General features: G+C 39.1%; 3 protein-coding genes across 5 annotated transcripts; all 3 read right to left on the minus strand.

The window, feature by feature from the left end:
- Positions 1-1,378: 1,378 nt before the first annotated feature.
- Positions 1,379-57,529, minus strand: STXBP3 (syntaxin binding protein 3). 2 transcript variants are annotated; one of them, XM_047726488.1, is made up of 19 exons: positions 57,375-57,529; positions 44,255-44,304; positions 43,571-43,652; positions 39,146-39,222; positions 36,096-36,174; positions 34,674-34,774; positions 28,015-28,169; positions 24,470-24,560; positions 21,716-21,840; positions 18,456-18,551; positions 18,263-18,320; positions 13,419-13,484; positions 12,584-12,664; positions 10,559-10,697; positions 10,162-10,268; positions 9,312-9,404; positions 7,553-7,638; positions 3,083-3,231; positions 1,379-2,298 (listed from the first exon to the last, which is right to left on the minus strand). In XM_047726488.1, exons 1-19 carry the CDS (start codon positions 57,421-57,423, stop codon positions 2,204-2,206), a joined length of 1,779 nt encoding a protein of 592 aa, XP_047582444.1. In that variant the 5' UTR covers positions 57,424-57,529; the 3' UTR covers positions 1,379-2,203. The 2 variants fall into 2 exon arrangements, with proteins under 2 accessions (XP_047582444.1, XP_047582443.1); XM_047726487.1 differs by lacking the exon at positions 57,375-57,529 and adding an exon at positions 56,663-56,759.
- Positions 57,530-62,991: 5,462 nt separating this feature from the next.
- Positions 62,992-90,246, minus strand: FNDC7 (fibronectin type III domain containing 7). Its single transcript, XM_047727380.1, has 12 exons — positions 90,184-90,246; positions 89,650-89,668; positions 83,510-83,764; positions 82,513-82,773; positions 79,813-80,070; positions 77,581-77,835; positions 75,142-75,399; positions 73,717-73,971; positions 72,304-72,558; positions 70,366-70,626; positions 67,055-67,084; positions 62,992-63,034 (listed from the first exon to the last, which is right to left on the minus strand). Exons 1-12 carry the CDS (start codon positions 90,244-90,246, stop codon positions 63,003-63,005), a joined length of 2,202 nt encoding a protein of 733 aa, XP_047583336.1. The 3' UTR covers positions 62,992-63,002.
- A 13,613-nt stretch (positions 90,247-103,859) lies between these two features.
- PRPF38B (pre-mRNA processing factor 38B) lies at positions 103,860-112,340 on the minus strand. Of its 2 annotated transcripts, XM_047726306.1 has the most exons (7): positions 112,059-112,190; positions 111,578-111,728; positions 109,177-109,245; positions 108,735-108,886; positions 108,595-108,655; positions 106,174-106,397; positions 103,860-105,901 (listed from the first exon to the last, which is right to left on the minus strand). In XM_047726306.1, exons 2-7 carry the CDS (start codon positions 111,626-111,628, stop codon positions 105,040-105,042), a joined length of 1,419 nt encoding a protein of 472 aa, XP_047582262.1. In that variant the 5' UTR covers positions 111,629-111,728; positions 112,059-112,190; the 3' UTR covers positions 103,860-105,039. The 2 variants fall into 2 exon arrangements, with proteins under 2 accessions (XP_047582262.1, XP_047582261.1); XM_047726305.1 differs by lacking the exon at positions 111,578-111,728 and having other exon boundaries at positions 112,059-112,340.
- Between the last annotated feature and the right edge of the window lie 31,839 nt (positions 112,341-144,179).

Genomic DNA, 144,179 nt, shown 5'->3' on the forward strand with positions numbered 1-144,179 from the left:
AGAAAAAGAAAGGTTTTCAAGGTCATAAAGATTTGTGTAAATAAAAAAACATTCTATATTCCTGAATTTTAAGTTTCAATATTATAGAGCTGTCAATTCTTCTTCTTTTTTTTTTTTAAGAGATTTTATTTATTTCAGAGAGAGTGAGTAAGAGCAGGGTGAGGGGCAGAGGGAGAAGCAGACTCCCCACTGAGCAAGGAGCCCAATGTGGGACTCAGTCCTAGGACGCTGGGATCATGACCTGAGCCAATAGCAGATGCTTCACCGACTGAACCACCCAGGCATCCTGAGCTGTCAATTCTTAAATTAACCTATAAATTTATTGCAAACCTAATGAAAATACTAAAATAACCTTTGGGATTAACAAAATGACACTACAGTTCATTTAGAAAAATGTACAAGCTAGAAAATCTCTGAAAAATAAGTGATTTAGGTGTGGGTGGAGTAGAGATTATATCTGTCACCCATTAAAATATACCATGAATTAGAAGTATTTGGCTGACTCAGTTGGTGAAGCATGCCACTCTTGATCTTGGGGTCATTAATTCTAGCCCCACGTGTGGCATGATGGCATGGAGCTTACTTAAAATTTTTTAAAAAGATTTTATTTACCTATCTGACAGAGAAAACAAGCAGGGGAAGTGGCATGCAGAGGGAGGGGGAGGAGTAGTCCCGCTGAGCTGAGGCTTAATCCCGGGACCCTGGGATCAAGACCTGGCCTGAAGGCAAATGATTTTATTTATATTTTGAGAGAGCAAGGGAGAGAAAGAGCATGAGCAGGGGGGAGAGGGAGAGGGAGAAGCAGACTCCCCACTGGGCAGGGAGCCTGATTTGGGACCAATCCCAGGACTCCAGGATCATGATCTGAGCCAAAGGCAGTCGCTTAACCAACTAGGACACCCAGGCGCCCCTGTAAATGTATTATGATTTTCTTAATGTTTTTTTTCTCTTACTTTTATTGTAAGAATACAATATATAATATATACAACACAAAATTTGTGCTAACCTACTTTGTTTTCAGTAAGGCTTCTCACCAACAGCAGGTTATTAGTAGTAAAGTTTTTGAGGGGTAAATAGTATTTCAACAGATTTTCAACTGCACGGTTGAGGTGTGGGGGCAGGGGTCAACATCCCCAAACTCGGCTTTAAAAAGTCAACTATATTAAATGCACAAATACTTTGACCGGCTATGCCATTGCTAGAAATTTATATTATAGAAGTATTTGTGAGTGTTTGCAAAGGTATGTATCCAAACAAGGCAGCATTATATGTAAGAGCAAAACTCTGAAGATGAGTAATATATAAAATTGTGAGGCTACTATGAGGCCAGGTAAAAGGAGAGATTTGAAATGAAGATGTTCCCTTTGCATAACACATGTGCAGAAATATCCTTTTATTATCCAACCTTACACAAATATTATATTGTTTTTATAAGAAGTCAATAGGTGCTATCTTGGTAGGAAGATTATGGTGCATTCTTTTCCTTTTTTGTAACTCTCTGATTTAGAACTTTTAAACTTCCCAACTTCCCCTTCCTCCCCTGCCCCCCAAAAGGTAACTTTCATAACTATACATTTATTTTCTCTTAGAATATTCATACTTATTTTTGGTTTTCTGCTTTAAACATACATGAGTTTGAAATTATATAAAACTGTGTTCTTTAGAAATATCTGGGAAGACAGTAAACACTGTGAAATTATTCTATTTCTATTAATGACAGAATTATTTTACACATAAAAGAAATTATCAACTTAAATTGAAAAAAAAAAACTGCACTTACAGAAAATCATTCTATGACACACATACTTACAGGTTTTTACTTTTACAGACTTTTCATTTAAAATCATTCTTTCCCAAAAAACTAAACTTGAGCATAAGACAGATAAGTATCTGGTAAGTAATTAGTATGTACATAGGTAGTTGTGAAGAATCACCCACAATTCTAATATATTCAGTTCCAAAGGTGAAAAATTTCCTTTGAGAAAGCATTTTAACATTTCCTCTCATCATCTACAAAGCAGTGACACTATTTAAATTATTAAAAATGGCAAATCCAATGATATGTAACCATAAAGTCCCTTAAGAAATATATTTGAAAAATCAGTATTCCGTAAAATATTTACATTGTTTAAATTACATGATAGCAAACTTGTCTTGATTTATTTTAGTTGAACCTATTAGTAAGAATCTCCCAAAAAAATCATTATTCATCCTTAATAAAGGAGACTTTATCCTTGGGTTTATTCAGCATCTTTATATCATCCAAAAGCTTTCTGGGTGTTAAAATATGTGTAGAACCTGGTAGGAGAAAAGATAAATTTTCAGAGGCCAGTAGTTAAGTAGATTCTCCTTGGTTAATTATATTGCCCCGTCTCTCAAATTTGTCAAGTGTCATAGCTTGGGACAATTTAACAAAATTTCTGTAAGACACAATCCTGAAATCTGCCTACACCACAATATCTCATTCCTTCCTCCATTGCACAGCACGCTCAGTAAACCACTTCTAGTACTTTGTCTACTTTGTGCGATGCATGGAAATGCTGACAATCAAAACTGGAGGTTTGGATCCCTGTGGCAGAACAGAAGAGTCACTGCTCAATCACAGGATCATAAAGCAGTGCTGCAGATTTAGACTCGGTGTACAAATGTTGCAATCTATAGACGAGAAGAGTTTCTACATCACTGGCTTTGACTGAAGTTCTTAAAACTAAACTCCACATAGGACTTGCCAATGTCAGGCCCACATCCACAAAAACATTCAAAGTATTTCTGTAGCAGAAATGTACTTATGTCTCAAAAGTTATTTAATAATAAGGGCAAGACTAGAACATAATATTTTAAAGGACATATCTAATAATATCTAAATAATACAACATTTTGAAGCCATTCCCTCAAAATCAGAATATTTAAAAATCAAATTATCAAAAAAGTAAACCACGAAAAACTCTAGTACATCAAATAAAACACACTACGATTAATAAGTTTTTTTGCATTCAACAATTTAGACCTACATGTAACTTACAACATAAAGTTCTCCATTTAGTTTGTTTAAAAAAACTGAAAAGAGGAAAAAATGTCTTACCAATAATAACTTCACAGGATTTATGTGCCTGAGAAACTTCATAAGCACAACGCATTTCAGAGTACGTAATTCCTCCAATTACAAAAATGATCAGCTTTGACCCATTTTTTCGGTCCTCTAAGTAATTAGTTCTGGGTTTCTGGCGAGCACTAAAAAATGAACACACACAAACATGTTAAAAACATTTCCAAAGCCATAGAGCTTGTAGAGTTTTTTTAAATTTATTTTTATTTTTTAAAAAGATTTTTATTTGACAGAGAGAGATCATAAGTAGGCAGAGAGGCAGGCAGAGAGAGAGGGGGAAGCAGGCTCCCCGCTGAGAGGAGAGCCCAATGTGGGGCTTGATCTCAGGACCCTGAGATCATGACCTGAGCGGAAGGCAGAGGCTTTAACCCACTGAGCCACCCAGGCACCCACTTGTAGAGTTTTTAAAAAGCCCAACTCAAGCAAACTCAAACTTGGCACCAATTACCCTGATTTTATGGAAATGAATTAACTATGGTATGACTGGAGAACCAAGACAGGTTAGGCAGGACAGCCCCACTTCAAGTTTAATTCTGACCTAATAGAGTTTGGACATATCACATATAACTTAGTTCAGTATTTTTACCCACAAAACAGAGCTGATACTCTATATACCTGAAATGTCTAGGACTTAACTTTTTTTTTTTTTTTTAAGATTTTATTTATTCATTTGACAGAGAGAGAGAGATCACAAGTAGGCAGAGAGGCAGGCAGAGAGAGAGGGAAGCAAGCTCCCTGCTGAGCAGAGAGCCCGATGCGAGTCCCGATCCCAGGACCCCAAGACCACGACCCGAGCTGAAGGCAGAAGCTCAACCCATTGAGCCACCCAGGTGCCCCTAGGACTTACCTTTAAAAAAAAAAGAAGATTTATTTTTTAGAGAGAGAGAGAGAGAAAAAGAGAGAACAAGTGTAGTGGGGGAGGAGCAGAGGGAGGAAGAGAAAGAAAACTCAAGCAGACTCCCCGCTGAACACCGAGCCCAACATGGGGCTTGATCCCAGGACTCTGAGACCATGAACTGAGCCTAAACCAAGAGTCAGATGCTTAACTGACTGAGCCATCCAGGTGCCCCAAAAGTCTGACTTTCTGAAGTCTTAAAAACCCTCCTGTTTCAGTGCTACTCCCATTTTTTTTTAACTTCCGAAAGTCATAGACTTCTCAAGTTCTCTTACTTCTTCATATGAAGTAAGAGTGTCAGTTCTGTTTTAGAGAGGTACAGGGAGGGAAGCACAGGTACAGATTTGGAGCCAATGTGGTATTGGGACACCTGATGCTGGAACTTAGTGAGGTAGGACGGTAGGAGGTACTGAAGACATGTCTGCACTCCTGTGTTCACTGCAGCATTATTCACAGTAGCCAAGACATGGACAACAATTAAATACCCATTGGTGGAGAGAGGAATCAAGAAAATGTAACGTACATATGGAATGGAATATTATTCAGCCTTTTTTTTTTTTAAGATTTTTTTTCTTTTTATTTATTTGACAGACAGAGATCACAAGTAGTAGGCAGAAAGGCAGGCAGAGAGAGAAGCAGGGGAAGCATGCTCCCTGCTGAGCAGAGAGCCCAACATGGGGCTCGATCCCAGCACCCTGGGATCATGACCTGAGCTGAAGGCAGAGGCTTTAACCCACTAAGCCACCCAGGCACCCCATATTATTCAGCCTTTAAAAAAAAAGAAGGAAAGGGGTGCCTAGGTGGCTCAATTAAGCGTCTGCTTTCGGCTCAGGTCATGATCTCTGGGTCCTGTAACTGAGCCCTGAGGTAGGCTTCCTGCTCAGTGGGGAATCTGCTTCTCCCTCTCCCTCTACACCTTCCCGAGCCTGTGCTCATGCTCGAATGCTCTCTCAAATAAATAAAATCTTAAAAAAAAAAAATTAAGAAAAGAAGGAAATTCTGCCAAATGCAACAACCTGGATGAACCTGAAGGACATTATGCTAAGTGAAATTATGTTGGACTCAGAAAGATAAACACTGCATGATCTTACTTCTATGTGAAATTTGAAACAGTCAAATTCACAAGGCAGAGAACAGAATGTTGGTTGCGAGGGACTGAGGGGGTGGGGATGAGGTAGTGTCGGCCAAAGGACGCAAAGTTTCACTTATGCATGATGAATAAATTTTGGAGATCTAATGTATTGCATGTTGACTTATAGTTAACAAAAATTATATTGTATGCTTGAAATCTGCTAAAAGGGTAGATCTTAAATTATTAAATTAAGGCTTCTCATCACACACACACACGTAAGAAAATAGTAAGTCTATGGAGGTGATGGATTATTAATTAGCTTGTGGTAGTCATTTTACAACATACATGTATTAAAACACCAAGTTGTAGATCTTAAACATATACTGTTATTAAGTCAATCACACCTCAATAAAGCTGTTAAAAAAAGACCTGGTTACAACTCTGATTCTGCTTCTTTCTAATTCAGTAAGACTTTTGGTAAGTTACTAAACCTCTCTCTAATATTCAAGGGTTGTTTTTAGGATTAAATGAAATAATGCAGAGGATACATGAACCATGGAATCTGGTACAAGGGAAGCACTCAATAAGTAAGAGCTAATATTTCTATCATTTCCTCCCCCAGATGCTCTACATTAGCATTGTCTAATACAGTAGCCACTAGCTACATGAGACTAAAGTTAAATTAATTAAAATTAAATGAAATTAAAAACACAGTCACACTAGCCACATATGAAGTGGTTGACAGCTCCATGTGGCTACTCATATGACATTTCCATTAATGCAAGAAAGTTCTACAGGGTAGCACTGCTTGAGATCACAGGAATCACTTTTTTTGTTCTCACACTCCACTGGTAAAAATTTTGAGCTTTTATGTGAAAAGTATTTCAAAATAAAAATTTATGTACTTCTATTAAAAATATATATTAGTTTATAAATTATGTATGTATACTGGTATATATTAATAAAATTTAATTTCTCCCCTTTTTAGGTAAAAATAAATATCCCCCCAAAATCATCTTGCTACCCATTTTGGAAACCATGTTCTAGAGGACCTCTAAGACCCTGAAATGTAGGATCCCATGGTAAACTTTAAATTATGCTCTTGTCTAGATAATTTCCATCTGCCATCTTAAGGAATGATGAGGGAGTAAACAACAGGAAGAAAGTAAAGAGAATCAGTAACTGGTGTTGAAAGATGAAACAGGAATAAGATAGACTCATGATTCCCATATAAAGCAACTCAAGGAGACATTAAAAGTGCAATTTTGGTTTAAAAACTATTTCAAGGGTATCTGGGTGGCTCAGTTGGTTGAGCATCCAAATTCTGATTTTGACTCAGGTCATGATCTCAGGATTGTGAGATCAAGCCCTGGGTCAGTTCTGTGCTCGGTGGGGAGTCTGCTTGAGATTCTTTCCCTCTGTCCCTACCCCAACTCTTGCACACACACACTCTCTTTCTCTAATATAAATAAATTTAAAAAAATTTTTTTTTCCAAAGAGAAAGAGTAAGAACAACAAAAAAAAGATAATACTGCTCAAAACAATTATGTGACTAACAATTTTTAAATTTCTGAATTAAATTTCTGAACAGCAATTTTAGGACAATGGGATTATATTTAATTAGTTTCATGTACATGTATAATATGTTGTGCCAGTGTTTTACATTTTGATAGATATAAAAATAACAATTAAAGCCCTAGATCCTGAAAATCTTACTCTAGAAAGCACACAGAAGTTTTGGTTAAGTAAGAGTGAACTTTTTATTTATTTTTAAATTTTTTTAAAATTTAAATTCAATTAATTAACATATATTCTTTGTTTCAGGGGTACAGGTCTGTGATTCATCAGTCTTATATAATACCCAGCGCTCATTACAATACATACCCTCCCCAATATCCATCCATCCAGTTACCCCATCCCTCCACCCCTCTAGCAATCCTTAGTTTGTTTCCTATGCTTAAGAGTCTCTTATGGTTTGTCTCCCTCTCTGATACCATCTTGTTTCTTTTTTTTTAAGAGTGAACTTCTTCTTAAAAGCACAGCTGAAAGTAAACAAATAAGAGAAATCTCCAAAGGCTAGCAATAAAGAGGAATCTAAAACTAGAGTGGTAAACTGAGTTGAGTCTTGGCCTGCCTTATGGAGTGTTAGTCTAATCTTAGCAAACAAGGGACTTGGGTGTTTACCTATTTAATGAACAAAAGAGACAAAGCCTTGGTATTGTGCAAAGTAGGGAGGGGCTGGGAGTTGACACTCCTGCATAAGGTAGGGCACTCATTTTTTTTTTTTTTAATGATAAAGTACATTTTTATACTGCTTACCTGGACTCATTTAAAATAGGCTACCGTTAAAGAAAAACTGCCTCTTTAGTGACTATGCTTCCAGGAAAGTTGCCAATGTAAGAGTTACTTTGGTACCATTTCAGTTGTTAGTCTGCAATATCATACTGAAAATTGCACTGGCTTTTATTGATAGGTTTACCTTACAGCTCCTGAGCCATTCCATACTGCTGGACACTGGGAACAATATGGCCATTCTTTTGAATCTAATCTATTATCAATGGCATCCTAGAGAAGAAAAGAATTAATACCATTTAAAAAATGTACATTCTAGGATTTTCAAAATTTGTATATTTTGAGTAAGACTCAAAACTTGTGTTTACAATTAAGGAACCTAAAGATACGTAAATATTTAATAAAATAAGGTTAGCCCTCTCTCGGAAACTTATTAAACTTTACTTGCTTCAAAAATTAATGCAATCCTTCACTTACTTATTGAACCAGTATTAAGTGAATATCTACATTTCTTCATTTGCAGGGTCTCCATACTGGTGTTAAGGATTGCAGAGACCTTATCAAAACCTTTATCTCTAGAGTGCTAGGGGTTTCTAAATACCATCCTAGTCCTGACATACCTCTTAGGCTACTGGAGAGTCCAGGCCTTGCCCTTCTTTGCAGTGGCTCTAAAATAGGCTGTGCATCCCTGACCTAGGTGTAATCAAAACAATCCAATGGGATGAGAGAGTTTTCCTTTCCATTTTAAAAAAATGTTCTGCTTTAGAGTTACATTTTATGATATACTTATATGTGTAAGACATGCTATATATAAAGATTATGCTTCACCAGTACAGTAATACATAGTTTGTAAATAATCACAGTACAAGCTCATGTTCACAATTTTTATGGTTAAGTCTGCAGGATTAAAAGTTTGGCGACCACTGCTTTATAGCACAGCAGTGTAAAAGGTATTATTAGTAAGTGGGCATAAGGAATGAGCACAAGGTACTCAGTAGTCCAGGAATATTTCATTAAAACTGTAAGAAGCAAAGAAATCAAGTTTCAGGAGAAATCTTGAAGGCTGAGAATGCCACTGGGCCAAAACCGGATTTTCTTTTTTTTAAATTAACATGCAAATCTTCGGTACAGGGTTCAGGAAGTCAATTCTTATTTCAAAAGTACTATCCAAGAAAGACTACTTAGCTACATCCTTGTTATGGGAAGAGAAAAAAATCTTATGTTGTAGAAAACAAAGCCTAGATTCTTTAAACTTTTCATCTATGATTAAGAATGTGTGGATGACATAAAATTAGCCAAGCAAAACAGGAAAATCAGTCCTAAATTACACACATTTAGTTCCCAGAGCAAAGTAGACAGGTTTAAGTCAAAGGAAAACTGGAATAAATGAAACTATTATTATAATTGAAGAACCAATGTCATAATTTTATTGCTCATAATACCATTTTTACTAATCATTTTCTAATTTCCCATAATTGAATATTTCTAAAAGCAAACAGTACTAAAGGCATAACCCATCTGTTGGATAGAATAGCAAACTACAGTTTACAATTTACAGTTTAATAACACACTTTTTCCAAGAATACTGGAGTCTAACACTTTCTAACCGTGGTCATATGCAAGTATTATTTTGTTGAACTTTTACTCAAATAAATTATTTACACTTCTGCTACATATAGTTATTTAAAACAGTTTTTTTTTTTCATAAGATAGTTATGTATGCTTACTTTTATTTATTTTGAGTCAGTCAGTGTGTAAGTTTATTTGAGATCTTCAAGGAAAGAATTTTCAAATTTCCTTTCCTCTCTTGACCCCAGACACAGCCTTCTTTTGTGAACCCTCCCAGTACTGCAGAAATTCCTGACCAACAGATATCTCAGAGTGATAAACATACAAAGAGTAAAGAATATCCACTTAGGGTATAAGTAAAATTTAATGAACTGTACCTCCAAAATATCTTTGATAAAAGGTGTCCATCGAGAGAGTTGAAAAGTTTCTTCTGTAGACCTATCCTTTCTTAATGGTTTGCTTTGTTGAGACTAATACAAATAGAGAAAAAAAATTAAAAACCTTTAATTTTATTTAGTAATATTCTCTCACTACATTTTCTTAAAAAAGTACTTAAAGTAAATACAAGTAAAAACTAAGAGTGGAGGGGCACTTGCATGGCTTAGTTAAGCGTCTACCTTTGGCTCAGATCATGATCTCAGGGTCCTGGGACTGAGCACCATGTTGGACTCCTTATGGAGTCCAGTGGGGAGTCTGCTTCTTCTTCTCCCTCCGCCCCCTGGCTCATGCTCTCTCTCTCTCACCCACTCTCTATTTCAAATAAATAAACAAAATCTTAAAAAGAAAAAAAACAACTAAGAGTGGAAATGCTTGCTCAAAAAATCTGAATAGATGGAATCACATAAATTCACCATATTTTGTGCTCTAAAGATAAAAATGTGTAACAGTATATATTTACTCAAAATATATTTACTCAAAAGTTCTATAAAACTTGATGGGAAAGAGAGATTCTAAACACAGTTCTTTCAAAATTTGCTATAAAGGGAATCATAGAAAAAAGCAAAAGAGCAAATTGTAACAGAAGACATAAGATATAAATTCACTAGAAAAATGTATTTTTCCAAATACTCATATATGGAAAAGAAAACAAAATTAAAAATTTTTTACTTACCGAATCTATAGAGTGAAATTAAGAAGACTAGTGGATTCCCATATATGAAAACATTTTTAATGCAACCAACCACATATGTACCGATATGAATATATACTGAATGTGAGATTTCTTACTGGGGGGACAATGGGAACACCAAGGTAACTCCAGTTACGGATCATGTCGCTCTCATTTTCTATTTTTACATTCTGGATCAACCTGTCCAAATTTTCTTCCGTGGTTCCTTAGATAAAAATACGAGTGTACAGTCACATAACTGCTACCACAATCATGTTTAGGTTTCAGGTGGTACCCATGAATATAAAGCTTATTAAAGAAAAAGCAAACATTTAATTATATACCCTTTGGTCTTCTCCCAATTTCCTATTTTTCCTTGTATTTATCTTACCCAATGTCAGCTACTACCTTTGAATTTTCTAAGACTCTCTTTTATGATGATTAGTAAATTACTTATTATAAAGGGATTTTAGAGCTGAGTATTTTAGTATATTGATGAAATAAAGTCTCTATTACCATTAATACTGAAGATGTAAAGTAGAATCGCTCTTATTTTATCATAATTATCATGACTTTTGTTGAGTAGAACTGGAAGAAGTACTCGCATAGAATCTTTCACCTTCTGTCCTTCTGCATCAGTTCCAAGTGCCAGGTCCTTAATGACAATTAAATATAGTCAGTGGCCTATAATCCAAATTCACTTTTCAGTTAAAAATATCTTAAATCCAGGGGGTCCTGGCTCAGTCAGTCAGTGCAGCACGCTCTCTTGATCTCAGGGTTCTAAGTTCAAGCCCCACATTGGGTGTAGAGATTACTTAAAAATAAAATCTTTAAAAAGATATCTTAAATCTTGCCACATCTTAAAGTAACACTGATGATACTTCCAATGTAGGCATCACTGGTAAACTACAAATTGTACAAAATATAAAAAGTAAAAAAATAATTCAGAGAGAAAATCATTAATCTAAACCTATGCTAATATGGTAGCCCTGAGCTACATATGGTTAATGAGCACTTGAAACGTGGCTAGCCTGAATTAAGATGTGCTTATAAGTGAAAACGCCAAGTTTCTTAAAGACCTGATGTGTAAAAAAGGGATGTAAATTATTTCGCTAATAATTTTTATATTGATTACATGTTGAAATAAGATTTCAAAAGCACTAGGTTAAGTCAAATAGATTATTAAAATTAACTACCTTTGTTTCCTTTTACCTTTTCATGTGACTATAATTGACCCTTGAATAGCAAAGATTTGAAGTGTGTGGATCCATTTATACATGGGTTTTTTCAACAAATAAAGCATAGCACTTTAAATGTATTTTTTCTTCCTTATGATTTTTAAAGAAACATTTCATTTTCTCTAGCTTACATTACTAAAAGAATATAGTATATAATACATATAACATATAAAATATTTGTGAATCAACTGCTTATCAGGAGGGCTTCTGGTCAACAGAAGATTATTAGTGTGGGGGGAGTCAAGGTTTGGGGGGACAAAAGTTATACATGGATATTTTACTGTGGGGGGTCAGTACCCCTGATCTTCGTTCAAGAGTCAGCTATACTACAATATTTAAAAATACATATGGCTTGGGGTGCCTACGTGGCTCAGTTGGTTAAGCTTCAGACTCTTGATTTAGGCTCAGGTCATAGTCTCAGGGTCATGGGATTGAGCCCCTGTAGCTTAAGATTCTCTCTCCCTCCCCCTCTGCCCTTCCCCTGCTCATGCTCTCTCTGTCTCAAAATAAATAAATAAATAAATAAATAAAATTACATAGGGCTTGCATTCTAGTTCTCTTAGCACTGGTCTAAACATTTTTGACATTATGGGGGGGGGGTCTCTAAAACAAGTTAAATGCGCCAATGCAGTACACTGCAAGGTGCTGCATTAAATGTTGCCCCTACTCAGAAAGGCCTGACAATTAGAGGTATTCTGAAATAATGTTCCAAACCCTAAAATTATCACATTTAACCAGAAATGCACAATCACAGATTAGGAGGGACTACTTACTGTGATACTTATAGCTACCTGAAAATGTTGGTAGGGAGTGATGTATTTCTTTTTATTTAATTTTTGTTTGTTTTTAAAGATTTTATTTATTTATTTGACAGAGAGAGAGGAGGCAAGAGAGTACCAGCAGGGGGAATAGCAGAGGGAAAGAGAAAAGCAGGTTCACCGCTGAGCAGGAAGCTGCACGTGAGACTTGATCCCATGACCCTAGGAACCTGACCCGAGTCGAAGACAGATGCTTAACCGACTGAGCCACCCAAGCACCCCTTTATTTTTATTTCTTAAGTAGGCTCCATGCTCAGTGTGGAGCCCTACATGGGGCTTGAACTCAACCCTGTAGAGATCAAGACCTGACTAAGATCAGGAGTCAGATGCTTAACTGACTGAGCCACTCAAGTGCTCTGGAAATTATGTATTTAAATACTGCCTAATTGATCCCTCTTCTAAGAGAGATTCTGCAATTCAGTACACCTTACAAAGTTCAATCCGGAAGTTTATGATGACATAGGTATTTCTTACTCTGTACGTACCTGTTCACTTTTGCAGAGCTTTTCTATATTAGGTTTGAATTTATTCATGCAATCTTCTGCTAAGTTAAGATGGACAACTTGCTGAAAAAAACAAAAGAATTCAATTACTTAAGTACTTTAATTTCTTTTTGTGCAAGTGATATTAAACTTTTGAGATAGGCCTGAAATAAATTATGGGCTGAGGCAAAAAGGAGGTACCATGTAAAACAAGTAAAATAGCCCAAGAAAGAAGAAAAAGTGAGAATTAATATGGTCCACAGGGGCTAATCAACAGAGAAGCAAAAATATGAATATGTGTTTAAGAGTGTTGAAAATGAAGGAAAAATGAGGGGGAAAAAAAGCTAGGTCTTGAAAGCCCAGCAGAAAAATGTTTTTGAAATTATATTGTTGGTCCTTGATTAGGGTGCTGTATGATAAAAAATGACTTATAATGACTCACAGGAAAGACTGATACAGCAAAAAGAATAGTTTACCTGCCAACATGGCTTAACTGCTCTTAACTACTAATACATAACTCTGAAAGAACCAAGTAGAACAACAACTGCTGGTTAATATAATGTTGCATTTTCTTAAGTTGATAAATATAAAATTCTCTGTCTGGCTATTGAAGACAAAGACACAAAAATCTGAAGCTGGATTTGGATGAATATAGATTACATACAAAGAACACTACTGAGAAGCTTAAATATTTGGAATATTTCTCAGACCTAGAGTAAAATTTTAGAGTATAACTAACACCAAGTATTCCATGACACCCACTACTAAACCTGACTATAGAAGTGGACAGACTAATAAACTAAAAATGGTAAAGTATCTCATACACAATATTGCTTACCTTAGTAATCTGTTTACGGAAATGGGGCATCTTTTTCATCAGTTGGGTAAGAGCACTAAGCGATGTCTAGAAAAAAAAGTCAAACATTTTTAAAGCAAACTTATAATTCAGGGATTCTATAACAATTTTTATAGTTTATTTTTTTCTTCTTTTTTTTTATTATTTCTTTTCAGCGTAACAGTATTCATTGTTTTTTGCACCACACCCAGTGCTCCATGCAATACATGCCCTCCCTAATACCCACCACCTGGTTCCCCCAACCTCCCACCCCCCAACCCTTTAAAACCCTCATGTTTCTTATTTTTTTTTTTTTTAAGATTTAATTAATTTATTTATCTTAGAGAGAGAATGCAAGTGCATGCCCGGAGAGGAAGGGCAGAGGGAGAGGGAGGGTCTTAAGTAGATTCCATGATGAGTGTGGAGTCCAAAGTGGAGCTCAATCTCATGAGCCTGAGATCTCGACCTGAGCTGAAACAAAGAATCACACACTTAACTGACTGTGTCACCCAGGTACCCCTCCATATAACAATTTTTAAATCTTGCAGTTATATTGCTAATTTTCTAAATATTTGGCAAGTTAAAAAAAACACATTCAAGAGACTTTCAGTTTCAGTCACAAAAAAGTAGCTGATATCAAAATTATTCTCTCCCCATAAATAAAAATAGAATTGGACAAAATAAGACAACAACTCTCAGGCAATGGATAAGAAAAAGAGCTCACGGGGCGCCTGGGTGGCTCAGTGGGTTAAAGCCTCTGCCTTTAGCTCAGGTCATGATCCCAGGCTCCTGGGATCGAGCCCCGCATCGGGCTCTCTGCTCAGCGGGGAGGCTGCTTCCTCATCTCTCTCTGCCTGCCTCTCTGCCTACTTGTGATCTCTGTCAAATAAATAAATAAAATCTTAAAAAAAAAAAAAAAGAAAAAGAGCTCACAGTTAAGATACTTAAGCAAAAGAAAGCCCAGGTGATCCTAGCACTCATCCTGGCTTTTCCCTGGGACACATTCCAAAAGTGGTAAAAGGATGTTGAGATCAAGTAAAAAGCACTAGTCTCTCTAGACAGAGGAAAAAGAGATAAGAGTTTGGGGCTGGTGAGGTAGGGTCTGGGAGGCATGGTGCTAGAGGGAAAGAGTCAGTCACAACATAACTCGAAGATGTAACTCAAAGAGGCATTGCCTTTGGAGCCCTAGCCAAATGCTAAGCTGTGTGTGTAAAAGGCAAAACTCTTAAAGGCCTAGCACAGAACTGCCCGGAAGCTAAATGCTAGACAGAGATTTCAGAAGGGTCTTAATGCCAAGAAAATACTGGTATTCTCTGATTCAAAGAAGAGTGCCAAGTGAACATCCCAGATGTTCAATACTAGGACTGTCTTTGAACTAAGTACAAAAGGAAATACACTCACCATAACAGCACCTGGCATGATGTCTCAACAGAATTAAGGTTATTTATGAGCAAATTAAATGCCTGCCAGAACAGAAATCAATAGTCTTTGCAGAGAGAACATCATCTAGCGTCTCTGCAAGATGTTAGACATCTGTGATATCTAACATATGCTAAAATATTACTGATCATGTAAGACAGAAAAAAGTGAGGGGCACCTAGGTGGCTCAGTCATTAAGCATCTGCCTTCAGCTCAGGTCATGATCCCAGGGTCCTGGGATCAAGCCCTGCATCGCATCGGGCTCCTTGCTCAGCGGGAAGCCTGATTCTCCCTCTTCCACTCCCCCTACTTGTATTCCCTCCCTCACTGTGTCTCTCTCAAACAAATTTTTGTGTCAAACAAATAAATAAAATCTTTAAAAAAAAAGTGATCAATACCAAAGTGATAAAATAGTCAATAAACGCAGACCCAAGACAAGATATGGTATACATACACAACAGAATATTATTTGGACATAAACAAAACCATCTTGCCATTTGAAACAACATGGATGGAGCTGGAGTGTATTATGCTAGTGAGATAAGTCAGTCAGAAAAAGACAAATACCATATGATTTAATTCACATGGAATCTAAGAAATAAAACAGATGAACAAAGAATAAAAGAGATGAACCAAAAAGCAGACTCTTAACTAGAGAGAATACACAGATGGTTACCATGGGAAGGTAGGTAGGGGGATGGGTAAAATAGGTAAGAGAGATTAAGAGTGTACTTATCATGATGAACACTGAGTAATGTATGGAATTACTGAATCATTATACTGTATACGTGAAACATAACACTGTATGTCAACTATACTGGAGTTAAAAAAAAAGAGGTTGACCCAAGACCATCCATATAATGGGAGTTAACAGAAAAGATATTCAAAAATAACATATTTATGTTAAAGAAAACATGAAAAGATGGACTAAACAGATGAAAAGATACAGTATTTCAACAGAAAACTAGATTTTAAAAATGCAATGAATGTCTTAGAACTAAATGCAATATTTGAAATTAAAAATACAGTGACTCTTCTACATTGCCAGTGGGACTGTAAAATGGCATAGCCACAACAGTATGGAATTTTCTTATAAAGTTAACCATACATTTACTATATGACCCAGCAATCCCACTTTTTTTCCCCAAAGATTTTATCTATTTATTTGAGCAAGAGAGAGAGCATAAGCAAAGGGAAGAGGTAGAGAGAGAAGCAGGCTCCTTGCCAAGCAGGGAGCCCAATGTAAGGCTCGATCCCAGGGTCCCATGATTATGACCTGAGCTGAAAGCAGACGCTTAATGGACTGAGCCACCGAAGTGCCCCTCAGCAATCCCACTCTTAATTATTTGCCCAAGTGAATGAAAACATCTGTTTACACAAAACCTGAATGTTTTATTGTGGATTTATTCATAATTGCCAACAACCTGAAAAAAAAAAAAAGTTCAGCAACTGAGCCATCCAGGCGCCCCCAAAAATAGCATCTTAAGTTTATAAACACATGTTGAGTAAAATATATAACAACATTAGCACAAAAGAGGAAGGGGTAAATGCAGCTAAACTGTTACAAGGTTCTTAAATTATTCAGGAGATGCAAAAGTATACTTTAAGGTAGACTACAATAATGATACATTTTGAGGCGCTTGGGTGGCTCAGTTGGTTGAACGTCTGACCCTCGATTTTGGCTCAGCTCATGATCTCAAGGTCATGAGATCAAGCCCCAAGTTGGGCTCCTTGAGCTCAGCACAGAGTCTGCTTGAGGTTCTCTCGTCCTCTCCTTCTGCCCCTCTCCTGCTTGCACAGGCCTCTAAACAAATAAAAATAAACAAATAAAATCTTAAAAAAGGAAAAAAAAGGAATGTTACAGAGAAATAGTTCTCATAAACCTGGAATCAAATATCCTAAGCAAAATATTAGCAAACATATGAAGAGACAAAGGAAAAGGATAATGCATCAAGACCAGTGCAACTTATTCCAGGAATGAATGATTGGTTTATCACATTTACAGAAAAAAGGAGAAAAAAAATAATTACAACAGATGCATTCGATGAAATCCAACACCGATTCTAATTAGAAAAACCTCAACAGGGGCGCCTGGGTGGCTCAGTGGGTTAAGCTGCTGCCTTCGGCTCAGGTCATGATCTCAGGGTCCTGGGATTGTGTCCCGCATCCGGCTCTCTGCTCAGCAGGGACCCTGGTTCCCTCTCTCTCTGCCTGCCTCTCTGTCTACTTGTGATCTCTCTCTGTCAAATAAATAAATAAAATCTTTAAAAAAAAAAAAAGAAAAAGAAAAAAGAAAACCACAACAACAACCTGTTTTGCCAATTAAGAACAGAAGGGATAAACCTGATAAAGGATTTATCAAGGGGTGCCTGGGTGGCTCAGTCAATTGAATGCCCAACTCTTGATTTTGGCTTGTATCATGATCTCAGGGTGGTGTGATGGAGCCCCATACTGGTCTCCACTCTGAGTGTGGAGCCTACTTGGGATTCTCTCTCTCCCTTGCCCTCTGCCTGCCCCACCCAACTGTGTTCTCTCTCTTAAAAAAAAGAAAAAAGAAAAAAGAAAAAAAAGGATGTATCTAAAATAACCTAAAACTAACACAACACTCAATGGTAAAATATCAAACATGTTTCTTCTAAGGCTGGGAATAAGACAAAGATATCCTCTATAATTAGACAAGGATATCCTCTATAATCAATTCTATTGTACATTACAGAGCTAGGAGATATTAACCACTAAGTAAACTGTTTTAAAATGTATAAAGATTGGAAAGGATCAGGCTAAATATTTTTATTCATAGATGATATTATTGCATAATCTTTTGGAATGATGGAAATGTTCTCTATCTTGATTAAGGTGGTGGTTCCAAATATATATATATATATATATATATATATATATATATATATATATGTAAAAAGTTACTTAGTATACACTTAAGATTTATGCACTCAGGTAAATTACACCTCAAAATTTAAAAATCTAACAAAAATGCACTGATGAAATTGGCTAAATGGCTTTTTAAAAATAAACTCGGGGCGCCTGAGTGGCTCAGTGGGTTAAAGGCTCTGCTTTCGGCTCAGGTCATGATCCTGAGGTCCTGGGATCGAGTCCCACATTGGGCTCTCTGCTCAGTGGGTGGTCTGCTTCCTCCTCTCTCTGCCTGCTGCTCTGCCTACTTGTGATCTCCGTCTGTCAAATAAATAAAATCTTTAAAATAAAATAAAATAAAATAAAAATAAACTCAATGAAGCAAGACAGACAAAATGTTGCTTGAGACTAGATAATGGGTACATGGGAGTTTGCTTTCTCTACTTTTGTTTATACTAGAAATTTCCCAAAATGGAAAATTAAAAAGATAAAATAAAAATTTTAAACACATTTTAAAATTTACCATCATTATTTTGAATGTTAAATAAAAGTCTTACCTTTCCTTCTGTTGCTTTTTTTGTTGATGAAATTTCCTTCATTAGTTTGGGAATTTCCCTGTCAAATTTGAGAAAATTCTTTAGATTTCTAAGGTGTTACTCTTTATAGAAATATTCTAAGATTATAAAATACACTTTCATGAACTTAGTGCCTAAAAAATATGGAATAAAAAATTAAAATGGGTTCACATACTCTAACACAACTGCAATATGCCGATGTCGAATTCTGACCCAGAGGTCATCATCTTCTTCAAGGATTGCCTCCTTTTCTTTCCCATCTGTTTTGTATCTACAAGTAGACAGAAATATAAATCTTTTGGATTATCCCCCACCAAAAGTGGAAGAAACATTTTTACAAACAAGAATTTTAAGACAGAGCTCAAGAAATTGAACAATAGACACATTCAATCCAGTATTTTAGGATGACAGTGAATACCTACTCAAAATTAAGGCATATTGCTTGCTAACCTTACATTAGAAATCAAAGTGTTATGTCTACCAAGACATTTTTGCTTTCAAATGTTAGGGTCTAGCTCAGCAAAATGTTGTTTTATGGAACAAAAATCCAACATTCTACAATCAACTCTAGGAACAAGACTAAATTTGTATTAACATCTTCTAATTGCTTAAAATACTATTTCAATGTGTTCATAACCATCAGTGCAACTATCAAACACCCATTAAGAAAAGAACAGAGATGTCACCTCCAAATGTAGCCTCTTAAATACTGAAGGTATTGCAAAGTTAACATTTTCATAAACATGTATCCAAGTAATTAAATTCATAAACATGTATCATCTGTTTCTTTATTCTTCCCTAATCCTATAACCACACATCCTTTGAAGAATGGGAAAGGAAATGAGAGAAAACTAATGTAGTGATAAAAAATTGTGATTGCTTTAATGAGTACTACTGAAGTAAGCAATTCAAGGGGTTCATGAAACTACTCAAAATGGGCTTCCTGCCTCCCCATATGTAATTTCTCTCTTCCCTTTTTATGCAGATAGCCTCCTTTCATCTGTAGAGCTAGGGAGATTCAATCACCCTTGGAACTGTCAATCTCCTGAGCCAAGATTAGAAAGGACAGTTTTAAACTTTCCCAGCTCTAGATTAGATTAGCTCTAAATGTAGATTTCTACTGTATGAATATAATCACTTCTGTAACTCCCCAAATTACAGGCCCCACCTATAAAACCATTTACATATGCAGTCTTAAGTGCAGAAACCCAAAGGTACAATGATTGTGCTTAAAAAGAACAAACTAAGGACAGAAGCAGCCCATTTGCCATTTAAAATGCCACTCTGTACTTAGATAACATCTTTAACCTTTGATCTATAAACGAAGATTAGGGCAGCAAGCCTAACAATACTTAAAAAAGACAACCCCATTTTAAGACTACATTTAAAGAGATCATCAAGATAAAAAATGGAATATGGATACTTAGAATTTCCTGCATTGTATTGTTTCCATTAACAACTTTAATAGAGCACAAACCATAGGGAGTTCAATCTTCCATCTTATCTCTGGATTTCTCTGATTCATAATAGGGATTATTGCTGGTTTTTATTTTTGTTTTTTTAAAGTCTTTCCCTTAAGCAGGCTCCACACCTAGTGTGGACAAAATATTTATCTCTCTCGGCTGTGCCTGGGTGGCTTAGTCATTAAAGTAAAGTATCTGCCTTCAGCTCAGGTCATGATCCCAGGGCCCAGCATCAAGCCCCGCATCAGGCTCCTTGCTTAGCGGGAAGCCTGCTTCTCCCTCTCCCACTCCCCTGCTTGTGTTCCCCGTCTCACTGTGTCTCTCTCTCTGTCAAATAAATAAATACAGGGGCGCCTGGGTGGCTCAGTGGGTTAAAGCCTCTGCCTTGGGCTCAGGTCATGATCCCAGGGTCCTGGGATCGAGCCCCGCATCAGGCTCTCTGCTCAGCAGGGAGCCTGCTTCCTCCTCTCTCTCTGCCTGCTTCTCTGCCTACTTGTGATCTCTGTCTGTCAAATAAATAAATAAAATCTTAAAAAAAAAAAAATATATATATATATATATATATATATATATTTATCTCTCAGGGCACCTGGATGGCTCAGTCCATTAAAATGTCCAAAATTCTTGATTTTGGTTCAGGTCAGATCAAGTCCCATGTTGGGGGCTGTGCTGGGTATGGAAGCTGTTTAAGAGTCTCTCCCTCTTTTTGCCCCTCCCTCCCTAAAATAAGTAATTAAATAAAATATTAATCTCCCTTTAAGCCACTCATTGCAATGGCTCTGTGCTGGGCATGGAGTCTACTTAAAAAGAAAAAAAAAAAAAATTATTTCCCTAGGTTTGCTGGCAAGGAAAGCAAGGTTTAATTATTTTAAGAGTAAGGGAGAAACTTATTAAGTGTCCATCAGTTTAATTTTTTTTTTCCTTTTCTAGTTCAATACTTTTCTAAATCTCTTGAGCAATGCAGGTCTAGAAACCTAAAGGACAAGAGAGGTAAACAGTATCTCTTCTGAAAATTCTGAATAAACTGCTTGAAACTATTTTTGTATTAGAAAAATTGTAATACTGATTTCTCCATGTCACTAGTCATTAATATAAATTACAGAGAAAAATTCAGAAGCCAGGATTTGACCAGAATGCAAATAAACATACAATAGAAAATACATAAATACAATACATACAGTAGAAAAAAGATTTTTTTAATTAAAATTACTAAGTTAATTTGAACATAAAATTTCAGAAAACTAAGTTTCCTTTTTACCACTCTGCTTAAACAGTAAATCGTAGATGAAAAATGCCAATTTGGACTTAGAGATTACGATATCAACCTGTAAATATAAACATACATGTACACCTGTATACGCTCATAATGATTCACAATAATACAGTAAAATGGTTCCCTGATAGAAAAGCTATATCACTTTTCATTTAGCTATTTGGCATTATTTTTAAAGTAAATATGCTTATACCAGAGTTAACAGGTACCAAATTAGTAACATTATGCTTATTCTCAATAGTAAACCTATTCAGTTTTCTAGTCTTCTAATCTTCTTAAATACATTATAGTGACAAGACATACACACAGATACTTTTTTGTGTGCGATCTGGAATAATTATGGCCTAAAAAGTTTGAATATGGTTTCCACTTCAATAAATATATAGTAGTTGGCCTGGTATTTACTCTTAACATAAGCAAAAAGTCCAAATTCTACTTGTTTAAATGTAGCTTTGTTATACACATAGTTAAGGAAGCAACTACACCAAAAAAGCTTCAAAGCAGTCAAATTACCCATTAACTTATAAGGTCCAGATATTTTTAATATGTTCTGATTACAGGGTAAGAGAATGATAAAGTTTCTGAATATCAAAGTTACAGGGGCTTTAGATTTCTGGTGCCTACACGAATCATTAAATGCTCAAATCCTATATATCCTGTTTGTATATGCCCTTTATATGCCCTTCAAGTTATACTTGCTTGTATGTATCATTCTCAATTGGCAGTAGATCATATGCCATTGCCTGAAAGGTCAGTTCATGCAGGACAGTGGACACAGGATCAAAGCCACGATCAATTATTATGAGCTGGGAATGAGTTTTACCCTGGAATAACAAGATAAAATTATCTTCAGAAACTTCAATTTCTTTATGTGAACACCTTGTTAATATCTCAGAAAACAAAAGCAGACTTTTCCTAAGTTCTGTCTCATTCTTAAGAATATGAAGTTCTATTAAAATAGAAAAATCGGGAGTGGCACAGTAAGGGAAAAAAAACAAGACTACAAAAACAAAAGCTTTCATAATTAGATTAAGGGGCTATATACAATAAAACAATATTGTGAAAATTCATTTTAAAAAAAGTAACATTTGCCCTGCACTAAAATTCATTTTCTTAGGAATTCAGCTCCATAAACACTAAAACCGATAGAAATTATGAACAGTTGTTACTACTAAGACTCTAAGCACATGTGCTAAGCAAAAAATAAGTAATTAAATTCTCATAGCAACCCTGTGAGGCAGGTATTATCTGCATTTGATGAGGGTATTAAGCTTAAAATTCAGTAACTTGCCCAAATCACACAGCTAGTAAGTGGCAGAATGGAGATTCCAATCCAGGTCAGTTTCACTCCATGCCTGTGCTCTTAACTATTATGCTATTTAAAAAGACTATACTGATGCCAACTAAGATGGCAAATCAAAATGAAAGTCTTATTATTAATTTACAAACATCACTAATCATTAAATAGTGAATAATAGTTCTGGGAAAGGTATTGTTAATATCAGTATCTTTGATACTTCATTTCAGAAAGTAATAAATTCTTTGGGTTATTATTTAAAGCAGTAAGAAGTAACTACAACTCCATGCATGTGATAAATCACTAAGTTCTGCTCCTGAGACTACTACTACACTATAGGTTAACTTGAATTTAATTAAAATCTTAGAAGAAAAAAAATAAATAACTACAACTCATTAGACAAACATTTCCTATTTATTTACATATATGAGACACAGGTAAATTACATGAAATAGACCTTTAAAAACTGTTTAATTAACTGTTTACTCATTTAAACCTTGAGCCAGTATGGTACAGTGGTTAAAAGCACATACTCTGGAATCACACAGATCCAAGTAGGAGTCCAGTCTTGACCATTATCTTGCTGTAAGACTTTGGACAAACTGTTTAACCTGTTAGTATCTCAGTATTCTCATTTGTAAAACAAAATAAAACCAGAACCTCTGCTGTGTAAGATTATTGTAAGATTTAATGTAATAACGCCATAATATATTTAGTAACTAGCACTTAGTAAGCCTTCAATATATCTAAGTTATAAGTCCTCAAAAACACAAACAGGAAAAAGATAGTGCAATATAAGTGTTATATCAAGGCTTGGGGTTATGACAATATGTGGAAGGAAGTATCATTTGACCTGAGGAGCATTCAGGAAATGCTTCTGAAAGGAGGTGACACTTCATCACATCTTTAAGTGAAGGAAAAGTATCAAGTGTTTGAAGGAAAAATAGAAAGGACAATTTTTTTGTGTGTGTGCATTTTGTCTTTTTTTTTTCCATTGAAATTATGAAGGACAAAAGGATATTTACTAACATACTGATCATATATCTCTTCCCTCATTCAACATACATTTACCGACTATTACTATGCTATACACCGAGCCACTGTCTTAACTACAATCAGAATGGCTTTCACCAGACCTCTAGTAACTTTTAAAGTTCTAAACTAACATTACATCTAAGCTTATACCCTCTCATTCCAGTGCAGTTGTCTGTGAATTTCCCTTTTTCATTATGCCTCTGCCAAAGAATTTGGTTATCTAAGCAATAACATCCCTCTTCTATAATATTGTACTTACGCTTTAAGCTAAAGAGCCTATTCCTCTGGGGTACATTCCAAGATTCCAGTTAGAAAAAGTTTAAGCCCCTGCCTACATTCCCATTACATGCTACGTATTATTCTTTTCATTCTACTTATTAAATAACACTGTATCAGTGGTTCCCTTGCCCATCTCCTCTTAGTTCTAACTTAGCAACAATTTCTTCCATTCATTTCATATGGGTCCCTAGCCCCCTAGCCCCATCTCCTTCTGTCTCCTCAGACTCTTCATTCTCTAACCCAAGCCTAAATGCAGTATTCTCCAAATCCCAATCTTAGTCTCTGATTATATTATCTTCATAAGATAACAACTGCTGCCATTTATTAAATTCCTATATGTGCCAGACACATTACTTCACCTAATCTTCACACCAACCAAGCAAGCTATACATTTATTTCATCCATTTTATAGATGAAAATACAACTGAAAGTAGATAATTTGTGCAGTCAGACCTAGTAATAACTGTGTTTATTGTTTACTCAGTAGTAAGCATCATTATGAGAACTTTAACAGTAATAACTCATTTAACCCTCTCTCTACTTTAAAAAAGGTATTCTTATTATCCCCATTTTACAGATAAAAAAACTTAGGAAATTACATAAGAAGTTACATAATTTAACCAAAGTGACATATCTATGAATTAAATGGCAAAGCCAGGATTTGGACAAAGTGCTTACTTCAAAACCCGTATCTTCCCCACAAAACCACACTATTAAGCTTTCAGCTATCATCTACGTTAATGATTCCCAAATCAGTACTGGAAAATGAACACTAGTTTTTTTTGTTTATGAAGAAATAAGACAGATTTTGTGCATAATCACTATTGCCTTTTATACCCTACCTTTATTAGGCTCTTTTCATCAATCTTGTAGTAGTTTTCAAGTTTTTTTTCAACAAGCTGGGCAAGCTTACTGGCGTTATCTAGAGGTTTACTGAAAGTGGAAAAAATGTTCAAACAATTATCTTTCTTTCAAAATGTTATAATATCATAAAGCTGAATTCTAAAATTAAACCACACAATTTATTAATTTAAAAGAGTTTATAAACAGAGAAGTTCAGATAATAATATATCAAATATAATGTTATACCAATTTGTCTGGATTTTACAAATGTAGACCTTATCATATGTACTTAAGATTTTCTTAATGTAAAAAAAATAATATAAATAAAATTGTAGTTCCCTTTATTTCCTTCCCAATTCCTAGGCTTCTCCTCTACCTCTATCCAACCCCCAATGGCAACCACTATCATGAATTTGGTGTGTATTCTTCCTGTCAATGCTGTTATATATATTTACTATTTTATAAATGTTTAATAGTATATGTTCTATATATGTTTGAGAGCTATCTACATTGACATATATATATCAGATTAATTCATTTTATACCATCATATAATTATACTGGATTTCATGCATTCATTCCCTTAAAGATAGACATTAAAAAAAAAAAAGATTTTATTTATTTGACAGAGATCACAAGTAGGCAGAGAAGCAGGCAGAGAGAGGGAGAGGGGGAAGCAGCTCCCTGCTAAGCAGAGAGCCTGATGCGGGGCTCGATCCCAGGACCCTGGGATCTTGACCTGAGCCGAAGGCAGAGGCTTAACCCACTGAGCCACCCAGGTGCCTCTAAAGATAGACATTTAAGTCATTCTCAATTTCATACTATTTCAAACAACACTGAAACAATTATCTTTGTAAGTAAATCTCCACGTACGTTTCTCTACATCTAAAAGTATAACTGCTGAGTCATAAAGTATATATTTTTTACATTTTTAGATAGTAGCATATTACTCCCCAAATTAGTTGACCTATTATCCTTCCTCCTAGCAGTGAGATTTCCCAATGTGTTCTCTAACATCTAATCAGATTTCAAATATAATCTTTTGCATAAAATTTTTATATCCCTCTCTACTAAAATGATAAAATCATAGTCTAAATTACATCTTCATGACCAGTTACATTTGTGTTGCTTTTGAGTCTACAAGAAAAATGCTGGAAAAGTCTCCTCAACTAGCACACCAACCTCAAAAACGGAAGGTCTCATTGTGAGGGATTCAAAGAGTTAAAAGACTCTTTAGGTTTACTACCTTAAAAATAAATAAAGCAGCAACTACATATAATAATTTATTACACATTTTGCTTTAAAATGTTTTCAGGGGGAAGTAATTTTTTGTTTGAATTACACTTTAACAATCCATAAGATATAACTGGATTATTCTTTAACTATTGCAGTAATTCAAGACAGGTCCATTGGTGAGCTTTTAAATTATTAATTGGTTATATTTACTCATCCTGAACAGAGCTAACACCAAGAGCAGAAACTTAACAGCAACTGAACTCTAGCTGAAGATAAACCACTTAGCTCTATTCCCGGAGTTCAGAATGTAATTAGTATATCACCTATAAGATAAAGAATGTTTTCGGGGCGCCTGGGTGGCTCAGTGGGTTAAGCCTCTGCCTTCGGCTCAGGTCATGGTCTCAGGGTCCTGAGACTCTTGGGCTCTCTGCTCATCGGGGAGCCTGCTTCCCCGCCCCTCTCTCTGCCTGCCTCTCTGCCTACCTGTGATTTCTCTCTCTGTGTCAAAAAAATAAAATTAAATTAAAAAAAAAAAAAGAAAAAGAATGTTTTCAATATCTGAATGTATGTATGAGTAGAGCTTATTAGGTAGCATCTGAATTAAGGAGATTTGTTATATTTTTCTAAGTAATTAACAGATTTTTTTAAGAGTAATGTAACTTAAAGTATCACATGAAATTGAAATTGAACAGTTCAGCCAACTAACCTGACCAATGTCAATGTTTAAATTAAAGAAACTTCTAAAAGAGAAACGAGTGACAATGCTTATTAGTTGTATCATTGTATATTTACTACTATCATTTTATTGGTGCCATTCACTATTCTGAATGCTTTACAGAGTTCATAGATAAGGAAGCTGAGCGCAAAAGGGCTACACAGCTAGCAATTAGCAGAGATTAAAATCCAAGCTGGTTACATACAAAACAGATGACTCTCAGAACATAATGTTGAACGAAGAGGCCAGAAACAAAAAAATATCATATGATTCCATTTTCACCAAGTTCGACATCATGCAAACCTAAAATATGTTAGAAGTCAGGATAACAGTGACCTTTGGGGAGGAGGAAGGGGGTGGTCATCAAGGGGGATCATGAGTAGAACCTCTGAGATGCCATGTATGTTCTATTTCTTGACCTTGGTGGAGTTAGTGGGATATATTCACTTTGGAATGATTTATCAAGTCATACATATATAATTTATGCAATTTACACTAAATTTTATTTTTAAAAAACAAATAAATAAAGGTACATAGTATTAAAATCAAACTTCATCTCTTAAAAAAAAAACAGTAATCTATTTAAAATGGCCACTGGAATTAGATACTATAAATACTTTGAGGGACACTTGGATGATTCAGTTGGTTTGGTGTGTCTGCCTTCAGCTTGGTCATGATCCCAGGGTCCTGGGATGAAGTCCCACATTCAGGCTCCTTGCTCAGGGGGGAGCTTGCTTCTCCCTCTGCCTGCCACTCCCCCTGGTTGTGCTCTCCCTCTCCCTCTCTGACAAATAAATACATACATACTTCAACACTAAAACCACTATTCAGATAATATGGCCATTCAAATTCAGTGAAAATTTAATAGAACATTAATTTTAAGACTGTATTCTCTGCATGGCAATAGAGACATTTCCTCTAACCATTCCTTAAACTCATGAAAAAGTATTTGCAAATCATATCAAAATAATCTTTAAAAAGATTTTATTTATTTATTTGACAGAAAGAGAAATCACAAGTATGCAGAGAGGCAGGCAGAGAAAGAGGGGGAAGCAGTCTCCCTGCTGAGCAGAGAGCCCAGTGCAGGGCTTGATCCCAGGACACTGAGATCATGACCTGAGCCAAAGGCAGAGGCTTAATCCACTGAGCCACCCAGGTGTTCCCATACCAAATTTAAGCACTGAAATTTAGTAACAGAGGCTATAAGTTGCTCTGAAATTTCAATCTTAAACTTTATTTTTAAAAATTTTTAAAAAGATTTTCTTTCTTTATTTGAAAGAGCGAGCGAGCACAGGTAGGCAGATCAGGAGATAGAGGGAGAGGAGAAGCAGGCTTCCCACTGAGCAGAGAGCCCCATGTGGGGCTCGATCCTAGGACCTGGAGATCATGACCTGAGCCAAAGGCAGATGCTTAACCAACTGAGCCACCCAGGCACCCCTCAACCTTAAACTTTAAATCTTCTATATATACAGCATAATTTTCCATGGACAATAAACTGCAAACCAATAAACATAAGCACAGAGACATTACCTACCTCTACACTGGAGACCAAGTAGAAAGCATAACATATACAGACACTATTGAGTGTCTTACCTTTTATATCTTACTCCAGGATTTTCATCCAGGGTAGCACACACTGTAACTATCTGCTCAGCCATTGCTTCCATAATGGCATCTTTTCCATTTGCATTACTAGGGTCTGGACTGTAACAGTAATAGAATGCATCTGGTACATCAAGAGTATAAACCTAAGTTAGGCCGAGAAAAAAAAAAAGGTCGAACTGTTGTTAATTTGGTGATGTAATGAAAAAAAAAATCAATCAAGAAAAATGCAGCTATTATTTGGACATCAAAAGAAATAACTTGCACTAACCACGCTGTTTCCTGAGATCACTGTGTCTTTACCTTAAACAACTCTCATTTTCTCTCTGTCCTCTTGATTTCATCCTTATTTCTTTTCTCACTCTCTCATTTTCTCCTTAGTCTACCTCTCTCCTTCAGTTCTTGTTTCATATATAGATTGTACTGTTTGTTTTTTCACTACCTGTGCAACAGATGAAGGAATCTGAGGTAGTCAAACTAAAATAAAAATCTAATACCTGGCACAAATACAACAAAGACAAAACTGGTCTATATATTTGACATACATTAAAAATCTTAATCTAGGGGCACCTGGATGGCTCAGTGGGTTAAGGCCTCTGCCTTCCGCTTGGGTCATGATCCCAGGGTCCTGGGATCGAGCCCCGCATCGGGCTCTCTGCTTGGCGGGGAGCCTGCTTCCTCCTCTCTCTCTCTGCCTGCCTCTCTGCCTATTTGTAATCTCTGCCTGTCAAATAAATAAATAAATAAAATCTTTAAAAAAAAAAAAAATCTTAATCTATTAGAGAATAACCTAGAACCTTCCCATAATTGAGATGTTTCTTCAATTCTTTAGCTTATACTCTTCATGCCTTTAAAATAGAAACATATTTTCCAAAAACACAGTATTGTGCCAGACATAGTAATTGGTCTAATCACAGATACAATGAAACCTCAAAGACACAGTCATTCAACTAACAAAAGCATTTACTTATGTATAAAGAACTGGATTAGAGATTTAGTATTATCGTGTTATTTGAAGAGTACAAAAGAAGAAGTTCTCTAATTGGGGTTGGGAGTTTTCTATTAAACTTATTTTTATTTTTCTTTTTAAACAAAATATATTAGCATATTTTATAGCAATTCCTCTTAGCCTAGGATAACATATTGAGTGTAAAAATAGGTATGTAATAAATATTATAGGTTAACTACTGAATTATGAATAACCCTCCTTGTGAAAGTTTCTTTTCACTGTACATTCATTTCTCTGAACATAACACATAACCAACAGCAACAGGCTGAACGTAGACTGAGATTTAGCCATAGCTAATCCACTTCTGTCTGTGTTGCTCAAAGTCTTGACTGTTGTATTAACCTCCAAAAAGCACTTCTTAGAGTACACTATCACACAATGGGAGATAATATCTGTTCAAAAATACTTACTGCCCTGGGAAGACATGAACAGACATTTCTGCAAAGAAGACATCTAATGGCCAACAGACACATGAAAAAGTGCTCAACATCACTTGGCATCAGAGAAATACAAATCAAAACCACAATGATATACCACCTCACACCTGTCAGAATGGCTAAAATTAACAAGTCAGGAAACAACAGATGTTGGGGAGGATATGGAGAAAGGGGAACCCTCCTACACTGTTCGTGGGAATGCAAGATGGTGCAGCCATTCTGGACAACTTAAAAAGTTGAAAATAGAGCTATTTATGCCCCAGCAATTGCACTACTGGGTATTTACCACAAAGACACAAATGTAGTGATCCGAAGGGGCATGTGCAACCCAGTGTTTACAGCAGCAATGTCCACAATAGCCGAATTATGGAAAGAGCCCAGATGTCCATAGACAGATGAATGGATAAAGAAGACATCGTATGCGGAGAAAGGGGAACCCTCCTACACTGTTGGTGGGAATGCAAGCTGGTGCAACCACTCTGGAAAACAGCATGGAGGTTCCTCAAAATGTTGAAAATAGAACTACCCTATGACCCAGCAATTGCACTGCTGGGTATTTACCCTAAAGATACAAACGTAGTGATCCGAAGGGGCACGTACACCCGAATGTTTATAGCAGCAATGTCTACAATAGCCAAACTATGGAAAGAACCTAGATGTCCATCAACAGATGAATGGATAAAGAAGATGTGGTATATATACACAATGGAATACTATGCAGCCATCAAAAGAAATGAAATCTTGCCATTTGTGACGACGTGGATGGAACTAGAGGGTATCATGCTTAGCGAAATAAGTCAATCGGAGAAAGACAACTATCATATGATCTCCCTGATATGAGGGAGAAGAGATGCAACATGGGGGATTAAGGGGGTAGGAGAAGAGTAAATGAAACAAGATGGGATTGGGAGGGAGACAAACCATAAGTGACTCTTAATCTCACAAAACAAACTGAGGGTTGATGGGGGGAGGGGGGTTTGGAGAGGTGGGTGGGGTTATGGACATTGGGGAGGGTATGTGCTATGGTGAGTGCTGTGAAGTGTGTAAACCTGGCGATTCACAGACCTGTACCCCTGGGGATAAAAATATATTATATGTTTATTAAAAAAAAAAAGACATCGTATATAGATACAGTGGAATATTATGCAGCCATCAAAAATGAAACCTTGCCATTTGCAATGATGTGGGTGGAACTAGAGGGGAATTAAACTAAGTGAAATAAGTCAGTCAGAGAAAGATAATTATATATGATCCCCCTGATATGTGGATTTTGAGAAACGAGGCAGAGGATCATAGGGGAAGAGAGTAAAAAGTGAAACAAGATGAAACCAGAGAGGGAGACAAACTGTAAGAGGCTCTTTTTAAAAAAAAAAAAAAATTTAAATTTTTTATTAACATATATGTATTATTAGCCCCAGGGGTATAGGTCTGGGAATCGCCAGGTTTACACACTGCACAGCACTCGCCACAGCACACACCTTCCCCAGTGTCCATAAGCCAACCACCCTCTCCCCAATCCCCTCTCCCCAACAACCCAGACTCTCAATCTCTGGAAACAAACTGTGTGTAGAGTGGAGGGCGGTAGGGGGGTGGGGTGGCTGGATGATGGACACTGGGGAGGGTATGTGCTATGGTGAGCACTGTGAATTGTGTAAGACTGATGAATGACAGACCTGTGCCCCCAAAACAAATAATACATTATATAGTAATTAAAAAAAAACTCTTACTGGCCTGGGGTACCTGGGTAGCTCAATCAATTAAGAGTTCGACTTGATTTGGCTCAGGTCATGATCTCAGGGTTGTGAGATCAAGCCCTGGGTTGGGCTCTGCACTGGGTGTAGAGCCTCCTTCAGATTCTCTCCCTCTCCCACCCCAACACCCCTGCTCTCTATCTATCTCTCTTAACAAACAAAAAATACTGCCCTTTCCTAAAGGGCCTCTCACTCACTGAAGTCAGCCTTGGCTATGGTCATTGTAATATGAATAGAAGTGACATGTGCTACTCTCCCTCAAAAGCTTTAAAAGTCATTCTGCAGGGGCGCCTGGGTGGCTCAGTGGGTTAAAGCCTCTGCCTTCGGCTCAGGTCATGGTCCCAGTGTCCTGGGATCGAGCCCCACATCGGGCTCTCTGCTCAGCAGGGAACCTGCCTCCTCCTCTCTCTCTGCCTGCCTCTCTGCCTACTTGTGATCTCTATCTGTCAAATAAATAAATAAAATCTTTAAAAAAAAAAAAAGTCATTCTGAATACATGGGTGAGGGAAGCCACTGTGTGACTCCATCATTTCTCTTTTCCCTCTGCCACGTCCCAGACAAGTGCTGTTCCTTCAGCCTCAATGGTGGAATGAAGATATACAGAGCAAAGCCCCAGGCAAACCACAATGGACAATAACATGAATGAGAAATAAACTTGATTGTTGTTAATATACTGAGATTTAAGGAGCTGTTACCACAGTTTAAATTAATCTAAGCTACCTAATATTCCAATGAACCCAAGAGAAATTTGGAGTTGGTTTTCATTCTACCCTCACATTTTTTCCATTTTCTTCCTCTTCTCCACTTTCCATCACCACCATTACATGTTCCTTTACACTATTATCAAATACTTTCTTCAACCTTATGACCCATAATCAGCTCCTTAAATAAAGACTCTCTCCATCTCTATCTATTTTTCTTGCTAATCTATAATGGCTTAGCTCTATTTCTACGTAGACACCATCTAGTACCCTCTATACTAACTACACCAGACTCTTTGTACTCCCTAAGGTCCACTGTAATCAAACTCCCCTATATTATTGAATGCTTTCCATCTAATTGCTTTAATGTGTATGTGATAGCACTAATTATCTTAAACCCTCTGAGAGGGAAAGAGAGAGGTTTCTTTAATCTCTAACTCAAATTCAAGAGTGAATCAACCTCCTTCCTCTCCATGCAACCTCTAAATGTGCTTAATGTCCAGCTTTTCTTTGGAGCACTAGTGTATGTGATTTTGACAATCTCTCCCCAGTGATTTCCTGACTTGTACTTTTCCTTAAAGACATTAGGACCAGTTCCATGGTCTTCTGTATCAGTGCATTTTCCACCACTATTCTCGGTGGGACCTGGAGCCTCCTACAACACAGTCCCAACCTACCTATAACGATAGACTTATCTATCGTATCTTCACTCCTTATAATCTGTACTTCTGCTGTTTTCCCTGCACTTTTCTGCTTCTATAACTTTGCATTCAGGCTATTTTCACTTTCCTCTTCTTTCCTCCTTCATTACTACCTTATGAAATTCTATTCATTCATTAAATATTTTCTCATTCTCCTAGTATGAATTAATCTCTCTTCTCTTGTGGTAGACTGTGAGCTGCCTCCCCCAAAACCACTCTTCCCTTCATTTTCAGTAACCATACCAATTCTTTGGAGGAAGCACCTACATATGCCTACATAAAAGACTACATTTATACACTTAAGTATACCCACATGACTAAATTTTAGTCAACAAGACATAAATGAAATCTATATATTTCCTTCTTTCTCTCTTTCACCTTGCTTCCTCAAATAAAGATGAAATGATTCTACAGTTACCTTGGATCATGAGGGTCATGCCTAGAGTAGGCCCCTGACAATTCTGTAGAGCCAGCATACCAGCCATACATAACCCATTTCCTGACTTCTTTTACATTAGGAAAAAATAAATTTCTATCTTGTTTAAGCTACTGAAAATAAATTTTTCTATTATATGCAGTTAAACCTGATCTTAATTGATATCATTTTGAAGATGTATAAATTCTTTGGATTTCTTTTATAGCACTCGGGTGCATGTAGGACATATACCATGCCCAGTAGAGCAAACCACTTGGCAACTAGCAGATGATGTCCACTGCACATGATCTTGATAAATGTTCATATATGCCTACACTCATAGCTCAAACCACTGAGTTGTATTTCATTTATATCTTCACTCATAAATGAACAAGAGTTCAAAATATTTTCACTATAATTTCTCCATAGCAGTTAAATTTACTCAGTAAACCCTCTGAAGATATTTATCAAGGAAATAAAGGCAAAACTTGATAAGGGGAAAAAAAGCAGACAGGACCTTAAATAATTACAACATTTTGCAAAGACCAGTAAGAAAATTCTGAGATTTCTCTATATAGACAAAGACAATTTATTTCCATCAACAATCAAATTGGTCAGAAAGCTACACAAATCTCTCCTTCAAATACAGCAACTGCAGAATTTTAATGAATTCTGAGACTAAAACTGTATTTACCATCTGTACAGCAGATGCTCTGGATATGCTTGTAATATTTCTCATATTACCATTTATATCCCACACCCTACATTAACCTTACATATCACATTCAAAGGAACAGGTCTAAGGTAACCTTTGGAAACAGTCTAATGTTAAACAGGTATCTTAAAATTTTATGATTTGGATTTTAATTTTTCTTTGCCCAAAACAGCAACAGCTTAAAGGAAAAAACCCTTTTCTAGGACCTTCCTGTCTCTTAATATATTGACCTTATAGTTCCAAACAACAGAGAGCTATTACAATTCTATGAAATGCTAGAATCCAAATACAGAGAACAGAGCACAACAGAGCTGAGCAATGTACTAGCTGTTTGATTTGGGGCAAGTTACTTAACTTTTTTGATTTCCCCATCTTTAAAATGAAGATAGGATTACTATCTATTCATAGAACTATTATGAGAATTTACATGAATATATTTATGGAAAACATTTAGGAAAGAGTCTGGCACATGGAGAATATGATATAGGTATTTCCTATCACCATTATTATTAATTGAAGGCTTATAACTATTCCAAAGTCAAAATGAACTTTAAAAATTAAAATTTAAAAAAATTAAAAATTTCATAAATTAAGATAATCTCTATAATGCTATAGAAAATATTTACTGAAGAACATTTGTTTTAATATCACAGTCACAGAAGCTAAAATGATTTCGAGTCATCTAACATAGACCTCTCAAAATCTTTTGATTTCATAATCTAACAGTGCCGTAAAACTTGACATACACAGCACTTAGCAACAGTCTTGAAATTTAAGCTCCACTTTCATGTTCTCTTCCAATTTATGCTCATCTCCTTTCCCCTATCATGAGAAATGATTATTTGTGGATTGTTCAAAATCACCAAATACATATAATAAAGTCTATTATGAACTAAAATTAAAAATAAAAAGAGAAAGTACCTGAGACTCAAGTGGAATGAAGGAAATATTTATTTCTTTACATCTTCTTATTGACTTGGAACAAGAAGCTTTAATTTTGTTAAAGAGACTATCAGGGCAAACTGAGAGAGAGAAAAAAAAAATCAAAACATGTAACTCCATCTAAATTTTTACTCTTTTGAATAAATCATTTCAACATCCAAGAATATTTATTTTTTACATATAAATTAGTGACTTTTACAAAGTAATTTACTATGAGGATGAGATAATATGTAAATATTCTTCTTCCCTTTACAGAGCAGATATTCTAGCCAAGAGGGCAGTAATAGAAATTCCATTTTCTCCATTCATAGGCACCATAAGCTAAGATTATTTCCTTAAACTGCTGTTTACACAGTAAACTAAAATTATCAGGACAGAAAATCAGGTCCAAACCCACGACTTAATAAACTTTTACAGGACTTTCAGAACTTCTTAGGAATTTATACTACTTTTCTAAATCTGCCACTAAGTGCAACCATACCACACAAATTGTTAGTTTTTTTCCTTGTATGTATTACAAGAACTTCTCTAATGTCAGGAAATCCTGAGACTAATAAATTCTGGACCTTAGAGTCTATTCCTCCCAGACCCACCTTTAATCTAGGTTGGAACATAACCACTGGGTTCTAGAGTCTTTCAACATTATATTCTTTAGCCTTAAGTTTCCTTAAGTTAAGAGGCTTCACATTCATTAAATTTTATCAATTCCATAAACACGAATTTCTGTATAATAAAATTATTTAAAAGATAAATAGGATGGCATGATACTTTTAAAATGAAAACTACTACAGGCATAAAATAAATAATTACTTACAGGAAAAACAATATACTATTTAAAATGATGAATCTCTAATAGCACAGACCAAGGCTGCACTTAGATGAATGGCACTTTCATTTTGCAGTTTTATTATGTAAGGTATAACATAAAGCAGAATTATATGTGTTTCTAGACTTCTCTGTGATTCTTTAATTTAGCTGCTTTCTATTTGAACATATGGCATAGTAAGAGAAATGTGACAGATTCTCTCCATTAATATTTGCCAAACAGATGGCAATTTCCTCAGTATTCTCCCAAAGGGTCTTATTTTTGATTATATAATCAAATACCCAATTAAAACTTTAATTAAAAAAATTTTATCCTATCATCAGCATAAAATTTGGGGTATGGCCTTCACCACCAACCCCCTACCACTGTATACCAGCAAAACATGGCTAATTCAGAATTTAATTTTCTATCACCTTAAATGAATTAGAATATGATCTTATATCTTTAGATTCTTTCTAACCTAATTAGAATAAGCCAATAAATAGAAAATCATAGTATTATAATAGTATTATAAGAAATAACTAATAATTGATAGATTTTAAACAATGAAATAATACTTATACAAAGCTACTTACAGTCAGTGAAGTATATATATGCTGCTTTGTATTTGTTCTCAGATTTACTTGCAAAATCACGTAAAAAACAGTCTACAGACTTAAAAAAGGTTAGATGTTAATATACATATAATCAAATACTAAATTAAATATGCTAGGTGTTTGAAATAACCAAGATTCTTTTTTATAATAAAACAAAATCTTAACTTTCCAAAAGTTTACTTTATAAACTGATTTTTTTTAAATGCTATTTTGTCTAGCCAGTAATAGTGAAAAACCTAAGTAGTAAGGTAATATGTTATGAACAGAGTACTGTTTCGGCAATGAGAAGATCCAGGAACAAATCAGTGAAAGGGAAGCTAAACCCACACATAAGATTAGAAGGTAACAAATCAAGGAGTTGAGAAGCCAATGAACATAGAAAGGTTATCTACCAAGATAATGAAGTCACTGGCTATGACTGAAGTGGAGCTGAAGAGAGTTAACAGTGAGCTAGGAGTAAAATTGTCAAGGGATAATGAAAGACCCAGAGGTTGGGAAATGATTGCAAGGAGAAGGAATGGCAGGTAATACAATCTGGTAGTTCTTACATGCCTCAGTGCTGATAATTTTACTTATTTATTTAATTTTTTTTAGTGTTGGTAGTTTTAAAGATACAATGGTTTGGCAGCAAAAATGAAGAATTTAGAATTTAATGCTCTCTCCTCCATCTGTTCCGTTACCTCCTTCTGGAAGTCCTAGAACTATTTCTGTTAGATCTCATGGCTCTATCCAGCAAGTCTCTTATCTTTCCCCCATAATTTCCATGACTTTTTTTTTTCTGCTGAGATGTTCCATTTTTTTTTTTTTAAAGATTTTATTTATTTATTTGACAGAGAGAAATCACAAGTAGGCAGAGAGGCAGGCAGAGAGAGAGGAGGAAGCAGGCTTCCCGCTGAGCAGAAAGCCCGATGTGGGGCTCGAACCCAGGACCTGGGATCATGACCTGAGCCGAAGGCAGCGGCTTAACCCACTGAGCCACCCAGGCGCCCCGAGATGTTCCATTTTGATCTTCTAGGCTACTAATTCAAATTTCAATGATAATTATTCTTTTCTGCAATTAACTAACTGAGAAATCACATTTTTGAACTTCAGGAAGTTTTTGTTTTTGTTTTTGTTTTTTAATTTTATTTATTTATTTTTAAAGATTTTATTTATTTATTTGACAGAGAGAGATCACAAGCAGGCAGAGAGGCAGGCAGAGAGAGAGGAGGAAGCAGGCTCCCTGCTGAGCAGAGAGCCTGATGCGGGGCTCAATCCCAGGACCCTGAGATCATGAACTGAACCGAAGGCAGCAGCTTAACCCACTGAGCCACCCAGGCGCCCCGAACTTCAGGAAGTTTTTTATATGCTATACTAAACTCTCCTTATGCGTATTATTTTTCTGTTCAGGTCATCATTCTTCTCTCCAAGCAGCTATATTTTGTAAGGTGTGTATTCTCTTCATTCTTACTGAACTTCTCTCTGACAGCTTGACCCACTTAGATGTGTCAGTGCTTTCCTTTGTCAGTTCACTGGAGGCTTAGTTTGATTGTTGGAGAATTCTAAATAAAGGCAGTTCCACAAAAGGAGGAAGGCAAAAAGATTTCCCCTCTTGAGGGCTATAGGTATATAAGCAAACAAACCACCAGGGCTTCTCTTTTTCACCAACCAACCTTTCCCCTGGGGTCCAGAAAATCTCTTAAGAGCCAAACTCTTCTGAAATCTGTTATTTTATGACCCCTGGTTGGGAATACTCTGATGCTGGTCTCCAGGGGCTCACCTAGCCACTGAGGAAGGAAGTCTCTCACTAGGTTTCTCCACTAGTGCCCAATGAGCCTAAGCTCTCACTGGTACCCACATGGCTATAGGACACAGTAACTGACTAAACACTGAAACAGAAACTGGAGTTGGTTATAGTAGAAAAAAGAGCCACATTCAGGTATCATTTTCTCTGAGTCCTCTGCTCCTTTACTAAATACACAATTTTATATCCCCTTTCTGTCACTTAACAATAAAAATGAACAATTACCTAAAGCACTAAAATTTCCTAGAAATCTCATTTCCAATGGCCACATAGTCTTCCATACAATTATCTGTTAATGCTAAGAATTAGCGTTAGGATATAAAATGTCACTAAAACCTACTAGCAGCCAGGGGCACCTGGGTGGCTCAGTCAGTTAAGCATAACTCTTGGTTTTGGCTCAGGTTGTGATCTCAGGGTCCTAAAGTCAAGCCTCACATCAGGTTCCCTGTTCAGTGCAAAATCTGCTTGAGTTTCTCTCTCCCTCTCCCTCTGCCCCTCCTTCTCACTCTCTCTCTCTCTAAAATAAATACATGAATCTTTAAAAAAAGAAAAAACACCAGTAACCAATATGCAGAGACTAAACAGTGAATATCTGGTTTTCCTTCCTGCTGTCTAACAGAATCAGAAGAAATGAAACTGGAATTGCTAATGTAACATTCTGAGTTGGAATAACCCAAAGGACGTACTGGAAAATTCATTCTCAGATGTTGCAGAGAAAAAGGAATCTGGTATTTACTTAGATCTAAAAGTTTGGCTTTAGGTATGAGCTCAATCACTGATCATAAACTGAGATATTCCTTTGACATAAAAAATTTATTTACATACACGATTATATGCATATATACATGTGTGCATATGTATAAATAAATGTATGCCATAGAGAAATCACTAAGATAAAGGAGTAATCCAAGATTATTTCTTTTATGTACATTTCTGTCATCCCAAAAAATATGACTGCACAGGAACATCGCTGAGTAACAAATTACTCAAAGAAACTCTACTGTTTTATACAATTAAATTCTGCTTTCATATATGGGGGGAGGAGAGAGAATTCTTTCACTTATATATATATTCTCATTGAGAAGAGTGCAAATGAAACAATTTTCTAACATAGAAAAACTTTTCCTAAGCAAACTAGTTTATGGCACTATTTTTCTAATAAAGAATGTTTCATTTGAATTTTCTATGAGAAAATGAGGTCAATGGTAAATGATGAACATAACTTTTAAAGATTCAAAATACTCACCTTTGATGTCGGAGAGATAAAATAAAGAGCTTTCATTTGTCTGACAGGTTCTCGATTCTTATAAATATTCTCCACAACTAATAAAAAAAAGCAATTTTATAAAACCAAACACTGGAAACAATTTTAAAATAAGCTTTACTTCTTATTTATAATAGGGAAACACATTTACATATACTGGGTTTAACATTTTCTTTGGCTCCATCTAAAAATAAAAAAATCCCTAAAATGTAGGGATGCCCGAGTGACTCTCAGTCAGTTAGGCGTCCAACTTTTGATTTTGGCTCAGGTCATGATCTCAGGGTCTGGGGATTGAGCCCCACATAAGGCTCCATGCTCAGCACAGAGTCTACTTGTCCCTCTCCCTTCCGCTCTGCCACTTGTACCCTCTCTCTCTCTAAAATAAAAAAAGAAATAAAATCTTAAAAAAAAGTACCAAGGGGCGCCTGGGTGGCTCAGTGGGTTAAGCCGCTGCCTTCGGCTCAGGTCATGATCTCAGGGTCCTGGGATCGAGTCCCGCATCAGGCTCTCTGCTCAGCAGGGAGCCTGCTTCCCTCCCTCTCTCTCTCTCTCTGCCTGCCTCTCTATCTACTTGTGATCTCTCTGTCAAATAAATAAATAAATAAATCTTAAAAAAAAAAAAAAAAAAAGTACCAAAATGTACCTTCCCTAAAACGAAACTCTGGTCTAAGTGCTCATCATGAGAAAAAAAAGATAAAGCAGCTATTTCATAGTTGGGTCTACCAGCATAAGCAAGCAACATGCCATGAAGCAAGCAAGAAAAATACAGGAAAAATTAAAATACGTATTCCTTTTAAAAAATATTTTACTATAATAGCAATAGAATACCAGATATTAGGTTAAGCACTTAACATGAATTATCTGTTAAACCTTATAGTAAGTTTTATATAACAAACCTATAAGTTAAGTATTTTACAAATGAGGAAACTGAGGCTTGAAGTTGTTAAATAACTTGTCGAAGTTACACAGCTAGAAAGTAGAACAGGTAAGATTCCAACCCAGATCAGTTTGACTCCAGAATCCAAGTTTTAACTACTAATATTCTTCAAATAAACTCCTAATTAACTTATTCTTTTAAAACTATGCAATACTGATAAAGTATTTTTAATAATGAAATATCAAAATTTACTCAATTATAGTTTTATTATTGAAATTAAGAGGTTCATAAAATTAACTTATGTGAAACGAAGAAAATTTAGAACTAGTACACTCAAAATTGTCAAATTAACTGTTAAAGCTATATTAAAAAAAAAAAACCAAAAAACTGAAGTATCATTCCACAAATCAAGAAAACCATCTTTTAAGACTAAAGCTGTCAAGAGTCCCGGAAAGAATTAAAAAGATTAAACTTGGGGCACCTGGGTGGCTAAGTCAGTTGAGCATCCAACTCTTGATTTTGCCTTAGGTCATGATCTCAGGGTTATGGGATCAAGCCCTGTGTGGGGCTCCATGCTCAGTGGGGGGTATGCTTGAGACTCTCTCTCCCTCTGCCACCTCCAACTTGTATGCAAGCACACTCTCTCTAAATAAAATAAATAAATAAATAGGTACGCCTGGGTGGCTTAGTCTGTTAAATGTCTGCCTTTGGCTCAGATCATGATCCCAGGGTTTTGGGATGGAGTCCCGCAATAGGTTCCCTGCTCAGCGGGAAGTCTGCTTCTCCCTCTGCCTGCTGCTCACCCTGCTTGTGCTCTCTCTCTGACAAATAAAGAAAGAAAGGAAAGAAGAAGGAAAGAAAGATAGATAGATTATTCTGACAGGGAGATTACTCTGATAAGGAGGCTACTGTTGGGACTTCTCTGATAAATTTGGTGATTCATCTTTTTCCTCCCTACATTTATACTAGTTAAGTATAGGTTTATCATAGCTTCTATTAGGATGTCAAATAAGGTTTCCAAGGGTATATTTAGTTTTATCTCCAATCCCAACAATTGTAATTTCAACTTTAAAAGATTAAGGTTAGTTGGGCACCTGGGTAGCTCAGTGGGTTAAGCCTCTGCCTTTGGCTCAGGCCAGGGTCCTGGGATCAAGCCCCGAATCGGGCTCTCTGCTCAGCAGGGAGCCTGCTTCCCCCTCTCCCTCTGCCTGCCTCTCTACTTGTGATCGGTCTCTCTGTTAAATAAATAAATTAAAAATCTCAAAAAGAAAAAAAAAAGATTAAGGTTGGGGTACCTGGGTGGCACAGTCAGTTAAGCAACCAACTCTTGGTTTCAGCTTAGGTAGTGAACTTGGGGTCGTGAGATCAGGCCCTGAAACTGGTTTCACATTGAGTCTGCTTCAGATTCTCCCTCTCTTTCCCTCTGTCCCTTCTGCTTGTGCTCTTTCTCTCTCTCAAATAAATAAATTTTAAAAGAAAAAAAGAGATCAAGGTTAAATCTTATAAGCTTTTTATCGCTTAACCCTCAAAATGAAGTGTCTTACAGTCATCTTATGCTACATATATTATGTTTGGTGAGTAATGTACATGTTAAAATGTGAAAATACTATGATATGATTTAGAAAAGACTTTGAAAATACTCTTAAATATCTGGTTATTAATAGCACAAAGTGCTACTTCTTTAATTCCTGGAAAATGGATATCTATTAAGAGATTTTTTAAAAAGATTTTTATAATTATTCCTATAACAGTGACAAAGGAACAATCTAACTCCCAGTCTATTTTTTAAAAGGATTCTACTTAGCTTTACTCTTCATTGACGTAGCATCCTACATTCATTTTTTCTCATCAATTTTTAAAACTTCTAAGACACTACTGAATATTTTAACGAAACGACCTGAATGATGACAGAAAGTATGATCACTGAAACTGCAATGCCAAGTCTAATTGAGGGAATCTCAATTTGAGAGCCCATGTGGGACTCAAAAGGACTGTGCAAGTTTAAGTTGGTAGATATTATGATGATTAAACCAGAGCAAACCGAGATGACAACAGAGTTAGGAAGCAATGTGCTCCATGATAAACAGTCCTTATGAAATGCTTCTCAAAAAAAAAAAAAAAAAGCTTTCAGTGGTCAAATTATTAGAAAACTGAGTACTACACCTAAACCCAGGGGAATCCACATACCTGATAGCATATAAAAAAACCCTCTGGAAAGTCCCAAACTTACTTGGCAACAGAATCTTTTCCTTGAAGAGTATCTATGAACACTGAACATACAGAAAGAACAATGGTCTAGAAAAATTCAATAAAACCTTACAGTGCAAAATTGTTCTGTAGCTTCACAGCTTTTATTCACATTAACAAATGCTTCTCACTCTAGTTGCAAATCAGAATGACCTCTGGAAACTTAAAAAACTTCATGGCTTAATCAATATTACATTTGTCCAACAGTAGAAAAATCAAGGCTTTAATCTTCTAATTTCTAGTTGAGAGCTTTTTCCACTGAGAAGACCATAAATACCATAAAGACAAACAAATATATATTACAAATTATTTATTACAAATATATAATCAATAATAAAATATTATATGTTAAAGATCTGACATATAAATATCAAAATAAACATTATAAAAACTTTCAGATAATCCTCCTGTTGTACACAATGCTCAGGTTTTCTTGAAAATACTGGTGTAGGGGCATGTGGGTGGCTCAGTGGGTTAAGCCTCAGCCTTCAGCTCAGGTCATGATCTCAGGGTCCTGGGATCCAGCCCCGTATCGGGCTCTCTGCTCAGTGGGGAGCCTACTTCCCCTCTCTCTCTGCCTGTCTCTCTGCCTACCTGTGATCTCTCTCTGTCAAATAAATAAATAAAATTTAAAAAAAAGAAAAAAAAAAGAAAGAAAATACTGGTATACATTTGAACCTCACAAGTAGCAGTGACAGAGGGTACACATTCTACATTAAATTCCAAAATATAAAATAATTATATTTGACTTTTTAAAAATTTTATTTATTTGAGAGTGAGAGCTAGAGAGAGCGAGCATATACAGAGGGGAGAGGGAGAAGCAGACTTCCAGCTGGGCAGGGAACCCGACACAGGGCTCGATCCCAGAACCCTGGGATCATGACCTGAGCTAAAGGCAAATTACTTAATGAACTGAGCCACCCAGGCATCCCTATATTAAACTTTGAGCCTCAGTTTCCTCATTACCAGTGAGGGTATTTCAAATCTCTTTAAAGGGTTGTCATGGATCATACAAAACCATTATCAAATATATAAGAGTTAAAAATTTCAGTAACAAACAAACTTTAAGGCAACTGACTTAGTTTTGGTCAGGGGCACTGAATTATAATCTCAGCTGAAGAAAACTTCCAAGGGTTATTCTGAAGATCCACAGAGAAAAGAATGTCCAGTGAATAAAACATAACCCCCTCAGAAACACAATGACTAAATAAAATTTATTAATACTTCAAACTTCCCCAATCACAATAAAAAAAGTTTTGATGATGAGTATTGATAACACTTACCAGTTATACCCTCTGCTAGAAGATCTGTCATTTTGCAACATGATGCCAAAAGCTTAGTGGTAAAGTCATCTAAAAGCATGATCTTAAAATGAATATAAATTTAAAAAGTATAAGGACTTGATTGCCAAGAATTCACAAAACACAGAATACATTAAACCCACTCAAATATAGACCTTATATTACATAAAATGAAAATATTAGGACAGCAGGCAAAATTATCTCAACTCACCTTTTAACTTGTATGACCTGGAGATTTATTTTCTCAATATACATACATATAATATCATAATAAGTAAGCAAATAGAAACATTTCCATTTTGAAAAAGAGAACTTTATTTATTTTTGATAACTTGTTCATTTTAAATTTATCTTGTGTTTAACATCAAATTTTCTTAAAATTATAAAATTCCACTTCTGGAATAATAAATGTTCCAGGTGCTATTCTAATCATTTTACATGGATTAGTTCATTAGTCTTTACAACCACACCATGAGGTAATACTATCCCTATTTTATAAACATGGAACAGAGAGATCAAGTAATTTATCCAAGAAGTCACAGCTATCAAGTGGTGAAGCTGGGATCTGAACGCAATCAGTACAGTTCCAGACTACACCGTTACAGAAGTATAATAAGGACAGTATATTGATGTCCTCAATTAAAGGGCAAAATATGCAAATTTTACCTTCCATTCGCCTTCTTTCTTGCAGTCATCAAACACTGTTGCTTTTATCTCTGCCAAAAAAAAAAAATTTATGAATCTTAATCAACAGCTAGAAAAATAATAGAGTAACTACTCAAAAACAACTATATCAAAATCATTGGGAAAGTATCCAATTGAAAATCTGTTAACCTACATAAAAAGTATAGATACCTGTTAAATTCTAAGTAAAAATCCAGTTATTATTAATACCTAGCATTTATAAATTTATTTTTAGAGAGACAGCACGCATTCATACCCAACTGGGGGAGGGGCAGAGGAAAAGAGAACCTCAAGCAGACTCCCTCCTCACTCCCCCATGCCTGAGTGGGGGAACCCAACTGGGGACTCCATCCCATGACATTCAGATCAGACCTGAGCCAAAATAAAGATTGGGACACTCAACTGACGGAGCCACCCCGGTACCCCCTACTTATATTTAAATTGTAATATGTTTTTAAACTTTTGAGAATAAAAGTATTATGAAAGGGAGTCTGGGTCGCTTAGTTGGTTAAGTGACTGCCTTCAGCTCAAGTCACAATCCTTGAGTCCCAGGACTGAGTCCCACATTGGGCTCCCTGCTCAGCAGGGAGTCTGCTTCTCCCCCTGACCTCCCTCCTCTCACTCTCTCTCTCAAATAAATAAATAAAATCTTAAAAGAATAGTATTATGAAAGGTTAATATACTTAAGAATATATTTCAGTATGTAAATATATCTCGAAAATATTTCTGAAACTATTAACTGATTTGCCTTCTCCTATTCTACTTAAATCCCAAGTAAATAAGATGAAAACAAAACTCATAGGAAAATCCCATTGCTAAATTATATCTGACAATTGAAACTAGTTACTTTTCTTCCTGGTTTACTGCATTACAATTTTCAACAATTTATATTATAGCACTAGATACAAATATTCAGTCTTCATTTATAATCAATAAATATTTACAGGTTCCTTTCAATGAGATTCAAAATCTAAATATATTTTTTAAATTAGTTCACTGATTTATAAAAATTTTTTTTCTTATATATTAAATAATACATAGGCAATTCATACAAATATCTATTGTTCACTGCATAATAAGCAATTCCCCACATTTAATATTTTGTTAATTTTCAATTTTTTAAAAAAATATTTTATTTATTTATTTGAGAGACAGTGAATGAGAGATAGCATGAGAGGGGAGGTCAGAGGGAGAAACTTGTGGAGTTGAGAGCTCAATGCCGGACTCAATCCTGGGACTCCGGGATCATGACCTTAGCCAAAGGCAGTTCCTTAACCAACTGAGTCACCTAGGTGCCCAATTTTCAATTCTGAAAATAATAAGTGGTATGTAATAAATAAAATAGAATTAAAATATAAATTATAGTAACTTCTAATTTCACTAATTCCTGGTATGAGATGTTTATATAATTCATTTGAACTTTTCTAATTTCTATTTAAGTTAATGCTTGTAGAAATATACCATCAATTTTTGGCATCACATTAAAAAATGAAATATTCAAGCAGGGTGTATTTAATAAGGATTTACTAATGCTCATCATAAGAAGTGTGATCTGGAAGGTTTTACTGTAATTGGGAAGGCTTGAAAGTGTTAAGAAATACTAGTTAAGGTGCTTAGATATGTTTGCTAGGAAGATTATAATAATAAGTGAGAATAATGGCAAAAGCCTAGAATGTTGAATGCTAGTTTAAGCCTAAAGCACTGATTTCCTCTACTCTATAGGTAGAGATGAGGATCTTCTCAGGCAGAGTTCAGACACTAAAATATTATGCTACTTCCCTTTCTAAGCTTGCTTTTTTTCTATATACCTTAAGTTGAAAATCAAAGAAACAAATGCTCATGGAATTTATGATGGAGCAGACTGAAGAGTTCCCTTGGAAGAACTCATCTCATTATAATCTTTAGAACCTTAGAAACTACACTGTTTCTATACTGCAACTAGTTACATATCACTATTGAGCACTTAAAATTTGGCTAGCCCCTGAACTGGGATGTCCTGGAAGTATAAAACACACAACAGATTTCAAAGACGTAGTACAAAAAAAGAAATGGGGGGCGCCTGGGTGGCTCGGTGGGTTGGGCCTCTGCCTTCAGCTCAGGTCATGGTCTCATGGTCTCAGGGTCCTGGGATCGAGCCCCGAGTCGGGCTCTCTGCTCGGTGGGGAGCCTGCTTCTCCTTCTCTCTCTGCCTGCCTCTCTGCCTGCTTGTGATCTCTGTCAAATAAATAAATAAAAATTAAAAAAAAAAAAAAAGAAATGGAAAATATCATTAATTTTTAAATTTTTACATGTTTAAATAACATTTTAGAAATTTATTATTAAAATACTCTATCAATTTCTCTACTTTTCTTTAATGTGGCTATTAGAAAACTTTAAATTATTTACGTGGCTTGCATTCTATTTCTACTGGATAGTGTTGCCTTGGAATCCAAAGATACCTAGATAGTGTCAGCATCTTAAAAATAAACAATAAAGAAATAAGTAGCTTTGTGGACTAGAAATTAGGGGCATCCATGAAAAGTGATAGGATCACAGGTAAGGTATGTTTGGAAGGACATCAAAGGAAATCATATCAACTAACATTTACAGAACTAAGAAGGTATTTCCTCCAAATACTAATGAAAATTATATGACCTTACATATGTTTCTCTAGCACCCCAAATATGGATATATTGCAAAGATTCAATTCCTTCAGTCGGCTTGCTCTACTCTCTTCCTCAGAAACCTTATTAATTCTTAAAAGTTTCATCTATCACACCCACCCTTCACTTTTTTCCCAATATTATTGAGATGTAACTGACATAAAACACAACTTTAAGATACACAATGTGTTGACTTGATACACATATACTGTAATATAATTACAACTATAATGTTACTTAACATCTCCAACACCTCACATAATTACCATCCTTTTAGTTATTTTGGGAGGTGAGAACATTTAAGATCTATCTACCTTAGCAACTTTCAAGTATATAGTACAGTGTTGTTCTCTATAATCATACTATGTGCATTACATCCCCAGAACTTACTCATCTTCTCACTGTAAGTTTGTACTCTTTGACCAAGTTCTCCCCATATCCCGTAACCCCAGCAGTCCTTCTATTTTCTACAAATCTTATATCTTACCCTTCATATATCTTATCCTTCAATTATGCAATATAGGTTTAAGCTCCTATATGCCTCAAACTGAAATTATAGTTCCCTAAAAACTTCTCTATTGCTAAGACTTCTCCATTTCTAAGAGGTTTCATTGGCATTTTCTTAGTCAGTCTTTGGATATTTCCTCCGTTCCCCCATACCCAATAAAAAGGCAGTGTTGATTGTTTTTTCTGGCGACTGCCACTATCCCAACATTGCCTTGATTCTCATCATCTCTCACTGAACTACTGCAATAGTCTCCTACTTGGATTTCCTGCTTTCTACCTCCAACCCCTTTGCCAGTTCAATCCATTTTTTCCACACTGCTGTCAGTTATCTTCTTGAAGCACAATTTTCTGTTTACATCAAAGCCCCCCTCGAAATTTTCTCAAGCGTTCACTCCTGCCTACAGAATAAAATTTAGATTTTACTATTCAACATCCTCTAGCAAGTGGCCTCTGACTACTCTCTAAGTTGATTTTCCACCAGTCCAAATGCTACCCAAGTAACGACTTATCAATGCCAACCACCCTGCTTTGCTCATTCTTTCTCCTAAACGTAAAAGGAGATATATTTAAATATAATACCAAAGAGGAAATTAAAACTTTGAAGGGAAAAATGAGACTAGAGCTAATTTAGTGTGCATCAGCAATGTGGAAGGTATATTGTACAGCTAGCTTAAATCACAGAGAAACTATTAATAAACCTGGTGACAACACAAAAGAAACTGGTTTGTCCGGAAAATAGGAAATCATCTATGAATAACAGTTTTTAAGGAAACCAAAAAGCCTAGCAATGTGTAATTCATAAAGGAAGTAAGAGGGGAAAAATACCAGTACTAAAGACAATCTCAACAGGAACCTGGAAAAGGCACCCTTCCCTCTTTATCTGTTCTTATCTAAATCCAGATCTCAAATTCAGCTCCTTTTTCTGTGATTTATACCTATATATCTCCACCTGCTCACTAGATACCGCAACTTTTCACTTAACACTGTGTTCTGAACCTAAACTGCTTTTTCCCTCCAAAACTGTTCCTTCTCTTTCCCTTTACCAATAAACAGCATCATCTGCGGCCTAGTCTCCCAGACCTGAATCCTAGTCTAAGATGACTCTCCCCCAGCTTAAATCCTATTTATTCTATCTCCAGAATCTCTCTCATACTCTCCACCTGTTTTCTATCTCCTTTGCCACATTTGGCCTTCTTTCTTGGACCAACACTGTAACAGTGCCAGTCTCTTTGCCTCCCACTCCAATTTATCATCCTGTTCTAACATCTATGAGGGTTTTTCTCTAATAATCAGATTATTACAAAAATGGAATCAACATATATCCATTACTCTGTCACTTGCTTGTTTTCATTAAATATATGTTATAGATACCCTTTATACAGAATATAAACACACAGATACAAATACTTCTTTTTGATAGCTACATTACATTCCTTACTACAGGCACACCATAATTTATTCAACTATTCTCCTATATGACAGGTAGTCATCCTGTTTCATTTTTGCCACTATAATGTTGCAATGAAGATCTTTATACATATATCTTTTTTTTCTTAAGACTTTATTTATTTGAGGGCATCTCAGTTGATTAAGCATCTGCCTTTAGCTCAGGTCATGATTTTAGGGTTCTGGAACTGACTCCCACGTTGGGCTCCCTGCTTGGCAGGGAGTCTGCTTCTCCCTCTATCCCTACCCCTGCTGTGTACTCCTTCTCTCTCTTCTCTCATGCTCTCTCTCAAATAAATAAAATCTTAAAAAAAAAAAAAAAAGACTTTATTTAAGTGTGAGAGAGTGAGAGAAGGCAGAGAGAGTACATGTACTAGAGGGGGGAGGGGCACAGGGACAAGGACATTCCCCAGTGAGCAGAGAGTCCATCTCAGGGATCCATCCCACAACTCTGAGATTATGACCCGAGCCAAAGTCAGATGCTTAACCAAATGAACCACCCAGGTACCCCTATACATATATCTTTATTTACCATTATTTTTATTTCTGAAGGTGAGGCTCTGTAAGAGACTGTTGGCATCAAAAGATATGTGTCTCTTATTTTACTGTATGTTGCCAAATGCTTTCTTAAAAGTTTTTAACCATTCACATTCCCACCAGCAAGCTTCCCAATTACAGCATGATTATCAGTCTGATGGGTCAAAGAAAGAAACTGGTTTTGATTTGCATTTCCACTAAAAACAATCAATTCAATGTCCCAAACTTCAAATCACCTGTCTACATCCTTTATTGCTCTATTGAGTCATTATCTTCTCCTTATCAATTTGCAGATACTCTATATATTAACCCTTTCTTCCTACGCATGGTATTTTCTTCTAATCTGTAGTTTAGCTGGTGTCTTCTACGGTATAGGGATTTACAATTTTTACTTAAGTTTTTTTTTTTAATGGGATGTGGGTTACCAGATAGCTTTTTTTTTTAAAGATTTTATTTATTATTTGACAGAGATCACAAGCAGGCAGAGAGGCAGGCAGAGAGAAAGGAGGAAGCAGTCTCAGTGCTGAGCAGAGAGCCAGCCCATCCAGGTGCCCCAATAGATTTTTTATTTTATTTTTTTTTAAAGATTTATTTATTTATTTATTTGTCAGAGAGAGAGAGAGAGAGAGAGAGAGCGAGCGAGCGAGCACAGGCAGACAGAATGGCAGGCAGAGGGAGAAGCAGGCTCCCTGCTGAGTAAGGAGCCCGATGTGGGACTCAATCCCAGGACGCTGGGATCATGACCTGAGCCGAAAGCAGCTGCTTAACCAACTGAGCCACCCAGGCGTCCTAGATTTTTTTTTTTTAAATCTAACTCATGATAGCCTATATTTTCTCCACATTTTGCTGTTTTACATTTTATACTTTAGATCTTTAATACATATGGAATTCATTTTAACTTGCTAACATTGGACTAAAATCATGCCTAAGTAAATAAACAAGGAGCAAAGAATCATGGTAAGCAGATGTCAGAGCAAAATGCCTTAAGACACAAATGATTTGTAAAATGTCATTAAATAATGAAAACCTAATATTAAATATTTATGACCTAAACAAAACAACATAAAAGAAAACTATGGGATAAAAGAAAACTATGAGGAATCCAAATGGACAGGATGGCTGGGTGGCTCAGTTAGTTAAATGTCTGTCTGCCGGGGCGCCTGGGTGGCTCAGTGGGTTAGGCCTCTGCCTTCTGCTCAGGTTGTGGTCTCGGGGTCCTGGGATCGAGCCCCGCGTCGGGCTCTCTGCTCGGCGGGGAGCCTGCTTCCCCCCCATCTCTGCCTGCCTCTTCTCTGCCTACTTGTGATTTCTCTCTCTGTCAAATAAATAAATAAAATCTTTAAGAAAAAAAAAAAAAGTCTGTCTGCCTTTGGCTCAGGTCATGATCCTGGGTCCAGGATAGAGTCCACATGGGGCTCCCTGCTCTGTGGGAAGCCTGCTTCTCCCCCTACCTATTGCTCCCCCTGCTTGTGTGCACATACGCTCTCTCTCTCTGACAAATAAATAAATAAATCTTTTTTTTTTTTTTTTTTGTGGACAGAGAGTGAGACACAGCAAGAGAGGGAACACAAGCAGTGGGAGTGGGAGAGGGAGAAGCAGGCTTCCCACCAGGCAGGGAGCCCAATGCGGAGCTCGATCCCAGATCATGACCTGAGCCAAAGGCATATGCTTAATGACTGAGCCACCCAGGCACCCCAAAAAAATAAATCTTAAAAACAAACCAAAAAAAAGGAATGCAAACGGAAACAAAGAAAATATAACAAAGTGAAGATCTAAAAAACGAAATCATAAAGAATTTAAGCTGAAAAATCTTAAAGAACATGTAGTCCAAACTCCTCATTCTTTAAGCTCTGAAAGTTAAATATAATCTGGAATGAAAATCAAGTTTCCCAACTCTTAGTCCAATGAGAAGAAATAATAAACCAGTCTTTTATAAGTAATGCATAATGACAGTGTGTTTGAAAAATCAAAAAGAGGGGCGCCTGGGTGGCTCAGTGGGTTAAAGCCTCTGCCTTCAGCCCAGGTCATGATCCCGGAGTCCTGGGATCGAGCCCCACATCGGGCTCTCTGCTCAGCGGGTAGCCTGCTTCCCTCTCCCTCTCTGCCTGCCTCTCTGCCTACTTGTGATCTCTGTCTGTCAAATAAATAAATAAAAAATCTTAAAAAAAAAAATTAAAAAAAAAAAAAGAAATGTACATTCTCAAAAAACTTTTATACATGTTACTAATTCCCAATTAGGATTCCAACAGATTCTGCTGAACTGTGGCCCAAGTTATTTAGTGAATAGGTAAGAATCTTTTTTTTTTTAAAGTAGGCTCCAGGCCCAGTATGGAGCCAAACAGAGGGCTTAAACTCAAGTCCCTCAGATGAAGACCTGAGTGAGCTGAGTTCAAGAGTCAGATGCTTAACTGACTGAGCCACCTGGGCATCTCAGGTAAGAATCTTTATAAAGGTAAATCCAGGAGCCCGGGGCAGGAACAAATGCAATACTCATTATTAGTCAGTTGAATGCACAGACTAAACCGCACATGGGAAAAACCAATTAGGGCTTAAGGCACACTGTTTAAAAATTGTATGAAAGTAGAATATATGAAAACTGAGGACTACTTTAAGACCAACTAAACGTATACAAAGGCAACTATTAAAGCACTAATATTTCCAGGCAGGGACTTAGTAAATTCTGTATTTCTGTAAAGAAAATACTTAACAATGTAAGGTCTGGAGGGTTTCTCTCTTAAACATAAAGGTGTGAAGATAAAAAGCTACTGTTACAAAATTATTTAATGGTAATACAAGTCAGAATAGTAAAGTAGTTATTCTGGAGAAGAGGGTAGGATTTGGACTGGGAAGAGTTATGGGGTACTTGGAAGCATTTTGTATCTTGATCTGGGTGGCAGTTACATGGATAAAAATCCATTCAGCTGTCAATTTAGCATTAGCACACTTAACTAAATGCTTAATGAAATCTTAGTTATTTCCCTTCAAAACAGAAACAAGAAAACTTCCTTTCAGCATTGTTCCAACAGAATCTCAAAAATGCTAGACACTGATTTTTTTTTAGCTAATGACTGATATCTGAAAGAGGAAAAAAAACCTTCCTTTTTAATGATTCCTCACTGCCTAATGTCTAAACGATTTAGCTCCAACCTACCTTTTGGTCTTCATCACCCTATTACTTGCAATAAATACTCCATATTCAAAAGAAATCGTTGCCTCTCGCATAAAAACTGTACTTTTCGTATTGGGCCCTGGCTCAGATTTCCCTCTGTCTGGCAAAATCCTACCACATTTCAATTGCCCTTCCTCTCTGGAGTCCTCCTTGATCCACTTCCAGAAGGGCAATGATTCCTTTTTTTTTTGTTCTTTCATGAAACATTTTGCATTGCTAATACAGCACATGCTACTTGTGTGTCATCAACCTCCCATTGAACTGTGAATTCCAGGAAGCCAAGATATATATGCACTTAAGATAGTGTGCAGCATACTCAATTAATACTGATTTTAAAAAATACATGACTGTGCAAATATCCGAAAATTAAAATAAAATTTTGCTCGACGAGATAAAGTTAAAATGACCAGAATGAAAAAATATATAAAACAAAAATAATTGATTAAAGCAAAAATATATTTTATATGTGATTATATTTGAATGGAAAATTTGTAGAAGAATTTGTAAGAAACCTAAGAGTGGTTGTATCTGGAGAGGGAGGCTGGGACAATCTTCTGCTACCAAAATTGTTTTGCCACATCAAGGTATTTAGACACTTAAAAATGTTAATAGCAAAGATTATGAAAGAGCATGGAAAATGCCATGTTGATGTTAGGTACTTAAAAAAATGAATCACACCTGGTGATTCACAGACCTGTACCCCTGGGGCTAATAATACATTATATGTTAATTAAAAAATTAGAAATTAAAAAAAATGAGTCACATTTTTTAATATAAGGACTAAAAAAAGGAAAATGTGAAAAAGGGGAAAAGCTTATGATTAAACATATAAAAGACTGCCTTAAACACATTCTGATTACTTTTATCTGTAATTTTTCTAGAGCAACTTTCTCTTAACATTTCCTATAAAACATGTGCTAAGAATCACAGACATCAGACTACTACTTACAGACAAGAAAAAAAAGACTGCGATGAGGAAAAAAAAAGCCACAGGTGACTTGAGCTTGCTTTGTTTTGTTGCTTTATTTTTTAAATTGATTCATCAAATTTTTATTTAAAACCTTTCATCAGTGATTTTTTTTTTTTTTTTTTTTTTGCTAGTGCTTTCCTATAGCAAAAAGTGGCAATTGAGCAATACCAACCACTAGAAACTTACGCTGATTTTAGGTATGGAAATTAGTTTTGCAAATAACTATAGCCTTTGCACTCAAAATAGTAAAGCTTTTTTTAAAAAAGTGTTTTTAGGGGGCACCTGGGTGGCTCAGTGGATTAAGCCTCTGCCTTCAGCTCAGGTCATTATCTCAGGGTCCTAGGATCGAGCCCTGAATCAAGTGCTGCATCTGCAGAGAGCCCGATTCCCCTTCTCTCTCTCTGCCTACTTGTGATCTCTCTCTCGTGTCAAATAAATAAATAAAATCTTAAAAAAAAAGAAAAAGAATTCCATCAGAAAGGATGAATACCCAACTTTTGTAGCAACATGGATGGGACTGGAAGAGATGATGCTGAGTGAAATAAGTCAAGCAGAGAGAGTCAATTATCATATGGTTTCACTTATTTGTGGAGCATAACAAATAGCATGGAGGACAAGGGGAGATGGAGAGGAGAAGGGAGTTGAGGGAAATTGGAAGGGGAGGTGAACCATGAGAGACTATGGACTCTGAAAAACAATCTGAGGGTTTTGAAGGGGTGGGGGGTGGGAGGTTGGGGGAACCAGGTGGTGGGTATTGGAGAGGGCACAGATTGCATGGAGCACTGGGTGTGGTGCAAAAACAATGAATACTGTTATGCTGAAAATAAATTAAAAAAAAACAAAAAAAAATAAAATAAAAAGCTTATCAAGACACATTAGGCAGTAGTGAAAAGTGCCATTTGAGAAGGATACTTCAAATGCTACAGAAATGTAAGAGGCTGGGTTAAGAAGCCACTATGGAGATAGCAGCCCCATTTGAGCCAAGATTTAAAGGCTAGCTAAAATTTGGACGGGTGAAGAACAGGCATAAGGGAAGCATTCTGAACAGAAATTGGCATAAAGATGGAGAAGATTTCAAGAAGACTCAACAGTATAGACTAGTTGAACATCAAGATCATACAAAGAAAAGGTAGAAAATAAGGTAGGTTAAGGTCAGGTTATAAGTCTTCAAAAGCAGACTAAGTATTTGAAATCATTTCTAGACAACTGGAGGGGCTCTCTCCGCAGGTCTTCAAACAGGAGATCAGCATGATCACAGCACTGCACTGTAACAAGAAAATTATTCTGGCAGCTATTGGCCAGTTAGGCTACGAGCAAGGGCTTGGAGGGTTAGTAAGGAGGCGGAGGCTATAGCAATAAACTGGGCATGAGATAAGGCTCTGAACTAAGGCTTAAATTGAACACTACAGAAATTCACAGACACATGACATGTTAACTCTGCAGCCAGAAGGATCTGGGTGTGAATACTAAGTCATATTTAATAGCTCTATCAGGTATCTAAAAAAGAGCTTTATTGAGATATAATTTGCGTACCATACAATTCACCCAAGGTGTACAATTAAACAGCTTTCAGTATATTCAGAGTTGGGCATCCACCACCATAATCAATTTTATAACCTTTTCATTACTCCAAAAGGAAACCCTCCCCTTAGCCATTATCCCTGAATCACACCATCTTCTCCTCCCCCCAGATGTACACAACTGCTAATCTACTTTCTGTCTCCAATTTTGGACATTTAATGTAAACAGAGTCATACAACATGTGGTTATTTGTGAATGGCTTCTTTCATCTGGCACAACTTTTTCAAGATTCATCAATACTGTAGCATCTATCAGTAGTTCATTACTTTTTATTAATAGTTCGTTGTAGGGACATACCGCTTATTATTTATCTATTCATCAATCCATAGGTATTTGGGTTGATTATTTTGGTTATTATGAATAATACCGCTATGATAATATGATACAGCTATGATAATATTTTAGTATCTATGAAATAAAGATATGTATGTATTTTAACATCTATGAAATAAAGATAATCATTCTTACCAAATTTTAATAGATGTAAAAAATAATGCCTGGTACAGAATAAATCTTCAAGAAATATTAGTTTCCTTCTCCCTACATTTTGGGTAATTTGAAGGTTATTTAGCTTTCTACCATGACGCAACTAGCAAATCTAGCTAGATCAATCTAGCAAAACCAAAAGAGTAGGATTCTCCTACCTCTTAGGAGGAGATTCCTTCATCATTTCTTACAGACTCTATTCTCTTTTGCTAACAGAACTCAGAGTCCCTCTTCGGTCTCTGTCTTTCTACTTTACTCTCTATATGTTGAATGAATGTCATCTTGTTTTTTAGTTATGTTTCTATTTACACAAAGATTCAAATAATTGTTTTTTAACCCTGACATTTCTTTCCTTCCTTTCAGTCTCCCATCTTATCTTGCACTCCATCTTACATCCTGGTGCAACCTCAAGTTAACAGAACTAGACGGAAATTTTGTTATCTCTAAACTCTACCTCTTGCCCAGTTTCCACACTATCAAAACGGATGTTACTGTCATTAACTGTTTTTTCTTATAAATGCTGATGTTAAAGATCATATATAGCTTGGCAATTATTTTTACAATGCAATTCACTACCACTTTCATGTATATGCACTTACATACCACTGTGATTGAAAAATAGTACCAAATCTTAAGTCACCCATGCAAATCTTAAAAAACAGAATGCCAACCTTATAATTATCAAATTTTAAAAAACATGTTATCATAACTTAGTTTCCCCCTTCTATTTATAGAGTGATTTTAAGTATCTAGTATGTTCAGCAATATGCCAGTTACTGATTTGGAGTTTTAATTTTATACAAGGAACTCTGTAACTCCCAGAATTTTGTTAAGTCATTTCTATCCTTTGCTTAACAAACCAGAGTCAGAAATACTAATTAGATGTTACTCCTTTTCCACTACTAGGCCATAATTAATTTGAACTCACAAGCCAAACAATGATGGTTCTTCCTGTTTTCTGGTTTTATTCCTTCTCTAACCTGTCAGACCTAGCTTTGGAGTGATTTTTATGAAATCGTAGATGATAAGGCAGAAGAGCAGAACATCAGTACCTAACAAGCAGTAGTACAGTCGGAACAGCAGGGAGTGGCCCAGAGAGTGTAGAGAGAGAAGGTGCAGCTTTTGCTCCGACATTTAATCATTCAAATTGTTCCTTCTCCAGAACTCTTTAGAAAGTGGGCTCCTCTAGGAATACGGAAGAAGGGTCTATTTACAGAAAGGTTTCGTTTTTCTTTTAGAGGACCGAAAAGTGTAGTTCTAAAACCCTGCTTGGTACTAAAACGAAGATGCCGAATAAGCAGTCTTCGGAAACAAGTGTGGGGAGAAGGGGAGGGGCGGGTTACAGAAACACAGTGCAGATTGTCCCGGGTGGAGAAACATCACCGACTGGTGGGGCTCCGGGGGTAGCAGAGGAGCGCTGGGAGCCCCGCCGAGGATAGGCACAAGGGCCGCGCGAGAAAAAGCCAGGCTGGGGGCCGCTCACCTAGGGCAAGGCTTCGGGGCCAAAGCGAGGCCGAGGCGAGGCGGTGCCCCATGAGAGGGAGAAGGCCACTCGCTCCCGCACCCCGCCCATTCTGGTGCTGGCAAGAAATAGGGGTAGGAAGGAAAGCAGGAAAAAGTCCTAGCAGGGACGCTGGTCCCAAAGCAACAAGTGCCCGCGGCGGCTCCCTAAGAGACAGACTGCTGGTCCGGGGCAGGAAAGCAAGGCCCAGTGTGGCGGCCTCCTGGCCTTCCCACGCTCAGCCCCTGCCCCACCGCACTCACTCTGCCACACGACGCTCTTCAGCCCCCGTTCCGTCACCGACGGCGCCATCTTCCAAACACTGTAGAAGAGCGGCGGCCGCCTCCCGCTCGCAACCTACTTTACCAGGGCGAAAGCAGCTCTGTGGCCCTGCCCCCACTGACTGGCCGCGCCCTCCGGTGATGGCACGCGCGACTGCAAGGGGATTCCCTCCCACTCCTGGACCGAGGCTGCGCAGTGAGGGTGGACTCGGCTGGGGCAGTCGTGCGCCCCCTAACGGGAGGCTCCATTAGCAGAAATTCATCGACCTTTGAGGTCAAAAAGCAAAATTGTTCCTGTGAGTTGAGAGATAAGGCGATGTAAGAAATTCCGAATTCACGCATACAGTAGTTGAAGAAGTACTTCCCTCTCTTTGCAAAAGAAGTCTCCACTTCGCGAAGCAATTCATAATACACTTTACTCAATAGACAGCTCAACTACCGAAGAGAAAATTTATCCCTTACTTATTTTATTCATTTTTCAAGGACGTAATAATTGTGTAGAACTCTGAGGTCCCCTCCAGTGTGTCCCTAACTATGCAAGACTTCCAGGGCACTCAAATAAATGAAAAACCCACTTCCGAAGAATTTTAAATCTCCTTTGAGACCTCCATTATTGGCATGTTGAAGGTAGTCAAAGGTTGATTGAAAAAATGAATGTCTTGGGATGCTGGGTGGCTCAGTGGATTAAGCCTCTGCCTTAGGCTCAGGTCATGATCTTAGGGTTCTGGGATAGAGTCCTGCTGCCCCTGCTTTTGCGCGTGGGTGTGTGCTCTCTCGACAGTTACGAAATTTCTCTTAAAGAAATTTTTGGGGGCGCCTGGGTGGCTCAGTGGGTTAAGCCGCTGCCTTCGGCTGGGGTCATGATCTCAGGGTCCTGGGATCGAGTCCCGCATCGGGCTCTCTGCTCGGCGGGAAGCCTGCTTCCCTCTCTCTCTTTCTCTCTCTCTGCCTTCCTCTCCGTCTACTTGTGATCTCTCTCTGTCAAATAAATAAATAAAATCTTTAAAAAAAAAAAAAGAAATTTTTGGCAGAGAGCTATTTCCTGAGAGGGTGCTTTGGAGGTGAAATCAAAGTAATCAATCACAAAATAAGTCAGTTTAGTTGCTGAGAGCCCCATCTGTGACATAACAATCATATACATTGTCAGGAAGTAGACTTTCCTGCAGATTTGCAAAGAACCAATAGTCTTAATAGGAAAGTGGAAATGGTTAGTTACTATACTCGTAATAATAATGGCTAATATTTACTGAGTGCTATTATATGCAAGGGATCATGGTAAGTGGATTATCTCACTGATCCTCAAAGCAACCCTTAAAGACAAGGAAACATACTCTGCTTGTGGTAGAGTGGGGACTAGGATAAGGCATAAGTTACACAGAAAGCAGTAGAGTAGTCTATGGGATAATTTGCAATATATGCTCTGTAGGAGAGAAAAGGAGAAGGAAGAATAAAAGCAGCCATAAAATGGGTTCAAGCACACCCTGTGGTGTTAATGGTTTTTCCATTCATGGCTTATATGGGAATGGAAGCTGGAACCCTGGCCTCTTTTAAACCTACTTTAAATGGACTCAGTTGCTCAGGATCTTAAACAAATGAACACATCATTTCCCTCTCCCTTTTCAATTGAAAATCAGATTCTGCTGAGTATAGGAGGTGGAGCCTCAAGCCAAAAGAGAAAGACATGACAGTGCAGACTCACCCTTTTGAAATGGAGCTTCTTGCCCTAGAGAGTCAAACCAAAACAGAGAAGTGAGGGGGGTGAAGTGTCTCCAGGTGCCAGGGAATGACACAGAAAGGCCCTCTGGGGTTGGAAGTTTGACTTGGATCACATGGGATACAGCTGTAGCTCATGCCCCTGAAGGCTACATTCCAAGGTGGCAGAGTGTTACAGTGGAACAAATGTGTGCCTTAGCCTAAAATCCTGGCTCTGCCTCTTAGTAGCAGTGTGACTTCAAACACCTCAGTTTCATTGCATTTATGTGTTACAAATATGATAAAACCTCACACAGCCCAACGAGATGAAAGCACTTATTGGCATTTTACAGATGTGAAAACTGAGATTCAGAAGTTAAATAAATCATGTAAGCCCTCAGAATGGCTCCAAGATGATTGCCTTTTCTGTTGTACTGTATTGTATAACCTCCCTCGTTCCCCCAATTTTATATAAGCTCCCTGAGCTATCTGTCTTTCCTAGTTTGTTTGCCTAGGCAAATTGAACAAGGAATTTGAGTCTCCTGAACATGACAAGGCAGAATGCAGGGTAAAATCCAACAACACTGGTCAGAGGTGAAATATCTGTGTATGATGTTTTGAAAGAATTTGAAAGAAGAAAAATAATCAAAATAACAAGGGCTGAACATAAAAGCTCTTGAGTTAGGGCAACTCACTAACTCACCATCTTATTTCCAGGTCTTCTTCCTTAATAACTGGTCACTTAATCATGATAATCCAGAGAAATAGTCTCCAAAAAATATCATGGATTAGTAGGTCTCATCAATGCTACATATTTATGTGGCCCCGTGATAATTTGTGTTTCAACTGGTTAGCTGTGTAAACATGAGTGAGTTACTTGACATTTCTGAGTCTTATATCCCTTGTCTGTATAAAAGACTAATGTTATCTAGCTCATAAGGTTGTTCTGAGAATGAACTGAGTATGTGGAAAGCACCTAGAAGCACATGGTATGTGCTACACCCATGTTTTGGTTTTATATAAGTTCACCCAATGTGGACTATCTTGTCTTCTATAGAATTCTGACCAAAACAGCCCAGCCTCAGATGCCTCAGTAAAGTAGATGGCCATTTCCTTTTCTGTGTCCTGGTATTCATAAGATTTAGGTGTACTGGTCCCAGATCCCTAATGTCCTAGAACCAGGGATTCTTACCTTCATTTGGCCTTAGCCCTTGGCTCTGCGGCCATTCCAGTCAGCCAAGGACACAGCTCTATATGGAGAGAACACCCTGCTGGCAAGTGGGCTCAGCACACAGTCTCACATGGGCCTTCCACCATAGCCCAGAACACTGCCCCAGTTCATGGTTGCCCTCACACAGCATGGACCCACTCTGAAACCCACAGACACCTCCAGATCGTCTCACCAATCGTTCCTCACATGCCAACCCCCTCTGCCTTCTGTTAAACAAGGAGGCTATTAAACTGAGGTGGTACTAATGCCTTAGCAGCCTGTGTAAGCAAACCAAACCTAAGCCTATACATGTCTCCAGGTTAAGAAATCAAAATCTGGGACACCTGAGTGGCTCAGTCGGTTAAGCGTCTGCTCTCCGCTCAGGTCATGAGGATCCTGGGATCAAGCCCCGTGTTGGGCTCCCTGCACAACAGGGAGAATCTCCCTCCTTGTGTTTTTTCCTCTCTCCCTCCTTGTGTTTGCCTATGTGCTCTCTTTCTATCAAATAAATATATAAAATCTCAAGAAAAAAAGAAATCAGGGGTGCCTGGGTGGTTCAGTTGGTTGGGCATCTGCCTTCAGCTCGGATCATGATCTCGGGGTCCTGGAATCAAGCCCCACATCAGGCTCTCTGCTCAGTGGGGTGCCTGTTTCCCCTCCCTCCCTCTGCCTCTCTGCCTACTTCTGATCTCTCTCTTTCGAATAAATAAATAAAATCTTTATGGGGCGCCTGGGTGGCTCAGTGGGTTAAGCCGCTGCCTTCGGCTCAGGTCATGATCTCGGAGTCCTGGGATCGAGCCCCGCATCGGGCTCTCTGCTCTCTCGGGGAGCCTGCTTCCTCCTTTCTCTCTGCCTGCCTCTCTGCCTGCTTGTGATCTCTCTGTCAAATTAAAAATAAATAAATAAATAAATAAATAAATAAAATCTTTAAAAAAAGACATCAAAATCTAAAGACAATCAATCAAACAGCCAATTAGGCTTTCCCAAATATGGAAACCACTTAAGCTATAGCCAATCAAATAATATTCTTGCTTTGCTTTTATCTCTTCTCTATGAAAGTCTTTCCTTGAGATTCCGTCAGTGGAGTGCTCCTAACCACTTCTGGTTTGGTGCTACTAAATTAGAATCGGGTTTGGCTCAAACTCTTAAAATGTTTAATATGCCTCAGTTTATCTTTTAACACTTCTTAGCCTCCTATCACTGAATTTTGGGAAGAGCTCACCAAGGCAAACCTTCTAAGTTTCTCAAACCTGGCTATATGTCACTTGGTGAGTTTGTTAAAACTATAGATTCCCAAGCCTGGTCCCAGATGTACTGAATTAGAATCTCCAGAGGTGATGTCTGGAAATCCTTACTAAGCAATGAGTTCTCCAAGTGACGTACATGCACCTAGTCCATCTACTGTCCATATACTCGTGTTTAAGAACAAAAGTGCATTAAACTCAGTCCTCCTCTGTGGTACTCTCTGATGCAACAAACTCCGCTTTTCCTACTCACACTGTTTTTTTTTTTTAAGATTTTATTTATTGGATGGAGAGAGTGTATGCACACAAGCAGGGAGAGCAGCAGAGGGAGAGGGAGAAGCAGGCTTCCCGCTGAGCAGGGAGCCCAATGTGGGGCTCAATCCCAGGACCCTGGGATCATGACCTGAGCTAAAGGTAGATGCTTCACTGGCTGAACCACCCAGGTGCCCCTACTCATACTATTTTTTAATAAACCCTCAAAGGACACACATTTTTCTAGGTACGATAGGTTTATATATCATTGTCTTTCCTCTCCAAAGATGAAAATAGTGCAGTGTGAGTGGGGGATGTGACCAACAAGATTGATGGTCCTCCCCACAAAACGTGTGTGCATGTCAGTCTGCAACTGAGGAAGGCTTTGCCTTGACTGTCCCTCCATCGAAGTCTTTGTTCAGTCACAACCTTGCCTACAATCCTTCCAGCAACAGGCCAGCTGCTCTGCCTGTGCAGATGCTCACGCAGAGGTAACATCACAGGATGCTCTGGGATGGCCAACACTACAAGCAGCTTGGGTTCTTCCTAACTTGAGATGAGGGTGTTTGTTACTACAGGCTGCCCTGGAAGATGCAGCTCTCCAACCTATGGCAAGGTCCTGCTGGAGGTCTGTCTTGAGATGAGCAGTGTCTCTGCATGGTGGATTTCAAGCTCTCAGGGAGTGAACATTTGCAGCCCTTGAATTGCAAGAGTGCTGCGTGGCAAGCGCTGGTGTCCATGAAATAGCTACAAAGTGGATATGTTGAAGTCTGTGTAGTGTTTGGCTACAAAATCTCAGAGGCCGTTTCTGTGAAGCAGACCTTTTATGTTTCCAGAACTTTCCCAGTGTGTGAACTCACTGTGGCAGTCTTTCAGAGCACTTTCTGGATTTTTTTCTCTACTGAGTCCTCCTCACAGCAGATCTTGAACTCCTGTGCAGGTGACGACTCACCTGACTTTGCTTGCCTTCAGGTGGTGGAGTCAGAGTTGTCCTTCTAGAGGCCGAGAGAGCTTATCCTACCCTAGAAGCATTTTCATATTCTAGCAGAGCTTTTCCACCTCTATCACACTAACAAGGGAGTCAACCCTGCAAAAAATATGGCAAGAATTTTTTTCAAACAAAGCCAAAGAAAACTTTGCCTTCAACTCATACTATTTCAATTTAAGTTACTCACTAGGTTAAGCCTCTGTTTTTATCCATGGCTCACTGTATCATTCTGCATTTCTTTTCCCTCTGTAAATCACTGAAAGGGCAAGGAAGGGAAGAAGCCACAGATACATTAAATACACAGACATTTTCTTAAACTAAAAAGCTCCCAAATGTCTCTGGGAGTTAGCTTAGTGTTTTGATTTGAATTGCTATTTTTGTAGCACTTTGTGGCAAGAAAACAGGAAATTAAGACAATCTGAACTGTTCAAATGGCTAGAAGAAACTGAGAAGTAGGTTCCGACTCACGAGGTTGCTTTGGGAAATGACCCCACCCACAAACTCTCAGAGCTCAGACTGGCCACTCAGGACAAAGAACTTTCTTCTCTACCACAGGCCAAGTTGCTATGTTCTCAGACTCCCATGTTTTACTGAACCAGGGGGCTGTGTCAGGACAACATAATAAACCCATTTAACTGCTGAGGGAGTTTTGGGCAGGAAAATTCCCCTGAAAGTACAGGTGAGGCTGGATGTTGAGGACAAAGAATGTCTCTATGGAGTGATGTCAGGCTACCTCCTGTTAGAGCACCCTTGCCTCAGATAGATGGTTTTCCCCTTCTCTTCCAACCTGAGTCAAATTTCCAGCATCATAGTAGCATCTTTGATTTAGGGCTATGGTTCTCAAACTTTAACGTGCCTCAGCATCACTCAGAGGGCTTGTTAAAACAAAGGTTGCTGAGCCCTAGGCCTGGAATTTCTGACTCACCACTCATCAGGTCTATGGTGGAGCCCTACAAACTGCATTTCTAAGAGGTTCCCAGATGTCGTTTATGCTGTTGGCCCTGGGACCAGGTTTTGAGAACCACCGAGTTAGGGTATTATGAGGACTGAAGTTACAATGCAAGTATCTTAGTTAGAAGTAGCAAACTATGGGGGTGCCTGGGTGGCTCAGTGGGTTAAAGCCTCTGCCTCCAGCTCAGGTCATGATTCCAGAGTCCTGGGATCAAGCCCCGCATCAGGCTCTCTGCTCGGCAGGGAGCCTGCTTCTCCTCTCTCTCTGCCTGCCTCTCTGCCTACTTGTGATCATTCTCTCTGTCAAATAAATAAATAAAATCTCTAAAAAAAAAAAAGAGGTAGCAAACTAAAAGGTTAATAACTGGCACATAGTAGAGCATGAGATGAGCTTAAATGGATCCACATTAATAATAATTACTACTTATTAAGTGCTTTCTATGGGCCTGTCATTGTGCCCCACAGTTTACCTCTCATTTAATCCTCATAACATTTGATGAGTTGATTATTCCAATTTTCAGGAAACCTAGGCTGAGGGAGGGTTGAAGCACCTTGTGTAAGCATAAGTGATAGCAGAGAGATTTGAACCCAGATCTCTCTTAATCCATTCATGCTGTTGAAAAGCTTTAGGATAGTCCAGGAGCCAAGGAAGATCAAAAGTCTTAGATCAGGGGTGCCTGGGTGGCTCAGTCATTAAGCATCTGCCTTCAGCTCAGGTCATGATCCCAGGGTCCTGGGATCGAGCCCCACATGGGGATCCCTGCGCAGTGGAGAGTTTGCTTCTCCCTCTGCCTCTCCCCCTGCTTGTGTTCCCTCTATGGCTCTCTCTCTCTCTGTCAAATAAATAAATAAAATCTTTCAAAAAAAAAAAAAAAAAGTCTTAGACCAGTGAGATTCCCAAGACTTTCCTTGCTGTGTCTGGGGGCCCCATGTCACCCAGAGACCTAATTGGATCAATCCCATGTATATGGAGGAGAAATGCTAAAGCTGGAGACAACAGTTTTGAATTCTTCCCTAGATATAATGAATTCCATATGATGTGGAAACTCTCAAATGATCTGGCTTACTCTTATTTCTGAGAGTCTTGCAGGATGTACTTAAAGAGAGGGTCAACCTTGATAAAGAATGGAGAAGTGAGGGTTAGGGGCAGCCCAGAGGGACAGAGGAAGGGAAGAGTAGTGACCTAGAGTGGTACTGTTCAAACCTCAAAGTATCAATATCACTGGGAACCTGAAAGAAATACAGAGACCCAGACCCTATCCCACCTCTACAGGTGCATCTACATTTTAAAAAGTAATCTTTACACCCAGCATGGGGCTCAAACTTAGGACCCCAAGATTGAGAGTCACATGCTCTAACAACTGAGCCAGCCAGGCACCCCTCTACATTCCTTATTAGCTCTGCAGGAGATTCTAATATACATCAAAGTTTGAGAATTAATACCTAAGCAGTGTTTCTAAGATTTGAAAACGCATATGAATCACCCAAGGATTTAATAAATCAGAGTGGGGCCTAGGATTGTTCATTTATAAAACATTCCTTCAGAAGATTTTTTTAAAAAAAACTAATCTCTACACCCAAAGTGGGGCTTGAACTCACAACCCCTGAGGTCAAGATTCACATGCTATACTGACTGAGACAGCCAGATGCTCCCTGAGACTATACATTTTGAGCAAGCTTCCTGGTGATGCTGATGACTAGCAAAGTCTATGAGTGATGGTTTTCAAGCATTTTTTTTTAAAGACTTTCAACTCTGTCTTTAACAAAATCTTAGGGATGGCCTCCATAACACACCACTTGCCTCCTGCCAGGGACCCCCAAATCACTTCTCTTACCCCTCTGGGGCTCAGGGGAAACCTGGTTGAATACTGTTCTAATACTGGACATAGTTTCAAAAAATGCAGACCCCAGGCCTGTGTACATTTTTCACTAAAGACCAGGGCTGGCGGTCATGAGTCCTCTGGGAGTTTTTTAAAGTAATGTTTTATAATTTAGAAGTTTCCTTAGTTTGTTTTTAATCAGCTAGGCTGGCTTCCCAATAGTTGCTGGAAACAAAAACTTTTTAAAAATGAGGCTTCTGCTTATTTCAGACCTGTGGTGGACAAGAAATGGAAAGCATGTGTCCTGCTGTCCTCTGAGAAGCAACGGATCAGGAGAGGAAACAGAACAGGCAGTGGAAAGAAACTCCACACCCAGTTCCTGCCAGTGGAAGGAAATGTTGGATGGGGAGCTGGTCCAAACTGGGAGGCTCTTCTGGGGAGTTTGCTGATAGGAAGACTTCATTTCCACTCCTACCCTCTGAGGTCAGCTATGTCTGACTGGGCAAGTGGCTGTGTGTGTGTCTACCCCGTCTGTAGTTTGGGGTTGATAGTATTTCCTGGGGGTTTCCCCAAAGCCCTGAACCAAGCAGGTGCCTAGAAGGCATGGCAACGATTCCTTGTGAAGCCACCCGTGCTACTCACTGGGTCAGCACTCACAGCTCTGTGGTCATCCCTGCAGCCTTTCCAAGAGTAGCCTCCATGTGCAGCTAGTAGTCTCCTAGCCAAGATCAGTCCTGAGCACAGCCAAGGAGGTGGTGAGGGTTATCCTTTGTCCAACTTCCCTTTAGCACCCCATGTTTCCTCCACTGGGCATATCCACCCTTGCAAACTGGAAGCAGATGTATTGGCCTTTTCTGGGCTGTTAGCAGATTCCCTCTAACACCTGGCTGCTACAGGCATGGTCAGACATGCAGTGTTGATGTCACTGGCATCACCTGGACCTTATTAAAGTACAAAGTCTCAGATCCTCCCACACACACCAAATCAGAACCTGGTTTTAACAAGGCCCCAGGGGATTTGTATGCAACATAAAGTTTGAGAAGGTCTGCTTGAAAGCTGTAGTTCTTGGGCTTGGCTCTGCTTTAGAATCACCTAAGGAGCTTTGAAAAATACCAATGCCCAGACTTATCCCAGACCAATTAAATCAGCTTTTGTGGGGATAAAGCCCAGGCATCAGTTACTTTTAAGTTCTCGAGGTGACTCACTGTCCAGCAGGGCTGGGAACCAGTCTCAGAAGTGAAGGATGAAGCTGCTACCTCTACTGAACCCTATTTCCATTTTCCTGTGGGACCCTAGGAGGATGAAAAGATTTCCGAATGCAAAGGAATTTGTCTCAACTGGTGGAATCTGAGGGGAGGCATTCTAACAAGGCAGAAAATGTTGTGGGAGGGGAAGCCAAGAACCTCTCACATCACAGAAAGAGTCAGCTTTGATCCCTACTTCATTATGACACCCAAAAGAGCAACAAAAAAAATTTTGTTTTATCCATGAGAAAAATGACTTACCCATTCCAAGCGTACTTCCGGAGCAGGTTACTGTAATGAATAACAACAAAAGCATTTAAAATATATTAACTGATATATTCAAGATAGTGAAGACATTAAAAAAAAAAAAGATAGTGAAGATATAACTTAGAGAATAATGGGCTAGGGGCACCTGGGTGGCTCAGTGGGTTAAAGCCTCTGCCTTCGGCTCAGGTCATGATCTCAGGGTCTTGGGATCGGGCCCCACATCCGGCTCTCTGCTCAGCAGGGAGCCCGTTTCCCCCTCTCTTTCTGCCTGCCTCTCTGCCTACTTGTGATCTCTGTCAAATAAATAAATAAAATTTAAAAAAAAAAAAAAAAAGAAAGAATAATGGGCTAGTCAACCAAAGAATGAATAAGAACAGGCTTGAGTGATAAGAGGAGATAGCTACTAGCAGTAGGACCCTGGGCAAGTCACTTCACTTTTCTGTGTTTTAGTTTATCTGTAAAGTGGTAAGAATTAGAACGCCAACCTCATAAAGTTGTTACAGGGACCAATTGAGTTAGTATATGCAAAGCCCTTAGGATAGTGCTGGGCACATACGCTCAATAAATATTAGTCATTAGTATCATTTACAGTATTGTCCTAATTATCAAAGGAAGGCACTGATCAATATCACTGATATTGAAAAAAAGAAACCCAAAAAACAAAACCAAAAAGTTTCCCTCAGACTCCTGGTTTTTACCACAGAGATGGAGCAAAAGTGGATTCCCTAACTGGAGTCTAGACGCCCAATCCTTACTAAAGTAGAGTGACTGCAGCCTTGAGCTGGCATCCCACCAGAGGGTATCAGAGCTCTAGCCAACAAGGACTTCTGGTGGCTAACATACTGGCTGTAGGATCATAGGCAAACACAGAAACTCACTAACTCAGTAATTTTTAAAATTTAAAATATATTGGGTGATAGTTATGTGCTACGTGTCGAGAGTCCAGAGATGACCATTTGTTAGGGAATATAACACATTTTCAACTCACAGTCATATGGTGTGGTAAAGATTCGGGTGATATAGGGGTCATAAAAGAGGGAGCAAGAAAACTAAATCAGCCTCTAGAAATTGGAGAAGACTTCACAGTGGCTGGTGGAGTTCCCTTGGTGGAGGTGAAATTCCAGAAGAGAAGAGTATTGTATCAGCTCAGAAGCATGATTATGGCATGGAGTAAGTGTGTGGTGAGGGCAGGTGTGTGTGAATGATCATGACCTGAGCCAAAGGCAGACGCTTAACCAGCTGAGCAACCCAGGCACTCCTATTTTTAATTTTTTAATGTAGCTCCTAGAGAATTTAAATCTTTTCATATATGGCTTGCATTAAATACTATTGCACAATGCAGGTGTAGGAAGACCAACTACGGACAAACTAGGAAGAGCCTTGAAAGTCATGCTCAAAGTACTGACTTTTATCTTATTGGGCAATGGAACACTTTGAGGACTTTGAAGCATTAAAGAAACACAGTTGGATCAGTATCCTGGAATGACAACTCTGGTAATTGTACAGAGGCTGGCATCAGCTCAGGAAAACAAGACTGGTGCAGTATTGTAGGGGAAAAGTGGTGAGGGCCTATCATACAGCAGTAGGTGTAAGAGAGAGAAGAGAAGTTGGATTTAAAAACCATCATGACGGGTGCCTGAGTGGCTCAGTGAGTCTAGTGTCTGACTTTGGCTCAGGTCATGACCTTGGGGTCCCGGGATTGAGCCCCGCATCAGGCTCCCTGCCCAGCAGGGAGTCTACTTCTCCCTCTGCCCCTCTCCCTGCACGTGTGCTCTCTCTCTCTCAAATAAATTTTAAAAATCATTAAAAAAAAAAAAAACCATCATGAGGGGTACCTGGCTGGCTTAGTTGGAAGAGTGTGCAACCTCTGAGTTTGGGGTTGTGAGTTCAAACCCCATTTTGGTACAGAGATTACTTGAAAAGTTAAAAACAACAACAACAAACCAAACCATCATGAATGAGCAGTCCAGGACTTGGAAACCATTGAGATAGGGAGGGAGGGAAAAGGAAGCTGACTCCCAGGTTTTCAACTCTCATACCTGAAACAAGGATGCCTGGAGGAAGATTAGAAATTGCAGGAGAAGATCAGGAGTTCCCTTTGGCCCTGAGGAGTTGAAATGCCTGGGGCACCTCCAGGTAGAGGTATATGAATATGAATTTTAGGGTTAGAAGAAGAGAAGGGTTATAGGTAGAGATGTGGGAGTCTGGAAGCTCTGCTTTTTTCACTTATAAATCGAAGATAATAAAATCTGTTGAACCTAACTCAGAGTTGTTTTGAGCATTCAATGAGATACTGAATGTGAAAACACTTGATAAACTGTAAAACGTGATGCAGATATGATGAAGCACTGTTACTGAGCGGGATGTCTCTTTTTCCCTGAAGAGCTGATCCTCACCCCAAGAACCTATTCCTGTGCCTTCCTATAGGGCAGTACTCTGGGCCAGCTTGTCCTGTGGACAAGATAATGAAAAAACAAGGAATCAGAGCATGACAGACAAGGGCAGCAAGAACACCAATGAGAGGAACTGGCCTGTTTCGGTCCAGGGGCCATTTGAGTCTTCTTGTTACCTATACCTAACTGGGAATTCTAGATTCTGGTAAAGGTTTCTGAGGGTATTTATTCCTCATCCTGTGATCACCTATAAAATTCTAGGGTCTTATCTCTCTTTTCTTTAAAAAATTTCTTTAGAAATATGTGAAAAATATATGACTATGCCCATGGCAAAGTAGCAGAAGGTGCTGGAATACAGGGCAAGAGAATTGCTAGTGTTTCTCTGCTAGGTCTGGTGAGATGGAGCTGCTGACAGTCTTGTTTTGTGATCACAGACTGCCTGCCCACTTGTATTTCCAAACCTAGCTTATGATTTATAAATTTATTTTCTTCCTGATCCTTCAACCTCTCCTCAGTCATAAGTCTGATCTTGTGCAAAGGTTCAAGTCTCTTAATTTCCAACATTTCAAGGTGTCTTCCATTATCTCTCAGACTATGTTAAAACTCTATTCCCAAGTCTCAAAGCAGAAGAGCATTTAAAATCTGCTTTACTATTTAAACAGCAAGCATTTGGTCCTTTTTCTGAAAAAGAAAGGCACAGCGAAGAGAGGAGTGTCTCCAAATCATATGATAAGAAAGCATCACAATTCCAAAGAAGCTTGAGGTCTCCGTAGCCAGAATCCACCCACAGGAAGTAAACATTTCACACCTTTTTGACCTTCCTACGTAGCAAATAAGTGGGATTGCTCTGAGTCTTAATTCACAGATTGAGTTCAGCGTTACTTTTAAACAAAGGGTTGTAACTTGCTCTACCTGAATATATTTTTTTGGGGCAGAAAGTAAGCTTCAGTCCTGTCTCAGCAATTGGGGAGACCATCACAGTATATACATCCCCACAGGGTATCTTGGTGACATCACAAAAACTGAGGCCAGCGCTTGGGGCGCATGTGAAAATGCCTTTGGAACCATAGAGGTCAGTGCTGTAATTGGCAGAGCCCCTGGGGGCTTGCCAGTGGATCCGAATGCCATTCGGGCCCAGCCTGTATAATTTCACTCCCAAAGGGCAGCAGGCACCTGAAGGATAAAAACAAACAGACACAAATTACTCCACCATCAGATAAACGTGGCCCTTATTACTCTGGGGAAACAATGTAAGTAACCTAAATAATACATGATTAGAGCATTCTTTGAAGGGGTACTCAGGTTCTTTCCATGATTGGAAATCCATGTGTAACTGGTGACATGGGCCATGAATTTTTAATAGGGAACAATGGTGAGTCCAAACTCCCCACTGGGCAGATACATATTGTATCTCAAACTGTGTGAGTCAAATGTACAGGATCTTTGTCAAGAGCTTTCATAATGCCCTGGTTCTATATGATTTTAATGGGATTGAATTTAAGTTAACTGCATTCGGCTTTAATTGAAAAGACCTGTTTTGCTGGCTGAGCAGCACGACGCCTGGGGCCCGGTCACTTACACAGCAGTGACCAAGCTTTGCCCGTCCACACTGCATCCGGGCTAGTTTACAAGGTCCTTCTTTTTTTCTTTTCTAAATGCCTTGAGCAGGCCACACATTCTGTGTCAGGCAGGGTTACTCAGTAACTAAGATAAAAATGTTGTATAATGATTAAAAAATTCAGTTACAGATAATCAGGTTTGTTGGATTTAGTCTTTCTTTTAAAAAAAAAAAAAAAAAAAGAAGTTTTTTACACGTGAATGTAAGCAGTGGGCCATATTCCCAGAACTGGATATCAGGGTTAGAATTTAGGCAGCAAAATCTAATGGACAATAATGGATCCCAAGAAAGTATGAAACAGTTTACAGGTATATAGTATGTTATAAATGCTTCCACATTATAGTTATTTCTGTTTCCCTTACCGCTGAGGAAACAGAATCTGGGAAGATAAGGCAACACGGCTTATAAGAAGCCGTGTCTTTAGGCTCCTGGTTGAATCTTACCACTGTCCTTGGGGTGGCAAATTTGTATTTCAGCTCTCCCATCCCATACCCTGGGGGCAGATACAACTGACTGATCACTGCACTTCTTCTCACTAAAAAGGTATTTTCAGGAGTTTTGTTTCCTTTCCTTTCCTTTTTCGTTTCCTTTCCTCTTTTCTTTTCTTTTCTTTTTCCTTTCCTTCCCCTTCCTTCCATTTCCTTCCCTTTCCCTCTCCCTCTCCCTCACCTTTCCCAAAACAGGGCTCCAAGCAGCCACTTCAGTGGACTAGAATCATACAAGAGAATTTTATTTGCCAACCCTGTACCAATTCTACCTTCCCCTGCTATTCCCTAATGATTTGGTCTTTGAAGACCAGAGAACAAGATCCAAAACTGTCAGTAGACAGTGTTCTTTCAGCCTGTTGAAATAAGAAACGAGAGAGAGGGTTGGCATGGTTTAGAAGAGAGAGTTAATAGCATAATATAATGGGAAGAAAGAATTCAAGCCAGAGTGTGTGTCCTCGATGCTTTCTGAAAACTCTGCCAGACTGAGTTACTCTGTGCTGTCTGTCCTCCCTTCGGGAAAAGGATACCTGCACCGTGTTACCAAGGGCATCAATTCACCAGCCACCAACAGGAGCCTCTGAAGCACTGAGGCTCTAAGTCAAGAGGAAAACTGTAAACATTTTAGAAAGTAATCTGAACTGATAATGCTAGCTAGATGGAGGGGCAGCATCTTTTTAGATGAGAAGGAGGGGTGTGTGCCTAGATTCACAATCACCACAGAGCTGGAGTTTAGAAGTCACTCACTGGAGGAATAACTTTGGTAGGTGCAGCCCGCCGTCAGCCCCGTGGCACTAACCGCTTGTAATGCCACCGTGTAATTGACGCCACAGGAGATGCATCCCAGGAGGCACTGGGTTTGATGGGTGAGACACTTCGACTGTCCAGTGTGTGACTCTAGGACTGTCACATAGGTTTGGGCCCCCGTCCCAATAGTCCAGCTCACGTTGATGACTGACTGTGTGACCTGAGTTACTGTCAGACCAGCTGGACAGCACGGCACTTAGGTGGGGAAAAAGAGAAAGAATTGTGTATTTATTGTGGAAAATGACCAAGAATGGTATTTTGTCTGTATTTCATTCAATATCCTAAATTTCTCAAAACCTTCCATTGTTAATCAAAATCTCCTTTTGTTAAGCAAAATCTCATTTCTCTGATATGTTATTTAACATCAAGTGTACATAGGGGGTGCTTTCCTCAAGAACATGGAGCACTAACTAGCTGTAGGTAACATGAGCTCCAATTTTTTCCAGAACAAGGAAGAAATCCTTTGTTGTTGCACAACCTTAGCAATGTCAGTTGCAAATTTCAAAGCAATGGCTTCATTCATCTCTTCTCTCAATATAACATTTCATAGCCTCTACAATTAAATGCATTTTGCCTTTTTTTATGCATTTCATAGTGCGTAATTGATATAAAAACTTGTAATATTTTTAGCCACCGAAGAAGAGCACAGTGAATTCTCAATTCTTAGGGGCCCATGATTCAGGATCTAAGATATCTAGAATCTTCCTGAATATTGGACATCATCTCTGTTCTGCTGCTTTTTACATTTCAACTTTTACAGTCTAGAGTGCTATCCATTGTAAATGAGAGAAAATAATGTCCAAAGGCTTTAAGTAATTTGCTGAATTTGCCTCACACCCCGCACTATGAAGCATTCTCTTATCAAGTCCTGACTATGTATCAGGCCCCGTGCTAAGTGCTCGCAGCATTAACACTCACACCCCGCTGCCCCTCCAAAGGAATTCAAGATCCCCCTCTTACCAATTAGAAAACTGAAACTCAGAAAAGTATTATATACAGGAAAACTTGAAGGGGCTGAGCCAAAGAAATAAAAAATAAACCAGCTCATTTGGCCACTTGCTAGTTGTTTTGGGAGATGATGTCACCGAGGAATAGAAATTCAAATCCATGTTTTGCAAACCCTGTCTATTCCTCCTTGGATGTTAGCGTGGGACTATATTAGAGTCTTCCAATGCTATTTTTACAGAAACAGCATTCCAGGATTGCAAGGTTTATTTTCTAAGACTTGGGCTGGTTATGAGTTTAATGTGTTTCTATCACATGTGGGGTAGATCAGATGAGAATGTTCACAACTCAGTACCATATCTAAGGATCACACCAAAGTCAGCGTTCAGGCTGGTGATTGCTGCCTACCTGTTTCAAGGGGCACACTGTAGCTGGGCAGGCTCCGCCCAGCCTGGGTTTCGGCCACCGCAGTGATGGAGAACACCGAGCCACAGGGCAAGCCCGCCATGGTGCAGGACTGTCCCGTGCTGCTGCACCAGAACAACCCCGTCTCCCCCTGGGCGGTCACTGTGTACGTGGCATCGTTGTTAGTGGATCGCCAGTGCACGTTAATTGTGGAGAATGCATCCTTTGAAACATTTTTTATCTCAGGACTGCAAGGAGCTAAGAGAGTTTAGATTATTCACTGAAACAGTGTGAGTCAAAAATAGCAGGTGTGCCATTTGGTCTAAAACTGATCTTTCCCCCAAGTGAGATCATCAGTACTTTCAACCAGACCAAGCACGTAGGCCAGATTCATAGAGGCTTTGTAGGGAAGCATAGTCTTAGGTTCCTATAGTGTTGGGTTCACAGGAAAATATTTCTTAAAAATATTTTCTTTATTTATTTTTGAGAGAGAGAGCGTGTGCGAGCACACGAGTTGGGGGGCAGGGCAGAGGAAAAAGCAGGGAGCCCAGTGGACTTGGTCCTGGTCCCAGGAACCTAGGATGATAACCTAAGTGGAAGATACATGTTTAACCGACTGAGCCACCCAGGTTCCCAAGAGGCATTTTGAACTCTGTAAGCAAAAACTATTAAGACAAACATTTGGGGTCTTGGGGGCACCTAGGTGGCTCAGTCAGTTAAGCATCCAGCTCTTTTTTTTTAAAGTATTTATTTATTTATTTATTTATTTATTTATTTATTTATTTATTTATTTGAGAGAGAGCACAAGCGGGGTGGGGGGCAAAGGATAAAGGTAGAGGGAGAGGGAGAAGCAGACCCCCAGACGAGTAGGGTTCCTGATCCCAGGACCCTGAGATCACAACCTGAGCTGAAGGCAGATCCTTAACTTACTGAGCCACCCAGGTGCCCGGCATCCAACTCTTGATTTCGGCTCAGGTCATGATCTCAGGGTTCTGAGATTCAGCCCCACCTCAAGCTCCGAGCTAGGTGCGGAGCCTATTTAAGACTCTCTCTCCCTTTCCTTCTGCTCCTCCTCACTGCAACTCTCTCTCTCTCTCTCAAAAGAGAGAGATAGAGAAAGAAAGACAAATATTTGTGGGCTTAACCTTCATGGTGTGAATACAAGCAAGCCCCCCAAAGGTCAGAGGAACCGAATGGCTGAAGTTATCACTGGGGAAACCTTTCACTCTTCCCACGACCTCCTTTTTTGTGTTCTTTTTCTTCCCACTTCCACTGTTCTACCTTCTCTTCAGCCTCTCTGTAGTCAGACAGAGCCTCTACTGGTCCCCACAGAGTTGTTTTATGGTTCTTACTGAATGCCCATCCCAAGGGGCATAGCTGGGGTGAACTGTTCCAAGGTCAGTGAAGGAAGTCATAGCTGCACCATACCTGTGGTTATAAATCGGGAAGTACAGGACATATTGCTGCCCCGGGCTTCACTGAAGGAGTACACTGTGATGTTGTACTTGGTGTCACACTCTAGAGCTGAGAGGGTGCAAGCAGGAGCAGTGTCATTGCACTCAACCACAGTGAACCCGTCTACAGCCTTGGTTTCGTAAAGTTCAGCACCGCGGACAGGAGACCAGACGATCTCTACTCTGTCACTGGACACCAACACAGGGTTGATGTCAGTAGGACAACAGGGAGCTGAAAGTAGGAGCAGAGAGAGAATGGAGGTCAGTAAAGGAGCAATGATGTCAAAGGGACCGGACCTCCCTGTGCCCAGAGGCTTTGCCGTCGCTCTCCTAAACTGCTGCAAGAATCTCCATGGGACGCCTGGGGGCTCAGTCAGTGACACTTCTGACTTTTGATTTCAGCTCAGGTCATGGCCGAGCCGGCGCTAGTGTCCTGGCTGCGTGTGGAGCCTGCTTAAGATTCTATCTCTCCCTCTCCCTCCTCTGTCCCTCCCCTCCCTGTCTCCAAAAAAAAAAAAAAAAAAAAGAGGGAGAGAGAGAGAATCTCTTACAGGTCTGTCCAGCTCTGATCTTGGCTAACACCCACTATAGAGAGGATAATTCCCCTATGCATGTGATGTCCAAGGTCATTGCAAGCTGCATCCAGTCCACATGAACTATGTCTCCCCATCACCTGCCACACCAGTCTTCTCCCTTTTCTTTCTTTTTTTTAAAATGATTTTATTTGATTTTTTTGTCTCCTCTGTCATACAATCCAAACTAATCTCCATTTATAGATTATAATTGAAATTAAAGACCTTAAAATTTTAAAAAAATGTTTTATTTATTTAAGAGAGAGAGAGAGACAGCATGAGCAGGGAGGAGAGTAGAGGGAGAGGGAGAAGCAGATTCTCCGCTGAGTGGGGAGTGAGATGTTAGACTCAATCCTAGGACCCTGGGATCATGACCTGAGCCACCCAGGCGCGCTCACACCAGTTTTCTCAATTCCCCACCCCACATATGCTCTCATTTCCCTATGCCTCAAAGACTGCTAACCCTATACTGGAATGCTCTTTCCCTCTTCTGCATGAAAAAAATCACAGCTAGTCTAAAGACTGATCCTATCAGTCTTCTGACACTAACCAGATGAAGCTGAGGGCTGAAGGAGGGGGGAGCACCATTGTATTAGCAGATCTTAAAAGAGACCCTAAATTATGTCATGGACGAATTCTGACAGATGTCTAATTTAGCTTGGACTCTCTCCGGGATGACCTTGCCACACCTACATTCCATCCACCCTTCAATATCCAGGTTAAGCTCACTCCTTCTGGAAGACCCTCCTATGCTCTAGGGACTTGATTGGTAGCCCTTTACTACTCCATATTCCAAAAGTACCAATTATTTGATTCCTTCATCTTGGTAAAATTTATTGTAATCCTGCTAATAGTGTTATTTACATAATTATATTATAGTGTTCTTTTTTTTTAAAGATTTTTTTTTTATTTATTTGACAGACAGATCATGAGTAGGCAGAGAGGCAGGCAGAGAGAGAGAGGAGGAGGAGGCAGGCTCCCTGCTGAGCAGAGAGCTCGATGCGGGACTCGATCCCAGGACCCTGAGATCATGACCTAAGCTGAAGGCAGAGGCTTTAACCACTGAGCCACCCAGGCGCCCCTATTATAGTGTTCTTATTTGTCAGCATGGTTAATTGATTTCAAGTCACTCACTCCATTCATTCTTCAAAAATCAATTTAGGCTAATCACACTATGATAAGCATTAAGGATCAAGAGGTAAATAAAGGAAGAAGATCCAAGCCTAGTAGAGGAGAATAACAGTAATAAGGATGCTAATAAAAATATTTCGCATTGTGCTTCAGCATATACAAAGACCTTTTCATATTCATGCTCTCACTGTGTGTCCCATTTTGCAGTGGAGGATACTAAGAAGCTAACAAGGTATATGTCATTATCTTCATTTTGCAAGTGAGTTAGTGGTCAAGTTAGACCTTAAACATAGGAGCCATGCTGCAGAGCCTTCCACACCATGCCTTTGCAATTCCGTCTCTGGTTTTGGGTCTTGGGGAAAGAATGAACTCCTGAGATGGGAGGACTGCCTCTCCTTCAGCACCCTGCACAGGGTGCTGAACACTGAGTAGATCTTGGTGGAGGTTTTAATTTTTCAAAGCAATTGGGAATGACTATTTTCTTTGCTCTCTTTTCACTTCTAAGTCTTTCATTCTAGTCAAGCTTGAGTCCAGGAAGCCAAAATTTCCTGATCTGGAAAGAATGTGAAAGAAGAGATTCTCTTTCTATTCTTGGCCCTCGAATGACTCCCAGGTGGTCTATGTAGGTCAATTAGTGCAAAAGGTGCTCTATGCAGCTGCTGACTTTAGTGACCTCAGCACTCCCTTTACAAGCATCAAGGGCAACTTACCTGTGGTGTAATTGAACACGTTGCCCAGAGGACTCTGCCCTGCCTTGTTATAGGCAAAAACACTGATAAAGTAAGTGAAGCCACATTCAGATAAGAAATTGCACTGGGTGAGGGAGGTGTTGCAGTGAACTTCCAAGCCATCATCGCTCTTCACAAAGACCACGTAGTAATCGCCCAGATCTACATTGGACCAAGCCACAGACAGGTGGCCTGGAGGATCTTCTCGGATGGTCACTCTTCCGGGGGCACAAGCAACTAGGAAATGGTACATAATGAACAGCTATGAGAGTCCTGCAGGAGATTTTCTTTGCATCTTTGCAACTGTCTGGAATACAAGGAATAAATCAAATAGCATGAGCACAGCAACGAGACGTTCTCACGTGTTATAAAACTTATCTCACACAGTACATGCTAGACCATGTCAGAAGCAGACACGGATCCCCTTGGTTAATACTTTCCCTGTTGGCGTGTGAAGGCAATGCCAGGATCAGCATAGTGTGAAGGAAGGAATTCAAATGAAGCTTATTCTTTCGAGTTCTATCCTTTTAAAATCTTGGCCATCTCTAGTGGCAATCTTCCTAAAATATACTTCACAATTCGGGAACCCAAGAAACACATAGCACTTTCTAAATATAGTTCTATTGATCAGTGTGGGCCATTCCCACGATCCTGACTGACTGTTTTGTACCCAAGGCGCGGTGGTGTCTCCCCACCATCAATGTGCAGGATTCCTTCCACGGTGCTTTACCCCAGCCTTGCATTAGAATTAACTTAGGAGATTTACAAACTAGTCATACCCAGACTCCATTCCCAGCAGCTCCAATTTCACTGGTCTTGGGTGGATTTTTTTTTTAAAACTCCCCAGATTCTCTTAATGTGCATCCAAGATTGGGAAACACTACATGGTTCTTTGCCTCATGAAATGACTGACTTGATCTGCTGTGCTTTTGAAAGTGTATTCTTAGGGGTGCCTGGGATGGCTCAGTTGTTAAGTTGTTAAGCCAGTTGTCTTCCCAGGGTCCTGGAATCGAGCCCCGCATCAGGGTCTCTGCTCAGCGGGAAGCCTGCTTCTTTCTCTAGCACTCCCCCCTGCTCGTGTTCTCTCTCTCTTGCTGTGTCTCTCTCTGTCAAATAAATAAAAACCTTTAAAAAATAAAAAAAAGCATATTCTTATCGCTTCCTTCACGCTCAGCTCTCCTGACCTCATAACCATTTCTAATGTGCCGTCCAGAGTAAATTAGAGCTGTCAAAAGAAAAGTCAAGTCACCAGGTATGCTACCCGCGACTATAATTTAACAGAACCCTAAGAAACTGGATCTGAGGACTTGGCTGTACTTTTTCCCTGCGAAATTCATTGCATCAGCTTGGGGATGGCTCTTTTCCTCTCTGTTCAGAAGCCTTTTACACTCAGAGTGATACAGCTCTGACTGTTGGGTAAAGTGAACATTACTGTGATTATCTACATTTTCTTTGGCTTAGAGGACTAACATCCCATAATCCTGGGCTTGAATCCTAGCTCTAGCACTTATTACTGGTATGCCTTTGGAAAAATTACTTCATTTTTCAGACCTAAAATTGTTCTGCCTGAAAAAGGAGCTAATAGAGCCCACCTCATTGAGATGTCATGAAAATTAAATAATATAATTTATTGGTAGTACCTGGTACATAGTAGGTCTTCACTAAATGCTAGTTCCCAACACCAAAACATACAGATGTTTCTAAATTGAGGAGTAAACCTCCACATAGGTAAATCTTTATTCTCTGGTAAGATGAAAATGGGAAACACATACTAAGAATTATAGACCACCCATCTTTATCTTAAAAAAATAGCCCCCCCGCAAAATAGGTCTCACAAGGTCTAGGTCTGTGAAGCATAGGGTCAGGAAGAGGTTGTTATCCGTACCACACAGAGCTATGGATCACTCCAACTGGATCTTAGAATTTGTACAACGTTACGAAGGATAAAGGAAATTAATTAGTGATAGACTAGAATAGGAGCCAGGACTTCTACCAATTTTCAAAGAAGTGCTGTTTCCAGTGCCTGCTATCTGGTGTCCCTATCACATTATTAAAACTCATTAGAATGTCCAATTCAATGCTTTCATTTAGACCAGGCTTTCATGTTCACTGCTTCCAGAGTGTTCTGGAACATCATCAGGTGATTCTTTGTTTCCCTTCTGGCAGTGACCCTGGGTTGCCAGCCCCACAGTGATCTCACTGTTGTTTACGTACCAGTTTTTAGGGCCTCCGCAGAAGTTGATTTGCTAGAACCAGCATCATTACTCGCTAAGACTGAAATGAGGTACTCAGTGCCACACTGGAGTGAGGAGATAGTACAGGCACTGAGACTTGTATGACAGCTCAGTTCCGAAGAGTCACTCAAAGCCATCACGGTGTAGTTGAAAGCTCCTTCCGTCGGGGCCCATGAAACAGAGGCTCTCAGAGCCCCACTGTCAAAAGAGACTTGAATGTTGTCAGGAGCCCGAGGACCTAGATTTTTGAGAAACAATTACGATTGTGCAGTAGCCTCAAGAACCCAAATAAGATTTGGCCTAACAGCATTGCAGAGCTCGGAGGATGAGGCACCATGACAGTAGGAGAATTGCTAATGTTTAGAGCATGACATTGGGATTTAGGGTAACACATCTGCATTGACTGTGCAAACTCATGACTAGCTATGTGACCTTAGCCATGGTATTTAGTCTGTTAGTTAATTTTTTTATCATCTGTAAAATGGATCTAATAAGATCAGACCCTAGCACAAATAGGTGGTAAAGAAGCATATTTTGAATGAATGAATCAGTGAATGCACGGCACAACAAGTGACTGGATAATTAAATGAAATTATAAATGTGAAGGCCAAAAGGGCCATGTAGGCATATTATTTTTTTTTAAAGATTTTTTTTACTTTTTTTGACAGACAGAGATCACAAGTAGGCAGAGTGGCAGACAGAGAGAGAGGAGGAAGCAGGCTCTCCGCCGAGCAGAGAGCCCGATATGGGGCTTGATCCCAGGACCCTGGGACCATGACCTGAGCCGAAGGCAGAGGCTTCAACCCACTGAGCCACCCAGGCGCCCCTAGGCATATTATTATTAAGTGGTAGGTCAAATATTCTATTATTGGTTGATGTGGGTGAATGGATTGGGCTTCAACAACCTCCCTTCTTTACTTGTCATTATTTATTTATTTTTTAAAGATTTATTTATTTCTTCCAGAGAGAGAGAGAAAGAGCACAAGTGCAGGGAGGGGCAAAGGGAGATCCCCACTGAGAATGGAGCCTGATGCCAAGTTCCATCCCATGACCCTGAGATCACGACCTGAGCAGAAATCAAGAGTCGGCCGGTTAATTGATTATAGATTAGTCTCTACACCCAACTTGTGGTTTGAATTTATAATCTCAAGATCAAGAGTCATATGCTCTACCGACTGAGCCAACCCCTCCCTTCTTTACTTTTGACACCTGCTAAGACTTTTTCTGTAAGAGCTTTTAGATTATAACTGTTTCTAGAAGACAAGACTTTCGTTCCATTCTAAATCAAAGGGAAGGAAGGAACGTATCAAGTGTGATGGTCACACATTAAGGCAGTCATTTTAATGTCTCCAAAAACACTTCCCTCTACATTCTCAGAAATATGCCTTCTCTTTTTTCAGGGTTAGCCTCTTGAAAAAACTTGAGGAGTATTGTCTTTGGCTGGGAGGAGAGAAATTGGTCTCAGTGTCCAGAATCTGTGCTATAATGAGGGCCACCTGGCAGGCATCAGAGACCTCCTTGCATAGCATATGCAGCACCTTCTGGACCCAGGGAAGGCCCCGTTTGAGGAAACAGACTCAACTCTTGCTCTGCAAGGCAGGCACCTGCCATGTTCTGCCTATAGGCCATCTTCACAGGACCCTTGCCCTGTTTCATAGTCAGGTTAGCTGAAGTCACAGATCTGCTCTGGGATAATTCTGGGCCTGGACATAGTAAGGGTTGCCTACAGTGCTTTAAAACAACCAGCCCTTCCCTTATGGGGCATGAGAGAGCCAGGAAAAATGAGTAGAGTACTGGGGAGCTTTCAGGGGCTGACTTGAGTCCCCTCAAAACTCATATGTTGAAGTCCTAACCCCTAGGGCCTCCAACTGTCATCGTATTTGAAAACAGGGTCATAGTAGATGCAATCAGTTAAGATGAGGTCAGGAGGGTGGGCCCCGTCCAATATAAGTGGTGTTCTTATAAAGACGGTTACTTTCGTGCTCATATCAGCAGCACACATACCAGAACGGGCATGTTGTGGATTAGCACGATCCCTGCACAAGGATGACACACGAAATCATGAAGGGCTTCCTAAAAAAATAAAATAATAAAAAGAGGACATCTGGGCACAGGCGTACACTTCCAGGGAGACTGCCATTGACTGTGAAGGGTGAGGTTTTGGAGAATATATCTGAAACTCTGATTCCCAGCACAGCATTAAGTACTGTAACAACAGGAACTTTGTTTAGTTTGCTGCTGGGTCTCTAGAACAATGCCCTCTCAAAGTTACAACACACTCACTAAGTGTGTACTGAATAAATGAATTCCTGTTTGTCCCAATTCTTTTTGTGTATGCGGTTGGTCTGAACCTAGAAAGGGTATGGGAGACTGGTAAACCTATTGACAGGTCATCTCTTGCTGTGGGAGACCGACTGTGCACGCTTGAAAGTAAGCTAGCTCTCAGGGAGGGAGAAGCCACACTGTGTATTCTGAGCGGCATGTCTTCATACACGCAGTCAGCATTTAAACTACCAGGGAGGAACAGTCAAGGCACTATAAATAAACTCATAATAAACTTAAATATCCGCTGCCAGCTGCTCTGAACTTATCATTTAACACCACTCCTGATGGCTACAATGCAGAGCCCCTCTCATTCACCGAAAGGGGGATTGCTGGGGGCTGAGCTGGAAGTCCTTACTTGTTCTCTGATTGCAGGTGGAGTCATCTCCAGGGGTGCCATTGGCATTCCATGCATAGGCCTTTATGGTGTAGAGAGTCCCAGCTTCTAAACTGGTGAATGTCAAGGATGTGTTTGTGGTATTCTCTTTCCATATTCTCCCCAAACCATTCGCTCGCATAATGGACACAGAGAATGCAATTGCCATATATACAGCTTCCCACTGCACAAGGATGGAGTCTGGACTTGGAGAGCTTACTTCTAGAATGGGTGCAGCCAGCACTACAAAGACAAAAACACATGCATTTGCAGTGGAGGATAATTCAAATTTAGGAATAAGTAATTTGAAGTTGGTCTTCCATATTATGAAACAATTATTTGCTTTGAAGGATTTACAGCACAGTTCCATTCAATAATGGTTATCTATATGTGTATTAATCATAAATGACTTGTCAGAGGAATGGGGAACAGAAAAACTCTAGTATTAGGCATTAGTTTCAAATGGAGTTTTGTAAGAAATTATAGAAAACATCCTTGTAATTACAGTATAACTCAATGGGGGAAATGATGGTTTATAATATTATAATGTGCACACAACCTTTTAGAAATATGCCTAGGTACAACTTTATCAACTCAATTTAAGTCATGCTGATGACAAACTCTAAGTGTTTTTATTTTAAGTAAATCAAAATGTGGCAAAATCCCTTTTATGTGTTCTTTATTTAGCATGGTCTTTACAGATAACCAAGATTAAAAACAGAAATCCCTTTTTGAGAGATTTAAAAGCAGGGATGTTCTTAAAGATGCCCAGAAATGGGTTTTCTTTTCCAAAGCATCTGGAATTTAAATACCACCTCCCCCACAGATATCTGAATTGCCAAAAACACCATCTGGTGACTTCCACCTGTGGGCCCAAAATCGTAGGCACTCACATGACACAAAATTATATCATGTACTTGAAGCTTCCATATAAGTGATTAGGTCACAATAGCTCAACAGGGAAGAAGCATCCAGCTACCTGTCTTTGCCTGCTTCGGAGGTGATGGTTGGCTTCTCCCAGTGGCACTGATGGATCTGATGGTGATTTGGTACAAGGTTGCAGCCTTCAGGCCTCTCACAGTGCCTGGGGAATTGGCCACCATGGTTTCAATGACAGTGTCTCCATCTTCAGCTGTGAGGAGGTAACTGGTGGCCCCGGGCACTGTGGTCCATTCCACAGTGATACTATTGCTGATTTTTGAATAGGCCTGATCGATAGTGGGTATTTCAGGAGCTGAAAAAGATTTTGAAGATTTTATGTATTTATGTATTTATTTATTTTAGAGAAAGGGGGAGAGAGAGCACGCATGAGTGGGTGAGAGTGGGAAGTAGAGGGAGGGAGAGAATCTCAAGCAGACTCCACACTCAGCTGAGTCCTACACAGGGCTCCATCTCACAACCCTGAGATCGTGACCTGAGTGGAAATCAAGAGTCAGACGCCTAACCAACTGAGCCACCCAGGCTCCTGTTGGAAGAGATTTTGAAGTTGTACATTAGCTAGGATACCTATGAAGATGACTTTTTTCATCATTTTACTTCTCAGACTAAGTCATTTTCATGTCATCCTTTAGACATAAACTTTGCCCTCATTTTCTTTTCTTTTCTTTTTTTTTTTTTTAAAGATTTTATTTTTAGGGGCGCCTAGGTGGCACAGTCAGTTAAGTGACCGACTCTTGGTTCTGGCTCAGGTCATGATCTCAGGGTCCTGGGATTGAGCCCCACATCAGGCTCTGCACTCAGCCAGGAGTTTGCTTGAGATTCTCTCTCTCTCTCTTTCCCTCTGCCCCTCCCTCTGCTTGCACTCTCTCTATCTCTCCCTCTAAATGAGTAAATAAATAAATCCTTTTTAAAAAAAGATTGGTTTTTAAATTTTTATTTATTTTTAGATTTTATTTTTAAATAATCTCTACACCCAATGTGGGGTTCGAACTCACAACCCTGAGATCAAGAGGCCCATGCTCTACTGACTGAGTCAGCCAGACACCCCTGCCCTTCAGGATCAAGACAAAACAGAGAAAAAGAAAGGCAGAGCTGTTCTCCAGAAGAGAGACAGAAATCTCAAACCTGTCATTCAGGAACAGGATTTCAAACAGATTTTTCCCAGTTGCCTCTAGGAATTTTGTACTTTTTGTACTTCTAAAAGAGTTAAATCAGAGTCGGGCTAAAAGAGTGGGGCTCCTGCTGGCTCAGTGGGTGGAGCGCATGACCCTTGATCTTGGGGTTGTGAGTTCGAGCCCCACATTGGGCACAGAGCCTATTGAAAAAAAAAAAAAGAGTGGGGCATGATTGTGGGAAAGAACTCTGAGAGGAAGGAGAGAGTCACCGAGGGGCTTTATTCTAGAGGCTTCTATTTTGGTTTGGCACTCTGTGAATTCCTGGGCCTGCTCTGCCACCGCTGGTCTCCCCTCCCTTCCCCTCACCTATGCTCCACTGCCTCGGCCTGATGGTGAGGGTCCCACCTCTGCTGGGGCTCTGTCTCCATCTCAGGTACTTGCACATTTCCCATAGGGTTTTTAAACTAAATAGAAGAGGAAGAATTGAGCTGCTTTAGGATAGCTCGATTATACTTCCATGATATCAAAATAGAACCATTTTTAGAATCTTCCATATAAAATAAAAATAAACTTTATTCTCCCCTTCTACATCAAAACATCTGCTCTGGCTTAAGAATGAGATGCTGTTGTCCCTCCTCATCAGGGCCAGGCCATGGTCTGTCTGAGGATACGAATGCTTATGTTAGGAGTGTATATAAGGCATTCCTACACTTTGGGGAAGAGGTAGGAGATACAGCATGGTGACAAGATTTACTAAATTGCAAAAGTCCACAGACACAGAACATGCCCCATGTATAGGAGGTCAAAGTGGAAGGAAAGGTCGTATAAAAAATAGCTGGTTTTAAGTTTGGAACTGGCACTTAGTCTTTTCTCTTCAATGATGCTGCATCTGCTGGGTAAAATCCCTACATACCAAATTCCAAACTAAACTATAGGGCAAAGAGGAGAAAAAGTAAATATAGACCACATGTGTGATTTACCAGTATCAACTCCCTCCCCCCGGCCGAATCCCAAGGGCATGACACAGACAATCTTCTCTTTTTGCACCAATAGCCCAGAGAGTTGGCTTTGGCAGCAACTCAGAAATAACCAGGCTGCAAGATCGAACAAAGTCTCCACTGTGCACTGGCCAGACATTCCTTGAACATCACCCAGGACTCCTTTGCCATCAAAAGAGAACTATGAAAGTTATATATGCTGGGGGAAAGTTGCAGACCTGCGCATCTTAGGCATTTGCCAACAGAAGGTGACTCTGCAAGAAAGCATCCATGTCCCCTCTCCCCGACTGCAGGATAGAAAGCCCCAGCAAGGGTGGGACTGCCTGGGTGGCACATCAGTTAAGCATTGGACTCTTGGTTTTAGCTCAGGTCATGATCTCAGGGTCAGGGGATCCAACCCCGTGTCCAGTTCCGCGCTGAGTCTGCTTAAAATGATCTCTTCCTTTTCCCCTCCCTGCCGCGTGCGTGCTCTCTCTCTCTCTCTCTCTCTCTCTCTCTCCCCAAAGTAAATAAGTAAATATTTAGAAATACATTAAAATTTTTAAAAAAGCCCCAGCAAGGGCCCCCACTTCTATCTCTCCCACACATTCACCCCTTTTCTGCTCCCACTTACTTGTCCTGTGTTATTTGCCTTCTTTCCTTTAACTAACTTTGTGAGATCTCTCAACTCCTTTTTCCTTTGTCCCCGTGGTTTATCTTATCTCCTGTGTTAGTTAGTGCTTCATGCTGGAATGGACTAACTTCCTGGAAAAATGACAACCAAACAAGCCATGGAGAGACAAGGCCTGACTGGATTCACAGAGGGTTTGAGAGGCCTCCGAAAGGATAGCACGACACAGATTGTCTCCTCACTGGCCCACCAAGGGACCTGAAGATGCCACAAAACTTGCCCGTTTGAAGTGAGCTGGGAGAGGCACCTTTGCTCAAGAGCCGTAATGCAGGAAGCCAGTGTCAGCAGGATGAAACACAAGTGGAAGCAGCCCAGGATTTGGATCCAGGAACTCTGGCTTGGAGCCCTGGCTCTATCATTTACTTCTCTCTCTCTCTCTCTTTTTTAATTTGACAGAAAGACACAGCAAAAGAGGTAACACAAGCAGGGGCAGAGGGAGAGGGAGAAGCAACCTTCCCATAGAGCAGGGAGCCCCATGCGGGGCTTGATTCCAGGACCCTAGGATCACAACCTGAGCCAAAGGCAGACGCTTAAGGACTGAGCCACCCAGGCGCCCCTCTGCCATTTACTTTTGCATGGGAACATGTACAAGTCATTTAACCTCTAGCCTCTGTTTTCTCCCTTGACCATGCAGAATATTAATACTATCTACATCTTAGGATTTACTTTGAAATGCAAAATATATATAAAAAAGTGAAATATCTACATCTTAGGACTATTGTAATGATTAAGTAAAATAGTGTGTGCAAGGGCACTTTGAAAGGTGGGGAGTGTTAGTGCATGTGTGTGTGTGTGTGTACCAAGACAAGTAAGTTTTGAGTTTGGAAGAGCGGACCACATGGTACATCCATGGACAAGTGCCAGGGAAGGTGAAATTCTGGGGAGGGTCTGGGGTAAGCACAGGAGAGACAGATTGCCTGTGGTTCTAGGCAGGATCTGAGCAGTAGCAGCAGTGAGAGGTCAAGACCTCTGTACTACGTTTCCATTAAAGAGATGAGAAGCCGGAGCGGGATGGGTAAGGCTCTGAAAGTTAGCAGCAATTCTTCCCTCTTTCTGAGTTCTGTGTTTGGCCCACTTACTGCTTTGATGAAAGAGATAACTTTATTCTCCAGATTTGCAAGCAATCACTCCGATCAGTGAAGAGTGAAACCCTTTGCTTCTCAGCATCTGTACATTCTACCAACTCAAGGAGGTCTAAATTAGCTTGGTAGCCCTTTCAGCCAGACAAAGATACAGAGCCTATTCCAGAGCCCGAAGAGAACCATAATGCACATACCCAGAAGGAAACCGCCTTTACAATGTCAATAAAACACATTCCATTTTTTGGAAAGCCAGGTTGAATCAACTAACAGCATCATCTCAGCCTCCCCCATTCCTTCTCTCAAATGGTGTGGAGAGTGTGGGACTAAAAAGGGACCTGCTCTGAGAGCTCAGTGTGTCCCTTGTGTCCTGGGACATTCTAAGAGGCAAAGAACTAGATTTTGTCCTCCTAAAGGCCACTTCTTAAAAAAGTTACTTTGGGGGCGCCTGGGTGGCTCAGTGGGTTGAAGCCTCTGCCTTCGGCTCGGGTCATGATCCCAGGGTCCTGGGATCAGGCCCCGCATCCGCCTCTCTGCTCAGTGGGAAGCCTGCTTCTCCCTCTCTCTCTCTCTGCCTGCCTCTCTGCCTACTTGTGATCTCTGTCTGTCAAATAAATAAATAAAATCTTTTAAAAAAAAGTTACTTTGTATCTGGCCAACCAGTCCTTTTCATTGCTTCACAGTCCTTCCTGAAGGTTTCTCTAGTATAAGGTAAGTAAATAAAAATAAAGCATGAGATGATTTTGAGATCTTACTACACATGCATAGATGTTATGGGTCAGTCATACATAACTATGCCAAATTTTAATATTTTATTTTTTTTTTTAATGTGCCTGATTTTGGGGGGCACCTGACCTTGGGGTTGTGAGTTCAAGGTTCACATTAGGTGTAGAGATTACTTTAAAATTTAAAAAAATTTTTTTTAAAGATTTTATTTATTTGACAGAGAGAGAGATCACAAGCAGGCAGAGAAGCAGGCAGAGAGAGAGGGGGGAAGCAGACTCCCTGCCAAGCAGAGAGCCTAATGTGGAGCTCAATTCCAGGACCCCGAAATCATGACCTGAGCTGAAGGCAGAGGCTTAACCCACTAAGCCACTCAGATGCCCAAAATAAATGGGTTTTTATTTTTTAAGATTTTATTTATTTATTTATTTGACACAGAGAGAAAGATCACAAGTAGGCAGAGAGGCAGGCAGAGAGAGGGGGAAGCAGACTCTCCGCTGAGCAAAGACCCCAATGTAGGTCTTGATCCCAGGACCCCAAGATCATGACTGAGTTAAAGGCAGAGGCTTAAGCCACTGAGCCACCCAGGTGTCCCTAAAAATTTTTTCTCTTAAAAAAAAACAAAAAACCACCCAAATTTTAAGCTGCCTTATTTGTATTTCCTTTCCTATGATACAGACAAAATAATAATTGTTCTCATTTTAGTTGAATTGCCATGAAACTTTTTTGGTGATATAATCAATATTACATGGGACCTCCAGATAATCAAAATCTCATTGAATATACATTTCCTTTCAGGGGACTTAGATTTCTAGAATGGAGGAGCTAGGTAAGTTCTCTAGAGATACTTTCTTTGCCTTCAGTCTTTTATTCAGGAAAAATGATACAATCTTTTTAAAAGAAAGCCTTTTTTTCTAGCTCTGAGTTATCATTTTCTGTTTTAAGGATGCACTATTAGAAGTGTAAAATCCGGGCGCCTGGGTGGCTCAGTGGGTTAAGCCGCTGCCTTCAGCTCAGGTCATGATCTCAGAGTCCTGGGATCAAGTCCCGCATCGGGCTCTCTGCTCAGCAGGGAGCCTGCTTCTCTCTCTCTCTCTCTGCCTGCCTCTCTGTCTACTTGTGATCTCTCTCTGTCAAATAAATAAAATAAAATCTTAAAAAAAAAAGAAGTGTAAAATCCTTTCTTTTTAGAGAGTCTTGAACTTCTCAAAAAATTTCTAATTTTCTCCTCTAATTTTTCAGAAGACAAATAGGAAAAATTATATAAATTAGATTCTATACTATTTATGCTTAAAACTATTTCTTTGACTAGATTGATAATCATCATAGTATTTTACTGGTGGCTACACGTATTTGAGAAAATCCATGACTATATGACTTTCCATCCATCTCAGTACTCAGTAGGAATATCTTATGAGAACTTGCAGGTTTGATTCATGTATTTGTCTTACCAGCTAGACTCACAGTGTGGGTGCTCCAAAGATGTTTGAATATTTTTGCTGGTGTAGCTTTTCTATTTCAGGGTAGCTCAAGAATTAACAATGGAAATTACATCAAATATGGGGAGGGAAAGCTTGCGTTTCAAGAAATCTTACCTGTTTTCGCTGAAACAACCTGAAAAGGAAAGTTTATAAAAATTAGAACCATGAAGAAAAATACCTTTTGGGGAAACATAAAACATAAATCAGAGCAGTAATAAATTTATCACAACATTTTAATACAAAATGTGAGCAATATTTGAATCCATACAGAATATTTATTTGTACAAACAATTTCCCGAGCTCAAATCTACCACAAAGGAATCCTAAATAGAATTTAGAGGCTGGAGGCAGATCACATTACTATTTCATTTTTCTCCCTGGATCTGCCTATTGAACTGAGTGAGTAGCTGCTGACAGATTTTACAGAAATCTTTTTTCTTAAAATATAAGGATAATCTTGCTTTCTTTCTTTAGTAAACTGCATTAAATTTCAAACATGCAAACATGTAAAATCTTCCTATGGTCCAAAAGTATTTTGTTTTCTATCTCCCCACTCGTAGTCTCTCAAGAAAAAGAAAAAGGTAATAAATGTCTTTTTTTTTTTTTTCTCCCGTAAAGAGTTGCAGGTAGGTCGAAATGTGAACTCACCATTTTAAGACAGATAAGACTGAATCCAATCAAAGGCCAACATTTCTTGGGTCCACCAGCCATCCTGTTGGACATAGCGCTCACATGGCACACAACAGAGTGATCAGTTTCCTCTCTGGTTCCCAGGAGAGCAGCACTGTTGGTCTCTGGGCTGCCAGGGCAGCGATCCTGGGAAGTAGCTCCTCCCCTTTAGTGTGCTGCTGACCTGTTACGGGGGGGGGGGGGGGGGGGGGGGGGGGGGGGGGCTTGGAGACTGGCAGGGACTGGTATTGCGAAGACTGAAAAAAAGAAGAGCTGAAGAAAACACCACCGAACTGGCCAAAAGCTACTGTAACCTGGGTTTCAAGGTAATATGTAGAATGCTCTCTTCATTTTTTTAAAGTAATTTTTTAAAGGTTTTATTTATTTATTTATTTGAGAGAGAGAGAGAGCTCAGACAGGGGAGGGGCAGAGGAAGAAGAGCAAGCAGACTCCTCCCTGAGCAGGTAGCCTGAGGGGCTGGACAAGGGGCTCCATCCCAGGACCCTGGGATCATGATCTAAGCCATAGGCAGACACTTAACCCACTGAGCCACACAGGTGCCTCACTCTCTTCTTTAAAAAAATTTTTTTGAAGTAAAATTTTACAAAGCTGCATAGAAAACTGTTGATATAATGGAATGACCATCCTAAACTGGGAGGTCCTGACCAGTTTTTAAAATTCTTTTTCACCTTTATTTTATCATTCTCATTGTTGTTGTTGCAGTACAATGTGATCAGTCTGCAGTTGGGGCAATTTGGTGCAAAACCTCAATATCTAAGATGAAAGATCAGGGCCTGGGGGGCAGGACAATTGGAGAGATGTTGTTTAAGGATATAAACTTATAATGAGTAGATAAATAAGTCCTGGGGCACTAATGGACAACATAGTGATTATAGTCAATGGTATTGTATTATGAACTTCAAAGTTGCTAAGTGACTAAATCTTAACCATTCTTAATACAAAAAAAAATGATGAGTATGTGATGTGATAGAGGTATTAACTAATGCTTTTGGAGTAATCATATTGCAATACATGTATCAGACCAACACTTAGTATACCCCAGACTTACACAATGTAATCTGTCAATTATATCTATTAAAAAAAAGATGGGGGGGGTGCCTGGGTGGCTCAGTGGGTTAAAGCCTCTGCCTTCGGCTCAGGTCATGATCCCAGGGTCCTGGAATCGAGTCCCGCGTCGGGCTCTCTGCTCAGCAGGGAGCCTGCCTCCTCCTCCTCTCTCTGCCTGCCTCTCTGCCTACTTGTGATCTCTGTCTGTCAAATAAATAAATAAATAAAATCTTAAAAAAAAAAAAAATGGAAGGGCAAGAGGCTATCCCTGTGCAGAGAAAGATAGCAGAGTCCATCTCATATGCCACCCTGTAGTTCCAGTACTTTTTATTTCCAGAGGCATCATCTTAGTTCAAGCTCATTATAAGCATTTAATCCAAACACTCTAATTTTTTTATTATTTTAAAAATAATTTTATTTATTTATTTGACAGACGGAGATCACAAGCAGGCAGAGAGAGAAGGAGGAGAAGCAGGCTCCCAAGGCGGGGCTAGACCCCAGGACCCTGGGATCATGACTTGAGCAGAAGGCAGAGGCTTTAACCCACTGAGCCACCCAGGTGCCCCAAACACTCTAATATTTAATTCTAGTGATAAACAAGTATATAAATGAGTAATTATTACTAACTGGTTTGTATGAAATCACACAAGTATGACATGGTGGAGCTGGGATTAAAATTCATCAGTCTGACCTGTTTCCAACCAAAATAGGGTAAAGGGGAGTGGATTTATCACCCATGACTTCAACTTATTATAAAGCTACAGTAATTAAGACAGGATTAACTAATTATAAGGATTGGCATCAAGATGGATAAATCAATGGAACTAAATAGATCAATGGAACAGCATAGTCAGTCAAGAAATAGACCCATACATATATAGACAATTGATTTTCATCAAAGGCAATCTAATAGAGATTTGTTTTCAACTAATGGTACTGGAATGATTAAATAATGAGATGCAAAGAACATGAGCTTTGATCCATATCTTACACTATATAAAAAATTCACTCAGGATGGATTATAGACCTAAATATAACCTAAAACTATAAAACTTCCAGAAAAAAAAAATAGAAAAAAAATCTCTGTGTCTTTAGATTAGGCAGATTTGTTAGATACCACACTGAGAGCATGATCCATTTAAAAAATTAATAAATTGGACTTCATCAAAATCAAGAAGTTTTGTACTATTACGGGAATGAAAAGACAGATGGGGGGAAATATTTGCAAATCACATACTTAATTTTTAATTAAAAATTTTTAAACTATCTATGTATATATGTATATACTCTCAGAACCTAATTAGAAAACAAACAACTCATTAAAAAATATGCAAAAGATTTGAATAAACACTTCACATAACATATATACCTGGACATACTTGTATGTACAACATACACCTAGTATATGACCCAATCATTTCACCCCTAAGTATTTACCCAAGAGAAGTGAAAACATATGTCCATACAAAAATGTATGTACACAGGGAAAGACAATTACCATATGATCTCAACTCATATGTGGAACATAAGAAACAAAACAGAGGATCATAGGGGGAGGGAGGGAAAAATAAAACAAGATGAAATCAGAGAGGGAGATAAACCATTAAAAGACTCTTAATCCTGGGATCGAGCCCCACATCGGGGTCTCTGCTCCATGGGGAGCCTGCTTCCTCCTCTCTTTCTGCCTACTTGTGATCTCTGTCTGTCAAATAAATAAATAAAATCTTAAAAAAAAAAAAAAGACCCTTAATCATAGGAAACAAACTGAGGGTGGCTGGAAAGGGAAGGGGAGGAATGGGTTAACTGGGTGATGGGCATTAAGGAGGGCACATATAAGACGAGTGAATCACTGGCCTTTACCTCTGAAACTAATACTGAACTAGATGTTAATTGAATTTAAATAAAAATTAAAAAACCAAAAAACTTATATACAGGTATCCATAGTAACATTAATTTTTTACTGTTTTTATTGCTCATGTTTATCATTAAATTTTTGAAAAAAAACCCAGAAAATGAAAGGGAAAATACATAACCCTGCATTGTTAATTTTTAAATCTCTCTCCTTCTTTATGTATAATTTGTTGTTATTATCATAGTTACATATACGGGAAGTGCTAGTTTTCTCTTTGACAATGATAGTACGATAATAGACATTAGTATGTTCTATGAACATCTTTCCACAACATTAAATATATGCTTATATTTATCATTCTTTAGGGCTAATTATAACTTATGTAATCAGTACTGCATTGGATGTGGTACTTTGGGATGTTTCCAGGTTTATTTTGCTGTTAAAAACAAGATGGCAATAAACAACAGAGAGAAAATCAGACCCCAGTGAGATGCTCAATTATAAGAATTTCAAGCAGAATATTTACATGGCAGTACCTGAGAAGGGCCACCTCACTGATGTCATGAGTTGGAGGAAGAACAGAGGGCTGTGTGTTTGGAAGAATTGTAGAGAAGGGTCTGGAACTGAGCCTAGGAGGTAGCTGGGGTTTGTTTTGTTTGAAAGTAAAGGAAGAGAATTTCATGAGGGGGATATAGCATGATTCTTTTTTATTTATGAAATGATTGCTCCTCTAACAATGATGCATGACTATTGCAAAGGTTCCTTGTGTGTTTTTTTGTTTTCATTTTGCTTTTGTTTTTGCAAAAATTGCCATCCAGTTCTATTAATCTGGGAGTGGATCTTTTTATATGTGGCCCATCTTACCAGAAACATGGGATTATTCTAATTTCTATTTAAGTGAGCTTATGAATCAAGCGGAAAGCTTTTATTACAAGATGGTTCATAATTTTCCAGCAGGTATAAGTTCTCCTGGAGTTACCAGAAATTTTTGCTTCTCTTTTCGTAAACTTAATTTCACAGACATCAACTTTTTTCTTTCTTAAAGAGGCCAGTGAACTGTTTAAAGTTAATAGGAATCTTAATTTTAAAAATTTTCAGTTGTTTTTTTTTAAATGAATCTGGCTGTGGTATAATTGAACTCATGGTTTTGCACCATGAAAATTTGATATTTGAAAAAGTTTCTGATGTTCAAAAATAAGTTAGGAAAAATATATCCCTTGGTATTTATTTGATGCATACCATGAGTAGCTACCAAGATACAGGTATTCCCTGAATATGACTAAGACCATGAGTATTGGAGCTCCTGGATGGTTCAGTGGGTTAAGCCTCTGCCCTCTGCTCAAGTCATTGCCTCAGGGTCCTGGGATTGAGCCCACATCAGGCTCTCTGCTCAGCAAGGAGCTTGCTTCCCCCGCTCTCCCTGCCTGCCTCTCTGCCTGCTTGTGATCTCTCTGCAAATAATAAATCAAGTCTTAAAAAAAAGACCATGAGTATTGCCTCATATTGAAACATAAAAAGCCTTTTCCTGTGAATGGTTAAACATGGACTACTACCCATCAATAAGAAGGAATAACAAATAAACTATTGATACACACAGCAACTTGGATGAACCTCAACAAAATTATGCTGAATGAGGAGCCAATCTCAAAAAGATACACACCTCGTGATTCCATTGATGTAACATTTGTGGAATAATGTAATGATAGAGATAGGGAACAGATTAACAGTTGTCAGGAGTTAGGGATGGGAGAGGAGGAGGTGGGTCTGGATATAAAGGGAGTCTCATGGTGATTATATAGTTGAATATCATTTTTTTAAAGATTTATTTATTTATTTGAGAGAGAGAGAGTGAGTGAGCAGGGGGAGGGACAGAGGGAGGGGGAGATAAGCAGACTCTCCACTGAGCAGGGAGCTTGACTTGGGGCCCAATCCCAGGACCATGCGACCACAACCTGAGCCAAAATCAAGAGAGGGCACTCAACCAACCAAGCCACCCAGGTGCCCCCTGTTGAGCAACTTGATTGTGGTGATGGTTACACAAGGTTATAAATGTGATAAAATCGCCTAGAGCCACTCACACACGCAGGGGTGCACGTGCCTGCATTAACTGGTGACATCGGAATGAGAATTATGGATCGTATCCGCGTCACTTGCTTGGCTTTGCGGCTGTACCATTGTGCACGAGATATTACTGCTATTGATGGAAACTGGAGGAAGTTTATGGTACATCTCTGTACATTTCTTTGCAACCTCCTGTGCATTTATAATTACTTCAAAATGAAACATTTGAAAAAGAAAAACAAACTTTTCCCTAGTGGACTAAGAAGGACAAAGAAGAAAGACTACACAGTGGAGGAAGGACTTTTCAGAAAGAAAATTGCTTGACTGCACTCCTGATCTAGGTAGGCTCAATACTCCGAAGAAGCAAGTTAAGAAAAAAGAAAAGAATAGTTATCAGGAGCCTCAGAAAGAAAGGTACCATTAGAATTAGAAGCCAAGAGATTCTCTACTTATATGGCAATTCCTATTACCATTTATTTATTTATTTATTTGAGAGGGAGAGGAGATGGAGGTGGGTGGTACATAGGGAAAGGGAGAGAGAGAATCCCAAGCAGGTTTCATGCCCAGCACAGGGCCCGACTTGGGGCTCAGTTTCATGACTCTGAGATCACGAGCTGAGCCGAAACCAACAGTTGGACCCTTAACCAACTGAATCACCCAGGTGCCCGCCCCGTGAACATTTTTAAAAAATAAGCTACAAAGTAGCTACAAAATGATTTCTTGGTTAGGGATGGAGGTATTTACCATATTTCTAACAGAATTCTGGGCTGAGCTATGTGGAGATTTACAAAGTCCATTTCCCCATTTGCCCAATAAAATAGGGTTAAGTTCAATAATGTGGAAGAGGGGAGGACTTTGCCTTACATCATTCATAAGAAGTGGGTCAGTCAAGCAGAAACTTCTCTGATTAGGAAGAGAGAAAACCATTAGCCTAAATATGATCTTTTACATGTCTTTCTTAGGAATGACATGTAGAAAAGTATGCATGTCCTGGTGAGATTGGAGTGCTGTTTTATATAGAAGTCTACACACATATTTATGGGACCACAAATACATATGTATGCCAGATACATTCAATAAGTTTTTTTTTTTTTTTCAATAAGTTGTTTAAAAAAAAAAACAGTCTAACACTGATATCCTTCCCCTAAACCACTCTGGGGGCCCCTGGGTGGCTCAGTAGGTTAAGTGTCTGCCTTTGGCTCAGGTCATGATCTCAGGGGCCTGGGATTGAGCCCCTTGTCATCGCTGGGATCCCTGCTCAGTGGGGAGTCTGCTTTTCCCTCTTGCTTTGCCCTTACCTCACCCTGCTCATGTCCTCTCTCTCAAATGAATAAAATCTTTTTAAAAATATAATAAAAAAACAGGCCACTCTGCGTTCTGGAAATGAACTACTATGAATTCAAGGCATTTTTGTGCATTCAACAAGTATATATTGAGTACTTACTGTATAGCCAGATCTCTTCTGGGCACCGGGGACACAAACAGAACCGAACCAAAGCCCTGCACTCATGGAGCATACACTCTAGTAGAAAAAGGCCAAAATAAGCAGCTAAAGTCATAAGTATTTACTATTTCAGGTGTTAAATGTTTTGAAGAAAAAGTAGGGCAACAGGAAAGAATATTGAGGGGCAGAGTTTATTTACTGTGGTCAGGGAAGTTTTCTCTAGCAATGAGGTGCTTGAGCAGAGGCCTCAAGGAATTGAGGAGGGGCCCTTGGAAACCTCGGGAAAGAGTTTGCTGAGCAGAGGGAAGAGGGAAGACAAAGGCCCTGAGGAGCAGGAGGGCTTGGTAGAGCAAAGGTGGCACTCACCCTCTGAGCTGTAGGGAGTGTCGGTGATAGACGACTCCTCCTGAGTCTCTCAGACTTGCTCTTGGCTAAAAGCTGCCTGGCTCAAAGTCGCACCCTCTTCCACACCCAGTGAACTGGGAGAGGAAGGAAGAGAAGTGCCTGTGGCCTGAATTCAGGACAAGTCCGGAGGGGAGAGGGGAATGGAACACTTTGGCACCCACCAGCGCTGTGTGACGGTGAGGTTAGAGAGGCACTCCTGCTCAGGTTCACAGCAGCCCAGAGTCCCAGAAGTTTATGGTCATGAGTTTAAGTCAGCACAATTGTAAATGTTCTCTAGTCATGTTCAGCTGCTTGTGCTCAGACACAAAGAAGGCTACGGGTTGATTTAACTAGGATTAGGGAATTGCCAGACAAGTACAATGGAGAGAGGCTGCAGCAAGGGATACAAGGTGTTTACAAGGAAGTGATGTGTGATATAGGACTGGGGAACTAAGCTGGTGGACAAGGAAGTGAAGCTAAGGGGACTGCAATGCAGGGGGAAGGGCTGGCAGGGACAACACGCTGGAGGGCCCAGCAGAGTTAAAGAAGTGGCGGAAAGGGTATTAGAGGAAAGCAAACAGAAAATGTGGGAGTTGGTGAGGAGGGAGAGAATGGGATGTTTGAAATGGAGACTGTGGTCAAGTTTCAGTTCTTGACAGTGGCCAGTTCTTGGATGTAACGATCAGAATTGGCAGGTAAGGTCAGGTGGAGGAAGAAAATCACTGGGGGGGGGGGGAGGGGGGTGTCAGGAGATCATGAAATTGAGAGTTCTGAGTATTGGAAAGATTGTTCAGTGGATATTGGAATCACTAAGAATCATGGCAGGAAGCGTGAGAAAAGAGGTATGGAGATGTGTTAACTAAGTGTTAAAATTCTAGGGGAGTATCTCTCAAGGTCTGTGGATGACATGAGCTGTGGGAGAGTGGATGACAAGAGCTTTAGAGGAGGTAGGAGGTTCAGAGAAGACAGAGAAGCAGTGTCTGAAGGTACAATGATTTTATGCTATGAATTGGGTTCTGGCTAATGTCAACTTAGTGGCTGTCAAAATCATTATGAGTGGTACTGCTGAGCAGTTCCATGGGTAAATGGTACAAATAAAGCAATTGTTTTTTTTTTTTTTTAACATAAATTTACTTTAAAACTTTGCATTTTGAAATTTGCCAGCTGTCTGTAATTCAGGACCAGAATTCTGCAAAGCAGTAAACACTGGAGTTTAGGTCCTAAGGAGTACGGAGCTAAGGCACCTAGAGGGGAAGTGGCTGCAAGAGCGAGTTTGTTTAAACAGTCTTAGTAAGGAAAATTTAAACAGTCTTAGGTAGGAAAATTCCTTAAGAATCCAAAGGCCTGGAGAAGAGTTGAAAATAAAAGATAAAGACAAGGGGCGCCTGGGTGGCTCAGTGGGTTAAGCCGCTGCCTTCGGCTCAGGTCATGATCTCAGGGTCCTGGGATCGAGCCCCGCATCGGGCTCTCTGCTCAGCGGGGAGCCTGCTTCCTCCTCTCTCTCTGCCTGCCTCTCTGCCTGCTTGTGATCTCTCTCTGTCAAATAAATAAATAAAATCTAAAAAAAAAAAAAAACAGCAAAAAAAAAAAAAAAGATAAAGACAAAAACCTTAATGAGAGAGAGAAAAATGTTAGGCTGCTGCGTATCAAGGGGCATAAGCTTTCTAGCTCACAATGCCTGTGTCTGCTTCCTGACATCCAGCCTCCTTTACTAAGCTAATGTTGAATATTTTAGGCTTTGTCATTGGTATGTACATACAGATATCAAAACTGTAATGTTAGGATTATGCTTTTCTGGGAGTGACCAAAAAACAAAACAAAACCCCAACCTATAAAAAAGGTGGTTTAACAGAAGTTTCTTTCTGATATAAAATAGTGGAGGCAGAGGATCCAAGGCTAGGATGGCAGCCCTATTTCATGGGAGTCTGCAGAGACCCAGGCTCCTTTCAATTTTGTAGTCTGTCATTGTGAGTATGAAGCTCTCTTTTCTAAGGTCCAAAAATAAAGCTCCAGTTATATCAAAGTTCTAAGCAGCAGAATTCAGGTAGGTGAGGGTGGGGGTGGGGAGGGGGAGATGAACTTTATGCCAAGAAACTCTTAAGGAAGTTTCCTGCTGCCTGTGGTATCCCATTAGGCAGAAGTTGGTCTCATGGCTGTCAAGATGAAAGAAAAAAGAGGCATACACAGTCAAAACATTGTATTGCTATGGAAGAAGGGAAGAATGGATATTTGATAGTTGGCCATCTCGGCCACACAAATGTACAAGTAAAAGTGTAGGGCAGAATTTACAACATTCAATGAAGGATAAAAAATGACAGGTGAGGAGGAAAACAGGATACACGTGAATGCAGCTAATGTTGTGGTTTGGGGGAGAGATGACACTGAGTTGAGGGATTTTTTTTTAACCTGATATTCTCTGTATATGAAGGGAGCGTGAGTATGGAGGTGGAGTAAGAGACTTAAGAATCTAGTGAGGATTTCAAATAGTCATTACAGGGGAAATAAAAAAGTTGTTTAGTGCCATAGAAGGAACATGGAATAACACTGATCGTCCAGGAGAAAATTAGACACTGTGAGATTGATAGTGGCTCTAATTCATACTCCATTTTTCTTCATACCTGTACATCCCCCTTCTGCCCTTGGGCAGACCATTTCTGCCAAGGAAAAGCAGTTGCACTTAGAACTTCTTTGTTGACTTCTTTGCCAGGTCCAGTTGAGTAGATGACATTTTCTTACTGGTGCTTAGCACAGAAAAGAATTAAATATCAAGGAAATGCCAGGAAGACAGACCTTCACTGATCAGGGATCTCTGATGGTTCCGATTAAAGAAACCAGTTAGGCTTGTGGGTCCCAAGGAAGAGCAACTCAGGCCATCTTAAGGAAAGCAGAAATCACAAGTATATCCAGTGACCAGACAAAAAACAACAAAAAAACCCCCTAAGACAACGAGAAAGTCAGCAGGAAGCCAGGCAGCTAGAGGGTATTTATTGTGCCATTTCTTCCATGTGGGCAACCTCCTGTGACAACTAGACAAGTCTTGTCCATTCTTCTAAGGACTGGACTATTCCTCGTTCTCAGTCACAATTCGGTCAAGAAGTCGGTCTGATTCACCACATCATTTTCAGCAAACTTAACGGTCTGAGTGACTTATACTACACTACATTAGGGGTTATCAACCAGCCTAATGAGGTGGGTATCCTTATGATTGGTATCTTAATCCACTGTACCAGTCAGGGCCCAGTCCAAACGTGAGACAGTAACTTGAACAGGCAAAGTGTGATATAAAGAACTAGTACTCAGTCACTGGGGATTAATTACTAAGGGTAAAGAGAACTCAACAATACAGCAACAGTGGCTATAGGAGCAGCCATTATGTCTACAGCCAAGGCAAGTGACCCAAGTAAGGAACACATTTGGAACAGGTTCCTTTGTAAGATTGAGAGTCAGAGTGTTGGAGAGGGTGTGGTTGTGACCCACTGTTTGCTACTAAAGTGCAGGGCTGGAGAGGAGAGGGTGTCAACAAAACTAGTTTGGAAGCAACCCACTGGGCTGACAAAGAGCCTTGCTGGAAAGTTGCCCGAAGACTTGCTGGGAAGCTGGCAGGGGGACTGGTGCACTTGCTGGGAAGCACTCTTCCAGGAGGTGCCCTGAGCCCCCACAGTGCAGAAGCAAGAAAAAAGAACACACACCAGACCCAGGATAAGATCCTTTCTTCTGCAGCATCCCTCCAGTACCCTCTCCTGACAAGTTGAACATAGTGCTAACAGGCATAAAGAAATGTTTGGAGGGCACAGCCCCAGTAACACAAAGTAGAACAGAGAGGGATTTGGGAACTGAGTAAACTGATAAATTGCATGTCCACAGTCAGTGGCAGTCCCTATACAAGGCTCAGCGAGAGTGCACATGTATGAGCAGGGAGGAGAGGGAGAAGCAGACTTCCCCCCTGAGCAGGGAACCTGAAATAGGACTTGATTTCAGGACCCTGGGATTTCCAGGACTTCCCAGAACGGGGATCAGAGAGGAATCATTCTGGAAGGAATGCTCACTGAACCAGTACCTGGACTGGCTGCATGGGTCCAGCACTTAAAATTTCACCTTTTGGTACTATTACTAAGAACACTGATGACTTCAGAATTTCTAAATAGGAGGGAGTAGAGAAGGCAAGAGATCTTCTCTTCCATTTGCTCAGCAAGCACTTTTTCTCTCCCTTAGACTGTATATTTACTGGGGATGTCAGGAGGCCAGGGCTGGTGGAATTTGCAGGGAGTGACTAAATCCAAGGACCCAATGGAGAAATAATTCAGCTTCAGAATGGCCAGACCAAGTACCGACCAAGGAAAATTAGCTTTAGACTAGTGGATTTTAGGTATTTGCACATCAGGGAAGCTTATGATGTCTCTTTTCCTGATTTAGGGTCAACTAATTGATTTAGGGTCAACTGTTCTAGCTGAACAAATAGAACTCAATTTCTGCAACATGCTGAAGACAACTTTCCCCACCCTGAATATACCCTATCTGTGCAAAACATTATAGATCAAAACTATGTGATAGAAATTTGACTATCAATGGTCTGAGAAACAATGGATTTTAAGTGGGCTATGTAACATTTTTCAGTTTTTACTCTGTCATGCTTCCTACAGTAACAAATGTTGGTAGCCAGTGATCCTAAAATGAAGTGTCACTTCAGTAGTATTTGTGAAGTGCTGTGAGATCCCACCAGACAGATGGAAGGAATTTCAGAGACAGTCGATCAGGAAGAAGTTTCCTTTTCCATAAAAATAAGCTCTTCCCATAATTACATTAGTTGCTCAAGGCTGACTACAGCATTTCCATGACAGAATCAGATTAGGACCTGAACTAATTTAAAGTCCATTAGTTGGCCAGGGGCACCTGGGTGCCTCAGTTGTTAAGTATCTGCCTTCTGCTCAGGTCATGATCCCAGGGTCCTGAAATCAAGTCCTGTTTCAGGCTCCCTGCTCAGGGGCGAAGCCTGCTTCTCCCTCTCCTCCCTGCACATACATGTGCACTATCGCAAATAAAATCTTAAAAAAATAATAAAGTTCATTAATTGGCCAATATAACCAGTGAGAACCAGCCAACTGGTCAGTTGTGTTGCACACTGGAATCAGTTGAAAAGTGTATAGACTGCCAGTCTGAGCCTCATCTCTGCCCAAATTAAACGACTATTATTCATGAAAGACAACTCTTTTGGGGTAGATAATTGAGTACCATTAAGGTCCCCCCCCCCCACCATTTCACCTTTTAAGCAAAAAACCAAGAAACAAAAAATCCAGAAACTACTGCCTTTGGTACTCTCAGGAACTTAAACTTGCTATTCATTCCCAACTACTACTGTTCACCTAACCAAAGCTTTTAAAAAATTAAGAGCACAGAAGCCCTAAGGCACTTTAGCTCTTTCGAAATTGCATGCAATTTTACAGTACTTTTATTTTTCTAGAAATGATTAGTAGCTTTCATTAGATTTCCCAAAAAGCCCCTAACTCAAAAGGTTAAGAACCACTGCCTCAGAGGAACTAAGGCATTATAGTCAACAGATTATAAACTGGGCATTAAAATGAAGATTTTATATTAAAATTTCAAGATTGAGAATATACTGGCCCATGTATTTAATTGCAAATGGAACATTAGAAAACAGATGAAAGATATTAATACATGAAAAGGTGAGGTCATTTCAGTAAGCCGAGAACAAACACTTGATGGAGGTTGCTATTTTTAACTTTCTATCAAAAGCTTTTCAAGTTTGCTCATGTTTTAAGAAATAATTCTGAGTTTTGCAGTCACTTGTCTTCCCAGTCTTTCAGGAAGCCACTCTCCAAATTAAACCACGCATACATTTGGCAACAATTAGTATTATTAACATGTTCTACTACTTATCGAAATGTTCAAGAGCAAATTTAACATTAAAAATCATAAATCAAATACAGCTTATGATAGTATTTTCACCTCTACTGGAAATAAAATTTTCCACACTTTACCTAAAATACAGTTAAATTAACATTTCAGAGGGAACTGTATTCAGGAGTAGCACCATCATTTAGGAATGCTAAAAATATTTTCAATTAAGATCAATCTACTTTCATTACTTGAAAACACTTTTCTATGTCTAGTGTCAATTCACTTGATGCTCAATTAAAAGGCGAGATGACTGAATCTTCCACTTATTTAAAAAAAAAAAGCATAGCATTTTTTCAGAGAGGAATTCCTTCATTTAATGAGATTCTTCTGGAGTTAGGTAGGTACAAATGTTAAGCCCACATATGGACTCTTCCAAATGTACTTGTTTGCCCCAAGTATCACTTTTGCAAGGTGGCTGCTGAGTGCCCACCAAGTTGGCCAATATAAACAGTGAGATAAAACATGTTAATATGCTAGACACTGTCTCGAACACTCCTCGTCGTCTTGGCACTGACTGAACACATCACCTTGCACCTCAAATTTCTTGTTCTAAAAAAATTGAGTTATCTTATAAAACTTACTTTAAGTCCAAATTTTAAATGATTCTAACATGTAATCCAAGTAAGTGCAAAGTATCTCAATAAGCACCTTTGATGTGAAAAGTCATTTCCCAATCAAAAGAACCACCTAATGACACACAGAACACTCACTAACAGAGGGAACTGCCAATATTAAGAACTCTAGTAAGGATTATTGACTATCACATATGTCCAATTCTAGTCTACACGTTTAAAATTCACTTGTCATCTGGGCACTGAGATATCCATCCCTCTACACAAAGTGTGACTCTAACACTGTTATCAATTTCCACAATAAAAATACTTAAAAAAAAAATGTTGACAAATGGGGGAAAAGCCAACACCCAGAATAAAGGATTTAATCCAGTATTTATTCCACACTCATGATCGTTCTCTGTAATCAGAATACAAGTCATAAGAACAATCTATCAAATAATTTGCTGATAATCTTAAATAATGCAGCACAGCATTACTTTTTAATATTTCTCTGTTCTAGATTAAGTTTAAAAACTCAAACAGCCATCTTCATTATCAATAAAAAAAGTTTTGAATTTTAAAAAAAGGACACTATACCAAGCTGTTTCATAATTTAAGTTTTTTCCCATTTATAAAAATGCTTTGGAAGCTTGAGGCTTGAATCTATTTCTCTACTCATCTGCCCCACCCTCTCCCAATTTCACGTTAGTATAGGGTTGCTGCAAGAATGCTAGGCTTTAGACATTAATTTTTTCCTTTAATATAGTACTTTAAAATCTGAGAAATTCAAGAAAAAGATTACATGTCATGTATTTTTCCAAATAAAAAAGAAAAACTACGTGAATAAATTTTAGGCATACTAACAGTGTCCCTTTGAGGTAGAATGCTAAAAGGACTTTTGATCAAATCACAGCCTAATTGAAACCTCTGCATCAGAAACTAACTTGTCATGAATCTCTCTAAAGTTAACTGTGGAGAATATTAAGTGTAACATATTAACAAGAGCCTTCCAAGATAATATACAGTGGACAAGAATGTTAATCCTACAACTGCCGCCTTCATGTACACCGAAACAAAATTCTCCTATAATAGACATCCAAGATCCATTCTCAAAGTCTTTAGCATTCTATTATGAAAAGCACAGCCATGCTAACTTCAGTACACAAACCATAATCCCACACCTACAGAACAAAAATAGAATTAGTGGCAGTTTATTGCCTTATACAAATTTAACCAACATGGCAACCATGCCAAAGGAATTAAAACATTTTCAGGACATATGTACAGACTGTACATCTCAAAAACAATTAAACAATAAAAATGCAAGAACAATCTGTGCATCATGTATCAAACTCAACAACTGGGTGAAAACATCAATGCAATAAATGGGATTACAAAGGCACTTCCCTACACAAAAGAGGAAATGAAAATGCAGCCTACAGGGAGCTTGAAGAGTGCGTTAACTACTGCACAATTTCAACTTGGGAGGAAAAAAGAAAGCAGATTTAATCAAACATTTATAGGATTCAATGTGATCCACTTTTACAAAAAAAATTTCACACAGTCTCATCTTTGTTTTTATGTTGTTTCTCTTGGCTCTCTGGTTCTATACTTTGGCTCCTTCGACGATCATGTTTGTCAGACTGGTCCTTACTATCACTGTGATCTCGTTTGTGGGAACGTTCTTTACTTCTGCTACGCTTTCTAGATTTTTCTTTGCTGGGGCTATGTTCCCGTTTTCTTGATTTTTCCACACTGTCAGTTCTTCCTTGACTGCCACTTCTACTTCGCTTATTTGATTTTTCTTTACTTTCATTTTTATGTTTACTTGATTTCTCTTTGCTCCTACTTCTGCTTCGTTTCCCTGCATTTCTACTTCTACTCCTACTTCTGTGCTTCCTTTCTCTGCTTCTACTCCTACTGTGTTTTTTCTCCTTCTTGGAATCTTTTTTGTCATCTCTATGCCGCCTATCGTCTTTATCTTCTTTGTGTTTCTTTTCTTCTACCTCACCCCTACTTCTCCGTTCCTTGGACCGTTCTCTTGATCGCTCTCGCTCCTTTTCTCGGTCATTACCTCTTTCCTTATCATAGTCACGATCCCGTCTTCTACCTCTCTCATTTTCTTTCTCTCTTTCCCTATCCCTGTCCCTCCGATCCCCTTTCCTATCCCGACTTCGACTACGACTTCTATGCCTTTCCCTACTCCTGCTACTCCGCCTGCGTTCCAACCCCCGATCAATACTTCGGGATCTTCGCCTTTCTTTCTCCCTTTCTTTGGCTTCGCGCTCTAGTCGCTGGCGTTCTTTCTCTCTTTCTAATTCTCGATCAAAACTAGAAGACCCATGGCCCTCCCGGTGATGGCTTCTACTTCTTGATCTTCTTGGGGACCTCCGTGGACTCAGTGATCTCCTTGGAGACCTAATATTTAAGAAAGGAAGAAGAAAATGTCAATGAATAAAACGAATCCTAAAAATTTAACTTCTGTCTTATTCATTTAGATTCCCCACATATACAGATATGTTAGGAACAATTAAAGACCCTGAAAGGCAGAAAAAAATGAACTTTTGGGGTTAAAAGTGACAAACTCATAAAATGAACAGCATACACAGAATTTCTTGAGAGTTTGCCACTGATTTCCAAGGACCTTTGTACAAAGATTATTTTAAAAGTAATTCCAAGAGGTATGTTACCTTGAACGCCTGCGTTCAACATGTCTATCTATTTCCTCAGCACCTTCCTTCCCATCTTTCTTGATTTTTCTAGGCCGGGTTTTGATCTGTTGATCAATATTCTTCTGAACTGGAACCGGAATTCTTGGAAACAGGGTAGAAAACCACTCCAGTTTTGTGAGAAAAGACCGTAGCATTTCTCCAATGGTCATTACACAGCCACCACCAGCCTTCACATCTAGGTCCTACAAAAACACAAAAGATACCCTAGCCGTCAAAAAAATTAATTTCAACACACACATGTATACTATAAAAATATTACCATCTTTGGAATCTCAAATACAAAAAATTCTAACAAAAATTGTAATCTGTGTACCCTACTAATCTGGTAATGAATGATACAGAGAAATATTTGGGCTTAGTGTGTGCATGCAGGTGAGAACAAATCCTGCAGCCTCATGGGCATGAAGTATACTAATCTCACTCAGTTAACAGGAATATGAAACAGCCCCTTATATTACTAAACTCTGTGGAACAATAAACTTAAATAAACATTCCACGTACCTACTAATTATGTATTTCTTTCGTGGACACGTTTGCACACATCATTCCTAACACTGTAGCCTAACTACATATGAACTACTTCAGACAATCCTGTCTAATGAGTATTTTTTAACAGCTCTAATATAAAATGAAGCCCTAATAAAACTGGAAGCAATAGCAAACCAACTGCCATGAAGCAGTGAGGTTTCTAATTTAGAGTTATGTAGAAAATAAATAAATGAACAAATAATTGGAAACGCATAATCCATGATGACCATTGTCTCTGAAAAGGGTCATTACCGCATGAAGGCCTTCTTGCTATGCCCTCTCACAGCTCAGGACATGTTAGTCAGCTATTGTCAGTCCCAAACCTATAGTGCAAGCACACAAGGAAAGTGAGATTTGTTATCTAAACAGGAAAACAAGAGCTAAAGGTAAAACTGCTTGCACTCACACACACTTAAGTGTTCAGATATACAGTATTTCCAAATATAATCGCTGCAGATATCTAAGGAAGAAAACAATAAGTTAGCTTAAATAGAGATCCTTAGGTTTGTAAATACAATAAAAAAACAGATTAAACAGAAGCATTCAGAAACAAACCTAATGCAATACCAATTATGAAGAGGGACATGCTTTTTAAATATAGAAGAGAGAAGTCCTTTGGCCTGAAAAATCTCTTCTAAAAAGAAAAGCAACTTTAAAGATTGTGATTTAACACCTAATACATATTTTTATTCTTCAGAAATACAAATAGTTCAGTGAACAGCCCCTTCCAAAAAAACACAGACAAAAATTCTCCATGTCTACAAGAGTGAGACTTTTTTTTAGGTCTGTACATAATAATACACTAGAAAGATCTCTATCTCAACTATCCTTTAATTCAACAAATTCTTTGGATAAATGTTTTAAATGAGACTACTGAAGTGCAGCACTCAAAATTTACTTTATGAATCTTAAAATATAAAGTGGTGGGGGCACATGTATGGACAATACAGGTATATGCTAAGTACTTTTTGAGATCTTGGACTTCACTCTGTAAGCATATTAATACATACGATTTAAATCCGACACAGCAATGTTTCTGAAAGTAAATTTTGTTTCCTGAACATATGTAACAAGCTCAACCTTGTTAAGCCTGAGTGACAAACTACATTTATAATTAAACAAAAAGGAGAACTGGTCTGGCTTAGTCTTAGACACATATGACTCTTGACCTTGGGGTCATGAGTTCAAGCCCCACACCCGGTATAGAGCTTACTTTTTTAAAAAAACATTTTTTAAATTAAAAACAAGAACCTAATTTTAGGGTTTTCGTCTGGTTTTATAAATAAGTATAACATATTAAAAAGGAGTCAGAAAGCAAAAATTGTAGTATTTTAATCACTTTGAATAAATCCTCTGAACTCTCACACTACTTAAATCCCACCCACCTCTTCAATTCTGCACTCCTGTGCAAGTGGGAGTATTAATTCGTGGAAGCAGTTAGAGCATAGAGAGCTGAAGTTCCAAGAGAATAAAGCGCTATAATTAGTGTTGTATGTGCATGTCTTAACACCTCAATCTTGAGCATGGCCCACTTAAAAAGTCACTATCAACAGCACAAGTCAAGATCAATACCATATACAAAACTCAATTAGAAAGAAAAAAAACTGCAATAGTTACCAAAACCATTTAAACAATTAAGAAATGAGAAAATTTAAGAAAGTTAATCTAAGACATATAAAAATCCAGTAAGTCTTAGAAAAGGACAGCAATTCCAAAAATATGAGAGAAATAAATTTAAGTACAGAAAACCCTGAAAAACATTAAACTTCCAATAAATAAATAAAAGATATTTTTTATCTTTTTACATGAGAGTAATCAGAAGAAAACTAATTATTACCCTTGTTGACATACCTCTTCATCATCAAGGAAGGATTCAAACCAGTCCCAGAGATCTGTAGGGGGCTGTGTGTACCTAGAATTACAACAGATTGATTAGGCTTATGTGAATTAAAATGGGAGTTAAATGGAAATGTAGATAAATGCATGTTTACCTTATATACATAAATCCAAGGGCTCTAATATATGGAGAGTCTGTGTGTGTTATGAGACCCATCACTTGCTTACGAGTTAGCTTCAGAGTAAATAACTTGTATAACAAGCAGAAAGCTGTAGAAACAATTCCTCCTGTTCCAACACCTCGAACCTTTAGGGGAAACAGTTAAGAAAAAGTAACAAAATAACTAACAAATATTTAACACCAACTTATTAATCCCATTAGGTATTAATAATAAGATATAACCCAGAACTAAGAATAGAGCATTAATAAAAACAGCAACTTTCTAACCCCATTCACTAGACACTTTAATTTAGATTAAAAACAAACTTCTACGCTGTGCCAACTGTCATTTGAGTAACTGTTACTTTTAGTTTCCTAATTTTAAACTTATGTTATCAGACACAGAAAAACTGAAAAATGCACGTACTTCTACTTACCCCTCCGCACATCCCCGTTTGGCCTGCTGTTTTCCTGCTTCCTTTCTCCCATGGTTCAACATGCGTGACCTGAAATAGAAAAGAGGAACACAACAAACATTCATACTTCTAATTTTTTTAAAAACTATGATTAAAGTAAACCCAAGTCCCTAATAGAGCAGCTTTTCCCAAAAGTTTGGAAGCTGATTACTTTGACATGATGCATATATTTTGTTTACATGTAAACCATCTTTCAAAAACTGCTGAGCTTTTAAAGAGCACCAATAAAACTGTTGGAGTTTAACAAAACCTCAACAGTTTTATGAGCAGAAATCCCATTAAAATAGCTTTGTAGAGAGCTGATACTTGTGGAGCCAAGAGATTTCTGAGTCTCATATACATGCAAAAATATATCTGATGTTATATCAATTTTGTATCTTTTTATGAGTTGTTAAAACAATAGAAATTCTCATTTTAAAATGGATTTAAGGCTCCAACTTGAAGCAAAAAGTATCAATGAAGTTTTAGTATTTATTTCAAAAAAATTTAATACCCTTAATTTTATGGTGATTTAAAATTCTATATCGTAAAATTTTTAAAAAATGACTTGACGTATATGCATGTTAAAACAGTAACAAGTTACTTTGAATGCAAAATTATGGAAATTCATTTGTACTTTTTTTTTTTTTTACCATGAACAGGCATTATGTTCATTCCTGATTAGAGATGAAATTACAAGGGCCACACCTATACAGATAATTCTTGTTAGTAATTTATTTTCAGCCTAATTACAGGAACCAATTCAATTTTTCCCCAGAATATAAACTGTTAAAAACTGAGTGACTAGTCATTATATTAAATATAATCGATACAGTATCATCTTTGTTGAGTACCCTATAAAAACCACATACTTTACCTAAAAATGGCAAAGAAAATTAACTCGATAACATATAACTCAAGGTCTTTTAGAAAAATCTTTATTTCTTAACTTAAAACAAAATCAAAATAAAGTTCTGTTCTTTCAGTATGCATTTCTAAAACTTTTTTTACCCCACCAATGGTTACATTTTTATCATCTTTTTTCTGTGGCTTCAGACAGAAAAGCATGCATTTAAATGTGAGCACTACACTATTATGCTCAGCATTGCTTTACGGTTTTATTTCCGTCCCCCAGTTTGCTGTATGAAAGAGGTTTCAATTCCTTAAAGGCTAGCAAAGGGGTGGATACAACACGAAATCAACTTAGAACTAGAAGCCTACATATGTCAATGATTTATTTAATCTGGACATCTTGATAACAAAGACTGGATCTTAGTTTTATAACTAAATTTAAATAATTTCTAGTACATTCTTGAATTGTTTCAAAACACAGTATCTGAATTTGAGAAAACAAGCTTTTCCTCTATCACGTTAACATCTGCCTGTATTATTAAACAGAACCTGCTACAGAAAGAGCAGGAACCCAATTTTCAATTGTTTGAAGTTTAATTAACAAAGCTAAGAATATTCACCATACTGTATCCATACTGAAAAAGGCCTTACCTTTTAAAAGCTATAAAAAACCTAGTTCATAGTATTACACTTACAATACTCTTGTAAAAGGATAAGAAAATTTCAGTGTACTTTACATACCCAAAGTTGAACTGTATTCTCAAACTACGATTTTTCTATCAAAAACTAGTATCTCAAAATTCTTCAATAACCTAATCATTTAATGGGGTGGTGTGTGGGGGGTGGGGGGGATTGGGGACAAAATATAACCTAAAGGCAAATAAAGAATTTCTTCTTGCTAGCACCTCTACAGGTATGTTCAGATCACAGAAAATATGTGGTCTGTCAAACGTTTTAGGAGTCAAATACACAAAACAGACGGTATTCTGTTAGATGCGCTCGCTAAAAGATTAAGACTATTATTAATATTCCTTTAAATATTAATTAACCTTAAGAGGCCTGGAAGATAGCTTTAAAACTACATAATTTGCAAGGAAGTGGAGAAAACCTATCTAGTTGGTGAAGAAAAGCCCAAAACCAATGGCCAAAAAATACCTAATTAGCCGTTCATTTAATCAGGGAAATGCATTTATGGCGATTGAGCATGATTAATAGTGCATACCTCTACCTGCGACCCTGGGCTGCTCCGAGCCTCGCTGCAAGACTGAGTCAATCCTGCTAACGAAACAAGAACTGAGACAAGAGTGCAGTGAGGAGGCGCCAGGTGAGCTCCCCAGCACAGCCAAGCCAGCACCGACCCTGCCGCAGAAGCCCAGGGCCCAGATAATTCTAAACAAGCCCAATGCACAAGTAACTGAGACCACTTACTCCTGACTTCCTGCTGGGAAAATTTCCAGGCCTTCTGTACACCTCTTGCCCTGGCACCTCTCCACCCTCAACCCTCCCGCCCCCACCCGACACACGCACTGACCATTTCCCTGTCAGGATCGGATAGAGAATACCAACAACACGAGGCCAACATTGAAGTCAATACACGCCCTGGCCCAGGGTGAGCGGGAGAAGCACCAACAAGTTGGCGCTGAGTAGATCCACGTCAAAAGGAATAATTTTAAAGCTGGAAACTGGAGAGGATTCAGTTACTCTTTCCCCCTCCCCCACCCCTCCCGTCCAACTCCCCCCAGGGGTGGGCAGGAGATTGGGGGAGGAGAGAGTTCAATAGTGGCGGGCTCTCCCAGCCCTAAAAATCTGAAAAAGAAATGAGAGGGCGGCCCCAGTTTGACCCCTCCCAGGCCGACTACAGTCCACCGCCCCCCCCCAATCAACATTCCCGCACCTACAAATTCTCAAGACCTCAAGGGCCGCCTCCGCCCATTTCCTCTAACCCGTACTCGGAACTTAACCCTCCCAATCCCGGTCCCCCAACCCCCACCCCAGGCCTAGACTCTTCGTACCTTAAAGTAGATCTCGTCCACCACCTCGTGGTAGGTCTTGAGCTCGTAGAGCTGCACTTTGAAGTAAGGCGACGACAGGATATTGGTCAAGATCATGGGGTTGAGGTTCATAGTCTTCTCGTTGCCCCACAGCGGTAGCACATTTCCCTGTTTGCCCGAGACCGCCGGCTTGGTGGCGCCGCCGCCGCCACCGCCGCACTGCTGCTGCTGCTGGGCCGCGGCCGCGGCCGCCTGATGCTGCGGCTGCGAGTTGCCTGTCAGCGCGGGGCTGTTGTTAGCCATGTTGCGGCGGAAGGAAGGAGGGAGGGAGAAGGGAGGGGGAGGGGGCCAAGCTCGATCTCGCTCTTCGGGACAACGGTCCGGGACCCTACTCCATGGAACGCCGTCAGGACAGGGGGCCGCCTCGCTGTCCCCCAGCTGGATGAGGGAGGGCAACGGGAACGCCGACAAAAGGACCCTGGATCGAAAGCAGACGCCGAGACGCGGGCGCGAGAACTCCCGGCAGAAGGCGAACCGGCGGCCACCGAGCGCGATCTCTTCCGCCAACTGCCCCTGGGAACAAGATGGCGGGCCCGGCGGATGTTACGTCACACGCCCCAGAGTTCCAAGCTGAGCCGGCAGCCAATCAGAGACGCCCAGCTGGGCTGGAAATTCCTCTTCCTAGTTCCGCACGTTCTGTGCACGCTGCGGTCGCTGCGGTGGTCTCGGGTGTCCGACTCTTAGATTTCCCCTGGGAATTTGGGGGCAGGGGAGAGGTTTGAAGGCCCAATTCGTATGTTTTAGAATCTGGGTTGGGGGCCCAGTTTCTCCTCTTGAAAGCCGGGCAGGAAATGGTTTGCATGGATATATCCTTGCGAATTCGTGACTTTCACGGAGTACCCTATTCTCTTGGGTTCCCAATTTCAAGATTCTCTGGAATGGATGATGATTAGGACTTAATTACTCCATGTGATTCGATGCAATAGTTACATCTATCTGCTGGCTGTAATGTATGGCCGGAGGTTTTATTTGAGCCCAAATTTATTCAGCTGTAAGACTGGAAGACCTCGTTCTGGGCTGCTAAAACATCTGAGCATTAAAAGAGCTACTACACCTGTAGAGCCTGTAGAAGTCTACAAGCCTTTGTTAGGTGCCTTTCTTTCCTCCCTACTCGAGTTCATCCATTCTGCGGATGCGTTCTAAGTGGTAAACACTGGGCGAGGCACTGAACGGGGGAGGAGGGAGGCAGGCGGGAGGAGGTGTAAAAATGAGTCAGAATCGGTCTTGTCACTCAAAAGCTATTGTTAATCTAGAGGAAATACGTATTATGATTTGGGAGTTAATAGAAGGCTGTAAGAAGTACTTAAGTTTATAAAGCTGCTGTCAGGATGGGCAGTTATTATCAGCAGAGAACAGCCGGAGGCTATGTAGAAGCAGGAAAGATCAGGCTTGTTAGACGGTAAATAATCCTGTATGGGAGCTGGGGAATATGCTGATGGGTGGAGTAATGGCTGGGATGGAACTGGGCAACTGTTAGTGCCTGGAATGCCGAGATGAAACATCGGAATTTAATGACATTTAAATCCAATGATTACATAATTATATCTGTGACCCCCATATCTACTTTTAGATATTAATATTCCTAATATTTTCTGGCTCCAATCCATTCTTCAGAGTACTGCCAGATTCTTCATTCCCAAAGTGTAACACCCCTACTCAAAAACCTCGGATGGCTCACTTAGTGACATCCTAATTGCTATTGCCAAAATTCAGTGACCTTTTTCACTCTTCATCCTATTTGATTTCTGTGGCACTTAAAAAAATTTTTTTTTAAATTTAATCTCTACATGTGGGTCTCAAACTCACCACCCAAATGCAAGAGTTGCGTGCTCTTTGGCCTAAGCTAGCCAGCTGCCCCTGTTGCACTTTTTATCATTTTCTCTTTCCTAGAAACTATTGAGGTTGGAAGTTTGAAAGTGGAGATCGTAATTTTCACTGGCTTCTACACAGAAGAGGGGAAAATGGTAAGACAGAAACCTTGGGGAAAATCCACACCTGGATGAAGATGAAAGAGCAGGAGAGAGAAGACAGAGAAGTAGGAGGTAAACTGGGACACTGTGGTATGACAGAATGCAAGGAAAGATAAAGGATAGTTAAATGAATGGTTGGAGGGGTACCTGGTGGCTCAGTTGGTTAAGCCTTTGCCTTCAGCTCAGGTCATTATCTCAGGGGCCTGGAATGGAGCCATGGGTAGGGCTCCCTGCTCAGTGCGGAGCCTGCTTCTCCCTCTCCCTCCGCTTCTGCTCCTCCGCCTGCTCTGCCTCTCCCTCGCTCTCAGTAACTAAAATCTTTTTTAAAGTAATAAGTAAATAATATTGAATGATTGGAGTGACTAATATTTAGAGTTAGATAGATGGTACACGAGTGATCATCCTTTCTAGTTTATCTTACATTAAAAACTGAAGCTTTGAGAGAAGTGGTTTTTGCTTTCTACTAGATCTTGTTTTTCTGTACATTATACAAATATACTTCCCAAGGAAAATTGACGATTCCAGCCTCTAATGAATTGCCAAGTTAAAAATGCAATGAAAAAGAATTCTTCCTTTATTTATGTGTATTTTTCTGTCTGGTTAATAAGTATATTGAGTTTAATCTAGTGACACTCCAACTGCCAAATTCTGAGATCTTTTAAAAATTCCTTACCACATGTGATCTATGTAGTCTTGGATACTCATTTACCCCTAGAGTCTGAGTGAAATGAGCTCAGAAGAGAGATTGAGGTTTAATATGAATGTCTCAGTAGCACCAACCTAATTTAGGGAGCCAGGGATTATGATAAAGTGCTTAGCAGAGTCAATGAAACCCCGCAACAGCCTGAAGATATTACTGTTATCCCCCATTAAATAAACTTTACTGGTATTTAACTTGGGAACACTACACTGCATATAGATAAAGCTGGGAAGTTTGGTTTGATCAGTTTTGACATTTGCACACACCTTGTCTTAGTCCATTCATGCTGTTATAACAAAATTCCACAAAGAAGATAGCTTAAAAATATCAGTAATTAATTTCTCACTGTTCTGAATGCTAAAGAGTCCAAGATCAAGGGTTATGCTCTTCCTGAGTCATGGTTGGCACCTTCTAGCTGTACCTTACATGGTTGAAAGTGTGGGGCACCTCCTGAGGTCTTCTTCTTAAGACCACTAATCCCATGTATGAGAGCTCCAACCTTGTGATTTAAACACCTCCAGAAGGACTCACCTCCTAAAAGGGTCACTTTGGAGGTTAGAATTTCAATGTACAAATTTTGCAGGGATATATTCAGACCATAGCACTCATTAAATCATCACCACAATCAAGATAACGATCTTGCGGGCACCTGGGTGGCTCAGTGGGTTAAGCCGCTGCCTTCGGCTCAGGTCATGATCTCAGGGTCCTGGGATCGAGGCCCGCGTCGGGCTCTCTGCTCAGCGGGGAGCCTGCTTCCCTCCCTCTCTCTCTCTCTGCCTGCCTCTCCATCTACTTGTGATCTCTCTCTGTCAAATAAATAAATAAAATCTTAAAAAAAAAAAAAAAAGATAACGATCTTGCATCACCTCCAAAAGTTCCCCTGAGTTTGTAATCCACGTCTCCTCCAACTCCATCCCTAGGCAGTCATTTTCTGTCAGTTTGCAATTTTCTGAAATTTAAATAAATGGAATCATACACTTAGTTCCCTTTTAGCCTGGCTTTTTTGGTTCAGCATAAGCTTGAGATTTATCATTGCTTATGTCAACAGGTTATATTATTTTTTAAAAAGCACTGAGTAATATTCCATTGTGGGATTTCCTACAATTTGTTCAATCATCTGTTGATGAGCATTTGGGCATCTAATTTGGGGCTATTATAAATATAGCTGCTAGGCCCCTGGGTGGCTCAGTTGGTTAAGTGGCTGCCTTTGGCTCAGGTTATGATCCCAGTGTCCTGGGACTAAGTCCCATATCAGACTCCCTGCTCTGCAGGGGACCCTGCTTCTCCCTCTGCCTCTGACTCTATCTCTCATGAATGAATAAATAAATAAAACAAATATAACTGCTATCAACTCAGTTAAGCATCCGACTCTTGATTTTTGGCTCAGGTCATGATCTCTGGTGGTAGGATTGAGCCCTCCCTCAGGTTCTGCGCTCAGTGCTCAGTGGAATCAGATTGTCCCTTTCCCTCTTCTTCCCCCTGTGTGTATACACGCTCTCTCTCTCTCGAAAATAAATAAAACCTTTTAAAAAAATGTGTATCATTCATGAATAAATGAGTAAAGGATTAAAATAACTGCCATGTGTAACTAAAATACATGTTCTGGTGTTTTGAACATGTTACTATTTAGAACAACTACAAATCTAAAGTAATATAAGAAGTCGTTGACTGAAGTACCTAAGAACTAAAAATCTGATACAATGTATGCACATTCAGGGTGTCCTTGATATGAACAATCAATGGTGTTTATTGGTTAGGATTTCAAAGTACTGAATCAGAAAAGGTATGAGTTGAGATTTAAAAATTATTAGGGGAGCCTGGCTTGCTCAGTCCATACAGCATGTGACTCTTGATCTTGGGGTTGTGAGTGTGGCCCCCTGTTGGGCATAGAGATTACTTAAAAATTATCAGGAGTTAACTAGGCAAATGAAAGGATATTCTAGTTAAGGCTAGCCTGTGCAAAATCTCTGAGGCATAAAGAACAAATGATGTATTTGGGAAATTCTTTGTCACTATTGTACTACTTAAATTTTTTTTCCTAGGGTGATATGCAGAATTGGTATAGCCATACAAATGTATACTGGCTGAATACTAATTCTGAATACACTGTAATTATCTGCTAATTTGTCATCTTCAGCCACCAGAGGGAGGGTCTCTGCTTTTCAGTGAATCATTCCCAGCACTAGGCATAAGGATGGACACATAGTAGGCACTAAGTAAATAGTTAAAAGAAAACTGTTTCTCTACTCGCTTTGGATAACAAATGTGTGGGTTCTCTCCTTCTGCCCCAACACATACACCAACCAATTTTCAAACTCTAGACACCAGCTGTGTGTTCTATAATTTAATTCAATTCTGATAGTAACTACTCAAGAGTTAGCACTGACTGCATAGTTAAGGGCTCAGTCCCATAAGACTGACCCAACTTCAGACACCAATTACAAATAGTGGGTCCCTGGGTACCTGGGTGGCTCAGTTGGTTAAGTGACTGCATTTAGCTTGGGTCATGATCCTGGGGTCCTGGGATCGAGTCCCACATCAGGCTCCCCCTGCTTTGTGGGGAGCCTGATTTTCCCTCTCTGCCTGCCACTCCCCTTATTGTGCTCTCTCTGTCAAATAAAATCTTAAACAAACAAACAAATAATGGGTTCCTTATTCAAACCATCTTCCAGGGTTCTCTACAGTGAGGGTTGTTACAGAATGTTTTATTTCTTCTCATGTTCTCTATGTAAACACAAACTTTCTTCTCCTGATACATTTTTAAATTCTTTTTTTTAAAAAGATTTTATTTATTTGATAGAGATCACAAGTAGGCAGAGAGGCAGGCAGAGAGAGAGGAGGAAGCAGGCTCTCCGTGGAGCAAAGAGCCCGATGCAGGGCTTGATCCCAGGACCCTGGGATCATACCTGAGCCGAAGGCAGAGGCCTTAACCCACCGAGCCACCCAAGCGCCCCACATTTTTAAATTCTTTTAAAAATAAATAAATAATTATTTGATGGGGAGAGAGCAAGCGAGTGAGTGAGAGAGAGAGAGAGAGAGCGAGCACAAGCAGTGGGACCAACAGGCAGAGGGAGAGGGAGAAGCAGGCTCTCTGCTGAGCAGAGTCTGACATGGGGCTTGATCCCAGGACCCTGGGATTATGACCTGAGCAGAAGGCAGACACTTAACCAACTGAGCCACCCAGATGCCCCCCAAGTTTAAACTCTGTCTCCATTATTTTAATTTGGACAAGTTATTTCACTTTTCTCTGCTTTCATTATCTTATCTCTTAAAATGGGGGACATTATTATTAACTACTTCATCAGATTTTATGTGACTCAAATTTAGGATATGTGTTAATGCTTAGAACAGGACTTAGCCCAAACTGTGACCTTAAATGTTCTCCATTAGTGTTTTCTAAATAGCATTTAACACTTTTACTAAATTCTAAATTCACCTTTAAAATGTTATTGCAGGGGCGCCTGGGTGGCTCAGTGGGTTAAGCCGCTGCCTTCGGCTCAGGTCATGATCTCGGAGTCCTGGGATCGAGTCCCGCATCGGGCTCTCTGCTCAGCAGGGAGCCTGCTTCCTCCTGTCTCTCTGCCCGCCTCTCTGCCTGCTTGTGATCTCTCTCTGTCAAATAAATAAATAAAATCTTTAAAAAATAAATAAATAAAATGTTATTGCAGTCTTATTTTCTCTTAACTTATTTTCTGTTAACTTTTTACTTGCCATTAGGAATCTACATTCCAAAACAGTGTTTTGCCAGAGACATTTCTGTGTGACTGCCAACTGTGTAGCATGGCCAGGATTACAGATGGGATTGATCTACTCAGCAGATGGGTCATAAACTTGATACCAGATTTATTTTAAGCCATTAACAAGAAATAAGGAATGTTTCAGAGGTTATATCTCAAACCTTTGAAAATCATATGAGAGACTAAGTGTGAATAACAGCCCCTTCTTTGTATGGCTTTGCAGTACCAATTGCCCCTTCTAATTGAATTGTCTCCCTCCTAGTGCTGTTGATAGGGCCACCCTATGTAGCCATGATTTATACCAAGTGACCCTTGCTGTCTGGCCAGAGGTGGTACTGAGCCACATGCTAACCTGTGACCTGTGATGTGACTCCCTTGGAATGAAGTGAGGTGGGGCTTCCAGATCCTTGCTGGAATTTGAAAGGGGAACATTGAGAAAATCAAGCTGTTAGCAGTAGGCCCCAAGGCAAAAAGAATGTGTTTTTCATTTTGTTTTGTTTTGTTTTATTTTTAGGTAAGCTCCATGCCCATCATGGGGCTTAAACTCACGACCCTGAGATTAAGAGTCATGTGCCCTACAAACTAAGCCAGCCAGGCACCCCAATTAAAGAATGAAGTTAAATAGGGAGGGGGTCATAGGGATTCAGCCAGGTTCCTACCCAGATTCTGAGGAAGTAAGAAAAAAAAATGAGCAAGGACCTGTTGGAAACAATGGGCCCAAAATGGAGTCACTTTTGTTAAGACTCACCAAGATTCTATTTTTATTTTGTTTGTATTTTAAGAGTTTATTGAAATTAAACTTCCCAGGTATTGATATTTTAAATTTTCCATATTCTTCAGCTTTGAACTTTCAGCAGTTTTTTCATACCAGGTATTCTATGACATCAGATCTTATTTTTGTTTTGTTGGTGTCCATGAGCGTGTATGTAGTTGTTTGCCATTTGAATTTTCACAGTTATTTATTTATTTATTTACTTATTTTTTTTAAATTAACATGTAATATATTATTTGTTTCAGGGTTATAAGTCTGTGATTCATCAGTCTTACACAATTCACAGCACTCACCATAGCACATACCCTCCCCATCGTCCATCACCTACCTACCCCATCCTTCCCATCCCCGCTCTGCTCCGGCAACCCTCAGTTTGTTTCCTGAGGTTAGAGTCTCTTATGGTTTCATCTTGTTTCATTTTTTTCCTCTCTTCCCCTATGATCCTCTGCCTTGTTTTTCAAATTCCACATAGCAGTGGGATCATATAATAATTGTCTTTCTCTGACTTATTTTGCTTAGCATAATACCTTCTAGTTCCATCCACGTCATTGCAAATGGCAAGATTTCATTTTTGATGGCTGTATAATATTCCATTGTGTCTATATACCACATCTTTATCCATTCATTTATCAATGGACATCTAGTCTCTTTCCATAGTTTGACTATTGGGCCTCTCCAAGATTTAATAGCTAATGCAGTTTCAGCCTCTTCTAGGAGTGGAATTTTAATTAATCAATTAATTAATTAATTTGTTCAGGTTTTTATTTAAATTCTAGTTAACGTATAGTGTAATATTATTTTCAGGAATAAAATGTAGTGACTCATCATTTACATGTAACACTCAGTGCTCATCACAAGCACCCTCCTTAATCCCCATTACCCATTTAACCTATCCCTCCACTCCCCATTCCCCCCAGCCACCCTCAGTGTGTTCTCTGTAGTTGAGTCTGTCTAGGAGTGGAATTTTTTTTTTTAAAGATTTTACTTATTTATTTGACAGACAGAGATCACAAGTAGGCAGAGAGGCAGGTAGAGAGAGAGGAAGGGAAGCAGGCTCCCTGCTGAGCAGAGAGTTCATATGCGGGGCTCGATCACAGGACCCTGGGATCATGACCTAAGCGGGAGGCAGAGGCTTTAACCCACTGAGCCACCCAGGCTCCCCTAGGAGTGGAATTTTAAATCAATCAGTCTTGAGTTTCTTAATCAGCCCTTGTGAGCTCATCAGCCTATTAAGATCCCTGCCCTGCTTGAAAGAATCAAATTTTTTAACTTTCTTGTCCTACCCTCTATCTACCTATGAAAGCCTTCGATTTTTGAACTCCTAGGACCTCCTTTCAATTTGCTAAATGGGTTCCTGCCCCATTCATGGAACCTTGGGAAAAAGCCAATTAGTTCTTTAAATTTACTCAGTTGGGGGTGCCTGGGTGGCTTGGTCAGTTAAGTGTCCAACTCTTGGTTTTGGCTTAGGTCATCTCAGGGTTTTGAGATTGAGCCCCATGCAGGGTGTGGACCCTGCTTAAGATTCTTTTTCTCCCTCTCCGTCCATTCCCCTCAAAAATAAATAAGGAAATAAATTAAATTTACTCAGTTGAATTTTTTATTTAGCAGACCTATCAAGTTGAGAAAAGGTTTTGTTCTCAAGCCAGTGTACTATGAAAATGAAACATTTTGATATATTTTGATATATTATCCTCTAAAAATTCCTTAAGTATACAATTCATATGGTTTTGTGAGGTCTGTCTGGATGCATGGACATTCAGAATGTTTTAAGAGATTCGCTTTCCAGATTCCCACTTTTTTTTTTTTTTTTTTTTAGATTTTATTTATTTATTTGAGAGAGAGAAAGCAAGAGACAGCACAAGTGGAGGGGGAGGGAGAGAGGGAGAGGGAGAAGCAGACTCCCCCCTAAACAGGGAACCCTATGTGGGACTTGACCCTGGGATCATAACCTGAGCAGAAGGCAGATGCTTAACAGCTGACACATGCTTAACAGCTGACACTTAACAGACTGAACCACTCAGGTGCCCACCCCCCAGAATCTTTTAAAAAATATGTGTACACACACACACACACACACACGTGCGTGCACACACACACACACACACACACACACCAAAAGATACATTTCCAATAAAATGTTGCCTTTAGTGTTTAATATTTACCAATATTTATAATACATCTCTGCTATTTGGATCAGTTGTTTACTAACAGTAACTGTTAAAACAGTTATATAGAAGAAAATAAGTTTTGGGTGCCTGGATGGCTCAGAGGGTTAAGCCTCTGCCTTTGGCTCAGGTCATGATCCCAGGGTCCTGGGATCGAGTCCCCCATCCGGCTCTCTGCTCAGTGGGGAGCCTGCTTCCTCCTCTCTCTCTCTCTCTCTCTCTCTGCCTACTTGTGATCTTTGTCTGTCAAATAAATAAATAAAATCTTTTTTAAAAAAGAAGAAAACAAGTTTTAAAACTTAGAGCCTTATACTCTTAGGAAGTTAAGTTTTTTTTTTTTAACATAAAATTCTATTTACAGAGAAATATAATCATTTGACCAATAAAAGAGGTGTGAACATAAAAATGTTAGGAAAAAATTTTATGAGGGAAGTGGAATGAAAATACTAAAACAGGGAGAAAAAAATGAGATAACATTTCTCAATTCCAAAGCAGCTTCATGTATTTTTAAAATGCCTAATTTCATTGAGTATCTTTAAAGGAGTAGTGCATTATTGTCAAATGTCAATATTTATAAATCGCAGCAAATTATATCCATTACAACCACTTAAGCCTTTGATGAAAAATTTTAGAAATGTCAATTTAAAAAGGTGTGGGAGATCAAGAGAATGAGAAGACAAGCCACAGGCTGCAAGAAAGTATTTGTAAAAGACACACCTAATAAAGGACTATTATCCAAAATATATGAAGACTTTAAAAGTGAACAAAAAGAAGGGGCACCTGATTGGCTTAGTCAGTAGAACATGTGATCCTTAATCTCAGGGGCCTCAGTTCAAGTTCCAAGTAGGGTGTAGGATTTACTTAAAAAAAAGAAAAGAAAAGAAAAGAAAAAGCCAAGGAGCGGCTGGCTGGCTCAGTCAGTAGAGTATCCAACTCTTTTTTTTTTTTTTTTAAAGATTTTATTTTATTTTATTTATTTGATAGAGATCACAAGTAGGCAGAGAGGCAGGCAGAGAGAGAGTTGGGGGAAGCAGGCTCCCTGCTGAGCAGAGAGCCTGATGCAGGGCTCCATCCCAGGACCCTGAGATCATGACCTGAGCCAAAGGCAGCGGCTTACCCCACTGAGCCACCCAGGCGACCCGAGTATCCAACTCTTTTTTTTTTTTTTTTTTTGGATTTTATTTATTCATTTAACAGAGAGAGAGAGAATCACAAGTAAGCAGAGCAGCAGGCAGAGAGAGGGGGGAAGCAGGCTTCCCGCCAAGCAGAGAGCCCGATGTGGGGCTTGATCTCAGGACCCTGAGATCATGACCCGAGCCTAAGAAAGAGGCTTAACCCACTGAGCCATTCAGGCACCCCTCAAGTATCCAACTCTTGATCTCAGGGTTGTGAGTTTGAGCTTCATGCTGGGTATAGAGATTACTTAAATAAATAAAACTTTAAAAAAAAGTAAACAACTCAATTAACAGACACCTCACCAAAGAAAATGTAGGATGGCAAATAAGCATTTGAAAAGATGTTAAACACCATATGTCATCAGGGAAATGCAAATTAAAACAATGAGATGCCACTACCCACCTGTAGCTGGGGCACAGGGGAGCAAGTTTGAAGTTCTCTTTCACACCTATCAGAATGGCCAAAATCCAGAACACTAACACCACCACCAAATGCTAGGGAAGATATAGAGCAGTAGGAACTCTCATTCATTGCTGATGATAATACAAAATGGTACAGCCACTTTGGAAGATAGTGGCAGTTTCTTACAAAACTAAACATACCCTTACCATATGATCCAGTAATTGCCCTCCTCGGTATGTATCCAAAAGAACTGAAAGCTATATTCACCTAAAAACTGTTCATAGCCATTGCTAGCAGCTTTACTCGGAGTTGCCAAAACTTGGAAACAACCAGGTGGGTAAATGGATAATCTGTGGTACCTCCAGGCAATGAAATATTTAGCACTAAAGAGAAATGAGCTATTCAGCTATGAAAAGACATGGAGGAAACTTAAATGTATATTATTATGTAGAAAAAGCCAATCTCTAAAGTCTACTGTATGATTCCAAATGTATGACATCTGGAAAAGTCAAACTATGAAGGCAGCATAAAGATCAGCAGTTTCCAAGAGATAGGTGGAGCACAGAGGATTTTTAGAGCAGTGAAAATACTCTGTATGATACTACAGTGGTAGACAGATGTCTTATACATTTGTTAAAACCCATAGAATATACAACAGCAAGAGTGACCCTTAATGTCAACTATGAACTTCGGGTGACAATGATGTGTTGATGTGGGTTCACTAATTGTAATAAATATTGTAGTGTGATGTGGCGGCAAGGGTTTTGTGGGAGTGTTATACTTTTGCTCATTTTTGTTGTGAACCTAAAACTGCTCTGAAGTATAAAATCTCTTAAAAAATAATTTTTTAGTTTTGGGTCCTTGACGCCAAGATGACCAAGAAGGAGCAATAATTGTGCCAAAAACGGCCTGGCCAACGTGCCATTTGTGTTACCACAACTCGTTATTAGAGGAAATTAAGCACCTTCTTTGGGACTCAGCTCGAAGTGGACCCTGGAAGGTCTGTGCCTGGCTTGCCCTAGATTTTGCCCCATATATTTTTCCCTTTGCTGATTGTGCTTTCCTTTCACTGTAATAAATCAGAGCCATCCCACTATATGCTGGGTCCTGTGAGTCTTCCTACTCAGTTACCCAACTTTGAGAGTTCTCTTGGGAACCCTCAACATATTACCTAGAACAACCTTTTCTTCATGTCTCTTTGGAATGCTCTCCTGCCCTGGGAATCTGCTGACAGTTTCCAGCACAGAAGAGAATAAAATGCCAGTGTTTCTTTATAAAAAGAAGGGGCCCCTGGCTCAGTTGGTAGAGCAGGTGACTCTTAATCCCAGGGTGGTGAGTTCAAGCCCTATGTTGGACACAGAGTTTACTTAATAATTAAAAAAAAAGTAAATTAAAATGTAAAAAAGAGAAGTCTAGGTTCTGAGTGCAGCGTGCCCTTATCTGCTCACCAATCTCAGAATTGTCCCAGGTATCACTCAGATAATCAGAATTGTTTGGGAGTCTCTAAGCCTCACCTAGCACATCCTAACAGGCATATGAGAGTAGGTGACAGGACGGATCTCGTATCTTAGAGTGCAGAGCTTATCCCAAGTCAACAGGAATATTCCAGGGCTGGAAGAATAGAGGTTGACACAAGACAAAGTGAAGCTGAGAGCATTTTTTACAGTCCTACCCTCAGGGAAAGGCCTGCATTTCTTCACAGTTGTTTTGGGGAGGGAGGCTTCCTTCCCTTTGGTCAGAAAGGCGTGGGACTGGTGGCAACAATGGTTAAAGCCTCCTGGCCATGTCAGGATGTCAGGGCCCAGAGCTTCCTTGTTCAAGCTTATTATTGCAGATTTTTGAGAAATCAGAAACAGTTTTTTGTAAATATGTATTCTTCACTTGTCCTTGTTCTAAAGAGGTTTTAAGGAAGAGAAAGTAGAAGTAGAAAGTAACAGAGGTGTAGAGAGGGAGGGTCAGATAAGGTAGCCTGAAGAACTAGCCTTTTTTGCATTCTCTAAATAATTTGTACAGAGCAGTTGGAGGACATTTCCTCACCAAGGGAGAAAATATTCACTCCCAGCTCCCACCAGAGCCTGGTGAGAGCCAAACTGACCTGGGCTCTCAGTCCAGCTCTGCTGCTTATGGATGTTATAATCTTGGGTAATTTTTTAAAATTTACTTTATTATTTTAATTTTAAAAAACTTTTTATTATTTATTTATTTTTTAATTAAGATTTTATTATTTGACAGAGTGTGCAAGCAGGGGGAACAGCTGAGGGAGAGGGAGAAGCAGTCTCCCCGCTGAGCAGGGAGCCCGATGTGGGGCTTGATCCCAGGACCCTGGGATCACGACCCGAGCTGAAGGCAGACACTTAACCAGCTGAGTCACCCAGGGGCCCCTAAAAAAAAAAAAAACACAACTTTTTTAAACTCTATACCCAACATGGAGCTTGAACTCAGGACCCTGAGATAAAAAAATTTGCATGCTCTATTGACTGAGCCAGTCAGGTGCCCCAATCTTGGGTAACATTAAATCTCAGTTTTTTAAATCTGTAAAATGGAAATCAATGGTACTCAGCTCCTAGGTTCTTAAGAAGATGAAATGTACACCATATGGGCAATGTCTAGCATCACAGTACACACCTAACAGTCGCTTAATCCCAAATATTATTCAGCACTAAGTTACTTTGAAAAAAGTACTAATTGTTGCCTTATTATTATGGAATTATTTACTGTAATCTAGCTCATATTGATCCTTTGAGTGGCTTTTATGGCCTGAGACAAAAAGGTGTATGTTTTTGAGGGAGGAATTTGTCCTTCGTAGCTTTGAACGCGCTCCTTAAATTTGGTAATTTTCCACATAATGATATTTATTTCAAAGTAGAAACCCCATTTATAGGTCCCAAAAAACTACACCCCAAGACTCTTACAGCTGAATATAAACTAGACTCAATTTATCAGATACACACATAGGAGAACTAGATTCAAAAGTGAGCAATGGAAGAAAGTGGTCTCAAGACTAGGGATTAGTCTTCCAATAAGAATGGTAGAGATGGCAGAGGATCTGACATCCATTGTGGAACCTCCGAAGGTCCAATTGTGGAATTTTGGGGGGAGGTATTTTTTGCTAAAGAATCCCCTTGGTTGTTGGGTCTTATTCTAGGCTGTGTGCAAGAATTGTGTTCTCTAGTTTTCTGAGAGTTTAGGTGTAATTTCAATATCCTATAATTAATTTTTTGCCACTAAGAGCCCTAATTTAGGGGCACCTCGGTGGCTCAGTCAGTTGAGCATTTGCCTTCGGCTCAGGTCATAATCCCATGGTCCTGGGATCGAGTCCCACATTGGGCTCCTTGGTCAGTGGGGAGCCTGCTTTTTCCTCTGCCTAGTGCTCCCCCTGCTTGTGCGATCTCTCTTTCTCTCTGACAAATAAAATTAAAAAAAAAAAGAGCCCTGATTTAATACATTTCTCTGAAAAAAAGACATTTCTAAGTAAATAAATATCAGAAATATTTCTCTTAAAAAAATCTTTCTCAAAAAAAATTAAAATCTTTCTCTTTATTTTGCTAACCCCATCTTTTATCAGAGCACCATTGTGCTTTTATCAGAGCACCTATTTTATATTTTATTTTATTTTATTTTTTCAGTGTTCCAAGATTCCTAACTCCTTATTTTTAAAATATTGATGTTTGGTTGACACCATGCCAGTTATGGAGGCATGTGGCCAGATATGGCTCAGTCATTAGGAGCCTGCCTTCGGCTCAAGTCATGATCCTAGAGTTTGGGGATCAAGACTTATTCCAGAGTTTTGGGATTGAGCACAGCATCGGGCTCCCTGCTCAGTGGGAGGCCCGCTTTTCCCTCTCTCACTGCCCCTGCTTGTGGTCCCTCGCTCGCTGTGTCTCTCTCTGTCAAATAAATAAATAAAATCTTAAGAAAAAAAAGCACAACACCTAGAGAAGGAAAATTTTCAAATACTTCAGAAAGACACAAAAGGAGTTTTGAAAAAAAAATAGACGGAAACACCATTTTTTTTTTAAAGATTTTATTTATTTATTTGACAGAGAGATCACAAGCAGGCAGAGAGGCAGGCAGAGAGAGAGGAGGAAGCAGGCTCCCCGCTGAGCAGAGAGCCCGATGCGGGGCTCGATCCCAGGACTCTGAGATCACGACCTGAGCCGAAGGCAGCGGCTTAACCCACTGAGCCACCCAGGCGCCCTTGGAAACACCATTTTAAAAAAATTTAGCAACCAAACATTATAAAAACATCAATCCACACTAGGTAAAATATAAATTTACTGTGGTCCCACTAAAACTGCCAAGACTTGGGATCATTATAAAGGTCATATAAAAAAAAATGACTAGGGGCGCCTGGGTGGCTCAGTGGGTTAAAGCCTCTGCCTTCGGCTCAGGTCATGATCCCAGGGTTCGGGATCGAGCCCAGATCGGGCTCTCTGCTCAGCAGAGAGTCTGCTTCCTCCTATCTCTCTCTGCCTGCTTCTCTGCCTACTTGTGATCTCTGTCAAATAAATAAATAAAATCTTAAAAAAAAAAAAGACTAGACAAAGAAACAATAAAAACATCAGTGAGGTCGTGTAGAACTGGCACTACCAGATATTAAAATAAAGAAAAACGCCTTTCTCATAAAACAATGTGCTATTTGCCTATAAACAATCAGAAAGGTACTGGCACCAAAAAGTAAAATTGGTACCTATGAAAGTATAATATACGTAGAGTATAATATATAGTAGATTATACTTATATAGTAAATTATATTAAGTACCTATGAAAATATAATATGTAGTAGATTAAGTCTCAGGGGAAAAAAGAATTTTTGATCAATGTTTTAAAGGCTATTCAAGGGGTGCCTGGGTGGCTCAGTGGGTTAAGTCTCTGCCTTCTGCTCAGGTGATGGTCCCAGGGTCTTGGGATAGAGCCCTACACTGGGCTCTCTGCTCAGCGGGGAGCCTGCTTCCCCCTCCCCCTCTGCCTGCATCTCTGCCCATTTGTGATTTCTCTCTCTCTGTCAAATAAATAAAGTCTTTAAAAAAAAAGGCAATTCTATAGTTATTAAAAATACAGTAAAACTGAAAATGCATATCATTATATTCACTAGGATAAACTCCAAATGAATGTTTAAAAATAAGTCATGCAAGGGCCATCTGTACCCCAATGTTTATAGAAGCAATGGCCACGGTCGCCAAACTGTGCAAAGAACCAAGATGCCCTTCAACGGACGAATGGATAAGGAAGATGTGGTCCATATACACTATGGAGTATTATGCCTCCATCAGAAAGGATGAATACCCAACTTTTGTAGCAACATGGACGGGACTGGAAGAGATGATGCTGAGTGAAATAAGTCAGCAGAGAGAGTCAATTATCATACGGTTTCACTTATTTGTGGAGCATAACAAATAGCATGGAGGACAAGGGGAGATGGAGAGGAGAAGGGAGTTGCGGGAAATTTGAACCATGAGAGACTATGGACTCTGAAAAACAATCTGAGGGTTTTGAAGGGGCGGGGGGTGGGAGGTTGGGGGAACCAGGTGGTGGGTATTGGAGAGGGCACAGATTGCATGGAGCATTGGGTGTGGTGCAAAAACAATGAATACTGTTACGCTGAAAAGAAATAAAAAATTAAAAAAAATAACCATGTATCATGGTAGTTCTTAAATACATTTTTAAGCCTTATTGACAATTATTAAATTATGTTTTTGTGATTGCACCTTGTAAACCTTTGTGGGACTTTTTATGAGAAATTCAGTTATCCAATAGAATAGCTTCAAAATTGTGAGATTATCTGTTTTTAGAACTGATTATCAGTTGTATAATAAATACTACTGGGGCAGGAATGCAATTTAGACTGAAAACAGAAATACTAATTCTCCCCATACTTATAATCTTCTCACTCAAAGGTCATTGAATTGGTACACATTTTAGAAGACAGATACAGATATAAGTAGATAGCCAGAACTTGAAGGGAACTGAAAATGTTGGTGAATAGCAGTAAAATCAATGACTCAACAACACACAAAACCAACTCAATGAATAGTTTCAATTGTGTAACAAATGACCACATTTAAAATTCTTGTGAATGCATGGATAGTATTTCGGGAAAAAAAAAAATCTATATACCACTTAGGGATCTCTTGTTTTCTTGGACTATGTGTGTGTGTGTTTTCTAAATACTTTTATTTTTTATTTTTTTATTTTTTTTTTACGATTTTTTAAATTTATTTGACACACACACACACAGAGATCACAAGTAGGCAGAGAGGCAGGCAGAGAGAGTGGGGGGAGCAGGCTCCGTGCTCAGCAGGAAGCCAGATGTGGGGGCTCAATCCCAGGACCCTGAGACCACGACCTGAGCTGGAGGCAGAGGCTTTAACCCACTGAGCCACCCAGGTGCCCCTACTTTTATTTTTTAAAACAAATTATAAGACTGACTAAGTCCATATTTGTTTAAGTTATTCTACTATTCTCAATTCAGTATAAATTATAACACACATTAAGATAATTATAGATTATAACAATATCTGCTATTATATGGTCATAAAGTTTTGTCTGTTTCATTATTTTTTAAGATTTTATTTATTTAAGAGTGAGAGAATGAGAGAGAGAGCATGACAGGAGGGAGGATTAGAGGGAGAAGCAGACGCCCTGCTGAGCAGGGAGCCCAATGTGGGGCCATCCTGGGACTCCAGGATCATGACCTGAGCCAAAGGCAGTCAGTCACTTAACCAACTGAGCCACGCAGGTGCCCCGTCTCATTACATTTATATTATAATTTATGAAAATATAAGGCAAATATTCTATAATATTTATCATGTAAGTGAACTTGGTTCTTCATCTTAAAGACTTTCAGTTGTAAGTTGGCAGTCATTTATCAACTTTATTTCAGTGACAACAGCCTTTCCACTCCTAAGTATCCCAATACTGAGTAGAAGTCTTGATTTCCACACCATTATCTCCTTTGTTTTCTCAATATAAGTGACAAATCCATTCTTTCAGGTGTTCTCATTTATTGTTTTTTTTTTAAATAGACTATTTTTAGAGCAATTTTACATTGACAGCCAAAGAGAGCTGAAGGTACAGAGATTTTCTGTATACTTCTTGCCTTCACTTTTACAAAGCCTTTCTTATTATCAGAGTCAGAATCCATTCTTGCCTCCTTTGTCATAGATTAACTGATTAATTGACCATATGATATGTTTGTTTGTTTTTTAATTAATTATTTATTTATTTGACAGATAGAGATCACAAGTAGGCTGAGAGGCAGGCAGAGAGAGAGAGAGAAGAGGAAGCAGGCTCCCCGAGGAGCGGAGAACCTGATGTGGGGCTCGATCCCAGGACCCTGGGACCATGACCTGAGCCGAAGGCAGAGGCTTTAACCCACTGAGCCACCCACGCACCCCTATGTTTGTTTGTTTTTCTGGGTTCTCTATTCTCTTCCATTACTCTATGTGTCTATCTTTGTGTCAGTACCATACTGATTTGATCACTACAGTTTCCTAGTATATTTTGAAATCTGGGAATGTGATATCCCAGCTTTGTTCTTCCTTCTCAGGATTGCTTTGACTATTGGGGTTTTTTTGGTTGTTGTTTGTTTGTGGTTTTTTTTGGAGTTCCATAATAAAAAATTTTACTATTTCTTCTACTTCTGTGAAAAATTCTGTTTGTTTTTTTTTTAAAGATTTTATTTATTTATTTGAGAGAGCAAGGGAGAGAAAGAGCATGAGCAGGGGGGAGAGAGAGAAGGAGTAGCAGACATCCTTGCTGAGCAGGGAGCCGGATGCAGGACTAGATCCCAGGACCCTGGGATCATGACCTGAGCTGCAGGAAGACTGAGCCACCCAGGCACCCCTGTTGGTATTGTGATAGGGATTACATTGAATCTGTAGGTTTCCTGGGCATTATGGACATGTTAACAATACTGATTCATCCAATCCATGAACCTGAAATAATTTTATATTTGTATTCTCTTTAATATTTTATTGTTTTTGTTACAACTGTAAATGGAATTGTTTTCTTAATTTCTCTTTCTTCTACTTTGTGTTAAGAAACTCAAAGTAAATTTCTGTGTATTAACTTAAATCCTGCATCTTTACTGAATTCATTACTTCTAATAATGTTTTGATATAGTCTTTAGAGTTTTTATGTATAATATCATGTTACCTGCAAACAGTGACAGTTTCATTTTTTCCTTACCAATTTGGATGACCATTATTTCTTTGATTGCTAGAGCTAGGAATTACAGTACTATATTAAATTTAAGTGGTGAAAGTGATCATCTCTGTCTTGTTCCTGATTTTAGAGAAAAAACTCTCAGTTTTTCACCAATGAATATGATGTTCACTGTGGGTTTTCATCTGTGGTCTTTATTGTGTGGAGGTATATTCCCTCTAAACCTGTTTAGCTGATAGTTATTAATAAATGGGTGTGTGCTTCATCAAATGCTTTATCTGCATCTATTGAAGGTTTTATTTTAGAGAGAGAGAGAATGCAAGTGGGGGAGGGACAAAGGGAGAGAGAGATGCAGAGCCTGAGATGGGGCTTGATCCCACCATGACCCTGAGATCATGACCTGAGCTGGAATCAAGAGTTGGATGTTGAATCGACTGAGCCACCCAGGTGCCCCTGCGTGTATTGAAATAATCAAGTAACTTTAAAAAAAAAAAAAAGATTTTATTTATGTATCTGACAGAGAGAGAGAGAGATAGATTACAAGAAGGGGGAGCAACAGAGGGAGAAGAGAAAGCAGGCTCCCTGCTGAGCAGGGAGCCGATCCCTGGACCCTGGGATCCTGAACTGACCCAGAGGCAAATGCTTAGCTGACTGAGCCACCCAGGTGCACAAATCATCAAAGTACTTTCATCTTCCATTTTGTTAATGTGGCTTATCACATGATGGACTTGTAAATTTTGAACCACCCTTACATCCCAGAATACATCCCACTTGATTATGGTGAAAGATCTTTTTAAAGTATTGTTGAAATTTTTTACTAGCGTGTTGAGGATTTTTGCATTTATATTCATCATGGATATTGGCCTGCAGGTTTTCCTTTTGCAGCATTTTTTAGTTTGGTGTCAGGTAATGCTGACCTCATAGAATGAATTTGGGAACTTTCCTTCCTCTTAGATTTTTTGGAGTGGTCCAAAGAGAGTAGGTATTCACTGTTCTTTAAATGTTTTGTAGAATTTACCTATGAATCCATCTGGTTCTGAACTTTGTAATGATGGGAGTTTTTGATTACTGATTGAATTATGTTACTAGTAATTAGAATGTTCAGATATTCTACTTCTTTCTGATTTAATTTTGGAAAACCATATATTTCTAGGTGTTTACCCATTTCTTCTAGGTTGTCTAATAAATTGGCATATAATTTTTCACTGTAGTCTCATAATCCTTTGTAGTTCTGCAGTATTGGTTGTTACTTCTCTTTCAGTTCTCATTTAATTTGTGTCCTCTCTCTCTCCATGAGTCTGGCTAAACATTTGTAAATTCATCTTTTCAAAGAACCAGTTGTTGGTTTCATTGGTTTTTTTCTTTTTTCTCTGGAATTTATTATCTCCTTCTGTCTACTAGGGCTTTGTTTTCCATTTCCTAGATCCTTTATGTGTAACGTTAGATTTCTTTCTTTCATTCTCTCTCTCTCTCTTTTTTTTTTTGAGATTTCTCTTGTTTCTTGAGGCAGCCCTATATCTCTATAAATTTCCCTCTTATTTTTTTTTTAAGATTTTTATTTATTTATTTGACAGACAGATCACAAGTAGGCAGAGAGGCAGGCAGAGAGAGACAGGAGGAGGAGGCAGGCTCCCCGCTGAGCAGAGAGCCCGATTCGGTACTCGATTCCAGGACCCTGAGATCATGACCTGAGCCGAAGGCAGAGGCTTTAACCACTGAGCCACCCAGGCACCCCTAAATTTCCCTCTTAGAACTTCTTTCACTGAGTCCCAGATTTTGGACTGTTGTTTTTTTCATTTTTCATTTGTATCCATGGATTTTTTTCATTTCCTCTTGGATTTCTTTGTTGATCCGTTGGTTGCTTAGTAACATGTTGTTTAGGCTCCACATGCTTGTTTTCTCCCCCCATTTTTTCCCTTGTAATTATTTTTTAGTTCTATGCTATTATTATTGCAAAAATTGGATGATATCATTTTAACCTTTTAAGTTTATTGAGACTGTTTTGGGGTCTAAGATGTGACCTATTCTGGAAAATATTTCAACTTTTTATCTGGCAGATTGCATATAGTGCTTTTTCTGAGATTTTTTTCTTGTTCTTCCATTGGCGTATATTCTTCTATTTCCTCATTTTGCTTCACTTTCTGCATTTGTTTCTATGAATTAGGTGGCACAGCTACTTCTCCTAAATTTGAAGTCATGATCTTGTGTGTGGTCATTCCCTGTGTAGACTCTGTGTGCCTGGTGACTTTAGCTGATTAGTTGGAGTAGTGTTGTGGGATCTCAGGACACTTGTGTGGGTGCCTTGATAGGGTGGTAGAGCTCAAGGGTTCATGGGCTGTAGTGGTCCCAGGACTCTCTGTACAGAGGGCCCTGTGGCAGGACCAGGACCATTGAAGATACAGTGGAAGTCTGAGTGTCCTGGGGCTCTCTGTGCAGAAAGTACCCTAGTTACGTTAATGGAGCTGTGCCAGGATGTGGGCAAGGGGGGCCTGGGGTATTCTGTACAGGAGACACCTTAGCAGGGCAGCTGGAGCCAAAGTGGGGTGCAGGCCAGCATCCTGGGGCACTCCAAACAGAGGTTGCTATGGCAGGACAGCTGTAGCTGAATGGGCGTAGGCTGGGGTAGGCCTAGGGCTCTCCACAGAGAGGGTGCCCTGGCAGAACAGCTGAAGCTCAAGTGAAGCGTGCTAGGGTATGGTGGGGTGCTCGGCACAAGGGTTCTCCTGGCGGGGAGGCTGGAGTCAAGGTAGGCACAGGCTAGCAGTTCCCAGGGCACTCTATGCAGGGGCTACTCTGAGAGTTTTGGCTATAGCAGAAGAAGGTATGAGCCAGAAGGTCACAGAGTTCTCTGTCTACATCAAGAATACCCTACCAAGCTGTGTGGAGCCAAAGCAATACGGGCCTGGAGTTCTCTGTGGCACTCAGTTGGTGGTGGTTGGCCCAGTGGCTAGAGCTGTAGTGAGTGCTGCTCAGGAGTGTCCTCATGAGCCCCACAGTGGGGCTGCCTTGATGGGTTGGCTAGGGTGGGTATGGTTTAGGGACCTAGGACTCTCTGAGGCTGCAGGCCAGACCTTGCTCCTGTCTGAACTATCAAGGTAGATAAGGAATGTCAGCAGTGGCACTTTCCAGACCCTCAGACTCAGAGAAAGTTCTTGAAGCTCCTTTGCCATTTGGAGGTCCTACGGCTAGGTCCTTTATTTTCTAGTCATTCTTTTTAAATTACAGCTTTTTTTTTTTTTTTAAGATTTTATTTATTTATTTGACAGAGAGAGATCACAAGTAGGCAGAGAGGCAGGCAGAGAGAGAGGGAAGCAGGCTCCTCGCAGAGCAGAGAGCCCGATGCGGGGCTCGATCCCAGGACCCTGAGATCATGACCTGAGCCGAAGGCAGAGGCTTTAACCCACTGAGCCACCCAGGCGCCCCTTAAATTACAGCTTTTTATAGCCAGGATATTCATGGCTCATGTGGGCTAGGACCTAGGAGGCACACTGAAGCTGCAGGCTGCCTATGGCATATGGAAGCCTGTCCCTAGGTACTCTCTCAGGATGGAGGGAGAAGGTCAACAGTGGTTTTCATCAGTCCCTGCAACCCAGAGAACTTTTTAGCACTTGGAAAGTAACTGGATCTTTCATATATTAGCTGCTCTTTAAAATGGCAGCTTTGGGGGCACCTGGGTGGCTCAGTGGGTTGAGCCTCTGCCTTCAGCTCAGGTCATGATCTCAGGTTCCTGGGATCGAGCCCCGCATCGGGCTCTCTGCTCAGCAGGGAGCCTGCTTCCTCCTCTCTCTCTCTGCCTGCCTCTCTGCCTACTTGTGATCTCTGTCAAATAAATAGATGAAATCTTAAAAAAAAAAAAAAAATGGCAGCTTTGGGGACACCTGGGTGGCTCAGTTGGTTAAGAATCTTACTTTGGATTTCAGCTCAGGTCATGAGACCGGGCCTTGCCTCTAGAGGGCTCCTCATTCAGTGGGGAATCTGCTTAAGATTTTCTCTCTCTCCCTCTTGCTCCCTACTTTCTGTCTAAAAATTAAAAATAAAATGGCAGCTTTTTTTCTCTGCCCCAGGACAGACAAATCTGCTCCTAGTCCCTTAGTACTATTTTTCCCTGTTGCAATCTGCATTGTCAGGGGTGGGGGTTACCTGTGTTGCCAAGTCTCTCTTACTGTTTTCTATGTGGCCTATTTTTTGTTGCACAGTGGTTGTTCAGTTCTGCCCTCTGCTTTTCTTCAGGAGGAACTGTTCTATATATAAATAGTGTAAATTTGGGATGTCTGTGGAGGTGAGTTCAGGGTCTTCCTTCTTTGCTAGATGGGACCAGAATTCTAAAAGACTACCTTTACTTGCTTTTATAGTATAGATCTGGTACATCAGTTCTCTCGGGTTGTAACTGAAAAAAAATTCTTTTACCTTTAGTTTTATAAGAGTTTTCTCTAATTCATCAAATTTGTGCTTAATGATTTTTTGTTCAGTGCTTCTAAGATATTGATCAATTGTTTTCTCTCTTGCTTTGATGTAACAAAAAAATCACTTTCATCCTTACTATTGTTTCTCTGTACATATACTTTTCCTTAGGATGTCTTTAAATATTTATAACCAGTAAACCAATATTTATTTTGGGCCATGTAATCAAGATAGTCCTTGGTAGAATTTTCCTCGTGTTATTAGGGCTCAATATTCCTTGAACATACCTGGGTTTAGTTTTTAATCAAACTGGGAAATTGTCAGGTAATTATTTATTCAAATATTTTTGATCCCTCTCTTTCAGGGACTCTGATTTTAAGTATAATGACTGCTTGAAGTTGTATCACAAATCACATTGTTTTCTCCCCATTCTTATTATGCTTTCTGTTTTAAACCGTTACTGTGAAGTATCCATGTTTATGAATTTTTTTCTGCAATATCTTACAGCAATTACATCCAATGTATTTATTTTATGCTAAATATAATTTTTGCTACAACAAGGTCAAATTGATTCTTTTCCTATCTTTCTCCTTAAAATGTTGAACCTGTCATTTAGCTTGTTGAGTATATAAACGATAGCTTTAATTACTGATGTGCTATGTTTAGTATCTGTGTCACTACTGTGTCTGGTTTCTATCATTTCTTTTCCTCATTCTAGGTATGTTTTTCTCCTTCTTTGCACACTTGGTAATTTTTGAATGGCGAAAAGATACTGTGACTTTTAATTTTTTAGAGGTTAGGAAGTTCACAGGATAAAAAATTTCTAAGTTTCTTGAGCTTTATGCTAGGACATATTTAAGCTACTTGAAGACAGTTTAGTTGATTGTTTGAATCTGTATTTTAAGATTTTTTTTAAGGCAACAACAGAATGATGTTTATTCTAAGGCTAATTATACCAACCACTAAGGGAAAACCGTTTCAAGTTCTGGGCCATTGGTTTGTGAATTATTAGATTTTCCACTCTGGCTTGCAGACAGGCAATAGCACAGCCCCATGAGAGCACCAGATACTGTTGTTCTAACCCCTTTCATTTGTCCTTTTTCAGCTGTCAGATAGGTTCTTCACCTGTGTGTCTGTCAGTTCAGATGCCATAATTATTCTAGAGCTACTCTCTGCAGACATCAGTGACTTGTCTTCTCTCTTTGCTCTGCAAACTCTCTTCTTTCATTTTTATTGTTTAAATTTTAATTTCAGTGTAGTGAACAAATGGTGTTGTATTACTTTCAGGTGTACAATGTAGTGATTGAACAATCATATACATTATTCAGTGCTCTTCATCATAAGTATACTTGTAATCCACTTCACTGATTTTACTTATCCCCCACCCACTTCCCCTTCAGGCGCCATCTGTGTATTCTCTACAGTTAAGAGTCTACTTTTTTGGGTTGTCTTGTTTTTCTTTGTTTATTGTTTTGTTCCTTAACTCCACAGATGAGTACAATTATATGGCATTTACCTTTCTGTGAATAACTTATTTCACTTAACATTATCCTCTCTAGATCCATCCATGTTGTTGCACATTGCAAGATTTCATTCTTTTTTTAATGGCTGGTTAATATTCATATGTGTGTACAGACACACATACACACACACACATCTGAATCTCTCAGTGGCCACTTGGGCTGCTTCTGTAATTTGGCTATTATCATAATGCTGCAATAAACATAGGGGTACATAATTTTTTTCAAAGTAGTGTTTTTGTATTCTTTGGGTAAAGAAAGATATTCCATGCTCATGGATTGGAAAATAAATATTGTTAAAATGTGCGTACTACCCAAAACAATCTAAAGATTTAATGCAGCCCCTATAAATACCAGCAGCATTTTTCACTGAACTAGAACAAGCAATCTGAAAATTTGTATGGAACCAAGAAAGAAACCTGAAAAGCCAAAGAAATCTTGAAGCAGAAGAACAAAGCTAGAGGTATTACAAATCTGGACTTAAAGTTAATTTACAAAGCTGCAGTGATCAAAAAAGTATGGCACTGGCACCAAAAAAAGACAAAAAGATCAAGGGAACAGAATAGAAAGCCCAGAAATCACCCCAGAAATATGTAGCCAATTAACTTTTGACAAAAGAGGCAAGAAAACACAGTGGGAAAAAAGCCACTCTCTTCAACAAATAGTGTTGGGGAAAACTAGATAGCAAGACTATGAACCATTTAGACCACACACAAAAATAAACTCAAAATTGATTATGAACCTAAATGTGAGACCTGAAACCATAAAAACCTTAGAAGAGAGCACAGGATTTAATGTCTCTGATATGATTTGTAGCAACATTTTTCTAAATATGTCTGCTGGGACAAGGGAAGTAGAAGCCAAAATTAAGTATGGGATCTACACCAAAATGAAAAGCTTCAGTACCACAAAGGAAACAATCAACAAAACTAAAAGGCAACCTAGGGAGTGGGAGAAGATATTTTCAAATGACATATCTGTTAAAGGGTTAGTATCCAAAACCTGTAAAGAACTTATACAACTCAACACCTCCCAAAATAAACCATCTAGTGGGACGCCTGGGTGGCTCAGTTGGTTAAGCGGCTGCCTTCGGCTCAGGTCATGATCCCAGCGTCCTGGGATCTAGTCCCACATCGGGCTCCTTGCTCAGCGGGGAGCCTGCTTCTCCCTCTGCCTCTGCCTACCACTCTGTCTGCCTGTGCTCACGCTCTCTCTCTCTAACAAATAAATAAAATCTTTAAAAAAAAATGGACATAGGCATGAACAGACATGTCTCCCAAGAAAATGTACAGATGGCCAACAGATACATGAAAAGATGCTCTACATCAGGGAACTGCAAATCAAAACTATGCTGAGATATCACCTCACACATGTCAGAACGGCTAGAATCAAAAATACAAGAAACAAGTGTTGGTGAAGATGTGAAGAAAAACCAACACTCATACAGTGTTGATGGGAATGTAAACTGGTTCAGCCACCGTGGAAACAGAAGGTTCATCAAAATCTAAAAATAGAAGGACCAAAATGTTGAGTAATTTGACCTAAACTCTCTAGAACTATGTAGACTTTCAGCAACATCTGCTCCACTCTGGGAATCTACCCCTCTGCCTTGGTTACCCTTTCGGCTTTAAGGCCTCGAAACTCTCATTACAGTAAACTGGGTGATTGTAGGGCTCACTTGGTTTGTTTCACATTTTTCAAGGATTATTTTTCTTTTTTGTAGGATTTCCAGTTTCTTTCTTTTTTTTTTAAATTTTTTATTTCTTTTCAGCGTAACAGTATTCATTGTTTTTGCACCACACCCAGTGCTCCATGCAATCCGTGCCCTCTCTAATACACACCACCTGGTTCCCCCAACCTCCCACCCCCCGCCCCTTCAAAACCCTCAGATTGTTTTTCAGAGTCCATAGTCTCTCATGGTTCAAATTTCCCGCAACTCCCTTCTCCTCTCCATCTCCCCTTGTCCTCCATGCTATTTGTTATGCTCCACAAATAAGTGAAACCATATGATAATTGACTCTCTCTGCTTGACTTATTTCACTCAGCATAATCTTTTCCAGTCCCATCCATGTTGCTACAAAAGTTGGGTATTCATCCTTTCTGATGGAGGCATAATACTCCATAGTGTATATGGACCACATCTTCCTTATCCATTCATCCATTGAAGGGCATCTTGGTTCTTTCCACAGTTTGGCAACCGTGGCCATTGCTGCTATAAACATTGGGGTACAGATGACCCTTCTTTTCACTGCATCTGTATCTTTGGGGTAAATACCCAGTAGTGCAATTGCAGGGTCATAGGGAAGCTCTATTTTTAATTTCTTGAGGAATCTCCACACTGTTTTCCAAAGTGGCTGCACCAATTTGCATTCCCACCAACAGTTTAAGAGGGTTCCCTTTTCTCCACATCCCCTCCAACACATGTTGTTTCCTGTCTTGCTAATTTTGGCCATTCTAACTGGTGTAAAGTGGTATCTCAATGTGGTTTTCATTTGAATCTCCCTGATGGCTAGTGATGATGAACATTTTTTTCATGTGTCTGATAGCCATTTGTATGTCTTCATTGGAGAAGTGTCTGTTCATATCTTCTGCCCATTTTTTGACATGATTATCTGTTTTGTGTGTGTTGAGTTTGAGGAGTTCTTTATAGATCCTGGATATCAACCTTTTGGGATTTTCAGTTTCTTGAAAGCCATTGTTTTAAGTAGAAACATAAGTCTATTCCCCATTACTCCATTATGAGAAGCAGAAGTCCCTTCTTTTGTAATGATTAAACATTAACAGAATGTTCATCACCTTTCTTTTCACTATAGTTGCTGATGATTAAAAAAAAACCTTACTTTTAACTAAAAAGAAACTTTCTACTATATTTCAGTACCATTTTCTTATTATTCTAAGACATATTCCTTCATTTAAGTCTCTTTCAGTGTGGTAAACTTTGCTATCTCCTCTACCTATTAGTATTTTTAACTTCTCCATTAGCCTTTTCCCCCCAGTTCTCCCTTAATTTTCTGACTTATTGTCCAACATACTTTCTGAAAGCTGTTTTAAAGTCTTTTTTTGTTCATAGAATGACAACTGCAAATATTTTGATTACATTCCTATATTCTTAAGTTGGCAAATATCCAATACTTTTGGGTCCTATTTGGATGAAACATTAGATTTTTGTTCCATCCATGCTCATGGATGCAGAGAATTGACTGAATTATTCAACATGCAAATCAGGTATTTTAGATAGATTACATGCCTCTAGCACTAAAAATAATGAAATCGCAGTGCAAGACAGAAATAAAACAAGTCAGGGTAAGTAGGACACAAGAACTGATTATCTTGTTTTTGGGATGAGAGGGAAAAAATGAGCAATTGTCAGGATTTAGGAATATTGATAACCATAGCTTATTTTTTTGAAAAAGTCCACAATTATCCCTCCAAGACCTGATAGAGTTCACTGTGGCTCAAAAGCTCAAAAAGCCCTGGATACCACTGATATCAACTATATTTCCATGGAGTTGTCTTAGGATGCTAATGAAAGTCTTTTGTAACTATGTTTAACTGGTCTAAGCACTATCAAAAATGAATTAGTAGGCACCTGGGTGGCTTAGTCAGTTAAACAACTGCTTTTGGCTCCAGTCATGATCTGAGGGTCCTGGGATTGATTCCCAGGTTGGGCTCCCTGCTCCTCAGGGAATCTGCTTCTCCTTCTGTCCACTCCCACTCATTCTCTCAATTACTCTCTCTTTTTCTCTATCTCAAATAGGTGAAATCTTTAAAAACATGAATTAGTAAAATATGAATATACAAATATTCTTCAATGGGATTTTAAACCATATTATCAAATTGATGAATATAGTTAAAAAGGTGAAATAATTTTTCCCAAGATCATGTTCTCTACTTTTTTCTCCTCACCCTTTCCATCATTTTTTCATTTTCTTCTGTGATGTTTTCTTTTTCTCCAATTCCTACAAATAGTACTTGAATGATTTTAAATTTGATGATTAATTTAGTTTTGTCTAGCTGTTAGTAACTTTCTTGAACTCCAAATTCCCTTGGTAATTAATGTGACTATCATTAAATTTGGAGTTAACTTTCATATTGTTCATTTAAATTCGTAAGATTTCATTAAAAATGTCTGATGAACTTTTCTGTATTACTTAAAATAACATTTTCATATTAAGGAAAGATCGCATTTAGTACTTTCACAAAGCAAACCTAGCCAATTGCTTACTCATCTTATTAGTTTTCATAGAATGCAGAGAAGAAGAATCCTTATCCCAAGTTATAATGTACAAAAGGGGAAAAATAGATAAATATGTGTATATTTTAACTTCTCCAGAAAGAGTAGTTTATGGGCATTTCTTTCCCACCTTATGTGCATTTCTTTATTCATACTGTGTAATTTTATAAAATATCCATATGTTACATGCATTATTTATCCAATTCTAAGGGTAGAGTCGAAATTTAGGGGATTGGGAACTAGTGAGTGAAGGAAGAAAGAATTACATGTCTGCTTAAAGATTTAAGAAATGTACATAGTGGAAACTGAGGCACAGACGGGTGGATAATTAAATTAACATATAAATCAAGAAAAATAAGAGCCACTGTTAAGTGGGAAGTACCCAAGACATTATATGATTGACAGAATACAAATACTTGCTTAGGAATCCTATAGATGTCTGAAAAAAAGATTTTAGTTTGAATGCCAAAACTCAGTAAGACTAAGAATCCCAAGGAACTCGATATGCCTAAAGAGCATTAAGAATTAAACAACTATCATATAGCGCCTCATAGGATATTGTATGTATCAGTGAAGCTGGAGATGGTAGAAGAGTGAAGACTATTTCTGGTGCTTAAGTAGAAGACAATGAGGTCCATGGAGTTCCCATAGGGTACGAATAAAGTACAAACGAGGGTAGAAGTAATAGGATTTTTAAAAAAATAAAAAACAATTTTATTAACTTTTATGAGTAAGTAATAGGATTTTTAAAAAATTTGTTACACTCCTATACTACAGTTAAACACTGCATAATCTTCTGAAGAAAATACTTCATACAACTGAAATAAATAATAAGCTATAATATGTTTGTTGTGAGAGAGAGAGAGAAGTACAATTGAGGTGATCTGTGAACTGAAAAGTTGAAATCCAAATGTTTCAAATCATTTTGGCTATTCTGTTTTTGAGCATGGATAGAATATTTGGAAATTCATGCTCCTACACATTTAACACTTAAATAATAATATCATAGTGATTTTATCTTATGCAATATAATGCTGTTTATAATTAATAAACTGATCCTTGATATAATTTTAAAGTTAATTTATCTTTAAAAATCAGCTAGTCTTTTCATTTCAGGTCCAAGTTGTAAAAGTGTCATAATTTGGCACTCTTTGTCTACAGTAAGGAAAGCTGGACAATCTGAAAATGAAAAACTTTCTTAGAACTGTCAGAAAACTCAGAGCAGAAGGCAGTTATCCTCAGTTGTGAAGAGGCAGGAGCAGCAGCAGCTGGAAGCCATTGATGATAGTAAGACTTACTTTATTGGAAAATTAGAAATTGCTGCCAGTGGAGTGTAGACTGGAGTAAGTGTCACAATTCCTTCCAGAGGCTGCACTAGGCTTTCACAGAAAAAAATCTGAGAAAAGAAACCTCGTGACTCCGAGGAATAAATGAAGAGACACCACTATGATACCCTCCAAAACCCTCATCATGAAGCCCAAATCTCAGGGAATCCCCCTTAGCCAGACCTTATTTCACATGGTGGAAAGGAATTACATAACACTGAACCTTTTCAAGATTCCTATATGAAAAAGAGAAGGAAAAACTAATTCACAGCAGGGCTTAAAAAAATTTAGTAATGCTGAAAGTAAAACAGATGAGGGGACAAAAAAGATAAAAGATATATCCATGGAAAAGAACCAGAAAAACTTGAGAAAGGCAAACCCCCAAGAGAGGGGAGAACTTTAAGACTGAGATTTATTCCAAAGAATGTGGCTCACTTTCCTTCTCTCACATCCAGCCATCATGCCAATAAACCTCAAGTTTATTAACAGTGAATTGTAGGTGAAAGAGGTCCCAAGCTCTATTACAAAGCTGTCATCATCAAGATAATATGGTACTGGCACAAAAACAGACACATAGATCAATGGAACAGAGTAGAGAGCCCAGAAATGGACCATCAACTCTATGATCAACTAATCTTTGACAAAGCAGGAAAGAATGTCCAGTGGAAAAATGACAGTCTCTTCAACAAATTGTGTTGGGAAAATTGGACAGTCACATGCAGAAGAATGAAACTGGACCATTTCCTTACATCACATACAAAAATAGACTCAAAATGGATGAAAGACCTCAATGTGAGACAAGAATCCATCAAAATCCTTGAGGAGAACAGAGGCAGCAACCTCTTCGACCTCAGCCACAGCAACTTCTGCCTAGGAACATCACCAAAGGCAAGGGAAGCAAGAGCAAAAGTGAACTATTGGGACTTCATCAGGATCAAAAGCTTCTACACAGCAAAAGAAGCAGTCAACAAAACCAAAAGACAACTGACAGAATGGGAGAAGAATGTGGAGAAAAGGGAACTCTGTGTGCTCTTAGAATGGAAATTGGTACAACCACTATGGAAACTAGTATGGAGGTTCATCAAAAACAGTAAAAATAGAACTACTATATAATCTAGCAATCCCACTTATGTGTATATATAAGGAAATGAAGTCAGTATCTTAAAAAGATTATCTATATCTCACATTCATGAAAACATTATTCACAAGAGTCAAGACATGGAAAAGACCTAAGTGTCCACTGATGGATGTCCATTGATGAATAAGGAAAATATATAGATGTATAAACATACATACTATATCTCTATCTTATCTATGTATCAATCTATATAATGCAATATTATTCAGAATAGAAATTCTGCCATTTGTAACAACATGGATAGAATATGTGGACATATGCCAAGTGAAGTAAGTCAGACAGAGAAAGACCCACACTGTATGATCTATCTTAAATGTGGAATTTTAAATATCCAATCTCCTAGTAACAGAGATTGGAATTGTAGCTTCCAGGGGCT

The sequence above is a fragment of the Lutra lutra genome, chromosome 4 (assembly GCF_902655055.1).
Source record: "Lutra lutra chromosome 4, mLutLut1.2, whole genome shotgun sequence".
NCBI classification, from domain to species: domain Eukaryota; kingdom Metazoa; phylum Chordata; class Mammalia; order Carnivora; family Mustelidae; genus Lutra; species Lutra lutra.

Bases quoted from the DNA above. Each gene is read 5' to 3' on its own strand.
- STXBP3 (XM_047726487.1), bottom strand. From the start codon at position 56,744: ATGTCGGAGCAAAAGCTGCACCTTCTCTCTCTACACTCTCTGGGCCAC. The intron at 13,485-18,262 runs GTAAGACTTTTA...TTTTTTTTCTAG, and splicing joins AAAAAGCAACAGAAGGAAAG to ACATCGCTTAGTGCTCTTAC. The intron at 10,698-12,583 runs GTACGTACAGAG...ATTGTCATTAAG, and splicing joins AGCTCTGCAAAAGTGAACAG to GACCTGGCACTTGGAACTGA.
- FNDC7 (XM_047727380.1), bottom strand. From the start codon at position 90,246: ATGGCTGGTGGACCCAAGAAATGTTGGCCTTTGATTGGATTCAGTCTT. The intron at 82,774-83,509 runs GTAGCTGGATGC...TTGTCTTTGTAG, and splicing joins TCCGAAGCAGGCAAAGACAG to TGCTGGCTGCACCCATTCTA. The intron at 72,559-73,716 runs GTAGGCAGCAAT...TCCCCACCTAAG, and splicing joins CAGTGTGCCCCTTGAAACAG to TGCCGTGCTGTCCAGCTGGT.
- PRPF38B (XM_047726305.1), bottom strand. From the start codon at position 112,340: ATGGCTAACAACAGCCCCGCGCTGACAGGCAACTCGCAGCCGCAGCAT. The intron at 108,887-109,176 runs GTAAGTAGAAGT...TTTCCCCTAAAG, and splicing joins AAACGGGGATGTGCGGAGGG to GTTCGAGGTGTTGGAACAGG. The intron at 106,398-108,594 runs GTATGTCAACAA...GTGTTTTTGTAG, and splicing joins CCTTCCTTGATGATGAAGAG to GACCTAGATGTGAAGGCTGG.